This window comes from Microcaecilia unicolor, chromosome 4 (assembly GCF_901765095.1).
Source record: "Microcaecilia unicolor chromosome 4, aMicUni1.1, whole genome shotgun sequence".
NCBI lineage: Eukaryota > Metazoa > Chordata > Amphibia > Gymnophiona > Siphonopidae > Microcaecilia > Microcaecilia unicolor.
Genome location: NC_044034.1, coordinates 9,292,259 through 9,436,437, shown reverse-complemented (window position 1 = coordinate 9,436,437; position 144,179 = coordinate 9,292,259). Strand labels below are relative to the sequence as shown.

Here is a 144,179-nt window from a genome sequence, read left to right as displayed (position 1 = left end):
GTTCTGCATTCTAGATTGCGCTCGTCTTGGGGACTGGTGGAAGTTGTAATCTTTCTCCTTTCTCCTCTTCTCTGGGGAATAGGATCTGCTCCATTCTCTAGCCCTGTCTTCCCTCCTACCCCCCTCATATTCCTTACACTGTTGATGTTGATGTTACTGACATTTTAGCGTTACTACCTAGCGATTTTTGCACGTTAAAAATGTTTGAGATAAAACACAGTAAACAATACAAATACATTCAAACAATACAATTAACAATCTATCAGAATTTTGCAGTCACTGCACCAGTGATTTCACAGTAATAATACTGAAAGGTAATTTTAAAACAATACAGGAATGTAAGACCTTTGAAATAAGAATGATTGAATATTTTGACACCCAACAAACAGGACTTAATAAGGATCTGGGTTTTCTAACCCATTATAAACCATAAAGCTGTATTCCTCTGTTTATTTCTCTGTTTATCACCTTTCCACACCATCTTGTTAGTATATCAATGAAGTGCTTTGATGTCCCCATGCATACCCCCACCCACTCTGTCAGACTGTCAAAGTAAAGCTTTGATGTTTCTCTTATATGTACTATCTGCTACCACATTTGCTTATTTCCGATGTGATGAAGAAGGGCAACCTTCGAAAGCTAATCAAGAAATGTATTAAGTTATGTCCAATAAAAAAGGTATCATCTTATTTTCTTTTCCATGTTTTATTTTGTTTGATTTCTATTGATAGCAGTCACATTGAGAAATGTTCTTCACAATGCTGAGCTTCTGGTTCTTGAGATGATTCTCAGCCATTATCGCCTTTGCTCTGAAGCTTAGTTCACAGAGAGGGGCATAATCGAAAGGGACACCCAAGTTTTCCTGGGGACGTCCTCACAGGATGGCCCCATGAAGGGGCAGGGAAACCCATATTATTGAAACAAGATTGTCTCTACACAGAATAGAAGCTGGACGGATCTTCTCAGATAAGATAATTTTCTGATTCTCCCCACCTTACACTTGTGGCTCTGGGCATTTCAATGCTGTTCTAGAGATAGGTTACAGCAAACACATTCCATAGGTCTTAAGCTTAAGCCCACCCACCCCAAGACTGACACTTCTTATATAGCTTTACCAAATATACTACAGATCATAAATTAACCCCACCCTAATTACAACCCCATCATAGTACACCTGTTCATACCCTTTTCAACAAATCAAGATGACTTTTATTCTCTGTAATAATTGTGGTGCTTTAGTTTCAAGACCAAGCTTCTGGAGACTTAAAGCTTGTCCTATCTGTCTTCAGCTTGCTAGTTTAAAACAGGAGCTCAGCAAAGTAAAGCAGGAATTGAATGCACTTAAAGCAACTTCTAGGACTGCACAAAATCATACTGCACAGAATCATACCAAATTCTCACCACTGCCTCAAAGGATAATACCACCTAAGAATAGATGGTTCACAGTAGGCTCAGGCAGACTTCGTTATGTGACACAGAAGCATCCGCCCTCACAAGTTTTGCCCCTACAGAATTCCTTTGCTCCACTACAGCACTGTGATGCTCCTGAAAATAAAACTGAGGCGGAAGAGAAAGAAAAAGCAAAGAAGGTGGAACAAAAAGATATGAAGGTACCCAAGAGAAAAGACACCCCCAAATCACTAAAACCAAAACACATACTTGGAAATGTAGATGGAAAGTGATGACCACAAATGCTCACAGTCTAAGCAATAAAGTTCAGGACCTTCATGCCCTAATCTTGGAGGCAGACTTGGACATAGTTGCAATCACAGAGACATGGCTCAATGGTTCCCATGAATGGGATGTAAACATACCAGGCTATAATCTTTTTAGGAAGGATAGAGAGGGGCGTAAAGGTGGAGGAGTAGCTCTGTATGTGAGAAATGATATCACAGCGACTGAAATGACAGGGAACTGGGGAAAGGAAGAAGCGATATGGATCACCTTAAAAAGAAAGGATAAAACCTCTGTCCATGTGGGTGTTGTCTACAGACCTCCGACACATTTGGAGGACCTAGATAAAGATCTGATCGCTGATATTCAAAAGTTGGGGAAGAAAAGAGAGGTGCTGTTGTTGGGAGATTTCAATCTGCCGGATGTAGATTGGACGGTTCCGTCTGCGAAATCGGAAAGAAGCAGAGAGATCGTGGATGCTTTTCAAAGTGCTTTGCTCAGACAAATGGTGTCAGAACCCACGAGGGAGGGAGCGACGCTAGATCTGGTACTCACAAATGGGGATAATGTGTCAAATGTGCGAGTGGGTGCCCACCTGGGCAGCAGTGACCATCAAACGGTTTGGTTTGATATGACGGCTGAAGAGGAGGGTGGCCACTCAAAACTCAAAGTCCTGGATTTCAAACATGCTGACTTTAGTAAAATGGGGGAATACCTGAGGAAGGAGCTGATGGGATGGAAGGAAATACAAGAAGTGGAAGGACAGTGGTCCAGACTGAAAGAAGCTATAAATAGGGCCACGAACCTTTATGTAAGGAAAGTAAATAAAAGCAAGAGAAAAAGGAAACCGATATGGTTCTCCAAGCAAGTGGCTGAGAAAATAAAGGCTAAAGAGTTGGCGTTCCAGAAATACAAAAAAACTCATGAAAAGGGAAACGAGGAGGAATACCGGATGAAACTGAAAGAAGCCAAGAGAGAGATACGACTGGCGAAAGCGCAAACGGAAGAACAAATGGCTAGAAATGTGAGGAGGGGTGGCAAAATTTTCTTCAGGTATATTAGTGAAAGGAAAATGACTAAAAAGGGAATTGTGAGACTAAAAGATACTGCGAACCGCTATGTGGATAATGATGAAGAAAAAGCAAATTTGCTAAATAGATACTTCTGTTCTGTTTTCACAGAAGAAAATCCTGGAGAAGGACCGTGATGGACTGCAAAACGTACAAATGAGATTGAAGTGGATAGAGCACCGTTCACGGAAGAGAGTGTGTATGAACAACTTGAAAAGCTAAAGGTGGACAAAGCCATGGGACCAGATGGGATCCACCCTAGGATATTGAGGGAGCTCAGAGAGGTTCTGGCGGGTCCTCTTCAAGATTTGTTTAATAAATCCTTGGAGACGGGAGAGGTTCCGAGGGATTGGAGATCGGCGGATGTGGTCCCACTTCAGAAAAGTGGTGATAGGGAAGAAGCTGCAAACTACAGGCCGGTAAGCCTCACTTCGGTTATTGGAAAAGTAATGGAAGTGATGCTGAAGGAAAGGATAGTGAATTTCCTGGAAGCCATTAAGTTGCAAGATCCAAGACAGCATGGATTTACCAAAGGGAAATCGTGCCAAACGAACCTCATTGAGTTCTTTGATTGGGTGACAGGAGAATTGAATCAGGGACGAGCTATGGACATAATCTACTTAGATTTCAGCAAAGCTTTTGACACGGTTCCCCACAGGAGGCTCTTAAATAAACTGGAGGGGCTGAAGATAGGACCCGAAGTGGTGAACTGGATTAGGAACTGGTTGACGGACAGACGCCAGAGGGTGGTGGTGAATGGAATTCGCTCGGAGGAGCGAAAGGTAAGTAGTGGAGTGCCTCATGGATCGATGCTGGGGCCGATTCTGTTCAATATATTTGTGAGTGACATTGCCGAAGGGTTAGAAGGTAAAGTTTGCCTATTTGCGGATGATACTAAGATCTGTAACAGAGTGGACACCCCGGAGGGAGTGGAAAACATGAAAAAGGGCATACGGAAGCTAGAAGAATGGTCTAAGGTTTGGCAATTAAAATTCAATGCGAAGAAATGCAAAGTGATGCACTTAGGAAGTAGAAATCCACGGGAGACGTATGTGTTAGGCGGGGAGAGTCTGATAGGTACGGGCAGAGAGAGGGATCTTGGGGTGATAGTATCTGAGGATTTGAAGGCGACGAAACAGTGTGACAAGGCGGTGGCAGTAGCTAGAAGGTTGTTAGGCTGTATAAAGAGAGGTGTGACCAGCAGAAGAAAGGGGGTGTTGATGCCCCTGTATAAGTCGTTGGTGAGGCCCCACCTGGAGTATTGTGTTCAGTTTTGGAGGCCGTATCTTGTTAAGGATGTAAAAAGAATTGAAGTGGTGCAAAGAAAAGCTACGAGAATGGTATGGGATTTGCGTTACAAGACGTATGAGGAGAGACTTGCTGAACTAAACATGTATACTCTGGAGGAAAGGAGAAACAGGGGTGATATGATACAGACGTTCAAATATTTGAAAGGTATTAATCCGCAAACGAATCTTTTCCGGAGATGGGAAGGTGGTAGAACGAGAGGACATGAAATGAGATTGAAGGGGGGGGGGGCAGACTCAAGAAAAATGTCAGGAAGTATTTTTTCACGGAGAGAGTAGTGGATGCTTGGAATGCCCTCCCGCGGGAGGTGGTGGAAATGAAAACGGTAACGGAATTCAAACATGCGTGGGATAAGCATAAAGGAATCCTGTGCCGAAGGAATGGATCCTCAGGAGCTTAGTCAAGATCGGGAGGCGGGGCTGGTGGTTGGGAGGCGGGGATAGGGCTGGGCAGAGTTATACGGTCTGTGCCAGAGCCAGTGGTGGGAAGCGGGACTGGTGGTTGGGAAGCGGGGATAGTGCTGGACAGACTTGTACGGTCTGTGCCGGAGCCGGGGTTGGGAGGCAGGGCTGGGGAGGTGAGGATAGTGCTGGGCAGACTTATACGGTCTGTGCCTGTGCCAGAGCCGGTGGTTGGGAGGTGGGGCTGGTGGTTGGGAGGCGGGGATAGTGCGGGGCAGACTTATACGGTCTGTGCCCTGAAGAGCATAGGTACAAATCAAAGTAGGGTATACACAAAAAGCAGCAAATATGAGTTATCTTGTTGGGCAGACTGGATGGACCGTGCAGGTCTTTTTCTGCCGTCATCTACTATGTTACTATGTTACTATTTTGATAATACGGTCAGGGACGCCCAAATCTTGAAATTTAGGTCAACCTTATTTATTTATTTATTGCATTTGTATCCCACATTTTCCCACCTATTTGCGGGCTCAGTGTGGCTTACAATACATTGTGAATAATGGAGATACAGTTTGATACAGTGCGATTATGGGTTAAGTTGTGAGGAGTTATAGAAGACAAGTCAAGTCAGATCATCTTTGGGGCATAGAAACTATGGAATGTAACATAGGGGAAATGATAGGGTGATCGACTAATAGCAAGAGAGTGTTGGGGTATAACAATTTTATCTGTGGGTAGTTTTTTTTTTTTTTTAAGTGTGGAGAGTATACGGGGGAAGAGAATTCAGAAGAGAGTGTATTGATGCATTTCTATTAGTGTGCATGGAGTTCAAGTGTTTTGATCCTTGCAGTAAGTTTTTTCAAAGAGATAAGTCTTCAATCGTTTGCGGAAGTTGGTTAATTCGTGGATCGTTTTCAGGTTGCGCGGTAGTGTATTCCATAGTTGCGTGCTCACAGAGGAAATTGGAGGGCCATGGGATAGGAGGAAATGTCCTATTGTGGATTAAAAATTGGATGAAGGATAGGAAACAGAGAGTGGGGTTAAATGGACAGTATTCACAATGGAGAAGGGTAGTTAGTGGGGTTCCGCAGGGGTCTGTGCTAGGACCGCTGCTTTTTAATATATTTATAAATGATTTAGAGATGGGAGTAACTAACATAGTAACATAGTAGATGACGGCAGAAAAAGACCTGCATGGTCCATCCAGTCTGCCCAAGACAAACTCATATGTGTATACCTTACCTTGAATTTGTACCTGTCCTTTTCAGGGCACAGACCATTATAAGTCTGCCCAGCAGTATTTCCCGCCTCCCAACCACCAGTCCCGCCTCCCATCACCGGCTCTGGTACAGACCGTATAAGTCTGCCCTCCCCTATTCTCGCCTCCCAACCACCACCCCCTCTTCCCCCCAACTGCTCCGCCACCCAATTTCAGCTAAGCTTCTGAGGATCCATTCCTTCTGCACAGGATTCCTCTATGCATATCCCACGCATGTTTGAACTCCGTTACCGTTTTCATCTCCACCACCTCCCGCGGGAGGGCATTCCAAGCGTCCACCACCCTCTCCGTGAAAAAATACTTCCTGACATCTTTCCTGAGTCTGCCCCCCTTCAATCTCATTTCATGTCCTCTCGTTCTACCGCCTTCCCATCTCCGGAAAAGATTCGTTTGCGGATTAATACCTTTCAAATATTTGAACGTCTGTATCATATCACCCCTGTTCCTCCTTTCCTCCAGGGTGTACATGTTCAGGTCAGCAAGCCTCTCTTCATACGTCTTGGAACGTAAATCCCATACCATCCTCGTAGCTTTTCTTTGAACCGCTTCCATTTTTTTAACATCCTTCGCAAGATACGGCCTCCAAAACTGAACACAATACTCCAGGTGGGGCCTCACCAACGTCTTATACAGGGGCATTAAAACCTCCTTTCTTCTGCTGGTCACTCCTCTCTCTCTATACAGCCTAGCAATCTTCTAGCTACTGCCACCGCCTTGTCGCACTGTTTCGTCGCCTTCAGGTCCTCAGATACTATCACCCTAGCGAGGTAATTAAATTTGCTGATGACACAAAGTTATTCAAAGTCGTTAAATCGCGTCAGGATTGTGAAAAATTACAAGAGGACCTTACTAGACTGGGAGACTGGGCGGCTAAATGGCAGATGACGTTTAATGTGAGCAAGTGCAAGGTAATGCATATGGGGAAAAAAGAACCCGAATTATAGCTACGTCATGCAAGGTTCCACGTTAGGAGTTACGGACCAAGAAAGGGATCTGGGTGTCGTCGTCGATAACACACTGAAACCTTCTGCTCAGTGTGCTGCTGCGGCTAGGAAAGCGAATAGAATGTTGGGTATTATTAGGAAAGGTATGGAAAACAGGTGTGAGGATGTTATAATGCCGTTGTATCGCTCCATGGTGCGACCGCACCTTGAGTATTGTGTTCAATTCTGGTCGCCGCATCTCAAGAAAGATATAGTAGAATTGGAAAAGGTGCAGCGAAGGGCGACTAAAATGGTAACAGGGATGGGACGACTTCCCTATGAAGAAAGACTAAGGAGGCTAGGGCTATTCAGCTTGGAGAAGAGATGGCTGAGGGGAGACATGTTAGAGGTATATAAAATAATGAGTGGAGTGGAACAGGTGGATGTGAAGCGTTTGTTCACGCTTTCCAAAAATAATAGGACTAGGGGGCATGCGATGAAACTACAGTGTAGTAAATTTAAAACAAATTGGAGAAAACCTTTCTTCACCCAACATGTAATTAAACTCTGGAATTCGTTGCCGGAGAAAGTGGTGAAAGCGGTTAGCTTAGCAGAGTTTTAAAAGGGGTTGGACGGTTTCTTAAAGGACAAGTCCATAAACCGCTACTAAACGGACTTGGAAAAATCCAAAATTCCAGGAATAACGTATAGAATGTTTGTACGTTTGGGAAGCTTGCCAGGTGCCCTTGGCCTGGATTGGCCGCTGTCGTGGACGGGATGCTGGGCTCGATGGACCCTTGGTCTTTTCCCAGTATGGCATTACTTATGTTATGTACTTATATAGGAGAAGGTTGATGCATGTAGTACTTTATACTTTATGCCTTTGCACTTAGGGAAGTGGAGATTGAGGAAAGTTTGGGATGATCTTTTGGCGTTTCTGGGTGGCAGGTCTATTAAGTCAGACATGAATGCAGGGGCTTCACCGTGAATGATTTTGTGAACTAATGTGCATACTTTGAAGGTGATACGTTCCTTGAGTGGGAGCCAGTGTAGTTTCTACCGTAAGGGTGTAGCACTTTCGTATCTTGGTTTTCCGAAAATGAGTCTGGCTGCTGTATTCTGGGCTGTTTGAAGTTTTCTCAGTATTTGTTCTTTGCAGCCTGCGTATAGTGAGTTGCAGTAATCCAGATGACTGAGTACGAGTGATTGCACTAGGTTGCGGAAGACAGATCTTGGAAAGAATGGTTTTATTCTTTTCAGTTTCCACATGGAGTAGAACATCTTTTTTGTTGTGTTGTTCGCGTGAGTCTCAAGCGTTAGGTGGCGGTCAATAGTGACTCCAAGGATTTTTAAATTTTCTGATATTGGCAGATTTAGTTTAGGTGTGTTGATAGCGGTAAATTTAGTCGTGTTGTATTGGGAGGTAAGTATGAGGCATTGAGTTTTTTCTGCGTTCAGTTTCAGTCGGAATGCATCTGTCCAGGTGTTCATGATGCGTAGACTTTGGTTGATTTCGTTGGAGATTTCATTAATGTCTTTTTTAAAAGGAATATATATCGTTACATCATCGGCATATATGTAAGGGTTGAGGTTGTGATTTGATAGAAGTTTTGCCAGGGGAGTCATCAGTAGGTTAAAAATTGTTGGCGAGAGGGGGGATCCCTGCGGTACTCCGCACTCAGGTGTCCATGCGGCAGACGTGATTGAATTTGATGTGACTTGATATGAGCGTAAGGTTAAGAACCCCTTGAACCAATTTAGGACATTGCCTCCGATGCCAAAGTATTCAAGTATGTGTAATAGGATTTCGTGGTCTACCATATCAAAGGCGCTTGACATGTCAAATTGTAAGAGGAGTATATTGGTGCCAGTTGAGATCATTTGCTTAAATTTGGTCATTAGGGTTGTTAGTACTGTTTCTGTGCTGTGATTGGACCAGAATCCTGATTGGGCGTCATGTAGTATTGAGAACTTGTCAAGATAATTTGTGAGTTGTTTGGTTACCATTCCTTCTGTTATTTTAGTTATTAGTGGTATAGATGCAACTGGTCTGTAGTTGGTTATTTCGCTTGCATTTTTCTTTGTGTCTTTGGGTATTGGGGTGAGTAAAATGTTTCCTTTTTTCTTTGGGAAAAGTCCTTTTTGTAGCATGAAATTCAGGTGGTTCGTTAGGTCTACTATGAATTGTTGAGGAGCTGATATCATGAGGTTGTTTGGGCAGACGTCTAGTTTGCATTGGGATTTGGCGAATCTTTTGAGCGTTTTAAAGATGAGGTCTTCTGACAGTAGTTCGAATTCGGTCCAGATTCTGTCTGCTGGGTATATTCCGTCTTCTGGGTCTAGACAATTTAGGAGATGGTCGTCCTTAGACTTGGTCGTTTCTGATTTTCAGCGATAATGGAAACCAAGGACGCCCATCTCAGAAACGATCAAATCCAAGCCATTTGGTCGTGAGAGGAGCCAGAATTTGTAGTGCACTGGTCCTCCTGACATGCCAGGACACCAACCGGGCACCCTAGGGGGCACTGAGGTGGACTACATAAATTGCTCCAAAGTGTTTAGCTCCCTTATCTTGTGTGCTGAGCCCCCCAAAACCCACTCCCCACAACTGTACACCATTACCATAGCCCTTATGGGTGAAGGGGGGCACCAAGATGTGGGTACAGTGGGTTTCTGGTGGGGTTTGGAGGGCTCACATTTACCACCACAAGTGTAACAGGTAGGGGGGATGGGCCTGGTTCCACCTGCCTGAAGTGCACTGCACCCACTAAAACTGCTCCAGGGACCTGCATACTGCTGCGATGGACCTGAGTATGACATTTGAGGCTGGCACAAAATATTTTTAAAGTTATTTTTTGAGGGTGGGAGGGGGTTTGTGACCACTGGGGGAGTAAGGGGAGGTCATCCCCGATTCCCTCTGGTGGTCATCTGGTCAGTTGGGGCACCTTTTGGGGCTTGGTCATAAGAAAAAAGGGACCAAGTAAAGTCGGCCAGAACCGATGGCTGCTGTGGACCGTCACCCGTTCCAGCTTTCAGCGCAGTCCGGTCTGGATCTTCCAAGCTGCCAGGTTTGCTTGTGCTGTTTGAGCCTGCACAGCACCCGTAGCTGCCTGGTGATTGCAGCAGCTGAGTTCCAACTGCTTCTGGGCTTATCAGCCATCTTGGAACATTTCTGCTTGGCCTTTGCATTGCGTCTAAGGTCCCTGGTTTTGCTGGCACTTCTGCCTAGTCTGATTCCCTGATTCTGGCTTTGACTCTGCTTGTCTACTTGACTATTCTTCTGCCTGCCGCCTGCCTAGACCCGGATTGTTATTGGACTATTCTTCTGCCTGCTGCCTGCCTAGACCCGGATTGTTATTGGACTTTTCTTCTGCCTGCTGCCTGCCTAGACTCGGATTGTTATTTGACTTCTTCTGCCTGCTGCCTGCCTAGACCCAGATTGTTATTTGACTTTTCTTCTGCCTGCTGCCTGCCTAGACCCGGATTGTTACTGGACTATTCTTGCTGCCCGCCTAAAAGACCTTGCCTGGATTTGCCGGTACGTTTGTTCTGCCTTGCTTCTGGTGTGGGGTGGTTTTGCCTGCCGCTGCTGCCCCTCAGCAGTGGCCCAAGGGCTCACAAACCCAGTTTCCAGCTTTGAAAAAATGTGACAGAATGCAAAGGCCATGAGCTTGGCAAGATCACCCGACCTGCTGGGCATCCAGCCTAGAACTTCTGCTCCTGTTTCCCTTGTGGAGTTCGGTTCTGGCATTATGGTTGTTTTTGACCTCTTTGTGACACTGGAGGAATATCGTAGAGAACTTTTGTCTGATCCTCGGGTGAGGATGCTGCATGAAGCTTCAGCGGAGAGGAAGCGTGTCCGGCGGCTTGGGCGCGTGGTGAACCCAGTTTCTGCCATTGATCCTAGAATCCCGCTCTGGGAATACCGTCGCCTACTTGTCTCCGACCCAGCCCTGCGGGATACTCTGGAAGCTGCCATTGAGAGAGAGCGTGTTGCAAAGCCCGAGGTCCAAGCGTACCATCAGTCCATCCAGAGGGACGCTCTCAGCCGAATTGTTCCAGAGTCCAAGCTGAGCTCCAGCTCCAGTCAAGTTGCTGAGTCCATGTTAAGTTCCAGTTCCAGCCAAGCTCTGAGTCCTGTCCGAGTGACGCTTCTAACTGAGGCTCCAATTCCAGTTCAAGTTATGCTTCCAGTTAAGCCTCCGAGTCCTGTCCGAGGGAAGCTTTCGATTGAGCCTCTGATTCCTGCTCGAGTGGCACATCTGGCCGAGCCTCCAGTCCTCAGTCAAGTGGCACGGCCAGTGAAACCCCTGAGGCCAGCTCGGGGGGTGCTTCTGATGGAGCCTCCGAGACCTATTCAAGTGGCGCTCCAGGTCGAGCCTCCGGTCCTAGTCCAAGGGACCCATCCAATCAAGCCTCTGAGTCCAGTTCGAGGGGTGCTTCTAACTGAACCTCCGATTCCTGCCCGAGAGGTACTTCAATCCAGGCCGCCACTTCCAGTCCAGGTGGCGCTTCCAGTGAAGTCCCGGAGTCCTGTTCAAGTGGCGTTTCTGGCCGAGCCTCCGGTCCCAGTTAAAGTGGCACGTCCAGTTAAGCCCCTGAGTCCAGTCCAAGGGACGCTTCTGACCGAGCCTCTGATGCCAGTTCGAGTAGCCCTGCCCAAGTTCCAGTTCCAGCCAAGATGATGCTGAGTCTGTTCCGAGTTTGAGTTTCAGCCCAGATGAGCCTGAGTCTGCTCTGAGATCCTGCCAAGTGCCGGAGTCTGCTCTGAGTTCCGGTCAAGCTTCTGAGCCAGCCAGGAGTTCCAGCCCAGATGTTGAATCCAAGCTGAGTTGCCGCTCCAGCCGAGATGCAGAGTCTGAGCCGAGTTCCAGCTCCAGCCGAGATGCGGAGTCCGAGCCGAGTTCCAGCTCCAGCCAAGAGGCGAAGTCCAGTCCTGATGCCTATCCGGGTTCCAGCCTTGAGCCTTGTTCAAGCTCCAGCCAAGCTACCCCTGGTCATGTTTTGCGACTCCTCCGTAGATTTCACCATTGCTACCCGTGGAGACCTGAATTCCCCATGGAAGTCGGGGGGGCCTTGAGGGGGAGATACTGTCACGTCTGTGCTCACCTCGCCCTCTGGTGGCCAGAACCGGTGGCTGCTGTGGACTGTCACCCGTTCCAGATTTCAGCGCTATAGGAGAAGAAACCCCACCAGCCAAACAGGCAAATGTTATGCAATCTTATCAATATACTAACAAGTGATGTACCCCCAACTCCCCCCGCCCCGCACCCAACCTCCCACCTTCTTTTACCTTCACACCCAAAAATATGAATTATTAAAATTTAAATGATTGTTTACAAAATTGTACAGCACTATGATATCATTAACAGTAAGCTGGTACACTTGGGGGAGGGGGGTTCCAAATAATGGTAGTTTTACAGTGCAGGACGGGAGGTGGGGAGAAAGAGAGAGGAGGACATGAAATAATGATGAGTTCTGCGAGGAAAGGAGGAAGAGAAAGATATAGTGAACCTACGAGATGTGAGGTCGGGGGCAGGAGAGAGTGGGACCTTTGCTGAATTCCTGGGGAGGAAGGCATGAGGAAAAGGCAAAAGAAGGAGAGATGCTGAACATGGGATAGAGGGATAGAGACACAGAGGGATGATGTGGGCAGGTGGAGGAGGGGGATAGGGATACAAAGGGATGATGACACGATTGGGATGGGGACACAGAAGGGTGATACTGGGTAGGGCAAGAATACAGACACAGAGAAGAGGAATATTTAACATGGTGGGGGGATAGGAGCAGGGACACAGGGGAAATAGTAGACAGGGCGATAGCAACACAGAGGGAAGATGGATGGAGACAAGGAGAGAGAAGAAATGGCAAATGGACCAAGAGACCTTGACAAGAGAATTAAGAGAACACAGAGGAAAGCAGAAAGCAGAAACCAGAGACTGGGATCAACGTGATGAGGATAATGAAATGACCAGACAACAAAGGTAGAAAAAAGAATTTTATTTTCTATTTATTGTTTATATTTAATCTTGGGTTGTTGATTCTTTCCTATCATCAATGGAATTCTTTTCAATGCTTTAGTTTTTATGTTATGTAGTTTTCAATGTAAACCACCCTGACCTGCTTGTCCAGCAAGGGCGGTATAATAAGTTTGAAGAAACATGCACATTCCAAAAACTGACATATGTTTATCTGGCAAAACTAGTTTTAGACATGGCTGTGGCCCACAAGAAAAATCTGCCTCATTGGCCTTCAATCTCCAGCACTGCGGTGGTAAATCTCCAACATTGGGATGCGGGGACTGGACAGGCCAATATGGTCTTTATCTGCCTTCATTTTTCTATGTAACATCTTACCTTATGCCCCGCCTCTGCCCTGCCCCTAAAGATAACTGGAGTGACAGTGGCAGTGCAGGCTTTAGCCCTCATTTACAGTCCCTATCTTAATTTCCCAACAAATATACTCCCCCAAGCTGTTAAATCCAGAAATATATTATGTATCCCCCCTACAATATTTGCAGAGAAGAGTTAGGACATTACCCCAAAGAGCCAGTTCCAGAAAGCCGCAATACTGAAGGCCGGACAGATTTTGGGTAGGCCTAGGCAAGAAGTGGGTGGGCACCAAGTATTCTTCCCCCCCCCCCCCCCCCCCCCCAGCAAAAATAAATCTCAGCTGTCAGGAAAACGCTTCTTTCCACCTTGGCAGTCTGCAGCACGCATGTGCTGAAAACTAAGCGTGTGCAAGTGCTGGTATCATGGAGAGTAGCATTTTCATTTCCATCAGGTGGAAGTCTTCAGCTGGTGGAGCTTGGGATCCCCACCAGCTACCGCTAAATGTGTGCTACTGTCTGAGCCCTAATTAGGTGGGCCCTGGCCCATCCAGGCCCACCTGTGGCTACGCCACTGGCATTGACTGGTTGGCAACCCTACGGATATTATGTTTTCTCTGATAGAAGGTTAACAGTCTCGCTACATTTTTAACACATCACTTGCTTTTTTAACAGTGTATTTGGTATTAGAATCCCTCCGAAGGGACTTTAATGCTTTACCTAAGTCAACTGTTGCCTCTGTTCACACAGAAAGAGGTAGGGATTAAATGGGTCTCAGGGTAATTGCCCTTCCTCTGCCCCACTTTTGCAAAAGCTGCCCCCAGGCTCCAGGTTACACACAGGAAACGTCATGGGAAGAGGTTGCTGTTCTCCCTGCAGCTCCCAGACCCCTGGGTCTCGGTAGCTGGGAAAAAAGGGAGGAACAAGGAAACAGGAAGGAGGGCAGACCAGTGGCGTAGCTAGGGTAGTTGACACCCGGGGCCGGTCATTTTTTAACACCCCCCCCCCCCAAATCCAGTACTAGGCATACCGAGAATACAAAACACTCAGGACCTATACAGCAATTCTTGCATACCATAAGCAGTCATTTCTATAAGTCACACAAGGAAAAGGAAAGCATCTTAAACACTACACTGAGCACTAGAACATCAATTCACCAATTGTAAAACGAAAACAGACAGATTAGTACAGATCGCCGATCCTGCACAGTCAATGCCAACCGAAAGACATGTCTTTTTCACAAACAGAGATACACCCTAATCCACTATAGAATAAGTAATCATAAACTTTCTATTTAGACAAAAACTGAACCCCCGATGCCAGACTCTGCAGACAATGCAACACCACAGAAACAGAAACTGTCCCCTAGTACTGTACAAAATATCAAGACAGCAGATGTAAATTTGAAAAAACTAACAAATACCAATCACCACTTTACAAATTAACAAATAGAAATAAAACAAATACAGAAAATAAAATACCATTTTATTGGAGTAATACATTTAGCTTTCAGAGGCCAAAACCTCCTTCCTCAGGTCAATACAGTATAGTGCTGTTATAGTATCCTATCCTGACCTGAGGAAGGGGGTTTTGTTCTCTGAAAGTTAAGTCAAAATGTATTAAAAATTAGTCCAATAAAATGATTACCTTATTTATATGTTCTATTTATAAACATTTATTAACACATAAACACAGATACAATACTATACCCTAAAGCAAAAAAATAAAAAATATATATTTTATTTACAGTTTGTTATCTCTGGTTTCTGCTTTCCTCATCTTCTTTTCACTGTCTTCTTTCCATCCAGCATCCGTCTTCGTTCTTTCTCTGAAATCCAGTGTCTGCCCTCTCTAATGTCCCTTCCATCCACCATCTGCCCTCTTTCTCTCTCCCCCTTCCACCCACCATCTGCCCTTTCTCTCTGCCCCTTCGATCCGTCTGCCCTCCCTCTCCCATCCATCCAGGGTCTGCCCTCCCTCACGTTCCCCCCTTCCATCCATGGTCTGTCCCCTCTCTCTGCCCCCTCTTTCCACCTGCACCTAGTTCCAGTTCCAGCCCACATCTCCCACCTGCCACCCTTTTCAGCCCCACTATCCCACCAGTCCCCAGCCCTTTTCTCCCATCAGTCCTGGGCTTCAGCCCCCAGCCACTTCTCCCTGTCCCCTTTTCAGCCCCTAGTTTCAACCCCAGCCCTTTTCTCTCACCAGTCCCCAAGCTTCCGCCCCAGCCCGTTCTCCCTGTCCCCTTTCAGCCCCCAGTCCCAACAGTTTCAGCCCCTGCCCCTTTTCAGCCCCCAGTTCCAGTTTCAGACCCCTTCTCCCATGAGCACTTCCCTCCCCAGTCCCCTTATTCCCTCTGAGCACCCCTATCCCTCCCCAATCCCCTTCTCACCTCTGAGCACCCTTCCCCACCCCTCCCCAATCCCCTTCTCCCCTCTGAGCACCCCTCCTCTGAACTCCCCCACCCCTCCCCTATCCCCTTCTCAACTCTGAGTATCCTTCTGAGCTCCCCACCCTCCCCAATCCCCTCTGAGCACCCCCACCCCTCCCCAATCCCCATTCTCCCCTCTGAGCAACCCCACCCTCTCCAATCCCCTTCTCCCCTCTGAGCTCCCCCCGACCCAGTCCCGTCCCCCCTCCATTGAGAGCCACAGAGCCCTCTTCTCCTGCCACCGCCTGCCTTTTTCTTTTTTTTTAAATCCGTGCAGCCACGCAGGCAGCGCTTCGCGTCTGCCCTGCGTGTGCTGTGAAAGAAGTAAATCGCCAGCGTTGGCGTCGGGCTTTCCCTCGATGTCCCACCCCTCGAGGAAATAGGAAGTTACCTCACAAGAGGGCGGGACATCGAGGGAAGGCCCGAAGCCAGCGCTGGCGATTTACTTCTTTCACAGAACACGCAGGGCAGACGCGAAGCGCTGCCTGCGTGGCTGCACGGATTAAAAAAAAAAAAAGAAAAAGGCAGGCAGTGGCAGGAGAAGAGATGTGACGGAGCACCCCCCACCCGCGGACACCCGGGGCGGACCGCCCCCACCGCCCCGCCACTGGGGCAGACAGCCCTGGTGTCTTCAAATTACACAAAGTCCCTGACAAAGTTCCTGTTCCACACAGACACTCCTTATTTTCAAACTGAATTCAAGTTATAATGTTATCAATAGAAATCAAACAAAATAAAACATGGAAAAGAAAATAAGATGATACCTTTTTTATTGGACATAACTTAATACATTTCTTGATTAGCTTTCGAAGGTTGCCCTTCTTCCTCAGATCGGAAATAAGCAAATGTGCTAGCTGACAGTGTATATAAGTGAAAACATTCAAGCATTACTATGACAGTCTGACAGGGTGGGAGGATGGGGGTGGGTCGTAGGTATGCCTGGGGACATCAAAGCATATCATTGATATTCTAACAGGATGGGTGTGGATAGGTGAGGGGTGGGGTGATCAACAGAGACATACAGCTTTATGGTTTACTAGTAAAAAAGCCCCGTTTCTGATGCAAATGAAACGGGGGGGGGGGGGGGGGCTAGCAAGGTTTTCTTCAGAGTGTGCATGTGGGAGTGTGTGTCCCTGCCCTCTGCCCTCTCTCCCTCCCCCTCCCCCCTTGGAGTCCAGTCCTTCAGTGTTAAGTTTCCTGCTGTTCTGTGTTACAGAGAGAGTGAGGGCATCTCTCTCCCCTCCCCCTCTGAGTCCTTCACTGTTACAGAGAGAGGGATTTTGTGCTGTGCTGTTTTCCTTCACTCATGGGGAAACCGGATATCTCTGGCGCTTCACACTTCCGGCTGGAGGCTTCATAGAACGTTGGTCTAGATAATGGGCTAGGAACCCCAGATCCTTGTTAAGTCCTTTCTGTTGGGTGTTAAAATATTCAATCATTCTGACTTCAAAGGTCTTACGTTCTTGTATGGTTTTAAAGTTATAATGTGAAATGGAAACTGAATTCCTGCCTCACTTTTGCAAAAGCTGCCCCCTTCCTGAGATCTTTGCTTGCTGCAGAGCTGGGCTATGTCTCTGCCCCAGGATCCATCTTACACACAGGAAAGTTCATGGGAAGAGGTTGCTGTTCTCCCTGCAGCTCCCAGACCCCTGGGTCTCTGTAGCTGGGAAAAAAAGGGAGGAACTAGGAGACAGGAAGGAGGGCAGACAGCCCTGGTGTCTGCAAATTACACAAAGACACTCCTTTATTTTGAAGATGTGAAACAGAAACTGAATTCTTACTCTCATTTCCTCTAAGAAGCATGGCAGCTGCAAATGCTGCTGAGAGTCTGCGAGATGAAGCTTCTTGTTCTATCTGTCTGGATTATTTTAAAGATCCAGTGATGACAGACTGTGGACACAACTTCTGCCGCTCCTGTATCACTCAGAGCTGGGAGAGGAGAGACACAGACTTCCCCTGTCCCCAGTGCAGGGAAACGTCTCAGCAGAGGAACCTCAGATCTAACAGGCAGCTGGCAAATATGACAGAAATGGTGAAAAATCTCAGTCAGACTTCAGTGAGACCAAAAGAGGAGAATTTGTGTGAGGAACATGAAGAGAAACTGAAGTTGTTTTGTGAAGAGGATCAGAGAGCAATCTGTGTGGTGTGTGACAGATCCAGGGATCACAGATCTCACACCGTGATCCCAATAAAGGAGGCTGTGCAGGAATACAAGGTCTGTATCAGTATCTTTAGTATCACAGTGTGTCCTGGGGTCACAAATCTCATACCATGAACTCTATAGAGGAAGCAGAGAGATGAAGGTGTGTGTATTTAATGATATTACTGAAAATTTACTTTTTCATTCCCATAAAACTAAACGGAGTTGAATTAGCAGCATTTTGAAGCATATGAGTAGTAAGATCAATCATCAAAACTTGAACCCTGGCTGCTGTCTATTCAGGCATCTTCCATATACATTCAGGGGTCAATATTCAGCCTGTGAGTTGTGGCTCCCAGAAGGAATACAGGTATTGCCAATACTCCATGCTGTACCCAAGAACCTAAACACATGATAATAATGAATAATCTTATTGAATTACCCCCTCGTAATGCTGTTTCATCTTGTCTTACATTTCCCTCTCTCTGTAAGAATGTGATATATAAAACAATTCACTCTGCTAATTTCTCCTATCAAGGCACCAAAATTCTCTTCCTAAATCAATCAAGTTTACAGCTGATTACCTAACTTTTACAAGTCTTCTAAAAACACATTTCTTCAGTTTGGCCTTTCTGAATACAAAGAATTTTACCCACACCCTTTTCTTGATCTCGTTTCTCATCTAGTCCTGCCTAATTATTCTCTCACTTATCCAGCCTTAATTATTTCTTTACCCTTGAGATAGTGTAAATCTCTGATTAGGACACCTTGTTCATGGTTTAGTTTACCTGGTTAGATATGGGGCACTGGAACTGAATATCACTGGTACCCACATATCTCTCAGTTCCACCCTGACTGCCCCCGAATCACCCCTCCCTCCACTGTCTGGACAGAACTTTTGCCAATATTCAGTGGCACTGTTGGGTTAAGTGCTGTTTAATATTGGCTCATGGCCAGTTCAGCACGATTTAACCAGGCAGGTTATATCACTTTGAATGTTGACCCATCAGACTTCAGTTCTTTCAAAGAAACGATCTAAATTGGAAGGGACATCTCACATTTACAGTCAAGTCTGAAATTGTGGCTATAAAAATAATCACATGCTAATCAATGATGTTTAATGTTCACAGGAAAAACTTAAAATGCACCTGGAGCCTCTGAAAAAGGACCTGGAAGATCTTCTGAAGTTTAAATCTACTGAAGGGAAGAAATTTGAAGAGCTGAGGGTGGGTGTCTGTGTCTCCTTCTGAGCCAGTTTCTGTAGGGTTTTTGTTCCTTTCAGTACTTCAGTCCCATAAATCACCTGAATAAGAGAATAATAGACTTCAGTCTGCTTCGTTACTTATAGTATGGAAACTATTGGTTCCTTATTGGCTGAGAACAGGCAGATTCTGAATCTGTATGTGGAACAAAGGAAAATTGTGACATTGTATTTCTTGCAGAGAGGTAGTGTGATGTGGGTTGCAAAATGGGAAAGGAGAACTGGGCTCAGGCTTGAGGCAGTCCAGCAGTGTTTGTCTCCACCACCCTCTTTGTGAAAAAGTACTTCTTAACGTTACTCCTAAGTCAACTTTCTTGTAACCTCAATTCATGTCGTCTAGGTCTACCACTTCTCCGTCTCTGGAAAAGATTTGTTTGCATATTAATACCTGTCAATTATTTAAATGTCTATATAATATCTCCTCTATCTCTCCTTTCCTCTAAGGTAAACTTATTCTGTTCATCAGAACTAGAGTAAATGAACTGAGGTTACAGGATGTTCGACTTAGGAGTAACATCAGGAAGTACTTTTTCACAGTGAGGGTGGCGGAGACAGAAAAAAAATTGTAATAAACAAACTAAAAAGAGGTGAGTTAGGGTCAAATCAATTATACCCACTGAAAATGTAAATAGTCTTTCAACACTGAGGGCCAGATGCTCTAAACTTTACGAGTCAATAACGAGGCAATAACGAGGACGTAGTAAACCTTGGCATGCACTAAATACTTTTTTCCGACGGCGGTAGCAGCTAACGCAAACGGAATGCAGATGAATGAATTGTCTAGAAACCCTATTGAAATGAGATGCACTAAGGTTTTCCGCTTGCCCTAATGCTGGAAAATGCCTGGAAAGCTAACGAGAGGTCTGTACCTCTCTTTGGGGCTGTGCGGGCTTCGGAAACTTAAATGTAAAAAAAAAAAAATCGGGAGGGGGCAAAAATGCTAGTCAGGAGCGTCCTTTATTTTTCAGAGTCTGTTTCAAGACACTTCCCTGATGGAGTCTATTAAAACACTGGCCACTCTCGGAAGTTCATTTGATGCATCTGCACCGCTAAGATAAGTGTTGAAACACAGACACACATGATATAGATAAAAATTCCCTTTTTAGTATATGGCAAGTATTCTGAGGCTTATTACTTCCTTTTTATCTTGGAGCTATTACATTTTGAGAGGGTATAATTGATTGGAGACAAAAATGGTGACCAGAATTCAAACATTTCAATGAGTGGGGGCAGCAGAGACCTGTCAGCTATTCTTGGAAAAACATTCAGATCTCTGTGAAGGCAGGAAAATGCCTGTTAGTAATTTACCAGCTGAGATAGCAGAGAAAACATAAGTTAGGACAAGAATGAATTATATAGTCAATACTGAGGATCTTAATTCCTGAACAATTTAATCATCTCACCATTTGAGACTAGAATTAAAAAAAAGAGATAGTGAGACTGAAGAGAGAGATTAAAAAGGTTGAGTAATAACTTGAAAATATTAAGAATCATTTCTTCAGTGGGAAAGTTAGGGAATATTATATTTTTAAATAAAAGGAGTTAGATAATAGATTATTGAAGAAAAAGATGCACAATAGAACATATAAATAATGGAAAGATGGGATTCTTGTATTTGTTATAGATAGGCTAGTAGGGGGAGAATAACAGAAGAAGACCCTTTCATACTTACCTGAGGAGGAGGAGGATGGGTATCTTTCAATACTGGTCCATGCAAGAAGGATTTTCCTGGAAGACACTGAAAGATAAAAGAGATAAATGATTGAGAAAAATACACAGACACTAGAATGTGCTCATAAAGAAAAATTGACTTAATTGAGAAACACCCTGTTGGTGGAAGAAAATATAAAAGAAAAGAAAAACACTTGTAAAGTATCTTGTTTATACCAGACTCATTTCAAAACAATTTAAATGAAAGTTCAAGCAAAGAATACTGAAAAACTAAGGGTGATATGATACAGACGTTCAAATATTTGAATGGTATAAATCCGCAAACGAACCTTTTCCGGAGATGGGAAGGCGGTAGAACTAGAGGGCATGAAATGAGATTGAAGGGGGGCAGACTCAAGAAAAATGTCAGGAAGTATTTTTTCACGGAGAGAGTGGTGGATACTTGGAATGCCGTCCCGCGGGAGGTGGTGGAGATGAAAATGGTAACGGAATTCAAACGTGTGGGATAAACATAAAGGAATCCTGTTCAGAAGGAAGGGATCCTCAGGAGCTTAGCCGAGATTGGGTGGCAGAGCCGGTGGTGGGAGGTGGGGCTGGTGGTTGGGAGGCAGGGGGTAGTGCTGGGTAGACTTCTACGGTCTATGCCCTGAAAATGACAGATACAAATCAAGGTAAGGTATACACAGAAAGTAGCACATATGAGTTTATCTTGTTGGGCAGACTGGATGGACCGTGCAGGTCTTTTTCTGCCGTCATCTATATAAATCGGGAGATGGCCAGCGATCTCACAAAAGCGGTATTTTGATACCATCGCTGCTATCCCATCGCAGAGCCGGCGAAAAGTCCAGGGGGCGTGTCAGTGGTATAGCAAAGGCGGGGCATGGGCGGGCATGGGCGTGGCTATCAGATGGCTGGCTTTAGCGTATAATGGAAAAAACAAAAGCGGCTTTAAAAAGCATTTCGCCAGTTTTACTTGGTCCTTTTATTTTCACGACCAAGCCTCAAAAAGGTGCCCCAACTGACCAGATGACCACCAGAGGGAATTGGGAATAACCTCCCCTTACTGCCCCAGTTGTCACCAACCCCCTCCCATCCAAAAAAAAAAACTTCTTTGCCAGCCTCTATGCCAACCTCAAATGTGCCCCCTCACTCTGGCCCTGGCCTCCCCTACCGCCGCAGTTCAGATACGCCCCTGCTTAAATGTCTTTGTCCTACTTCCAGAAATTCCCAAGGAAAAGGGGAAAGAAGGTACATCTTTTAAAAGCTGCGTTTTTATATTGATAAAATAATTCTGACAATTGGCTTATACCATAACAATAGTTGTACCTCTCTCTTGGTACCAGTTCATAGAATTGCCCCAAAGTGCTTTCATCACATCATAGCTGAGGTAATCCGCTCGGTGAACTGTGACATTATAGTAAGGACTGATCTGGTGACACTCACTGACTGTTACATGTACATTTCTGCTCATTCAGGGATGGGTCTGTCCTGATGCCTTTTAACTGAGTTCCAGGATACAGATTTCAATCTTAAATAACTCCTTTGATGTGGAAGCTCATTTTCATCTAATATAATCATGTGTAACCTGCAACTTTTGATGGGATTTTGAGAGCTCCAGGATAGAGTTGCGGATTCTGGATCCTCTGGTATCACAAAGCTTAGCGAAGGTGGCGGACCTCACATGTCACCTAGATAGGATTCTAGATAGTGCTGGGGAGGAGTCGGCTGTCTTGGTACATGTGAGTACCAATGACATAGGAAGATGTGGGAGAGAGGTTCTGGACGCCAAATTTAGGCTTTTAGGTAGAAATTTCAAATCCAGATCCAGATTTGTTAGGAACTGGGCAACATTCTGGGGAAGGGGGAAGCCTATTCCGAAAGGATGGGCTCCACTTTAACCAGGGTGGGACCAGGCTGCTGGCATTTAAAAAGGAGATAGAGCAGCTTTTAAACTAGAAATGGGGGGAAGGCCGACAGTTGCTCAAAAGCGCATGGTACGGGATAAGGTATCTTTCAAAGATATCACCAAAACAGGGAAAATAGAGTATCCTGATAGTGAGGTTGCAAAAGAGACCGTAGTAGATCAGGTTTCCTTAAATAAAAATCAGACAAAAGATTGCAAATTAATATTGTCAAGTACTGAGCATGATGTAAATAGGAACAACAAACGTACTTTGAAATGTCTATATGTGAATGCCAGAAGCCTAAGCAATAAGATGGGAGAGTTAGAATATATTGCACTAAATGAAAAATAAGATATATTAGGCATCATTGAGACCTGGTGGAAGGAGGATAACCAGTGGGACATTGTCATACCGGGGTACAAATTATATCGTAGTGATAGGGTGGATCGAATTGGTGGATGGGTAGCATTGTATATTAAGGAGATCCTTGAATCAAATAGAATGAAAATTCTGCAGGAAACAAAACACATGATAGAATCCCTATTATTGAAATTCTATGTGTAAAGAGGAAAAGGATAGTGATAGGAGTGTACTACCTTCCGCCTGGTCAGGATGAACAGACGGAAGTACAAATGTTAAAGGAAATTAGGGACGCTAACAAACTGGCAACACAATAACAATGGGTGATTTCAATTACCCCGATATTGACTGGGTAAATGTAACAACGGGACACGCTAGGGAGCAGCTGGTACAGGAGCCAACGAAAGAAGGAAAAATTCTAGACCTAGTCCTTAGTAGAGTGCATGATCTGGTGCGGGAGGTAATGGTGCTGGGGCCGCTTGATAACAGTGATCATAATATGATCGGATTTGATATTAGCCTTGAAGTAAGTATACATAGGAAATCAAATACGTTAGTGTTTAACTTTAAAAAAGGAGACTATGATAAAATGAGAAGAAAGGTGAAAAAAAAAACTTAGAGGAGCGGCTGCGAGGGTCAAAAATTTACATCAGGTGTGGATAATATTCAAAAACACCACCCTGAAAGCCCAGGCCAAATATATTCCGCGTATTAAAATAGGAGGACAAGGGTGAGCCGGTTGATATTGTGTATCTAGATTTTCAGAAGGCGTTTGATAAAGTCCCTCTTGAAAGACTGCAGAGGAAATTAGAGGGACATGGGATTGGAGGTAATGTCCTACTGTGGACTGCAAACTGGTTGAAAGATAGTATTTATTTATTTGTAGCATTTATACCCCGCTCTTTCCCGCTCGATAGCAGGTTCAGTGCGGCTTACAAAGTATGGTACATAGTATCACAGAGATAATACAAAGTATGGTACAAAGTATCAAAGAGATAACACAGTTATATAGAGTGGGACAAAATTATGAGATGTGGGGAAAGGATTGGAGTGTGGGTATTGTTTGTGGTGTGGGTTAGGTTCGAGACTTTGTAGGGTCATTTGGGTAGGCTTGTTTGAAGAGGTAAGTCATCAGTAGCTCTCGGAAGGGTAGGTGTTCGCTGGTATTTTGGATATGTCGAGGTATGGTGTTTCAGAGTTGGCTGCCTATAACAGAGAAATAGGATGCTTAGTAGGTTTTGTATTTGAGGCCTTTACAGTTGGGGAGATGAAGATTGAGATATGTTCGAGAAGATTTGGACCGATTCCTGGTTGGAAGATCGATCAAGTTGGACATGTAGCTTGGAGATTCGCCATTGAGAATCTTGTGGATCATAGTGTGGGCTTTGAAGTATATTCGTTCCTTGATAGGGAGCCAATGTAGCTTTTCTCGAAGTGGTGTTGCGCTTTCGAATCGTGATTTGCCAAAAATGAGTCTTGCTGCTGTGTTTTGGGCGGTTTGGAGTTTTTTCATGATTTGGGCTTTGCAACCGATGAAGAGTAGGATTAAAAGGTCAATATTCACAATGGAGAAGGGTAGTTAGTGGGGTCTCTTAGGGATCTGTGCTGGGACCTCTGCTTTTTAACATATTCATAAATGACCTAGAGATGGGGGTAACTAGTGAGGTAATCAAATTTGCCGATGACACAAAGTTATTCAAAGTCGTCAAATCACGGGAAGATTGTGAAAAACTACAAGAGGACCTTACGAGACTGGGAGACTGGGCGTTTAAATAGCAGATGACATTTAATGTGAACAAGTGCAAAGTGATGCATGTGGGAAAGAGGAACCCAAACTATAACTACATCATGCAAGGTTTATTTATTTATTTATTTATTGCACTTGTATCCCACATTTTCCCACCTATTTGCAGCCTCAATGTGGCTTACAAAGATCTGTTATTGTTCAGCATTGGGAGTCACGTACCAAGAAAGGGATCTAGGTGTCATCATTGATGATACGTTGAAACCTTTTGCTCAATGTACTGCTGCGGCTAGAAAGCAATAGAATGTTGGGTATCATTAGGAAAGGGATTGAAAAGAAAAATAAGGATATAATTCTGCCACTGTATCGCTCCATGGTGCGACCGCACCTCGAGTATTATGTTCAATTCTGGTCGCCGCACCTCAAAAAAGATATAGTGGAATTGGAAAAGGTGCAGAGAAGGGCATCAAAGATGATACAGGGGATGGGATGACTTCCCTATGAGGAAAGGCTGAAGAGGCTGGGGCTCTTCAGCTTGGAGAAAAGGTGGCTGAGGGGAGCTACGATAGAGGTCTATAAAATAATGAGTGGAATGGAACGGGTCGATGTGGCGCGTCTGTTTACGCTTTCCTAAAATACTAGGACAAGGGGGCATGCGATGAACCTGCACTGTGGTAAATTTAAAACGATTCGGAGGAAATTTTCTTCACTCAACGCGTAGTTAAACTCTGGAATTCGCTGCCGGAGAAAGTGGTTAAGGCGGTTAACTTAGCGGACTTCAAAAAAAGGTTAGGCGGCTTCCTGGAGGAAAAGGCCATAGAATGTTATTGAATGGACGAGGGAATAATACACTATTTCTAGGATGGGCAGGACAAATTGCTTGTTCTTTTGTCCACTGTCAGTGATAGGGTGCTGGGCTCGATGGACCCTTGGTCTGTCCCAGCATGGCGATGCTTATGTACTTATGTACTTAAGACCAAACGACAGCCGGCATGGTTAAAAAGTGAGGTGAAGGAAGCTATTAGCGCTAAAAGAAAATCCTTCAGAAAATGGAAGAAGGGAAGGGAGGAACTAGGGAGGGCTTACATAAATTTCAAAAACTATATAGGTTTAAAAAACTTAAGGGTCATTAGGTATTTGTTTGCAGCATTGATCACTAAAATGACTACTGTATTTGGTTTGTAATGTAGGGCTGACAGATTGAAGCCTGATTAATGTTAAGTTTTGTAATACTTTTGCTGGTGTGTAACTGGCTAATATACCTTGTCAATGCTAAATAAAGACCTTAATAAATTAAAAAAAAAGAAAATGGAAGAAGGAACCGAATGAAAATAATAAGAAACAGCATAAGGAATGTCAAGTCAAATGCAAAGCGCTGATAAGGAAGGCTAAGAGGGACTTTGATAGCGTTGGAGGCAAAAACAGATAGTAAATAATTTTTTAGGTATATTAAAAGCAGGAAGCCTGCAAAAGAATCTGTTGGACCGCTAGATGACCGAGCAGTAAAAGGGGCGATCAGGGAAGACAAAGCCGTAGCGGAGAGATTAAATGGATTCTTTGCTTCGGTCTTCACTGAGGAAGATTTGGGTGGGATACCGGTGCCGGAAATGGTATTCGAAGCTGACGAGTCGGAGAAACTTAATGAATTCTCTGTAAACCTGGAGGATGTAATGGGGTAGTTTTACAAACTGCAGAGTAGCAAATCTCTTGGTCCGGATGGTATTCATCTCAGAGTACTGATAGAACTGAAAAATGAGCTTGCAGAGCTATTTGTTAGTAATATGTAATTTATCCTTAAAATCGAGCGTGGTACCGGAAGATTGGAGGGTGGCCAATGTAACGCCGAATTTTAAAAAAGGTTCCAGAGGAGATCAGGGAAATTATAAACCGGTGAGTCTGACGTCGGTGTCGGGCAAAATGGTAGAGACTATTATTAAGAACAAAATTACAGAGCATATTCAAAAGCATGGATTAATGAGACAAAGTCAACATGGATTTAGTGAAGGAACATCTTGCCTCACCAATCTACTACATTTCTTTGAAGTGGTGATCAAACATGTGGATAAAGGTGAGCCGGTTGATATTGTGTATCTGGATTTTCAGAAGGCGTTTGCAAAGTACCTCATGAAAGACTCCAGAGGAAATTGGAGAGTCATGGGATGGGAGGTAGTGTTCTATTGTGGATTTAAAGCTGGTTAAAAGATAGAAAACAGAGAGTAGGGTTAAATGGTCAGTATTCTCAGTGGAGAAGGGTAGTTAGTGGGGGTTCCCCAGGAGTCTGTGCTGGGGCCGCTGCTTTTTAACATATTTATAAATGACCTAGAGATGGGAGTAGCTAGTGAGGTAATTAAATTTGCTGATGACACAAAGTTATTCAAAGTCGTTAAATTGCGGGAAGATTGTGAAAATTACAAGAGGACCTTACGAGATTGGGAGACTAGGCATCTAAATGGCAGATGACGTTTAATGTGAGCAAGTGCAAAGTGATGCATGTGGGAAAGAGGAACCTGAATTACAGCTACGTCATGCAAGGTTCCACGTTAGGAGTCACAGACCAAGAAAGGGATCTAGGTGTCATCGTTGATGATACGTTGAAACCTTCTGCTCAGTGTTCTGCTGCGGCTAAGAAAGCAAATAGAATGTTAGCTATTATTAGGAAAGGAATGGAAAACAAAAATGAGGATGTTATAATGCCTTTGTATCGCTCCATGTTCGTTAACATCAGGATGTGCTGGTATATGACAACTTACTTTGTTGGTTTTTTTTTAGTTTTTCAAAGCTTTATTGAAAATAGAGTCAAATTTAACAGTAGTAAGCAGAAAATGAAGAGACCCTTTTACTAAGCTGCATTGGTGGCCCGGGCGGTAATTTAATTTTTTGCGCGTGTCTGTTACAAACGCCAGAAAATAATTTAAAATTTTCCGGCACACGGCAGAAACCAGGTGGTAATCGTCATTCTACATAATTTTTATTTTACCGCACATCCATTTTCAGCCGTTTTTTACAGGCTTGCTGAAAAATGGATCTGCTCATGCCCAAAACACGAGCCTACACCAGTGCAGGCCATTTTTCGATGCGCCTTAGTAAAAGGGCCCCTAAGTCTTAAAGATTTAACAGCCCTTCATCCCCTCCCTCCCTCCCTCCCTCCCTCCACCCCCTCCCCCCCAACTGTGACCTCTTGTTTTGAAAGTGCTCGCAGTGCTGTCGTTGAAGAGAAAGTAGATCAGTGAAGAACCACCACTCAACAAAATGTTCAAAAGGGCAGGGCAAGATTGTGGGGGGAGGAACGAGAAGGAAGCTGGGGCTAGATACTAGAAGGAGAACAAGAAGAATGAGATGCTAATGAATACTGAGGAAGGGGGAGAATGGGGAGATGCAGGGAGTAGATGATGGGGAAGTGTGAAATGGAGGCTGCTTGTGGTAAGGGGTAAGAGCAGGAGAGGACGGAGACCCCTCTTCTGCTCACTTAGAAACAATATGGGGACAACAGTGGTACCGGGATGAGTACAGTTCACATGAGGAGAGAGGCAGAGGGAGTTTGTGGGTAGGGGGTGGAGGAGATACGCTTCTGAGTATGGTGAGAGAGGAAGGCTGGGAAAAGAGTGGGTGGTGAGTGGAGGAAAGCTGTGCTGGAGTCACCACTGTTAAAGGAGGGAGTGCTGTACCAGAGCCACCACTAAGAGGAGGGTAATGGAGTGACTGCAACAAAATCACTCTAGTGTTACTGAGAATTATCTCTCGTTTAATCCAGAGTGAGACACAGATCAAACGACAGAAAGTGGAGTCTGAGTTTGAGGAGTTACAACAGTTTCTGAATAAGGAGAAGCAGATCCTTCTCTCGAGACTGGAGGAGGAAGAGAAGAAGATTCTTCAGAGAATCAGGGAACATGAGACCCAGCTAGAAGAACAAAGTTCTTCCCTCATGCAGCTGATCTCTGAGATAGAGGAGAAGATTCAGCAGCCGGCCACCGAGTTACTGAAGGTGAGATTAGCAAATATATTTCTAAGGAGGTTACAGTTCTTCCAGGAAGAATCAGGGAATTCAAGTAGCAGATCAAAATATCTTACATAAGGTCCTGAATAAGGGCTGATTTTTCTGCCATCAGCTGCACTTACCAAATCAGAGCTTTTAAAATAATTTCATGGGTCTTAAATGGCCAAATGCTCCTGCTCTGAAGAAGGTGTAAATTGTTGTATGTGTTCTTCACATGTACACACAAGTCATGTGTTTTTAATGATCAATATTTGACTCACTGAGTGAAAAGGTACCAAACGTGGGTTACAAATAATAGAGACAAAGGCTATAAACATTTGGAAGGGTAAATTGGGCACCTTTCATTTTTGAAAGTTTTGTGTACTGTAGGGTCAGTAGAGAGGGATTATGCAACTTTTTCACAACGTTGATGTTTTTCATGTTCTACAACCTAAAAACTGTGGGTAAACATTTCTCATTTTTTAAAGATGTAGTTAGTCCATTCCTGAGGCAGAAATTTTGCAAGATTATACAGTTGATTTCACTCTGTCCTCTCCCAGTGGGTCACATACGCATACATCACAACCTCCATCTCCACTCTCCCAAACCAGGCCCTTGAGAATGTCTACCTGCAGATCATGGATCACAGCCACTAAGGAGGTTTCAGTACTGTTCCCCATCCAAAAGTCTGATTGATTGGCATGAAGGACCTGTGTTTTATCTAAATACTTGAAAAGTTCCCCAAGTATCAATTACAACTTAGGAGATAAATGGTAGGTTTGAAACAGGCTGATACACTTGTTTCCATAATGAGTTTGGGTGTTTCTTATAAATTTTTGGATGCTGATCATAGAAATGGCATCAAAATTTTGTAGCTGTTTTGTGATTGAGCAGAGCTGTGAGTAGAGTATCCTAATGTATAATGTGTTCTCATAAACTGTGAAATCTAACTAGAAATATTCTCTGTCTCATTTCCCTTTAGGATGTGAAGGATGCCCTGAGCAGGTACAAGTTAGTTTTCTGTCATTTTCTATGTGGCTGGATGGATTTTGAGTGAGAAAGAAGGGAATTAATTGATTGGTGAAAGGGAGAGGAGTAGCCTAATGGTTAGTGTAGTGGGCTTTGATCCTGGCAACCTGTGTTCGAGTCCCACTGCAGCTCCTTGTGACCTTGGGCAAATCACTTAACCCTCCATTGCCCCAGGTACAAAAAAACTCTGATTGTGAGCCCCTAGGGACAAAGTACCTGTATATAATGTGTACAGTGCTGCGTATGTCTAGAAGTGCTATAGAAATGATTAGTAGTAGATGTGGAATTGAGAATGGGAGAAAGAGAGGTGGGATTAAGTGAGGAGAAGGAGAACTAAAGGTTAGAGGAAGTACTGAGAAATGGAGGGGAAGAGATGGAGGATGAGGAGGAGAATTACAGATCTATTTTCCCTTCCCTCTGATTCTCCTATTTCCTCTCCCACCAACCTCGCTGTCCTCACCCATTTGGCCCTCCGTGAATCCTCTGTTCATTCCCCACCAAACTTCACCCTGTGAATCTCCTTTCCACCTCTACTCTCCCAGTTTTGTTGCCCCTCAACCCTAGTGCAGAAGGAGTTGCTGGTGATGGTCTCTGCTCTGACGCTGTCTATAACAAAGTAATTCTATCAAAATGTGTTTATATTTCTTTGAAGGGTGAATAAACATGTGGCATAAACCTATTTTTAGACGTTTTTCTATGAAGTCCATCAGAAGTGCGTCCAAATCTCAAGGGGTGTGTTAGGGGCGTGTTCAGACGGGGACTTATGCGTTCTTAAGACTTAACGTTTTTCAGTCATAATGCAACAAAACAAAAACATCCAGGTCTAAAACTTAGAAGTTTTGAGCTAGACCTGTTTTTATAACGAATAAGGCACAAAAAGGTGCCCTAAATACCCAGATGACCACTGGAGGGAATCAGAGATGTTCTCCCCTAATTCCCCCAGTGGTCACTAACCCCCTCCCACCCCCTCCCAAATTATGATGAAAAACATACTTGCCAGTCTCTATGCCAGCCTCAGATGTTATACTCAGGTCCATTAGAACAGCATGCAGGTCCCTGGAGTAGTCTAGTGGTGGGTGCAGGCTCCTACCTCCCCCTACCTGTTACACTTCTGGACGAAACTGTAAGCCCTCCAAATCTCACCAGAATCCCACATATAGGTGCCCCCTTCACCCGTAAAAGCTGTGGTAGTGGTGTACAGTTGGGGGTGGTGGGTTTTGGGGGGGGCTCAGCAGACAAGGTAAGGGACCAATGGTGAGATGTGTACCTGAGAGCCAGTGGTGTACCGAAGGCGAGGCGGTGGGGGCGGTCTGCCCTGTCGTCTCCGCGATTTCCCTGCTCCCTCTGTCCCGGAACAGGTTACTTATCTACAATGACACCCAGATCTTTTTCTTGAGCGCTGACCCCCAAGATGGACCCTAGCATCAAGTAACTATGATTCGGATTATTCTTTCCAATGTGCATCTCTTAGCATTCGTCCACATTAGATTTCATCTGCCATTTGGACGCCCAGTCTTCCAATTTCCTCAGATATTTCATAGTCCACACGTGTTTTAACAACCTTGAATAGTTTTGTATCATTTGCTAATTTGATCACCTGACTTGTCATTCCGATTTCCATATATGTTAAATAGTACCGGTCACTGTTCATCCTCCTCCGTTGAGAGAAATGACCATTCATCCCTACCCTCTGTTTTCTGTCCAATAACCAATTCCTAATCTACACTGGTTAAAAGATAGAAAACACCCAGCTAATAAAGTCCACCTTCTACATTATCCTGCCTAACACCTCCCTTCTCTCTTCCTTTACCTAATCTTTGTATACTACTAATTTCATCTGATATCCTGGTATGACCATGTCATAACTAAACTCTGTAAGCCACATTGAGCCTGGGAAAGAAAGCCAGCAGATCAATATCACAACAAAAAGATTTTATTGAAGATACCGTGTATGAACAAATCGCTCGACACAGGCCGTGTTTCGCCCACCTAGGGCTGCGTCAGGGGCTACAATGAACAAATATATAATAATTATCATAGATCCTAATAAATAAAATATAACACACATACGAGCATAATATATCAAATATATAAATTGACAAAAAACAAATAATAAAATATGGAATATTACTAAGTATACATAGAGAGTATACTAGAATAAGCATATCGCTACGCACTGTCCAATATAAATTATTTATATATATATATATATATATATATATATATATATATAAAAGAAGTGTATGTAATGCAATAATTGTATGACAGTGCATATAAACATATATATAAAAGCATAATAAAATCTGACATCACATAACAGCAAAGCAAGGGCACTGGTATAGGTTACGAACTTCAATACAAATATGTATAAAAAATGTATAAATGAGATAATAAAAGGCACATACCTAATTTGAAACCTCTATGTGAAAAACACAAAAAAATCAAGCCTTAGGATGGATGTTTGCCAGTATTCTTAGTAGACTGGCCACACGGACATCCCAGCAGAGCAGTGGGGCGCCCTAGGAGGTCCCAGTTAGACATCTTACCACTGCCCCATTATCTTGTAGGGTGAGCCTTCCAAAATCCGTAGAAAAACTACTGTACACATCTACAATAGCCCTTATGGCTGCAGGTGTCACCTATATGTAGGTACAGTAGGCTTTTGGTAAGTTTTGGAGGGCTGATACTTTCCACCACAAGTGGAACAGATAGAGGGAGATATGGGCCTGGTCCATATCTCTGACCACTAGGCTACTCCAGGGACCTGATTGCTGCTCTAAGAGGACTGACTATCTGAGGCTTTTCATAGAGGCTGTTATATACTGTTTCTTTCACATCTTTGGGGGTGGGGGGTGGGAGGGGGTCAATGACCACTAGGGGAGTAAGGGGGGGGACATGCCTTAAACTCTTCAGTAGTCATTTGGTCATTTAAGGCACCTTGTTGTGACTTAGTTGTGATAAAAACAAAACATATAAATTGTAGCCCTGGATATTTTTGTTTTGTTCCATTGTGGCAGAAAAACATCTGAGTATTAGGAATGCCCAAATCCCACCCCTAACACACTCCCTTGCATAGCAAAATGTTTAAAAAATGGGTTTCAAAAATAGCGATTTCCAAATGCCACTTTTTGACTGTTTTCTTATTTCAAAAATCAGTCCCATAATCACAGAAAACTGAGTGTTCATGGTATATTTCATTCCTTCCACTGTTTACATCTCTATCCCCTGGGTGTGAACATTTCCCAGAATAATCCCAGTTACTCTCTAACCCATAGGTGTAAGAAAATGAAGTTTCCAGAACCAGAGGCTGTTTCTACTGATCTGAAAATGGGTTTCCAATTGAGCTTCCCTCAGCAACTGAAGAAATGGATTACAAAATTTGGAGGTGAGGAATTGATCGCTTTTTTTTTTTAATCATTTATTTATAATTTTTTCATTTTACAAGGATCACTTGCAAAACAGTAAAACAGAGATGATTGTACATTAAAACAATATTAGAAGAAAAAAACAATCACAACAAGTTAAATGGATTTTATACAATCTTTCTCTTTCTTAGACCACAAAATAAATAGGGAGAGTGAAACAAGACAAGGAGATCAATTTAAGCAACAGCAAACAAAGAAAACATGGTATTAACCCGATTATCCCCAGTTATTATTTATCTAAATCATTATTCCACATTGATCATCTGGTTGGTTTCTTCAAGACCATAACGGTGCATAGTCCATCAATTTCATTGGAAACATACTTATTGTCCAATATTAGTGAAAGTAATACACCTGATTTCATTTTTTTCCCCTTTTAAAACCAGAAATTGTTTAACAATACAAACCCTTGAATCTCCAATCCAATTCCCGCTGATTAAAGTAATCCCAGTTTCACAGGCTTCACTCCTTTTGAATTAATATATTAAGAGGAATCATTTCAGAGGAAAAAAAAACATTAGGAGTCATACCCGGAACTCTGGGAAAACAGCAATCTCGATATTAATCATCTGTAACAATATTCATTTTGTTCAAATTTTTCTGGTCTTTTATCATTTTCAAATCTTAACCGTTTCCTACTTCAGTAGAACTTCATTTGCTCTATATTCTCAAAGGATTTGATTAGATTATCCATGTGGCTCATTAACAAGACTATATCTGAAGCAAAGTCATTCTCTACCACCGTCAGGTCCTGGAGCACCCTCCAGATGACATTCAATGCAACCTCCACGGGAGCCAAAAACTCCAAGCTGATAACTCTTAAGGGTTTAGGAGTAGCACCGCCAACACGGGTTCAGCTGTAAACGACTTCCGTTTCAGCATACACTCCTGACTCACTCCTCCACTCCTTTGGGCATGGTGGTTAAATGATTTTTGAGCGATGAAGTTGTTTCCAGGTCCAAGAGCATCGACGCTCCTTCGTTGGCGCTAATCAAAGGACTCATCAACCCAGTCATCTATGGGCAGCTCGTCACACAGCGGTCCCACACTTGCTGCACAGGGGACAAAACGCTGGTCATCGGCGGCTGACCCCTCATTGTCCCCTTCCTCTGTTAAGGCAGAGAGGAAATTTCAAGTGAACAAAAACTGAACTTCAGAGGACAGCTGGGCCGTTGAGTGTAGGAGCTTCAGGTCACCATCTTTCCCCTCTCCCTAATTTGGGACACTGTTTGTCTGGTTTCTCCTCAGGAGCCTGTCTGATATGGGTAACCCTTCAGCATAGCCCTCTGAGTCATTGAAACACGGAAGCCCCTCCACCACTTACAAGGTGGTGTCCCTTCGGAGGGGAATTGATCGCGTTTTAATTTGGTTTGTCTTCTTTTCAAATGCTCTGGATAATTCCACTAAAAATGTGCAGAAATAAAAGTATAAATCTGAGTTCTTTGTCATCAAACAGATGAATCCATTACGAATGGGTTGTGTCCACCTACCAGCAGGGGAGATAGAGAGCACTAAAAAACCATAGTGCCTCATGGCCAGCTAGCTCCATCTGCCTCTTCAGTATTCTCTATCTCCCCAGCAGGGTGATTGCAGCTTTTTCAGCTCCTTCTAAATTCTGCCTGGGGTGGCTCCTGAACTTTGCCAGTGGAAGCAGGGGTGTTAAGGCTATTGTAGCTTCACTTTAAAGGCACATAGGTTAGCCCTTTCCCTGCCTTACCCATCCCCCCAGTGGATGTGGACACAGTTCGCTTTTCCCTGCCCTTTCCTACTCTTCTGCACCTCCAGAGTTGATTTGATTGCCTCTTTTGCTGTTTCCTCTACAGAGTTAAAAATGGAACCGGGTGGCCAGGGTGAGTTTTCTCCCCTGACTTTGTTTTATTGATGCCCCCCTTACTGCCCCTCCAGCGGATTCTGGCCTGGGACTGAGGCGTTTTACCCTGATAGCTGGCCACAAGAGAAGCGCAGAAGGGTTAATTCCCCTTTGGAGAGTGTCGCACCCCCCTTCCCCCCCCCCCCCCCCCCGCCATGGTCGGGTGGTGGAGACTGAGGGGTCTGGCAGGCCCTCATGGCCAGAGGAGCCAGAAGAAGGTGCAGAGTTGCCACAGGATCTGGATGATCCGTCCGCGGTGAGGATTTTCTACCGTGAAGAGCTGCCAGCGCTTATTTCTGATGCCTTACAGGCCCTCTCTATTGAAAATCCTGACAGGGGCACGGCCTCCTCTGTGAATCCTAGGATGGCTAGTACCAAAAAGCCTGCTTGAGCCTTTCCTTTGCATGACTCCATCCATGAGCTTATTTCAGCTCAATGGGCTGACCCCGAGGGACCTTTGAAAGTTTCCAGGGCAATGGGGCAATTATACCCTCTAAGTGAGGAACATTTGGCTCGCTTTGCAGTGCCTAAAGTGGATGCCCTAGTCACGGCTGTGACAAAAAGGACTACCCTCCCTGTTGAAGGAGATGTGGCCCTGAAGGATATGCAAGACCTTGTCTGAGGTGGCCCTGCGGATGGAGTCGGCCTTGTCCTTTTTGGCTGACGCCCTTTATGATATTGTCAGAGCTTCGGCTCAACAGATGGCTGTAGCAGTGGTGCCTCGCCGTCTTCTGTGGCTACGGCATTGGGCGGCGGACATGGCCTCTAGGCAAAGGTTGGTGAAGTTGCCCTTTCAAGGCCTTCTCCTGTTTGGTGAGGAGTTGGAGAAAATTGTGAAAGGCCTGGGGGATGCCAAACCCCAGGCCTCGGCCTCCCTCCAAGGGTCAGGCGGTTCATTCCTCTTATAAACCTCGCTTCCGAGAAGCTAGAAGGTACCGGCCTTAAGAGTGCAGCATTTTCACATGGAAACCCTGCGCTCCGTCATTGCGGCGGTACAGCCAGGAGAGTTTCTCACGTCTCTGGACCTGAAAGAAACTTACTTGCATATTCCAATTTGGCCCCTACACCAGAGGTTTCTGCGGTTTGCGGTGATGGGAAAACATTTCCAGTTTCAGGCCTTGCCTTTTGGCCTCGCCACAGCTCCCCGAACCTTTTCCAAGGTTATGGTGGTAGTAACTGCATTTCTCAGGCGAGAAGGTATCCGGGTTCACCCGTACCTAGACGACTGGCTCATCAGAGCGGACTCTGCAACAGAGAGTCATCAAGCTACAGCCAGAGTGGTCTCAGTACTTCAATCTCTGGGCTGGGTCGTCAATATTGCCAAAAGTCACCTGACCCCCTCACAATATCTAGAATATTTGCAGCGTTTTCTCATTATTATGGTTACTTAAAGGGTGGGGGGAGGGAGTGAAAAAAGGAATGTTTTGGGGTGGGAATATGGTTGTTTAGCGCTTTAGAAATGTTAAGTAGTAGTAGTAGTATATGACTAGATTCATTTGTTTTTGTGGATTTTGCATTAAAATGAATACGAACAGGCTTATTTTCGAAAGAGAAGGGCGCCCATCTTTCGACACAAATCGGTAGATGGGCATCCTTCTCTGAGTCGCCCAAATCGGCATAATCGAAAGCCGATTTTGGGCGCCCTCAACTGCTTCCTGTCGCGGGGACGACCAAAGTTCACGGGGGCGTGTCGGAAGCATAGCGAAGACGGGACTGGGGCGTGCTTAACACAGGGCGTCCTCAGCCGATAATGGAAAAAAGAAAGGCGTCCCGGGACGAGCACTTGGCCGACTTTTTTTTTTTTTTTTTTTGCAACCAAGCCTCAAAAAGGTGCCCGAACTGACCAGATGACCATCGGAGGGAATTGGGGTTGACCTCCCCTTACTCCCCCAGTGGTCACGAACCCCTCCCACCCTCAAAAAACAATTTAAAAAATATATTATACCAGCCTCAAATGTCATACCCAGCTGCCTGACAGCAGTATGCAGGTTCCTGGAGCAGTTTTTGTGGGTGCAGTGCACTGGCGGACCCATGCCCATCCCCCCCCCCCACCTGTTATACTTGTGGTATAAATGTGAGCCCTCCAAAACGCACCACAAACCCACTGTACCCACATCTAGGTGCCCCCCTTCATCCTTAAGGGCTATGGTAGTGGTGTACAGTTGTGGGGAGTGGGTTTGGGGGGGGGGGGGTTTGGGAGGCTCAGCACACAAGGTGCTGTGCACCTGGAAGCTTTTTCTGAAGTCCACTGCAGTCCCCCCTAGGGTGCCCGGTTGGTGTCCTGGCATGTCAGGGTGACCAGTGCACTATGAATGCTGGCTCCTCCCATGACCAAATGGCTTGGATTTGGTCGTTTCTGAGATGGGCGTCCTCGGTTTCCATTATCGCTGAAAACAGGGGACGACCATCTCTAAGGTCGACCTAAATGTTGAGATTTGGGCGTCCTCGACCGTATTATGAAAACAAGAGATCTTGTTTGAGTCTCGAAGTTGCGCCATTGTGAATTAGAATTACAATGGCTCATTCATTTGATGTTCTTGCACATTAAGCTATAGAGAGAGTGAGTCATCATATCATATCCCAGAATTTATTTGACATTCTTGTACATCAAGTTCTCAACGTACACATGCCTGTACATATTGATTTTAATTATTTCTGGATTATCACTGACAAGATTCTGTTCCTCATTCATTTTATTATATTTTATATTGTTTGTATGTTTTTATAATTCAACCATTTATTACACTATGGTATATATGTAAATTTTTTTTAACTTTGAATTTTTATTGAAATAATATCTCAAACATAACAACAAGCCATTGGCTCCAGCATATGACATTGCAACAATTTAATTTTTATTTTAACATTATGCTTATAACCCTCTTATCCCCCCTGGTATGTATGTAAATTTATGTGTGGTCTGGATCTATAATCATATCTCTGTGTTTTTATGTTAGACCCTGAGGCAGGCGCTTGTGTGCCGAAACACGGCCCATGTCGGGTCTTTTTCACAATAAAGGACGGCTGTTATCTCTTTCTTGAAGGCCCAGTGCTGCTTTTATTGTCTGTGTTCAATGCTTGTATGCTATAATACCCTCTCTTTTGTGACTACGTTCTTACTTTATACCAGCTGTACCATCAGTTCTGCCCAAAGCAACAATGACCTTGCGTTGTCTATTGTCACTTCTATTTGAGTATAACCTGAAGAAGGAATGGGTGATAAGGCAAAGATTGTTTTATTTTGTTGCATTGCACCCTGGAAGTCATGTGTTTGCTATGTCATAAGCTTATTCCTGGGATAAGCAGAAGAAAATCTGTCTTACTCTTTTGGGATCTTGCCAGATACTTGTGACCTGGATTCACCACTGTTGGAAACAGGATACTGGGCTTGATGGACCTTCATTCTTTCCCTGGATGGCAGTTCTTATGTATGAATGTAATTATAAGACAATTGAAGGACATTTTTCTAATTCAAAATCTCTAACATTTCTCTCTTTCTTTATTGTTTTTTTTACAAAATAAAATCACATCCTGCAGGAATAGGTAAGTTTTATTCAGTTAGCAACTTATATATTTTAGAGTGGGCAATTAATGTGTTAATAACACCATAAATGCATTAATATTTTAACGCATACCATGTTGTTTGATGCTGCCTGTGTTTTTTTAATGCTGACCCACCCCTCCCCCACGCTTACCTCTACAGCAGGGCTTGGGATTTTTTCTCCTTCCTCGGAGCTGCCTCAAACTCCTTCTCTCCCCCTGCACGGACAGGCTCTGCAGATTCTTGAGCTGCATGGTGCATGAAGTTAGGGAAGGTCTCTTGAGACTTGAAACCGCGAGACTTCCCCAAATTCCTGCACTGCGTGACTCAAGTATCTGCAGAGCCCAATCACTGTGCAGGGCGAGACAAGGAGTTTGAGGCAACACTGAGTCTGAGCCCTGCTGTACAAGTCAATGTAGGGATTGGGGAAGAGAAACTTGGTGAAGGCTGTTTGAATCTTTCTTATTTAATGCCCAAAATTCTGTGATTAAGCGCACTTAATTGCATGATTAACATTTTTAATCTCATAATTAATCACTATTAACATTTTTAATCATTGTTCACCTCTAATATATTTTTGATATCATTGTACTTATTTCTCTTCTCTGCGATCTGATCATTGTTCATCTTTATTTTAATGCAGATTGGTGGATGGAATTTGGCAGATATACAGGTAACAATCTGATATATAATAATTATACAAAACCATCAAATCCACTAATGTGTCCTTTGACTGTGATTTCGCTTTACAAACACCTACAGTCAGTGTTAGGGATCATTTTCACCCCTGTGATAGAGAAGACAATGTGTGTTTCCCCTGATCAGGGTCAGGGAGTGATCCCTCTGGTTCAGACCTGGCAAGTTTCCCACATTCATTGGGAGACTCCAGTTTTCACAGGTTATCTCCGAAACTTCCCCGAGTGAATGCCTCCCACCCAGCAGTCTGTGGCAGTCCCAGGACTTTTCACCAAATAATACAGTACAGTTTGCTTCTGGAAATAGTCACCAAGTGTCCTAGAGTGGCCAAGAGGGATACAGTAAATAGCTTTTTATCATTGCCTCCAAAAACTGCTTTCAAAATGGAATAAACATATTTATGTTTCAACTTTTTTATTATATTATCGTAATAACAGACCATTATACAACACCAAAATGAGTATATATACAACACAGTCATCTAATTATATCATCAACAACTTGTTTGTAATAATTTTTCCCCCCCCCCCCCCCATGTTCCCCTTTCTCCCCTCCCTCCCTCCCCCACTCCTCCCCTCCAACAACTGATGTATTATTGTGATATTATTGCCAAAAGTAAAAATTAACATCATTTACATAATAAAGTGTAATAGTATCAACCTCCGATGACTTATGTGTTTTTCATTTGTTATCCTCCAGTTTCGACTATATATTATATCCAATATCACATCTTGATCATAATATCCCCCTCCCCCCCTATTTACCTATAGATATGTCTTCTGTTATCACAATTGACACCCAAACAAAAACACACAAACAAAAAAAAAAAAAAAACCATATTATTACAGATTGTTAAGAATTCGACTTCTCCCTCTGTGAGTCATCCCATCCAAATAACACCCCCAGATTTTTAGAAAGCGCTCTTTGCGTGGAATAAACATATTTAATCTGATGACCAGATTAAGACAAGAACTGTTTCCATCTGAATAATACAATATAGTTTGCTTCTGGAAATGGCCACCAAGCATCCAGGGGGTGAGTTACAAGCTACAGGTACCAATTGTAAGAGAAAGAAACATGTGATGTGTCTTAGTGACAAAATAGGTGTCTTAGATAAGCTTCATTCCAGCATGTCTGTTTCTGCCTTTGGCCACAAGCTAAATTTTAATGAATCAACAATCTGATCCATCCAGCAAAAAAAGGAAGAGATTCAGTGGTCTGTTCGTGAAGCAGAACCAGAAAGTTCCAAAACTACATCTGTGCTTCATGATGAGTCAGTAGAAAAGATGGAAAAGTGGTTAAATTTGTGGATTATGCAAATGGTTGATTAAAAAAAAGCACTGTGGACAGCATTGCTGTGAGGATGAAACCAAACAGATTTATAAACACATCACCCAGGGTCAGGAAAGCGTGAAACACTTTTCTGCTAGTTCTGGCTGTCTTGTGTTGGGGTCTGCACCCACCTTAGCCAAACCCCAACTGGTTACTGCTAGAACACCCAGGTTCTTCGATTTCTTTCTTACGCTAATACACTAATAAAACAAATAGTACTTACTCACTCAGAAGTGAAATAAAAAGAAAAGTTTATTCTGGAAACAAGTAAATTGTAGCTCAAGCAGAGCCTTATAGCAAGTCTGAAATACAGAAAAGAAATTATTAGACTTCCTTGGGTCCACTCCAGTTCACTGCCCTGGAAACAAGGAAGCCCAACCTACATAGATTTCCCTCATTTTTATACAATTGATTTAGTACATGTTATACAATAATCCGGAAACTAATTGCCATTTTAGCACATCCCACTAACCAATCATCTACTTTCCTAATCCAACACATCTGACTTCTGTTCTATCAATTATCAGTTCATACCCTAATTCCTAGATAGCAGTTACACCAATCCACCTGATCTGAGTCACAAAGCCATCTTCACCCACCTACTAGTAACTTCTCTCCCACTATACTTTCTGTCACAAATTCCAAGCCCACCTCCTCATGCTACTTCAGCAGTTTTTTTTATATCATATATCCAACCTATATACCACCTGACCTTGTGGTTAAGCTAGCAGACTGTTCCCAACTTCCCCTTTTCACTATCCAGATACAATGTGGTTTCAAACTGTATGAAATACAGGAAGTCTTGACCCAATAATTAATACAAATCAAAATATCCATTAATGTTATCTTAATTACATTGGACCATTCTATATGCATGTACTTATCTTTTAAAAGCTTGTAATAAAGTTCACAATCAATAATTTCTTAAACTGCCTGGTACAGTATCTTGCCCATGACACAACCTTAACACTGGTCAGCAAAAATATAGAAAAAAATAGGGTTTTTTTTTTCCATTCTCGTGACACACTCTCTCACCCAGATCTTGTATAACTGTCTCTCAGCCACTCACATCTGTCTCAGTAAAAAGGTCCACTTCCCCTTCTCCCATTTCTTGCACAACAAATCACACTAAATGTATAAACATGTTTTGGGGTCCATTTAGTTAGGAGTGTGGGTCACATGGGTGTCCTTGCACAATTTCAAAAGGTCTGATCTAGCTAGCAAGGCTTGAAATCAGCACACAGAATAATTAGGGGGATGAAATAAATCTTACAGGTAACCCTTGTTTTATTATCCAGAGGAGTGCCCTGAAAATACGAACATTAGGGGTCCTGACCCCCCCCCCTCCCCAAGTTCCCCACAACTCCTCCTCTCTTTAGCAAAACACCCATAACACTACCATTCTTCTGTGATAGGGTGTGGTGGAGGGGAGAAGTGAAGGACAGGGTGTGAGGAGAGAGAAAGGACCAGCCAACAAGGGTAGGAAAAAAGAGAAAAAATAAAGTGGGTCATTGATAAGAACATCAGAAAATGGTTACAAGATATCAAACAAAGGTACCAGGTTGGGCTTCATCATAGATGAACAAATCTTATAGGCAATCTGGGTTTATATCCTAAAACTAACTATAAATATACTTGGAATCAAAAAGTTCAAAAAGAAAAGAAACGTATACTGGCTGTTGACCTTCTTCATCGGGATACTTAAGACCATTGTATGGCTGTACAACTAAGATTATGGGGACAACAAAAAGAAGTTAGGTGTTCAATAAACCATCGTGAATGCCGAGAATGGACTGTACATCCAAATAATTTTTGTAATCAACAGACTGGTCTCAGCCTCCATCTGGTGCAGTGGGATGTGTCCTCTTCTGGAATAGGATAACAACACTGAACCTGTGGGATGGGACAGATTGAGCCAGTCTGGGTTTTACTTCCATTGCTTTCAATGGAAGCAAAACCCCAGACTAGCTCAATGTGTCCTCCTTTCTCTGGAGCCATATGGTAACCCTGGGGTGGGGAGAAGAAGATGTGCTGGACCTGGGGTGGGGGAAATGGAGATATTTATTTTATTTTTTATTTTTCTTACATTTGTACCCCGCGCTTTCCCACTCATGGCAGGCTCAATGCGGCTTACATGGGGCAATGGAGGGTTAAGTGACTTGCCCAGAGTCACAAGGAGCTGCCTGTGCCTGAAGTGGGAATCCAACTCAGTTCCTCAGTTCCCCAGGACCAAAGTCCACCACCCTAACCACTAGGCCACTCCTCCACTGTTGCTACTATTTGAGATTCTACATGGAATGTTGCTATTCCACTATTCCATGTAGAAGTCGGCCCTTGCAGATCACCAATGTGGCCGCGCAGGCTTCTGATTCTGTGAGTCTGACGTCCTGCACGTACATTCCACTAGCAACATTCCATGTAGAAGTCGGCCCTTGCAGATCACCAATGTGGCGCACGTACGTGCAGGACGTCAGACTCACAGAAACAGAAGCCTGCGCAGCCTTCTAGTGGAATAGCAACATTCCATGTAGAATCTCCAATTGTAGCAACATTCCATGTAGAATCTCCAATAGTATCTATTTTATTTTTGTTACATTTGTACCCTGCACTTTCCCACTCATGGCAGGCTCAATGCGGCTTACATGGGGCAATGGAGGGTTAAGTGACTTGCCCAGAGTCACAAGGAGCTGCCTGTGCCTGAAGTGGGAATCGAACTCAGTTCCTCAGGACCAGAGTCCACCACCCTAACCACTAGGCCACTCCTCCACTTGATGGGGGGGGGGGGGGGAGATGCACCTTTACTGGTGTTATATAGTCAGAGCTCTTTTTTTTTAATTCAATATTTTGGGTGGAAGAACAGTAGATGGAAGAAGTTATTTTTATTACTCAGATTTTTTGTTTGTTTGTTTCAAGCCACTCAGGGGTCGATATTCAAAGCAATTTAACTGGCCAAAAATGTCTCCTGACTAGTTAAATAATTTCTTTGTGCTAAGGTGTCCCTACAATCAGCCCCTCCAAGTGACACACTGATTACAATTTATAAGAAATTACTAGTTTACCTATGAAAGGTTATTCATATACTTCCTCTGTGTACATCCATATGTTGCACAAGACGGCATGTTTGAAAATATAAGTGAGATTAAATAAAAATTCCACCAATAAAGAATGGCAGGGAGGATGCAGCAGCTCATATTTGCTTGCTTTGTTTTGAGAGTACGGGGATGACGGCTGAGTGGGGGAAGGGAAACATAGATTAAACTAATTGGCTTCAACGTTTTGACGTCATCCCATCTCCTGTTTTTATCCAGCTCCTTGGTATGAATAGACTGATTCCGATAGGGTACACTGAAAAGCTGATATCCAATAAGATGAGTCAAATCTATGAGGCAGGAAGGTGATAATATCCAATAGCAGAGCTCCTGTCATAGAAAAAGTGATTGACTGAAGAACCAGGAAATGAGGGTTAGAGCTGGGTATGTGAGGAGCCAATGAAGGTTAGAGCTGGGTGTGTGAGGAGCCAATGAGAAGTGTTTGCTCATGTTTATTAATGTGTCTCCTCTCCGCAGTAAATGTGACTCTGGATCCTCAAACGTCTCGTCCTGATCTTGTCCTGTCTGAAGATCGGAAAAGTGTCAGAAGTGGAAACACAAGACAGAAAGTGCCGGACACTCCTCAGAGATTTGATGATGAGCCCTGTGTGCTGGGGAGTGAGGGCTTCACCTCAGGGAGACGTTACTGGGAGGTGGAGGTTGGGGATTTGAAGTTCTGCTCATTGGGAGTGTGTAAAGACTCTGTGAGGAGGAAGGGGAGGATCAAACTGTCACCTGAGGAAGGATTCTGGACTGTGAGGCTGTGGAATAAACAGAGTTGCTGGGCCCTCACCTCCCCTCAGACCCATCTCCCTCTAAGTGAGATCCCCCGGGCAGTGGGGATTCTGCTGGACTATGAGGCAGGAAAGGTCTCGTTTTATGATGCAGAGAATAAATCTCATCTCTTCACCTTCACCAACACCTTCACAGGGAAACTCCGACCTTTCTTCGGGACTTATTCTGATTTTCCTCTGAGAATCCGCCAGGTACCAGCCTGGAATTAAACAGCAGGACTCAGGATTAATATTCCCAGACTCTCTCTCTCTGCTTGACAATTTGTAGTCTTATGTACAAATAAATCTGGGAAGCTCTGCTACTCTTCCTTATGATTTCATAAAATCCAGCTTCTGTCCTGATTTATTTCTTGAGGGCCCCTTTTACTAGGCCACGTGATTTTTGGTGTGAGTCCACTACGCATGTCTGGAAAATATTTTATTTGTGGACGCGCGTAGCAGATGCACACCAAGTGGCATCTGACGCCCAAATTTTTACCGCTAGGTCTATGGCTGGTGGTAAGGTCTGAGACCCAAAATGGACGCACGGAAATTTTGATTTTGCCGCACGTCCATTTTCGGCAAAAATTTCAAAAAGGCATTTTTTTCTAGGCACGCTGAAAAATAATTCTGCACATGCCCAAAACCCACGCCTACACTACCGCAGGCCACTTTTTACCGCTGATTAGTAAAAGGACCCCTTAATCTGAAGTCTCTGGCAGGATTGTGAGAGGTGGAAGATTGTTCAGATTTGTGTTAAACATGTTCAAATCGATCACTGCCACAGAAATATTAAAGTTTGAGGATTTCTTTCTTTCCTGTAAAGATGGAAACCAGAAAACTTTCACAGTTTAAAATATGAAATTACTTATACGGTCTGTGCCAGAGCTGGTGGTGGGAGGCGGGGATAGTGCTGGGCAGACTTATAGGGTCTGTTCCAGAGCTGGTGGTGGGAGGCGGGGTTGGTGATTGGGAGGCGGGAATAGTGCTGGGCAGACTTATACGGTCTGTGCCAGAGCTGGTGGTGGGAGGCGGGGTTGGTGGTTGGGAGGTGGGATAGTGCTGGGCAGACTTATACGGTCTGTGCCGGGGCTGGTGGTTGGGAGGTGGGACTAGTGCTGGGCAGACTTATACAGTCTGTGCCAGAGCTGGTGGTGGGAGGCGGGACTGGTAGTTGGGCGGCGGGGATAGTGCTGGGCAGACTTATACAGTCTGTGCCAGAGCTGGTGGTGGGAGGCAGGGTTGGTGGTTGGGCGGCAGGGATAGTGCTGGGCAGACTTATACGGTCTGTGCTGGGGCTGGTGGTTGGGAGGCGGGACTAGTGCTTGGCAGACTTATACGGTCTGTGCCAGAGCTGGTGGTGGGAGGTGGGACTGGTAGTTGGGAGGCGGGGATAGTGCTGGCCAGACTTATATGGTCTGTGCCCTGAAGAGAGTAGCACATTTGAATTTATCTTGTTGGGCAGACTGGATGGACCGTGTAGGTCTTTTTCTGCCGTCATCTACTATGTTACTATGTAAGTTGCTTGAAAGATTACAACCAGTGCTATATATGTCTTTGGTATGGGAAGAACTCTTCAGTCAGGGTGAGCTTGAACAACATTCAAATTAAAGAGAACAGGTTTGAAGGGAGGTGTGCAAGTGAGACTGGGGAGAAATAAAAAAAATAAATAGTGTAATTTTAAAATCTGTAAGTGGTTCAAAGTTTGTTTTTTTTTGGGGGGGGGGGGGGTTCTGAGCATCATATACACCGAGAGGAGGTCATGACTGCAATGTTGTGTGCATAATTATCAGGTAACCTGGGATAGCTACAGCTAAAAGCCATTTCATTGGCTGATGGTTTCAACAGTAGTTTCAAAAGAGGAAGTTTAGCTGACATGTTGAAGAGCTGGTAAGTGAAAATCTAATAGCTTTATTTTGTGTTTGTTTTTATATATGTAACCAGTTGTAGAAATTGGTTTGATTTGATTACCTTACTGCTGGGAGAGCAGGGGGGTTGGCTGGAGGTGTCCTGGGTTGCCAGGGAGATATTTAACTAGGATGAATTCCTGCACATGAGCAATTCATACCAAGGAGACCTGCACTGACACCTGAAATTTTAAAAGTGCTAAAAATAAGTTTGAAAAGTATTTGCATTAAATCTAATTGCAGAATTCAGGTGCTGGGAGTCTGTACTTGGTTGTCATATGCTCAGATTTGTTTAAATCATATGCAACTTAGTCCGTTTTTGGAAGGTTCTCATTTGCATATTTATGGGTAAACATTGATGGAAATATTTACAGCCTTAATGTTAGGGCATGGGTCTGATCAAAAATGTGAAGTTTGATCCAAAAATGAAGGGTTTATCTAGTGTTTTTGACTAAAAATTCCCATTAGAGTGTCTGTATGTTAATCTGCATTCAAATAGAGCTCTCTGATTGGATGATCAGCTCCTGTTAGAAATCTGCCTGGGAACAGAGTGAGAGCAACTAGTTTGGCCAAGAGAGACATGCAGCTGTGAGCTCTGTGTGTGTAAGAATTGAAAGAGAGAATTGTTGTTTGATCTAAGTTGACTGAAATTATAAAAGAGTGCCTGACATAGAGGCTGGTACGAAATATATATATATATATATATATATATATATATTTTTTAAAATCTTTATTTATATAAGAACAAGAAAACGCGGTAAAAGTAATAAACTATCAGAATCACAACATTTTCCTTTTGTCCAATGTCCGCTCTGTACACCTACATACCCCCAGATCCCCCCTCCCTCCCCAACGTCCCCCCCCCCCCCTTTGTGGGCTTAGCCATTCAAAATCCTACTGCGGGCTACCAGTGTTAATGTGTCCCAGAATGGAGACCAACATTGGAACAGGTGGTCTCCCCTCTTCGAGGCTAGGTCAACCACATCTCTGCGCTCTATTGCACTCAAAGAGATCACGAGGGATATTCACCGCTGCAGAGTAGGTGTGTCTGCTGACAGCCAACCAAGCAGTATAGTCTTTTTCCCCATGATGACTGCTCTTCGGAAAAATGCCACCATTCCCTTCTTACGACGGCCCTCCACCTGATATACATCAAATAAAAGTGTGGGGGTAGGGTGCCAGTCAATTCCCCAGATCCCTGACACAAAAGCACATAGTCGGGTCCAAAAGATTCGCACCGGGGGACAGAGCCAAAACATGTGGCCCAAATGTGCCCCTAGGCCCGAACACTTCGGACAGTCATCCTGGGGTCTCAGAGTGGCTCTGAAGGCTCTGTGAGGTGAGATATACAGACGCATAATAAACTTATATTGTAGCTCTCGTAGGGCACAAAATATTTTTAAAGATGTTGTTTGAGGGTTGTAGGGAGTTAGTGACCACTGGGGGAGTATGGGGAAGTGATCCCCGATTCTCTTCAGTGGTTATCTGGTCAGTTCAGGCACCTTTTTGTGCCTTGCTCGTAAGAAAAACACGACCAGGTAAAGTCGTCCAAGTGTTCGTCAGGGACGTCCTTGTTTCTTTCGATTATGGGTTGAGGACGTCCTAGTGTTAAGCACGCCCCAAGTCCCGCCTTTGGTACGCCTCCAACATGCCCCCTTGAACTTTGGCCGTCCCTGTGACAGAAAGCAGCTAGGGACGTCCAAAATCGGCTTTTGATTATACCGATTTGGACGGCCCTGTGAGAAGGACGTCCATCTCCCAATTTATGTCGAAAGATGGGCCTCGTTTTTCGAAAATGAGCGCAATAGTCACCTCAGGGATCACCTGCAGTATATAAAGCACTGAAGTAAAACAAATAAATAAAAACTATTTTCCATTTGATTTTCTGTCACTCTTTAGTTCCACAGATGTTTCCTGGGAGATCCCTGCTGTCTGAGGGATAACACCAAACTCATATGTCCACATACAATCCTTTATGGGCAGAGTAATATTAATATTGGGCAATTTAAATGGCAAGGAGAGGGTTAACTGATTACTGCTACTGAATCTCCCCATTAATCAGCCATCCCCTAACCGGATAGGGTAAGGGGGAGACATGGTTGAAACGCAAACTTAGCTGTTAGCGGTCATTTTCAGCCTGCTAACCGGCTAAGTAACCACATAAAGTTAACAACAAGGCTACCCTAACTTAGGATCCCTTTTACTAAGGCATGCTAGTGGATTTATTGATTTATTTATTTGTGACATTTATATCCCACATTATCCCAAACAAGTTTGAGTTCATTGTGGCTTACAATAAACAGTATAGGATACATAACAAAGAATAATAAATAAGAAAGTATTTTGTTGTAAGAATCCAATTTTACAATACAGTATCATAAACATACTGGGATAACTATGGAAGTTTAACATTTAGAAAATCTATTATGAATGAGAAATTGTACATGAAGCAAAGAGAAGGCTAATGGTAGAGTAATAACCAATTCAGGTAATAATTGTTTGAGATATGGTTGTTCTTTGTGAGGGTCTTGTTTTGAATAGGAACGATTTGAGGATTTTGCGGAATCTAGTATATTCCTGGATATTTCTTATTTTGGGTGGTAAAGGGAGTTCCACCATTTGGTTCCTAGGTGAGTGAAGTCTGCAGAGTGGACGGTTTTGTAGATCACTTTTTTGCAATTTGGGAGGTGTAGTCTGAGATAGATTCTTGCCTCATATTGTCGCGTCCCGCCGCGCTCCTACTCGGTCTCCCGCCGTGAGGGGCGGGAGTCAGCGGCCTCCGCGGGGCGGAGTGGCGTTCCGGGGGCTCTGGGGTGGAGGTGGGCGTTGTGGCGGGGGTGGTGGGTCGGCCCAAGACCGGCGGTCGGCGACGGCGACCGCCGACCCCGCTGTCGCCGGGTGTGGAGGCAGGCTTCGCGCCGCTCAAGATGGCGGCACTGGTATGCGGGTACCGGGGTCTTCCGCGCTCCCGAGCCGGAGCTCCCCCCACCAGGCACCGGATTGGTGGGCCGAGGCAGTGGCTCCACCTGGGAGGTCGGGCAGCACCAATCCTGGGGGCTCGGCCGACTCCCGGGGCCGGATTGGTGGGCTGCTTCCACGAGGGTGGGGCGGTTAATAAGGCTCAATATTTAAAGAAGGAAGCTAAGCTGACACTTCGCTTCCGGTTCTGTTTCCGTAGCCGCCTTGCTAGCCGCTATCCAAAGACTGTGCTGAGATTATCTCCGGGATTGCTAGCCGCCCTTGCTAGCCGCTATCCGAGACTGTGCTGATATTATCTACAGGATTGCTAGCCGCCCTTGCTAGCCGCTATCCTAAGACTGAGCTTGTTGATTGCTAGCCAGGTCAGTCCGACAACCCCGTGGTTCCAGCAGTCCTGCTGGCCGCCTGCAGCTGGGGGCTCAACCCTTGGTGAACGGCAGCCGCCGCGGGTGAAGAGTCGGGGTTGCACGGCTGTCCTCTGAGGTTCTTCGGGGCCTTGCGGGGCCTAAGGGCTCACCAACAAAAGACAAGACAGAACAGGAACCGGAAGCCATGAGCTCGCCTACGCAGCCCGATCTACGGGACCTGGCTAAGGTACTTCAGCAGCAGCAGGAACAGCTGAACGCCCTGTCGGGGGCACTCCAGAACGTGTGCTCTCAGCTGTCGTCGCTTCAGGTACAGAACCAGGCCGCTGCGGTCCAGGGGGCCGCTGCGGTCCAGGGGGCCGCAGCGGCTCCCCGGTTCCCTGAACCTGCACGATATGATGGGGCCCCCGGAGGCTGCCGGGATTTCCTCAATCAGTGCAACTTAGCCTTCCGGATGCAACCGGAGGCATTTTCATCAGACCAGATTAAGGTGGGATACGTGCTTGGCCTATGCGAGGGGAGGGCCCTGGCATGGGCGTCCCCGCTAAGCGAACAGCAGGACCCCATCCTGGACGATTATGCCGAATTTCAGCGCCGTTTCCACATGGTGTTCGACCTCCCTGGCAGGCTGTTCTCCGTGGCGTCGGAGTTGCTGCGGATTCAACAGGGGGAGGGGACGGTGGCTGATTATGCCATTCGTTTTCGGACCCTCGCCACCGAACTACGTTGGAACCAGGAGTCCCTCGCGGCAATCTTTTTGGAGGGATTGCAAGAGCGAATCAAGGACGAATTGGCAGGGTGGGAGGTCCCGGGACAATTGTCGCCCTGATTTCGCTCTGTATCCGAGTGGATACCCGGTTCCAAGAGAGAGCGAGAGCCCGGGCAGAACGGCAGAAAAGGGGAAGGGGTGCGTCCCGGACAGGCAAGGGACCGTCCCCCCGCCGTAGTACCCGGGACCCTAAGGAGACTGGTGAGGAGCCGATGGTGATCGGCCGTCAACGATTGGCCCCTTCGGACAGGAAGAAGCGCTTGTGGGGCGGACTGTGCCTGTATTGTGGTGAGACCGGGCATTTTGTCCGTTCTTGCCCCGCACGAGCGGGAAACGCTTCCCCCAAGGCACCCTGAGGGGAGGGGTCTTGGGGCATTCCGCTCCCCTACCGGATCCACTGATAACACTGCCAGTAACTCTGCGATGGCACGAGACTATGATCCGGACCCGGGCCCTGGTGGACTCCGGGTCGGGGGGGAACTTTATTTGCCACGAACTACTGCAACAGATGGGGTGGCCCATGCTTCCCCATCGACCATCGCTGTAAGTAACATCCATTCAAGGGACTACCTTACCGCAGCCGATCACGGAGATCATACCTTTTTTGGAACTTCAGGTAGGGGAGGATCACCAGGAGAAGGGCCGATTTCTGGTACTCTCTCGGGCCATTCATCTGGTGGTGCTGGGGTTGCCTTGGATACGGCGCCATACTCCCGTTATTGACTGGACCGAGGGGTAGATCCGGTCTTGGGGTAGCGCCTGTCTGGGAACCTGTTTGAAGGGCCGGAACTTCAGTTGTCCCGCGATGGCAGTTGTCCCCGGGCCGGCGCTGGCGGTTCCGGCCACACTGCCGGTGGACTATCGGGACTTTGTGGATGTATTTAGTCCCGTGGAGGCGGAGGTCCTACCGCCTCATCGGTCCTTTGATTGTGCTATTAGGTTAATGGCAGATACCATGCCACCCCGGGGCCGGCTTTATGCCTTGTCCCGGGAAGAATCCAAGGTGATGCAAGGCTATATCCGGGAGAACCTTCAGAAAGAGTTCATCCGCCCTTCTACGTCCCCTGCCGGGGCCGGGTTCTTTTTTGTGACCAAGAAGGATGGCTCCCTGAGGCCCTGTATTGATTATCGGGGGTTAAATGCCATCACGGTGAAGGATCGATTCCCATTACCGCTCATCCCTGAACTCTTTGACCGGTTGCAAGGAGCCCAGATCTTTACCAAGTTGTACTTGCAGGGGGCCTACAACGTGGTCCGTATCCGGCAGGGGGACGAATGGAAAACTGCATTTAACACTCATGAGGGGCATTTTGAATATCGAGTGATGCCGTTTGGCCTATGCAACGCCCCGGCAGTGTTCCAAAGATTCATCAATTTTGTGCTCGAGGATTTGTTGAACTCCACGGTGATTGTCTACTTGGATGACATCTTAATTTTTTCCCGGAATCCCGCAGAGCATGTGAGTCATGTTCGTGCCGTGCTACAGCGTTTACGGCAATACCAATTGTTTGCCAAACTCAGTAAGTGCTCATTTCATCAGCGGTCTCTGCCCTTCTTGGGACACATTCTGTTACCCGGAGGCTTGCGGATGGATCCTGACAAGCTCCGCGCCATTAGGGAGTGGCCTCAACCGCTGGGATTGAAAGCGCTACAACGGTTCTTGGGATTCGCGAACTACTATTGGCAGTTTATCCCTCAGTATTCGCAACTGACAGCGCCGTTGACAGCGCTCACTAAGAAACATGTGAATGTACGGGACTGGCCACCAGAGGCGCAAGCTGCATTCCGGCAGGTAAAGGAGGCTTTTGACTCGGCCTCCATCCTGTTGGCCCCGGATCCAGAGAAACCGTTTATTGTGGAGGTGGACGCGTCCGCCTTGGGCGCAGGGGCGGTCCTCTCCCAAGTCAATACCAAAGGCCGGCGCCAACCTTGCTCCTTTTCTCGTAAATTCTCCCCAGCGGAACGTAATTATACGGTGGGGGATAGAGAACTCTTGGCGTTGAAATTGGCCTTACAAGAGTGGAGACATTTGTTGGAGGGAGCCGAGCATCGGTTTACGGTAATCACTGACCATAAGAATCTGTTGTATCTCCAAGAGGCCAAGCGGCTGAACCCTCGACAGGCTCGTTGGTCCTTATTTTTTGCCAGGTTTCACTTTCAACTGGTTTTTCGGGCTGCCACCCAGAATACCCCTGCGGACTCCCTCTCCAGAGGAAATTCATCCCATGTTGGACCTTAACTGTGTCAGTGCTGCCGTAGGGGGGGGTCGCTCCCGCGAAAGAACTGGTACCGCCCTCCGACCGAAGAAGTGTCATGCAGTGGGGACATTCCTCTGTGTGGGCCGGACATTTTGGGTACCAAAAGACCCTCCGCTTAATTTCTCGACATTACCGGTGGCCTCAGATGAGGCGAGATATCCTTCAGTTTGTCACGACTTGCCCTGTCTGCGCCCGGACGAAGTCAGTAATCGGGCATCCCGTGGGAGACCTGCAACCGCTGCCTGTGCCGACAGCTCCTTGGAGGGAGTTGTCGATGGACTTCATCACCGATCTTCCCAGCTCCCAAGGACACACCGTGATCTGGGTCGTGGTTGACCGTTTCTCCCGGATGGCCCATTTCGTTCCCCTGCCGGGGCTTCCATCGGCGGCATCCTTAGCCCAACAGTTCATTCAACACATTTTCCGGCTTCATGGGCTGCCCACCAGAATCATCAGTGATCGTGGACCCCAATTTACCTCACGATTCTGGAGAGCCTTGTGTGCGGCTCTGGGGGTTGCGACCCACTTCTCGTCAGCCTACCATCCCCAGACCAACGGGATGGTTGAACGGATTAACCAAACATTGAAAGGGTTCTTGCGGGCTTTTGTCAATAAGCGTCAAGATAACTGGGCATCCCTGCTTCCATGGGCTGAGTTTGCCTACAACCACAGTGACCATTCGGCCTCTGGGCACTCTCCATTCTTCTTGGTATATGGACAACATCCACGGCTTCCAGCACCTTTTCCCGCGGGCACCGCTACGCCCATGGTTTCTCAAACCTTAGCCGATCTGCAGAAGGTCTGGGAGATAGCCCGGGTATAACTACAACGAGTGGCCGCCAAGTATAAGGCCTTCGCGGATCGTCACCGACGCCTTGCACCGGTGCTACAGCCAGGACAAAAAGTGTGGTTAAGTACGAAATACCTAAGATTGCGGGTCCCCTCTCGGAGACTAGGGCCACGGTACATTGGACCGTTTACAATCCAATCTCGGATTGGAGCAGTGACTTACCGGTTGTGGCTCCCGAGGACTTTACGAGTGCATAACGCCTTCCATGTGTCACTGTTGAAAAGTTTCCGGGGGTCCAAGTGGCATCTACAGAATCAAGAGACAGTCGTTCCGGAGGCGGACCTCGATCCGGAGTATGAGGTTGAGGACATTCTGGACTCCAAGAGGCGGCGGGGCAAGCTGTACTACCTGCTATCTTGGAAGCATTTCGGTTCCGAGGACAACTCCTGGGAACCAGCTACCAACGTTCATGCCCCGGACTTGGTAAGAACCTTCCATGCACGTTTTCCCTTCAAACCGGGTCCCAGGAGAAAGGGGGCATGCGGGGGGGATACTGTCGCGTCCCGCCGCGCTCCTACTCGGTCTCCCGCCGTGAGGGGCGGGAGTCAGCGTCCTCCGCGGGGCGGAGTGGCGTTCCGGGGGCTCTGGGGTGGAGGTGGGCGTTGTGGTGGGGGGGGTGGGTCGGCCCGAGACTGGCGGTCGGCGACGGCGACCGCCGACCCCGCTGTCGCCGGGTGTGGAGGCAGGCTTCGCGCCGCTCAAGATGGCGGCGCTGGTATGCGGGTACCGGGGTCTTTCGCGCTCCCGAGCCGGAGCTCCGCCCACCAGGCACCGGATTGGTGGGCCGAGGCAGTGGCTCCACCTGGGAGGTCGGGCAGCACCAATCCTGGGGGCTCTGCCGACTCCCGGGGCCGGATTGGTGGGCTGCTTCCACGAGGGTGGGGCGGTTAATAAGGCTCAATATTTAAAGAAGGAAGCTAAGCTGACACTTCGCTTCCGGTTCTGTTTCCGTAGCCGCCTTGCTAGCCGCTATCCAAAGACTGTGCGGAGATTCTCCAGGATTGCTAGCCGCTATCCAAAGACTGTGCTGAGATTCTCCAGGATTGCTAGCCGCCCTTGCTAGCCGCTATCCAAAGACTGTGCTGAGATTATCTCCGGGATTGCTAGCCGCCCTTGCTAGCCGCTATCCGAGACTGTGCTGATATTATCTACAGGATTGCTAGCCGCCCTTGCTAGCCGCTATCCTAAGACTGAGCTTGTTGATTGCTAGCCAGGTCAGTCCGACAACCCTGTGGTTCCAGCAGTCCTGCTGGCCGCCTGCAGCTGGGGGCTCAACCCTTGGTGAACGGCGGCCGCCGCGGGTGAAGAGTCGGGGTTGCACGGCTGTCCTCTGAGGTCCTGCGGGGCCTAAGGGCTCACCAACAAAAGACAAGACAGAACACATATTTAATGTTTCTTATTTATTTATTTATTGCATTTGTATCCCACATTTTCCCACCTTTTTGCAGGCTCAATGTGGCTTACAATACATCATAAGTGGTGAAGATATAAAAAAAAAAATAGGCATTTTGTTTACAGAAGAATCGTGGTAATATGATAATGATATAACAGGATAGTAGTGTAACCCAAGGGGTTAAATAATCTCAACTGGGCTGAATAAGGTGACATCACTCTCAGACATCACTCAGCTGAGCAATTGGTTGTCTGGGAAATGGCTTGCTGGGCAGTTGGCAGGTAAGGTTGAAGCTGGTAGGATGTGTGTTAACTGAGTATTGTGTTCAGTACTGGTCTCCGTATCTCAAAAAAGATATAGTAGAATTGGAAAAGGTACAGCGAAGGGCGACGAAAATGATAGTGGGGATGGGACGACTTTCCTATGAAGAGAGGCTGAGAAGGCTAGGGCTTTTCAGCTTGGAGAAGAGACGGCTGAGGGGAGATATGATAGAAGTGTATAAAATAATGAGTGGAATGGATCGGGTGGATGTGAAGCGACTGTTCACGCTATCCAAAAATACTAGGACTAGAGGGCATGAGTTGAAGCTACAGTGTGGTAAATTTAAAACGAATCGGAGAAAATTTTTCTTCACCCAACGTGTAATTAGACTCTGGAATTCATTGCCGGAGAACGTGGTACGGGCGGTTAGCTTGACGGAGTTTAAAAAGGGGTTAGATAGATTCCTAAAGGACAAGTCCATAGACCGCTATTAAATGGACTGGAAAAATTCCTCATTTTTAGGTATAACTTGTCTGGAATGTTTTTACGTTTGGGGAGCGTGCCAGGTGCCCTTGACCTGGATTGGCCACTGTCGGTGACAGGATGCTGGGCTAGATGGACCTTTGGTCTTTCCCAGTATGGCACTACTTATGTACTTATGTACTTATGAGTACAGCTGTGTGTTATTTTTAAAGAGAAGATGTTCCGTGGTTAAGGTGACTGATTTAGGAAAGAGGTGATTGCTGGTAGCTACAGTGTTTCAGCAGTCTGTCACATTTGTAATATGATGAAAGTGTGGTGACTGATGATACTGAGAGCTGTGTGTGACCAGGCTGGGCAGTAAGTAGCACGGCTCCTGACTAATTCTGCCATGGGAAAATCTGGATTTAGAATAAATCTGAAACTGCTGTAAAAGCTGTTATTTAGAGTCCTGGCAGATAAGAGGGAATAAAAAAAACACTTCTTTTAAGTGTTTGATTAAGGATCACCTAATTGGGCTGAGTATGCAGTGAGCCCTATTAGATTGTAAGCTCTTTGAGCAGGGACTGTCTTTCTTCTATGTTTGTGCAGCGCTGCGTACGCCTTGTAGCGCTATAGAAATGCTAAATAGTAGTAGTAGTAGTCTCTTGTAACCAGAGCTAATAGTGTGATGTCATAATGCCTCAGGCCACCAATAAGAGCCAACCTCATCAGTGATGTCACAATGGCTTGATTGTCCTATACTTGGCTCACTTTTATTACATAGCTCTTTGAGCAGGGACTGTCTTTCTTCTATGTTTGTGCAGCGCTGCGTACGCCTTGTAGCGCTATAGAAATGCTAAATAGTAGTAGTAGTAGTCTCTTGTAACCAGAGCTAATAGTGTGATGTCATAATGCCTCAGGCCACCAATAAGAGCCAACCTCATCAGTGATGTCACAATGGCTTGATTGTCCTATACTTGGCTCACTTTTATTACATAGCTCTTTGAGCAGGGACTGTCTTTCTTCTATGTTTGTGCAGCGCTGCGTACGCCTTGTAGCGCTATAGAAATGCTAAATAGTAGTAGTAGTAGTAGCCCTGTTGATTGTAAGAACTGAGTATCTTATTAATTCTGGTGACGGAATATGTTAATACTGGAAGAGGATAGGGGTTATTGAATTGATTTCTGATGGGATAACTGTGGGAGGGAATAGAATAGGGAAAAAATAATTATCTGTTTTTTTTAATTGGGCTAGCTAGTTAGGGAAAACATTTAAGTGTGCCTACAGAAAACGTGTTAAGTGGTTTAGTTAAGTTTAGGGTTTTTAATTGTTGATTTTTAGAAGCTTAGGTTAGTAGGTGCTTCAGTTCCTGAAACCTGCACTCTGGCCAGAGATCATCACTGCAGTGAGTCATATGGTACCCAACCTGTAAAAGAGGAAAGGAAAGAAGAAGAAGGCGGGAATTGAAGTATCCTTTCACATCTGTCATCCGCTGGAGTGAAATCATCAAAAAACAGTAAAGTCAAGAGAGTAAAATAATAAACTTTTATACTTACCTTGTGTAGTTTGGAGAACCTGCAGGAGAGAAGAGAAAAAAAAACAAAGGATCAGTTCTTAATATTTGACATATGCAGTTTAGAGTTGTTATATGTGATTAGAATCACAAGTTAAATAGATACTTATCTGACACTGTTTAATTGCTGGAGGTGGTGTCTGGGAGAGAAACTGGGGAAAGAAACATAGAGTTAAACATAGAATCAAATGATAAAGGTTAAGGTTATCCAAATTTGTTAAGAGTCCATGATGTTAAGTTGTAACTGCATGCTTAATGTTACTTAGTTGATGTGAATAGCAACCGAGTGATTGCAGTAGGAGTTGCAAAACTTGTGTTCACTGAAGTTAAAAATTTAATACAATAAATTTGTTTTTTTCTGAAAAATTCATTCCATCTGAATTAATATTTTTTTTTATTCCTCATCTTGCTCCTGAGGAATGTCAGAGTGTCTGGCCAGACTACATCTCAAAGGCACTCTGAGTTCTTGATTGGAAAGTTTAATTCTCAGGAGAGGCGGGGGGGGGGGGGGGGTTACAGTAGTATAACAAGCAGATATTATATGGCAGTTCTGAATATCTGTGAAGGACTAGTGTATGTTTACATTTGTTGATCTTTCTTCAGTAGTTTTCGGAAGTTGGTTAGTTTGTAACTCATTTTTAGGTTGCGCAGCAGTGCGTTCAATAGCTGTGTACTCAAGTAGGTGAAATTCGACGCATGTATTAATTTGTATTTTAGGCCTTTGCAGTTTTTGAGGTAAGTTTATTAATGGTACCGTATAGTATTTGAAAGATAAAGGTACATAATTTGAAGGTGATTCTCACTTTGATGGGAAGCCAGTGTAATTTGATTAATAAAGGGGAGGCACTTTCAAAAGGTAAAATTATGTATAATCATACCTGATAATTTTCTTTCCATTAATCATAGCTGATCAATCCATAGACTGGTGGGTTGTGTCCATCTACCAGCAGGTGGAGATAGAGAGCAAACTTTTGCCTCCCTATATGTGGTCATGTGCTGCCGGAAACTCCTCAGTATGTCGATATCAAAGCTCCATCCGCAGGACTCAGCACTTAGAGAATTACACCCACGAAGGGACACTCTGCCCAGCTCACCACCGCCGAAACGGGGGAGGGGAATTAACCCAGCTCATCCCCACACAAGTGGGGGAGGGGAATCCGTCCAGCTCATCCCCGCGGAGCGGGGGAGGGACACCACACCCGCCGATGCGGGGGGATCTGGCTTATCCTGCAACCGCAACCGCGGGAGGAGCTGACTGACCCTAACACCGCCGAAGCGGGAGGGGTACAAAGCTGCCCTACAGCCGCACGAAGCGGGAGGGAGTGCCGGCAGAATTTATGTCTCAATCCAGCCCCGTAAAACGGAGGGGAGAGGAATGCAGCAGCTCACTGTAACACAAAGTCGTCTCAACTCTTGAAGAATCCAAGTGAAAGAAGAACTTGAACACGAAGTCCTCCTGAAGTAACTGAAGGCTAAACTTGAACCTAAAATTCAACCAGAATATAAACAGTACAGATATCTGGGAGGGGCTATGGATTGATCAGCTATGATTAATGGAAAGAAAATTATCAGGTATGATTATACATAATTTTACCTTCCATATCATCAAGCTGATCAATCCATAGACTGGTGGGATGTACCGAAGCAGTACTCACCCAGGGCGGGACATTGAAATCCCTGACCTCAACACTGAAGCTCCAAACCGGGCCTCCGCCCGTGCAGCCACAGTCAAACGGTAATGCTTGGAGAATGTATGAGCCGAAGCCCACGTTGCCGCCTTGCATATCTCTTCCAAGGAGATGGATCCGGCCTCTGCCATCGAGGCCGCCTGAGCTCTCGTGGAGTGAGCCTTCAGCTGGATAGGCGGCACCTTCCCCGCGGCCACATAAGCCGCTGCAATGGCTTCCTGGACCCATCTTGCCACTGTAGGCTTAGCAGCCTGCAGACCCTTACGAGGACCTGCAAACAGGACAAACAGATGATCCGATTTCCGGAAATCATTGGTCACTTCCAAGTATCTGATGATGACTCGTCTCACATCCAGATATTCAAGAGCGGAGTACTCCTCTGGGTAGTCCTCCCTACGAAAGGAAGGGAGACAGAGCTGCTGATTCACATGGAAGCGAGAACCAATCTTGGGCAGGAAGGAAGGCACTGTGCGAATAGTCACTCCTGCCTCAGTGCACTGCAGAAAAGGCTCTCGACATGAGAGCGCCTGGAGCTCGGAAACTCTTCTGTCTGAAGTGATAGCCACCAAAAAGACTGCTTTCAACGTCAGGTCTTTCAGAGATGCCCTCGACAAGGGTACCAAAGGCGGCTTCTGCAATGCTCTTAGCACCAGGTTGAGATTCCACGCAGGCACCACTGAGTGCAGAGGAGGGCGCAGGTGATTAACTCCCTTGAGAAAGCGCACCACATCTGGCTGCGAAGCCAGGGAAGCACCCTTCAGGCGGCCCCTGAAGCAAGCCAGAGCCGCTACCTGGACTTTAAGGGAACTGAGCGACAGGCCTTTCTCCAGACCTTCTTGCAGGAACGCCAACACTGAAGAAATTGGAGCAGTGAAGGGAGAAAGTGAGCCTGCTTCACACCATGCTGCAAAGATACGCCAAACCCTGGCGTAAGCAGTAGAAGTAGAGCGCTTCCTCGCTCTCAGCATAGTGGCGATGACCTTGTCTGAGAAGCCCTTCTTCCTCAGACGCTGCCGCTCAATAGCCAGGCCGTAAGACCAAAGGGAGAGGGATCCTCCATCACCACGGGACCCTGATGTAACAGGCCCTGCTCCACTGACAGCCGCAGAGGATCGTCGACTGAGAGCCTGAACAAGTCCGCATACCAGGGACGTCTGGGCCAATCCGGACCCACCAGGATTACCCTGCCGGGATGCTTTGCCACCCGGTCTAGCACCCTGCCCAACATGGGCCAGGGCGGGAACACATAGAGGAGCTCTTGTGTCGGCCACTGTTGGAGAAGAGCATCTACTCCCAGGGATCGAGGGTCCCCGTCCTCTGCTGAAAAAGCGCGGCACTTGGCCATTGGCCGATGACGCCATCAGATCTAGGCTCGGCTGGCCCCAGCGCTTCGTGATGTCCAAGAACGCCTGAGCAGATAGTTGCCACTCTCCGGGCTCCAAGGTATGGCGACTGAGAAAGTCCGCCTTGACATTCATGACTCCGGCAATGTGGGCCGCTGAAAGCTGCTCCAGGTTCGCTTCCGCCCACTGGCAAAGACTCATAGCCTCCTTGGCTAGAGGGGCGCTCTGGTACCTCCCTGGCGGTTGATATAGGCCACAGCCGTGGCATTGTCCGACAGGACCCGTACAGGCTTCAACACGAGTACCGGGATGAACTCCAATAACACCAAGCGAATGGCTCTGAGTTCCAGGAGGTTGATAGACCACTTGCCTCTGCAGGAGACTAGAGCCCCTGCGCTGTCCTTCCCAAGCAGTGGGCTCCCCAGCCCATCAAAGAGGCGTCTGTCGTGACGACAATCCACTCCGGGGTCACCAGAGGCAATCCTGCAGACAACTTGTCTGTCTGCGTCCACCAGCTCAGCGCCTTGCGCACTGCTGGGTCCACGGGAAGGCGCACAGCATAATCCTCCGACATCGGAGTCCAGCGCAGCAGCAGAGATAGCTGTAGTGGTCTCATATGAGCCCTGGCCCAGGGCACTACTTCCATCGTGGCCGTCATAGAGCCCAACAGCTGCACGTAGTCCCAAGCCCGAATAGGAGAGGCTACTAGGAACTAGTCCACCTGAGCCTGAAGCTTGACAATCCGATTGTCTGGCAGGAACACTCTGCCCACTTGGGTGTCGAATCGAACTCCCAGATACACCAGGGACTGAGTCGGGCGCAGCTGGCTCTTCTTCCAGTTGATGATCCATCCCAGGGAGCTCAAAAGAGCAACTACCCGGTCCATAGCTTTGCCGCACTCTGCATAAGAGGGGGCTCGGATCAACCAGTCGTCCAGATAAGGATGGACTTGTACTCCTTCCTTTAGCAGGAAGGCCGCTATGACCCCCATTACTTTGGAAAAGGTCCGCGGAGCAGTAGCCAACCCGAAAGGGAGGGCTCTGAACTGGAAGTGTCGTCTCAGGACTGTAAAACGCAGAAAGCGTTGGAGAGGAGGCCAGATGGGAATATGCAGGTACGCTTCCTTGATGTCCAAGGAAGCCAAGAACTCTCCTGCCTTCACTGCCGCTATAACAGAGCGGAGAGTCTCCATGCGAAAGTGCCTCACTTTCCAGGCCCGATTGACCCCTTTGAGGTCGAGGATAGGCCGGACAGAACCTCCTTTCTTTGGAACCACAAAGTAAATGGAGTAACGTCCCTTGCCAATCTGATTTTTTGGCACCGGAACGACCGCACCCAGGCGGATCAGGTTGTCCAAGGTCTGCTGCACTACCACAGCTTGACCGGAGACTTGCAGGGAGAGAGTACAAACCCGTCTCTTAAGGGTTGGCAGAACTCTAGCTTGTAGCCGTCTCTGATGACTTCCAGCACCCACGCGTCTGAAGTTATAGTGGTCCACTCGCCCAGAAACGAGGACAGCCGTCCTCCAATCTGCACTGGGGCGTGGACCAAGGCCCCGTCATTGGGTACGAGACCCTGGGGGAGGACCGGAGGGAGCACCTCCGGGACGGCGGTCTCTGCGAAAGGAATGCTGCTTGGGGGAGAAATTCCTCTTGAAGGAAGAGGGGGCAGAGGAACCCGACTTGCCCGGGCGGTACCGACGGGCTTCCTGCAACCGTCCTCTGGAGGTACCGGGACGAGTACTAACCCGAGCCCTGACCTCTGGTAATTTCTTGCCCTTAGACGTGCCGAGATCGGTCACGATTTTGTCCAGCTCGACCCCAAAGAGCAGCTTGCCTTTAAAAGGCAATCTAGCCAGGCGGGATTTAGAGGCGTGGTCAGCAGACCAATGTTTCAGCCAAAGCCACCGCCGCGCAGAGACTGTCTGAGCCATGCCTTTAGCTGAGGCTCTCCAGACATCATACAGCAAGTCTGCCAAATAGGCTAAGCCCGATTCCAGGGCCGGCCAATCAGCCCTCAAGGAATGATCCGAGGGGGAAGCCCGCTGCACCATAGTCCGGCACGCCCTGGCCACATAGGAGCCGCAAACTGAGGCCTGCAAACTTAAAGCAGCTGCCTCCAAGGACGACCTTAAGGCCGCCTCCAATCTTCTGTCTTGGGCGTCCTTTAGGGCCGTGCCACCTTCCACCGGCAACGCCGTTTTCTTAGTCACCGCAGTGATTAAAGAATCCACGGTAGGCCACAGATAGGCCTCACGTTCACTCACAGCCAAAGGATAGAGGCGGGACATAGCCCTAGCCACTTTAAGGCTCGTTTCCGGGACATCCCATTGAGCCGCAATTAAGGTGTGCATGGCATCATGCACGTGGAAGGTTCTAGGCGGGCGCTTCGTCCCCAGCATAATGGCAGAGCCAACAGGGGCTGAGGGAGAGACGTCCTCCGGAGAGGAAATCTTCAAAGTGTCCATGGCCTGTAACAACAGGTTGGGCAAATCCTCTGGGCTAAAAAGCCGCGCTGCAGAGCGGTCATCCGCTCCATCCGAGCGGGGATCTATCTCCTCCAAGGAATCCGCAAAGGATCGTTGGGAGACCTCAGACACGCTGCCCTCATCTACATCGGAGGAGACAAAAGTCCTCCAAGGCCTGGAAATCAACCCGAGGGCGTTTACCTCTGGGAACCTCAACCTCTTTATCAGAAGAGGGAGCAGGGGCAGCGTTTTGCATGAGGAAAGCCTGATGCAGCAGCAAAACAAACTCGGGGGAGAAACCCCCCAGACTGTGCACTTCCGCAGCCTGGGCAACAGCCCTAGACGCACTCTCAACCGGCGCTCGCAATAGCGGGGGAGAGACATGCTGCGCATCCAAAATGGCGTCCGGCGCGAAACTCCGTGAAGGAGCCGCGCGGGAAGAACGGCGCTTAACTTTAGCCGCTTTTGTGCCGTCGCCCAAATTAAGGGCGTTCATGGCATTAATGTCTCCAACCTCAAGGGCGGCCCCGAAGAAGCCGTCCGAGCCGCGTGGCCGGCCAAGATGGCGGAGGCGAGGAGCGGGGGATGGGCGTTTATGGCGGGAAAAAACCGCCACGCCGGAGGAACGACCGGGACATTCATCGGTCACTAAACTATCACCCATCAAGGGCGAATCAGGTTGTAAAACCCCCGCATCCCCTCTAGAAGCGCTCCAGCGATCCGGGGAGCGACCCTTTGCGCCCTCGCCCTCCGACGCCATTGCCACGAGGAGAAGAATCGGGGAACCCCCTGCCCGCTATAAAAAGGTAAAATTACCTGCTTGCCGCTCCGAGCTGTAACGAACTGGTGTCCCAGTGAGTAGCTGCAATGAACGTTTAAAGAAACGTCGAATTAAACGCCTTTAAAGACGTTTAAAAATATATATATATATATTTTTTTTTTTTTTTTTAAACGGAGCCAGCGGGAGGGGGGAGAAAAGGAGGGACCTGGCACCACCAGGTTTGCACTTGCTCAAAAGAGCCCTCAACCCCAGGCCTCAACAAAACCTAAGGATTAGGCTTGGAGGCCTAGCCAGAGCTGCTGCTGTGTGTGACCACCACCTGCTGAGATAGAGAACATACTGAGGAGTTTCCGGCAGCACATGACCACATATAGGGAGGCAAAAGTTTGCTCTCTATCTCCACCTGCTGGTAGATGGACACAACCCACCAGTCTATGGATTGATCAGCTTGATGATATGGAATGAGAGATTTAATATATGAACCTGGCTGCAGTGTTTTGAGCTGTTTGGAGATTTTTCAACAGGTTCTCCTTACAGCCAGCTTATATGGCATTACAGTAATTGAATTGGGATAATGTTAATGATTGAACCAATAGACTGAATATTTCTGATGAAAAATAGGGTCTGATCCTTTTTAGTTTTGAAGAAAAGGATGCCGCCACTTTTGTAGAGAAGGCTAGACGATATTTAATATAAACAGTGTATTTACAATTTTTCTGCATAGCTCAATGGACTATTGCAGGAAGCATTTCTTGATAAGCAATATACAAGCCAGAATGAATGATTAAAACAAAGCAATGTAAAGCAAAGAAATCAGAATGCTATAGACAGACAAAGAAATTAGAATGCTCAAGGTAAATCGAAATGCTTAATACCTCTTTTGTTTCACTCTGTTTTTATACCGTCCTTCTTTGGCATCTGACCAATTCTCTCATACAACATTCCTGTGCAAGTCTCTGAATACCACAAAGCTGTTAATCATGGGCAGAACATGCTACATCTGTTTTCCCTTATCGGCCCCCCTTTCTTGCCAGACTTTCTGGAGCCGTGCCTTTTTGGCTGATGTGGGCCTCATGTCTCAGGGGATTTAGTGTTGAAACAGCTTGCTCTGCTGTTCTTTGAAGCTTTCCACTTCTATTTTTCATAGTTTTGTTCAACAAATCCTCCCTTTTGAGGACTGATTGTTTCAGGCCTCAAACATCTGTTTCAGCTCCAGTCTGTTGTTTCCTTACCTCCCTTCTAAATCTCCTCCCCCCTTGTTTGTGGCATTCAGTTTCTGCACGCTTTTTCAATATTTTTGGCTGACATATTAAAGTTCTATTTATTCTGAATTTCAGTTACCATTATCATTTTAAAAGCATCCTGGCACATCTTTGCAAACATGCTAATACATGTTGCATTAAACAGATTTAATTGTACTAGGGTACAAAATTTATATCTCTTGAGGTATATAATTTATAGGACAGTGAGCTTCATCACAGGGGAATACACTGTCATTCATTCTTACTTTTCATTAGCTGATGTGGCATTAAAAATTACACAAATTAAAAGCATAACATTCATTGAATCAGTTGTTACAACATTCTGCATGTAAGTGCACTTTATCGGGGGAATGTGTTCAGTTGTCATACTATTAATCAGACACCAACATGATGTCTGTGGATACTTGTCCGTAAGCAAGGCTTGCTTATAAATAGTCTCATTTGTCCAATGAAGGTTTTCATCATCTCTTACACAGGTATTATTGGGATCACAGTCATGGTGCCCACTCAATTTTATCATTGTAGTCCCATACATCATAGCTGGCAAGGACAAGGATGATGTCAATCAGTGGGCACATATGATACAATCAGTCAAATTCAACATCTTGGCCACTGTAACAAGTCTATTCTCATATGTGTTCATTGTCCATTAACAAACAACAACATCCCAATACCATCATGTTTCGGGACATGTTTGTTTATTCTTTGTCCATTTCAATATTATTAGTTCGTCGAATATCTGATAAGTGTATCCAAGAAGTATGACCTTCCAGACAGGCAGCGGTCTGAGTAAGGGCCGTGATAGCAAAAGGCCCTACATACACAGGATCCTTCCATGTTTTATGTGTAAAGTTCTTTCGCAGTACTAGATCACCTACTTTAAAAGCACAAACATCATTATTCCCTACCTGATGTGATACATTTGTACGAATCATGTCACTGGTCAAATTTAGCATTGGTTGTAATTTTTGCCAGTACTGAGCTGTGCTACCAGTACTTGCTATTTGCATCGGGAAGAAATGACGTCCTGTCTGAATTTGGAATGGGGTCAATTTAGTACGCCCATTAGGTTGGGCCCTTATAACCATCAAAGCTAATGGTAACAAATCAAGCCAGGTATATGGTTTACCTGCTGTTTCCTTGTTTAAAGCCTTCAGTAATACTCTCAATTTAGTTTTTAAAATACCATTGTAGCGTTCCACCAAACCATTGGAGGTGGGGCGATACACTGATACTTTTCTGTGTGTTAAACCCATAATCGTTGCCATTTCTTTCAAAACACTGTTATTAAAATGTGTCCCGTTATCAGAAATTATTCTAGATGGACACCCATGTCTTGGCATAATATGAGTTACCAGGCATTGTACCACTTCATGTGCTGTCTCCCTTTTACATGGAAATGCTTCTACCCACCTTGAAAAAGCATCCACCCAAACTAACAAATACCTTTTTCCCTGCACTGGAACAATCATATCAGTGAAATCCATATACCACTCTTTTGCTGGGCCTTCTGGTATTGGAAGTGTCCCAGGTGATATTTTAGGACCTCGCTTAGGTATGTTAATATTGCATACCATGCAATTCTGCACAACCTGTTGAATCAAGTTATCAATTTTTAAAGTCCAAAATCTTTGCTCAAACTGTTGCCTCATTGTTTCCTTATTCCAATGCATGGTTGCATGCCACTCAGCCAATACCTTAATCGCCTGGCTCATTGGCATGCAAGGTAATCCTTCTTCTGCATTAAACCATTCACTTCCCAATTTCATACATCCTCTCTTCAACCATTTTTCACTTTCCTGTCCCTCTGGCTGCCACATTTCAATCTTATCTACATTCGTAAGTGGCCCTTCCTGTGTCTGTCTAGTATTATACAAAATCTTTTCACTTTGCTTAACCACCTCCGTTGCTGCTGCATCAGCCATTGCATTACCTAGTGCCTCAAAGGTTGGCTTTTCAGTGTGGGCCGGGGTCCACACAACTGCAGTTTTTCTACCTTCACGTTCCCTTCTTGCCAAAATTTCAAACAGCAATTTCCAATATGTGTAATGTTGTAAATTTTTACCTGCACTGGTTATCATCCCCCTACGCTGCCATTTTAATATATGATACTGTAGTGAACTTGCAACGTAACCACTATCAGTATATATAGTGACATTTTGAGTCATATCAGTGTGTTGTAAGGCCGTAATAATGGCTAAAAGTTCAGCATGCTGTGCAGTATGGTCAGGAGGGGTTTTATATTGTACTTGCATTATCTTTCTTAGATTCTCATCTACCTGCACGCAGGCAAAGCCTGCAACAGTCCTTTCACAAGCTCCATCTGTAAACCATATTAACCCATCAGATAAGGGTTCAAAAGTAAGACAGTGAAATGTAGGGATTTCTATAGTATCGATCTCACCCTCTAGATTGACAGGAAAAAGCAGATCTATCTTATTTCTCTGTTCTTTAGTTAATGGTATTATTCTTATATCTTGTCCTAAAAGTACTGCTTGATATTTTCCAAATCTAGTGGCTGTCAATGCCGTCTGGCTAGGGCTCAACAGTGTTTTAATCGTGTGGTTGGTATGTATTACAATAGGAACAAAAGGCATTTGTGCTCTCCATTTACCTACTGCAGCCACTGTAGCTGTCAGTAACTTTGGTATTTCTTTCATTCCCTTTTCCACATGATTAAAAGAGCCTGACAAAAAAGCTACTGGTGCATTTACTTCATTATTTTGATAAATCATAGCTGCCCAACTATTTCCCATATCTTTTACCCACAGATGCACAGGTGATTGGATATCTATTACTGCTAACGGTCCTGGAGATAATAAATCCCTCACAATCTTAGCCAATACTATTTTATCCTGTTCTTCCAATACAATTAGTGTATTCTTTGGTGTGGCTGCGGGCAGTTTCAAATGTTTATAAAGTCTCATTACTTTTTGTGTATAATTTGGTATCCATTGTCTGCAGTAATTTAACATTCCCAAAACAGCACGTAACTGGGTAACTGTTTGCGGTACCGGAGTCTCATTTAAAATAGATATAACTTCCGGTATAATGACCTTATGTTCTGCTGAAACATTTTGTCCTAAAAAGGTGACAGTAGACTGAGCTATAACACATTTTTCCCTGTTACATTTATATCCTAACTCTCCTAATAACAAAAATAATTTTCTAGTCCATTCTAGGCATTCTGCTTCAGTCTCAGCAGACAGTAGAATATCATCTACATAGACAAACAATGACACCGTGTCAGGCAATTGACTCCTGAAATCCTTTAAATCCATCATTAGTTGTTTTGAGAATACCGATGGACTATCAGTAAAGCCTTGAGGCATCCTAGTCCACCTATATGCCTCATTCTGTACTATAAATGACGTCAAATCCCTAGACTCTGGATGAAGAGGTATTGAAAAGAATGCATTAGACAAGTCAATAACAGTGTTATATGCATATATATTCTGGGTATGCAAAAGTGTAGCAGGATTTGCACAAATCGGAAATTGATTTTTTGTAACCTCATTTAGCTCTCTTAAATCATGTACTATCCTTACATTGTTTTCCCCTTTCGGGACTGGAAACAATGGGGTATTATACGGGGATACTGAAGGTTCAATAATACCACATTTCAATAATTTATCAATGTGTTCCAGGGTTTTGGATACTAATTTAGGTCGTATGGGGTAAGGGTCTTGCTTCGGCCCCTGTGCCCCTTCTATTAATTCTATCTTATGGGGTTTTGCATTTACGGCTAGTCCATATGGTGACTCACTTGTACTCCAAATATGTTGTGGTAATTCTTCCATAACCCTTACTTTATTTTCATTATTCAACTGCTGGACCATAGTGAGCAAACTTGGTATTTCTTTATTTCCAAAATCTAAACACAGTCCTAATTGAGACAATAAGTCTCTACCACACAAATTTACTGGGCAATCAGGTGCCACTAAGAAGGGTACCACAGCCTCCCTTGAACCGTGCGGTTGGCATTCCAATCGCACCAGAGTCGGTTCTGTTAGCCTTTTTCTTTGTTCTATCCCCGTAAATCCCACTGTTGTTCTATACTGATTTGAAAGCTTAACTCCCAGTGGTTTTGCACACAACACAGAGGTACTTGCCCCTGTATCTATCAAAAATCTCACAGGAGTTCCATATTTGCCAATTGTCAATGTAATAAAGGGTTCCCTTGTGTCTAATCTGAAAATCATTCCCTCTTCCTGACACGGGTTTGCTTCCAGTCAATAGCATTGGTCTGGAATATTCTGCCAAGTTGGAAAAGCATTTACAGTACCCTGTCTCTGTACTGCCGCTCCTGGTCCCTGTGATTGCGTCGCTGGCTGCTGTATTGCAGTCTGCGGGGCACTCGCAGGCATCCCTATTACTTGTGGCATCAATCCTTGCTGTGTCTGCATTTGTACTTGGGGCATTCCTGCATTCTGATAACATTCTGAAGCATAGTGACCAAATTGCTGACATCCCCAACATTGTACATGTGCCCTTCTATTAGGTGATAGTCCTGATCCTTGCATCCCTCGACCTCTACCCCTGCCTCTAACCATACCTCGTCCCCTTGGTTGGTACGGCCGGCTATATCCCGGTTGTACATAGTAAATGACCTGTGGAGGTGAGGCAGAGGGTGTTACAATTGTTTCTTGTTTTTTATTTCTATCCTGTTCCTTGCTTTCCAAATCCTTTAACTGCATAGTCATTAACTTAGAAGTTAATTTTGCCTGTTCTTTCTGTGGGGTCTCTATCAGTTTACGATGCACATTACTAAAATGCATCAAAGTCTGTCTTATTTCTGGCCATGGTTTTGAAGACAGAGCAATAACAGCATCCAAATTTTTACGCATATTACCAGGCAAGGTAGACATAAAAAGATGCAAAAACACGGCAACATTATGAGCTACATCCGCATCCTGCCCTGTCTGTGCTTTATACAAGGTCAAACACTGCGTTAAGTGGGCTGCAAAATCAGTCTTTGGATCCCACTTACTACCGGTAATGGCTGAAAAATCAATTGGGGTTGGGTACATAATATGCAACGCTGCAGAAAGCTGCGCCTTAATTTGTCCCGCGTAGATATCCCCGTCGGCCGTATATGACGGCAGGCGCGGATATCTACATTGTACTGCCAATTGAGAAATATTAATGCCCGAGGCTGCACACAAAGCTTTAAAATCACCTATAGTCAATAGAGTGCCTGCTGTGACCTGTTCTATCCCTTCTAACCACATGCGGGCTCCTTTCACTATACTGGGAATTTTTGCAACTAAAGTTGTAACATCTAGGGGGGTGTATGGTTTGTAATGTTGTATTCGATTGCCAGCTGCGTCCAAGCGCGTCATAACTGGCATGTGTAAAGCACTACTATCTAAAGCACTGCAAATCTCCTGTTTACCTTCCTCTTCCACCTCTTCTTCAGCCTGTTTCATTTTGTAAAACCAATCGTCCCAGTACTCCAGCCCTTCTTTAATAAAGCCCAGGCTTCCCGCCTTGAGGCAATATTTATTTATTACTTTTGTCAAATTCTGTACATCCTCATGTGAGGTAGGTCCTTCCTTATCACAGGGGAAAAGGAGGTTTTTAACTTCCAACAGGTTCTTAATAACTCCCCACCATTCTGCCCCATATTTAGTTTTATCCAATCTCACAAGTTCTGCAGCTACATAGGTTTCCTTAAAAATTGCCTTTGACGGTCTGGGTGTCAATTTGGGCGGTGTTTCCCTGATTTTAAACGTGGGTGTCTGAGGATCCACTCTAAGGGAAGGTTCAGGGGGTGACTCGGTACATAGCCGAAGCCGTCCCTCAATTTCAAATTGTGTTGCCAGGTCATATTGTTCTGATGTAATTAGGGTTTTCAAATCAGGGTAAGTGCCTGATTCTGCACTAGATTTTCCTTTTTCTTTCTGTCTCACCCGTTTTTTTTCCTTTTTCTGTTCCCTAGTCCCCACATCACTGTCCTCATTATCCCCTCCCTTTTCACCTTCTGAATCACTGGGGGGGTCATCAAGAGCCGAATACCCAGCGCATGGCACAGGGCGTTTTGACTTTGATTCCTTCATTTTATCAGTCGCCCTTAGGGGGCACAACATGTCCCTGCTAGATTCATATGACGGGGGATTATTTCTTTCTGCCTCTTTTTGTATCCTATCTACATCAGCATGAAACAGATCTGCTGCTAAAGAAAATAAATTCCAAATTGTAAGATGCTTCTCTAAGCTTTTCTTCTGCCTAGTTTTATTTTTATTTTCTTGTAGGTAGCTCAGGAGAGATAATAATTTTGGACGATCAAACGATCCATCCTGAGACCAGCTCAAAACAGAATCTTTTTCTTCATATTTGACCCATTTCTCATGTATTTTTTCAATCTGTTTTTTTTCTAATGGGAATAATTCTATGACATGCTGCAAAGGGGAGCATTTTTTTGAACTATCTAAATCTAAATACATAGCATATACAGGAGGCTTTTCTTTCTTATCTGCCCCTTTCCCTTTCATTTTATTCTGACTATTACAATTTCTCCTATAAAGCCACAATCTACAAAAATATACTAATGCACCTAAACCAAGAAAATATACAAAACAGAAAACTACAAAGCTAAACAAATATACCAGTAATAATAAGGCCACAGTGTAAGCTTACTCACGCGTCTTCTTATTTCTCTTTAGCAAGCCCAGGGGTCTTCACCTGTATGTCCACGTCAGTAGTTTGATCAATCCCACATCAGTGGAGCACAGAAATCATCAGGTTTAAACAACGCTTGCTTTGCTTTCAATCCTGTAAAAAACTTCATTAACAACACACACTTAATTTGTCCTTCGTCTCGCCTTCTCTTTTCCGTTTGCGGCCTACTCCTGGCTGGCTCGCCACTTTGAAGAAAAGGATGCCGCCACTTTTGTAGAGAAGGCTAGACGATATTTAAAATAAACAGTGTATTTACAATTTTTCTGCATAGCTCAATGGACTATTGCAGGAAGCATTTCTTGATAAGCAATATACAAGCCAGAATGAATGATTAAAACAAAGCAATGTAAAGCAAAGAAATCAGAATGCTATAGACAGACAAAGAAATTAGAATGCTCAAGGTAAATCGAAATGCTTAATACCTCTTTTGTTTCACTCTGTTTTTATACCGTCCTTCTTTGGCATCTGACCAATTCTCTCATACAACATTCCTGTGCAAGTCTCTGAATACCACAAAGCTGTTAATCATGGGCAGAACATGCTACATCTGTTTTCCCTTATCGGCCCCCCTTTCTTGCCAGACTTTCTGGAGCCGTGCCTTTTTGGCTGATGTGGGCCTCATGTCTCAGGGGATTTAGTGTTGAAACAGCTTGCTCTGCTGTTCTTTGAAGCTTTCCACTTCTATTTTTCATAGTTTTGTTCAACAGTTTCCAAAGAGACCTGAAAGATTTTGTGATTACTGAACCTTTATTATCAGGGAAAGTGCTGTGGAATGGTAGGAAGGAGATTGATGAATATATTAGGAGCTTCCTTCATAAGGTAACTTGGACAAGGGTTTAGTATGCATTGTGAGTTTGAACATTTTAGGAGGTAACGTTTTACTGTGTCATGGGTTGGTAGTTAGAAGGAAGACCAGATTCTGTTGGTGGCTATTCCTGTATGTGTGCCTGACTGTTTTTTGTAAATATCTTGATGGTTGATTTTTAATTTGAGGACTCCTCTGATTTTAACTATTTTTTGTTCAGAAAAAGTAGCCAGTTGCTCTCCAGTTGGTGGAGACTCTGTGGTTGGGGTTATTTCTTTTGTGGAAATTAGGCTTTTTATCAGATTGAAAAGTTTACTGGTATTAAGGAAATTAGTACCGATTATTTTGTTATAGTATTGAGTTTTTGCAATTTTGATCTCATTTTTATTTGTTTTGATGGCAATTTTCCAAGTTAATTTGCTTTCATTTGGTTTGTCTTTAGCCCATTTTCTTTCCAGTTTTCTACATTTTCTTTTCAAAAGAAGGATCTATTGATTAAACCAAGGTGAAATTTTCTGGGTTGGTTTGGATGTAAGTTTGAGGGGAGCTCACGTTATTTAAGACATTTTCGCATAGGTCATCCCATTTAATCATGAAGTTGTTGTCTGCTGGAGGAAGAGCAGGATTATTCAAGACGTTAGACCAGAAGGTTGTGGGATTTATATTTCCTCTATTTTTTGAGGAGTTGTAGTACTTTTATTTTTCATTGATTTTGTATTTTCCCTCCAATAAAGGGAGAACTCGAGTTTACTGTGATCGAACCAGGGAGTTTGAGTCCAAGTATGGTTACTTAGATGAAAGTTGTTGTTGTTTCAAATTTATAGGCTAAAAGGTCAAACCCGAACAGTTCCTGTAAAGCAGTTCCACAAAAAAGGGTTCAAAATCCCAACAGTTCATGTAAAGCAGTTTCCACAGGGTTCAAAATCACCACCCACTGGGCCAGCACTATCTTCCAGGCACCTCTTCCCCATTGGACCCTCCAGGAAAAACAGTTTCTCAGCTCCCCTTTGGAGAAAACCACCTTCTTCCTTTTTTCACCAAGCTCCCAACCGCTGCTTTATTTCACCTTTTAGTTTAGCTAGAGCTGAGGTATCCATCGGCTCCTCCTCTTTCCTCTCCCTTTTCTGCCCCTTGCCAGTCCATGGGTTCCTTCCCACACCCCTCTCCCAGCTGCCCCTCCTTTCCTTGATTGGACAGATTCAGGACCTCCTCCCCTAGCCTAGTTCTCTGTGTGAGGGTTGTCCAATTCCCCGCTCTTGTCCTTCTTTCAACCTCCTCTGGGGGCTGATGGAAATGGAAGTCCCTGCTGCGATGGTATGCCTCCCTCCGGAGCTGCTGGGAAACGTAGTTCCGCATTCTAGATTGCGCTCGTCTTGGGGACTGGTGGGAGTTGTAATCTTTCTCCTTTCTCCACTTCTCTGGGGAATAGGATCTGCTCCTTTCTCTAGCCCTGTCCTCCCTCCTTCCCCCCTCTTATTCCTTACACTGTTGATGTTGGCGTTACTACCTAGCAATTTTTGCACGTTAAAAATGTTTGAGATAAAACACAGTAAACAATACAAATACATTCAAACAATACAATTAACGATCTGTCAGAATTTTGCAGTCACTGCACCAGTGATTTCACAGTAAGAATACTGAAAGGTAATTTTAAAACAATACAGGAACGTAAGACCTTTGAAATAAGAATGATTGAATATTTTGACACCCAACAAACAGGACTTAATAAGGATCTCGGTTTTCTAACCCATTATAAACCATAAAGCTGTATTCCTCTGTTTATTTCTCTGTTTATCACCTTTCCACACCATCCTGTTAGAATATCAATGAAGTGCTTTGATGTCCCCATGCATACCCCCACCCTCCCACTCTGTCAGACTGTCAAAGTAAAGCTTTGATGTTTCTCTTATATATACTATCTGCTACCACATTTGCTTATTTCCGATGTGACGAAGAAGGGCAACCTTCGAAAGCTAATCAAGAAATGTATTAAGTTATGTCCAATAAAAAAGGTATCATCTTATTTTCTTCTCCATGTTTTATTTTGTTTGATTTCTATTGATAGCAGTCACATTGAGAAATGTTCTTCACAATGCTGAGCTTCTGGTTCTTGAGATGATTCTCAGCCATTATCGCCTTTGCTCTGAAGCTTAGTTCACAGAGAGGGGCATAATCGAAAGGGACACCCAAGTTTTCCTGGGGACGTCCTCACAGGACGGCCCCATGAAGGGGCGGGGAAACCCATATTATTGAAACAAGATGGGCATCCATCTTTCATTTTGATAATACGGTCAGGGACGCCCAAATCTTGAAATTTAGGTCGACCTTAGAGATGGTCGTCCTTAGACTTGGTCGTTTCTGATTTTCAGCGATAATGGAAACCGAGGACGCCCATTTCAGAAACGACCAAATCCAAGCCATTTGGTTGTGAGAGGAGCCAGAATTTGTAGTGCACTGGTCCTCCTGACATGCCAGGACACCAACCGGGCACCCTAGGGGGCACTGCAATGGACTTCATAAATTGCTCCAAAGTGTATAGCTCCCTTATCTTGTGTGCTGAGCCCCCCAAAACCCACTCCCCACAACTGTACACCATTACCATAGCCCTTATGGGTGAAGGGGGGCACCTAGATGTGGGTACAGTGGGTTTCTGGTGGGGTTTGGAGGGCTCACATTTACCACCACAAGTGTAACGGGTAGGGGGATGGGCCTGGGTCCACCTGCCTGAAGTGCACTGCACCCACTAAAACTGCTCCAGGGACCTGCATACTGCTGCGATGGACCTGAGTATGACATTTGAGGCTGGCACAAAATATTTTTAAAGTTATTTTTTGAGGGTGGGAGGGGGTTCGTGACCACTGGGGGAGTAAGGGGAGGTCATCCCTGATTCCCTCTGGTGGTCATCTGGTCAGTTGGGGCACCTTTTGAGGCTTGGTCGTAAGAAAAAAGGGACCAAGTAAAGTCGGCCAGAACCGGTGGCTGCTGTGGACCGTCACCCGTTCCAGCTTTCAGCGCAGTCCGGTCCGGATCTTCCAAGCTGCCAGGTTTGCTTGTGCTGTTTGAGCCTGCACAGCACCCATAGCTGCCTGGTGATTGCAGCAGCTGAGTTCTAACTGCTTCTGGGCTTATCAGCCATCTTGGAACATTTCTCCTTGGCCTTTGCATTGCGTCTAAGGTCCCTGGTTTTGTTGGTGCTGTGCTGCACTTCTGCCTAGTCTGATTCCCTGATTCTGGCTTTGACTCTGCTTGTCTACTGGACTATTCTTCTGCCTGCCGCCTGCCTAGACCCGGATTGTTATTGGACTTTTCTTCTGCCTGCTGCCTGCCTAGACCCGGATTGTTACTGGACTATTCTTGCTGCCCACCTAAGAGACCTTGCCTGGATTTGCCGGTACGTTTGTTCTGCCTTGCTTCTGGTGTGGGGTGGTTTTGCCTGCCGCTGCTACCCCTCAGCAGTGGCCCAAGGGCTCACAAACCCAGTTTCCAGCTTTGAAAATGTGACAGAATGCAAAGGCCATGAGCTTGGCAAGATCACCCGACCTGCTGGGCTTCCAGCCTAGAACTTCTGCTCCTGTTTCCCTTGTGGAGTTCGGTTCTGGCATTATGGTTGATTTTGACCTCTTTGTGACGCTGGATGAATATCGTAGAGAACTTTTGTCTGATCCTCGGGTGAGGATGCTGCATGAAGCTTCAGCGGAGAGGAAGCGTGTCCGCCGGCTTGGGCGCGTGGTGAACCCAGTTTCTGCCATTGATCCTAGAACCCCGCTCTGGGAATACCGTCGCCTACTTGTCTCCAACCCAGCCCTGTGGGATACTCTGGATGCTGCCATTGAGAGAGAGCGTGTTGCAAAGCCCGAGGTCCAAGCGTACCATCAGTCCATCCAGAGGGACGCTCTCAGCCGAATTGTTCCAGAGTCCAAGCTGAGCTCCAGCTCCAGTCAAGTTGCTGAGTCCATGTTAAGTTCCAGTTCCAGCCAAGCTCTGAGTCCTGTCCGAGTGACGCTTCTAACTGAGGCTCCAATTCCAGTTCAAGTAACGCTTCCAGTTAAGCCTCCGAGTCCTTTCCGAGGGAAGCTTTCGATTGAGCCTCTGATTCCTGCTCGAGTGGCACATCTGGCCGAGCCTCCAGTCCTCATTCAAGTGGCACGGCCAGTGAAACCCCTGAGGCCAGCTCGGGGGGTGCTTCTGATGGAGCCTCCGAGACCTATTCAAGTGGCGCTCCAGGTCGAGCCTCCGGTCCTAGTCCAAGGGACCCATCCAATCAAGCCTCTGAGTCCAGTTCGAGGGGTGCTTCTAACTGAACCTCCGATTCCTGCCCGAGAGGTACTTCAATCCAGGCTGCCACTTCCAGTCCAGGTGGCGCTTCCAGTGAAGTCCCGGAGTCCTGTTCAAGTGGCGTTTCTGGCCGAGCCTCCGGTCCCAGTTAAAGTGGCACGTCCAGTTAAGCCCCTGAGTCCAGTCCAAGGGACGCTTCTGACCGAGCCTCTGATGCCAGTTCGAGTGGCCCTGCTAGCCAAGCCGCTGCCAAGTTCCAGTTCCAGCCAAGATGATGCTGAGTCTGTTCCGAGTTTGAGTTTCAGCCCAGATGAGCCTGTCTGCTCTGAGATCCTGCCAAGTGCCGGAGTCTGCTCTGAGTTCCGGTCAAGCTTCTGAGCCAGCCAGGAGTTCCAGCCCAGATGTTGAATCCAAGCTGAGTTGCCGCTCCAGCCGAGATGCAGAGTCTGAGCCGAGTTCCAGCTCCAGCCGAGATGCGGAGTCCGAGCCGAGTTCCAGCTCCAGCCAAAAGGCGAAGTCCAGTCCTGATGCCTATCCGGGTTCCAGCCTTGAGCCTTGTTCAAGCTCCAGCCAAGCTACCCCTGGTCATGTTTTGCGACTCCTCCGTAGATTTCACCATTGCTACCCGTGGAGACCTGAATTCCCCGTGGAAGTCGGGGGGGCCTTGAGGGGGAGATACTGTCACGTCTGTGCTCATTTCGCCCTCTGGTGGCCAGAACCGGTGGCTGCTGTGGACCGTCACCCGTTCCAGATTTCAGCGCTATAGGAGAAGAAACCCCACCAGCCAAACAGGCAAATGTTATGCAATCTTATCAATATACTAACAAGAGATGTACCCCCAACTCCCCCCGCCCCGCACCCAACCTTCCACCTTCTTTTACCTTCACACCCAAAAATATGAGTTATTAAAATTTAAATGATTGTTTACAAAATTGTACAGCACTATGATATCATTAACAGTAAGCTGGTACCCTTGGGGGAGGGGGGTTCCAAATAATGGTAGTTTTACAGTGCAGGACGGGAGGTGGGGAGAAAGAGAGAGGAGGACATGAAATAATGATGAGTTCTGCGAGGAAAGGAGGAAGAGAAAGATATAGTGAACCTACGAGATGTGAGCTCAGGGGCAGGAGAGAGAGGGACCTTTGCTGAATTTCTGGGGAGGAAGGCATGAGGAAGAGGCAAAAGAAGAAGAGATGCTGAACATGGGGAGGGATAGAGAGACAGAGGGATGATGTGGGCAGGTGGAGGGAGGGGGATAGGGATACAAAGGGATGATGAGGCGATTGGGATGGGGACACAGAAGGGTGATACTGGGTAGGGCAAGAATACAGACACAGAGAAGAGGAATATTTAACATGGTGGGGGGATAGGAGCAGGGACACAGGGGAAATAGTAGACAGGGCGATAGCAACACAGAGGGAAGATGGATGGAGACAAGGAGAGAGAAGAAATGGCAAATGGACCAAGAGACCTCGACAAGAGAGTTCAGAGGAAAGCAGAAACCAGAGACTGGGATCAACATGATGAGGATAATGAAATGACCAGACAACAAAGGTAGAAAAAAGAATTTTATTTTCTATTTCTTGTTTATATTTAATCTTGGGTTGTTGATTCTTTCCTATCATCAATGGAATTCTTTTCAATGCTTTAGTTTTTATGTTATGTAGTTTTCAATGTAAACCACCCTGACCTGCTTGTCCAGCAAGGGCGGTATAATAAGTTTGAAGAAACATGCACATTCCAAAAACTGACATATGTTTATCTGGCAAAACTAGTTTTAGACATGGCTGTGGCCCACAAGAAAAATCTGCCTCATTGGCCTTCAATCTCCAGCACTGCGGTGGTAAATCTCCAACATTGGGATGCGGGGACTGGACAGGCCAATATGGTCTTTATCTGCCTTCATTTTTCTATGTAACATCTTACCTTATGCCCCGCCTCTGCCCTGCCCCTAAAGATAACTGGAGTGACAGTGGCAGTGCAGGCTTTAGCCCTCATTTACAGTCCCTATCTTAATTTCCCAACAAATATACTCCCCCAAGCTGTTAAATCCAGAAATATATTATGTATCCCCCCTACAATATTTGCAGAGAAGAGTTAGGACATTACCCCAAGGAGCCAGTTCCAGAAAGCCGCAATACTGAAGGCCGGACAGATTTTGGGTAGGCCTAGGCAAGAAGTGGGTGGGCACCAAGTATTCTCCCCCCCCCCCCCCCCAGCAAAAATAAATCTCAGCTGTCAGGAAAACGCTTCTTTCCACCTTGGCAGTCTGCAGCACACATGTGCTGAAAACTAAGCGTGTGCAAGTGCTGGTATCATGGAGAGTAGCATTTTCATTTCCATCAGGTGGAAGTCTTCAGCTGGTGGAGCTTGGGATCCCCACCAGCTACCGCTAAATGTGTGCTACTGTCTGAGCCCTAATTAGGTGGGCCCTGGCCCATCCAGGCCCACCTGTGGCTACGCCACTGGCATTGACTGGTTGGCAACCCTACGGATATTACGTTTTCTCTGATAGAGGGTTAACAGTCTCGCTACATTTTTAACACATCACTTGCTTTTTTAACAGTGTTTTTGGTATTATAATCCCTCCGAAGGGACTTTAATGCTTTACTCACATCCTCCCTAGGTTTACCTGAGTCAACTGGTGCCTTTGTTCACACTGAAAGGGGTAGGGATTAAATGGGTCTCAGGGTAATTGCCCTTCCTCTGCCCCACTTTTGCAAAAGTTGCCCCCAGGCTCCAGGTTACACACAGGAAACGTCATGGGAAGAGGTTGCTGTTCTCCCTGCAGCTCCCAGACCCCTCGGTCTCTGTAGCTGGGGAAAAAAGGGAGGAACAAGGAAACAGGAAGGCGGGCAGACCAGTGGCGTAGCTAGGGTAGTTGACACCCGGGGCCGGTCATTTTTTAACCCCCCCCCCCCCCCCCAAATCCAGTACTAGGCATACCGAGAATACAAAACACTCAGGACCTATACAGCAATTCTTGCATACCATAAGCAGTCATTTCTACAAGTCACACAAGGAAAAGGAAAGCATCTTAAACGCTACAGTGAGCACTAGAACATCAATTCACCAATTGTAAAACGAAACCAGACAGATTAGTACAGATCGCCGATCCTGCACAGTCAATGACAACCGAAAGAAATGTCTTTTTCACAAACACAGATACACCCTAATCCACTATAGAATAAGTAATCATAAACTTTCTATTTAGACAAAAACTGAACCCCCGATGCCAGACTCTGCAGACAATGCAACACCACAGAAACAGAAAATGTCCCCTAGTACTGTACAAAATATCAAGACAGCAGATGTAAATTTGAAAAAACTAACAAATACCAATCACCACTTTACAAATTAACAAATAGAAGTAAAACAAATATAGAAAATTAAATAATACCATTTTATTGGACTAATACATTTAGCTTTCAGAGGCCAAAACCTCCTTCCTCAGGTCAATACAGTATAGTGCTGTTATAGTATCCTATCCTGACCTGAGGAAGGGGGTTTTGTTCTCTGAAAGTTAAGTCAAAATGTATTAAAAATTAGTCCAATAAAAAGATTACCTTATTTACATGTTCTATTTATAAACATTTATTAACACATAAACACAGATACAATACTATACCCTAAAGCAAAAAAATAAAAAAAATATATTTTATTTACAGTTTGTTGTCTCTGGTTTCTGCTTTCCTCATCTTCTTTTCACTGTCTTCCTTCCATCCAGCATCTGTCTTTGCTCTTTCTCTGAAATCCAGTGTCTGCCCTCTCTAATGTCCCTTCCATCCAGTCTGCCCTCTCTCTCTGCCCCTTCCATCCACCATCTGCCCTCTTTCTCTCTCCCTCTTCCACCCACCATCTGCCCTTTCTCTCTGCCCCTTCGATCTGTCTGCCCTCCCTCTCCCATCCATCCAGGGTCTGCCCTCCCTCACGCTCCCCCCTTCCATCCATGGTCTGTCCCCTCTCTCTGCCCCCTCTTTCCACCTGCACCTAGTTCCAGTTCCAGCCCACATCTCCCACCTGCCACCCTTTTCAGCCCCACTATCCCACCAGTCCCCAGCCCTTTTCTCCCATCAGTCCTGGGCTTCAGCCCCCAGCCACTTCTCCCTGTCCCCTTTTCAGCCCCTAGTTTCAACCCCAGCCCTTTTCTCTCACCAGTCCCAAGCTTCAGCCCCAGCCAGTTCTCCCTGTCCCCTTTAAAGCCCCCAGTCCCAACAGTTTCAGCCCCTGCCCCTTTTCAGCCCCCAGTTCCAGTTTCAGACCCCTTCTCCCATTAGCACTTCCCTCCCCAGTCCCCTTATTCCCTCTGAGCAGCCCACCCCTCCCCAATCCCCTTCTCACCTCTGAGCACCCCTCCTCTGAACTCCCCCACCCCTCCCCTATCCCCTTCTCAACTCTGAGTACCCTTCTGAGCTCCCCACCCTCCCCAATCCCCTCTGAGCACCCCCACCCTCCCCAATCCCCTTCTCATCTCTGAGCACCCCTCCCCAATCCCCTTCTCCCCTCTGAGTACCCTTCTGAGCTTCCCCACCCTCCCCAATCCCCATTCTCCCCTCTGAAGCACCCCACCCTCCCCAATCCCCTTCTCCCCTCTGAGTACCCCCACCCTCTCCAATCCTCTTCTCCCCTCTGAGCACCCCTCCTCTGAACTCCCCCACCCCCTCTCCAATCCCCTTCTCCCCTCTGAGCACCCCTCCTCTGAACTCCCCCATCCCTTCCCAATCCCCTTCTCACCTCTGAGTACCCTTCTGAGCTCCCCCACCTTCCCCAATCCTCTCGGAGCTCCCCCCCCCCCGACCCAGTCCCGTCCCCCCTCCATTGAAAGCCACAGAGCCCTCTTCTCCTGCCACCGCCTGCCTTTTTCTTTTTTTTTCAAATCCGTGCAGCCACGCAGGCAGCGCTTCGCGTCTTCCCTGTGTGTGCTGTGAAAGAAGTAAATCGCCAGCGCTGGCATCGGGCCTTCCCTCGATGTCCCGCCCTCGAGGAAATAGGAAGTTACCTCACAAGAGGGCAGGACATCGAGGGAAGGCCCGACGCCAGCGCTGGCGATTTACTTCTTTCACAGCACACGCAGGGCAGACGCGATGCGCTGCCTGCGTGGCTGCACGGATTTAAAAAAAAATAAAAAAGAAAAAGGCAGGCAGTGGCAGGAGAAGAGACACGACGGAGCACCCCCCACCCGCGGACACTCGGGGCGGACCGCCCCCACCACCCCGCCACTGGGGCAGACAGCCCTGCTGTCTTCAAATTACACAAAGTCCCTGACAAAGTTCCTGTTCCACACAGACACTCCTTATTTTCAAAATGAATTCAAGTTATAATGTTATCAATAGAAATCAAACAAAATAAAACATGGAAAAGAAAATAAGATGATACCTTTTTTATTGGACATAACTTAATACATTTCTTGATTAGCTTTCGAAGGTTGCCCTTCTTCCTCAGATCGGAAATAAGCAAATGTGCTAGCTGACAGTGTATATAAGTGAAAACATTCAAGCATTACTATGACAGTCTGACAGGGTGGGAGGATGGGGGTGGGTCGGAGGTATGCATGGGGACATCAAAGCATATCATTGATATTCTAACAGGATGGGTGTGGATAGGTGAGGGGAGGGTGATCAACAGAGACATACAGCTTTATGGTTTATAATGGGCTAGGAACCCCAGGTCCTTGTTAAGTCAGACTGTCATAGTAATGCCTGAATGTTTTCACTTATATACACTGTCAGCTAGCACATTTGCTTATTTCCGATCTGAGGAAGAAGGGCAACCTTCAAAAGCTAATCAAGAAATGTATTAAATTATGTCTAATAAAAAAGGTATCATCTTATTTTCTTTTCCATGTTTCATTTTGTTTGATTTCTATTGATAACCTTATAGATTTTTGGATGCTGATCATAGAAATGGCATCAAAACTTTGCAGCTCTTAAGTGATTGAGCAGAGCTGTGAGTAGAGTATCCTAATGTATAATGTGTTCTCAGAAACTGTGAAATCTAACTAGAAATATTCTCTGTTTCATTTCCCTTTAGGATGTGAAGGATGCTCTGAGCAGGTACAAGTTAATTTTCTGTCCTTTTCTATGTGGTGCTGGATGGGTTTGAGTGAGAAAGAAAGGAATTAATTGATTGGTGAGAAGGAGAGAGAATTGAGATTGAGAATGGGAGAGAGGGAGGTGGGATTGAGTGAGGAGAGGGGGAGTTAAGGTGTGGAGCAAGCACTGAGAAATGAAGGGGAAGAGATGGAGAATTACAAACCTACTCTCCCTCCCCCCTTTATTAATCCCTGTACTGCCAGAACTTCTCTCCCACCAAGGTTTTCTTCGAAGTGTGCATGTGGGAGTGTGTGTCCCTGCCCTCTGCCCTCTCTCCCTCCCCCTCCCCCCTTGGAGTCCAGTCCTTCAGTGTTAAGTTTCCTGCTGTTCTGTGTTACAGAGAGAGTGAGGGCATCTCTCTCCCCTCCCCCCTCTGAGTCCTTCACTGTTACAGAGAGAGGGATTTCGTGCTGTGCTGTTTTCCTTCACTCATGGGGAAACCGGATATCTCTGGCGCTTCACACTTCCGGCTGGAGGCTTCATAGAACGTTGGTCTAGATAATGGGCTAGGAACCCCAGATCCTTGTTAAGTCCTTTCTGTTGGGTGTTAAAATATTCAATCATTCTGACTTCAAAGGTCTTACGTTCTTGTATGGTTTTAAAGTTATAATGTGAAATGGAAACTGAATTCCTGCCTCACTTTTGCAAAAGCTGCCCCCTTCCTGAGATCTTTGCTATGTTCCTGCCCCAGGATCCATCTTACACACAGGAAAGTTCATGGGAAGAGGTTGCTGTTCTCCCTGCAGCTCCCAGACCCCTGGGTCTCTGTAGCTGGGAAAAAAAGGGAGGAACTAGGAGACAGGAAGGAGGGCAGACAGCCCTGGTGTCTGCAAATTACACAAAGTCCCTGGCAAAGATCCTGTTCCACACAGACACTCCTTTATTTTGAAGATGTGAAACAGAAACTGAATTCTTACTCTCATTTCCTCTAAGAAGCATGGCAGCTGCAAATGCTGCTGAGAGTCTGCGAGATGAAGCTTCTTGTTCTATCTGTCTGGATTATTTCAAAGATCCAGTGATGACAGACTGTGGACACAACTTCTGTCGCTCCTGTATCACTCAGAGCTGGGAGGGGAGAGACGCAGACTTCCCCTGTCCCCAGTGCAGAAAAAGATCCAGGCAGAGGAACCTCAGATCTAACAGGCAGCTGGCAAATGTAACAGAAATAGCACAAAAGCTTAGTGAGACTTCAGTGAGACCCAAAGAGGAGAATTTGTGTGAGGAACATGAAGAGAAACTGAAGCTGTTTTGTGAAGAGGATCAGAAAATGATCTGCCTGATTTGTAGAGAGTCCAGAGATCACAAATCTCACACCGTGATCCCAATAAAGGAAGCTGTGGAGGAATACAAGGTGAGTGTCAGTAGCTTTAGTATAACAGTGTGTCCTGGGGTCACAATCTCATACTGTTGCAGGAATTACCACTATTGTTAGTAGAATCTGTGGTACTTCAGGAGTCAAACAGCACACACCAGAATGAGAGAGAAATCTTCTTTATTTGCCAGCAAACAAAGTAGGACATCAGCTCTAGCTCTCTTCTTCAGCTCTCTGGATCTTATGGCTTCTGTCTCAGCTCCTTCTCTTCTCTTCTTAGCTCTCTCCTTCTTCCTTCTGACGTAAGCTGCTTCTGCTCCCAGTTATATACAGTTCTAAACCCCTCTAGCCCCCCTTACTTTCCAGATGGTAAAGAATAGATTGATTACCCTGTCTGAACCAATCATCTCTACACATATATTCAAAATATCAGTTACATAGGTTTCAGACATTTCCTAAACTGACCTATGACCTGGGGCCTCTCACACTAGACAATATGGCACCTATCTCTAGCATTTTATTATGATTAAATTCTCAGCTAACTTCATAACTTAGGTTCATTGAGGGGCTAAGGGGCCAGTCTTGCTTAATGGCATACATATCAGTTATTACTTTCAGGACCAGTCCTACACTTACCTATAATTCATCAAGACTTTCCCTGACCTCTTTCACCTAGCTAGGACTGTGGATAATTCAAACCAGATGCTGACCTTTTAAACTCTTACTTGAAAAGTCAGGCAAAGATATAACACTGGATTGAAAAGATATTCTACATAGAATTATTAATTACACAGAATAAAACATATTCTAAAATAAGCTGAAATCAGAATTCCTTATAAGACAAAAATCTAAATACTTATAATGGTATCTATAATATCTAGAATATCTATATCTAACCTATTTCCTTCTAATCCTTTTAAAACTACAGTATGTCTTGCTTTGCTGATCCTCTCAAGATTTAATGGCCTCCAGATGTGGTAAAATAATATCTATGAACTAGCCTTAACCATCCATCACTCACAAGGGGTCAAAGAAAGTTTCTCTCTCTGACCTTTCTAACCTTTAGCCTAGCAAAAGCTAGATTTCTAAGTAATTAAAACCATATGGCATTCCTCCATCACTTGCAAAACTGAAAAGTTAAAATAGAATTAACAAATATAATTTCTCTGCCCACGCTGCCTCATTCCCCCCTTTGAGACTAAAATCAGCTTATGCAGAGATAAGTCTCACAACTCAAACTCTGGGGATTATAGTGATCCTAACTAGGAATAGGCTTGTGAATCACCATTACCCTACTCGTTAAAGTCCGACGGCATACTGCCGAAGCACATGAGGCTAGGAAACAAAACAACAATCCTGCTAAAACTAAAACTATTAGGGAAATGAACAAGGGACGTATCCATGAGGTCAATGACCACCAGCAGGAGGTAAGGTCTAATCCTCCTCGGTAATCCTCCACATTAAGGCTAGCCAACTGTAGGACTTTATCCATGGCATGCCTAACTACATGCATCCTATTTATGACAATAGTACAGCACTCTGAAGAATTTAGCACTGTGCAGAGGCCACCCTGGGCTGCAAAGAGGTAGTCAAGGCCCATACGGTTATACCGAGAAACTACACTCAATTCATTAATTTGATCCTGCAATGCATTGACTACCACGTTCAGCTCATGAACTACACCATGGAGTAGGGACTGAAGTCTCCAGGTAGCCATGCCTAGTTCAGTAATACCCGCTACCGGGCCCCCAATTGGAATCCAGGCCGTGGCAGAAAGGGCCACAAGTCTCTTTTTAGTCAGAGGATAAGTAGAGTTGATATACTGGAGGGCTAATTCAATCGCCTCATCCTCTGTGGCAACGGAAGAGGGTAAGGACAAGGCCTCTCGCTTAGAGCGGTGCGGGGATGGTGGCCTGAGAAGAGGAATAACTTTAGGAAAATAATTCAAGGTTACCAATACACAAAAATCATACGTGGGGGGAAGAATCATGTGGAGGACATTATCACAGAGCCAGTAATGACCAAGGAGAGGGTGAGGAAAGTTCCCAATAAATGTTGGCTCAGGCTGGACAAGGTACTTAGGATGCCCATAATGCGAGCCCCTATCCCAGGGAGAACGAAGACGAAATGGAGACTTTGCACACCATAAGTGCCAATCCCCAATTGTGACAGGCTGCTCATTTGTTATAAACTCTTCATACCCCGGGGACTTATGAAAGTAGAAAATAAGCCGGGACACTATAGTCCTCTCAGTGGTACGCTTAGGAGCCAGATAATCACCTGGGTCATAATCTGCAGGTACGGTAGTAGGGCACATAGGAGTACCTGGAGAGACTACCCACATAGATTCCCCCTTCTCTGGGAAAACATTGGTATAGTTACAGGGAATGGGAAGAACAGTTGAGATGTTTCTTGTTAAACAAAACACTCCCGAAGCTGGATAGGGAGACGTAAAGACTGGCCTTAGAGAAGATTCAGAGGGGGAGGTAGCATTATAAAAGGACCACCAAGTATAATCCTGGCTCCAAGGGCCTGAACTCGAAAAGTAGGGAGGTATAAGAGCTGTAAGCGGCACAGGGACAGGAACAGCTGGGACATCTGTGGTATAAGGAGAAAATCGGGAACATACAATACAAGGGGAAGTAATCTTTGCCTGGCTAATTAGTTCCTGGACAGAGTGTAGCCAAAGGTTGGAGCGAGTTGGGGTATTAGGAACAAGGAGGCAAGGAGTAGAAAACAACAAAAGCACCCAAACTACTAACATTTTCTTTCTTCCTAATCTAAAACAAATACAGCAAACTAATTAAGCAATAATATTCCAACAGTCTGTGCTAGTCACAGATTACTCTAATATAATGTTCTCAGTCTTTGAGTTCTTATACCAGTTGGGATAGAACCTCAACTGACAAGGATCAAGCTCTCAAATTCCAGGAAAGCCAGAATCAGGCAAGAAAGAGTCTCAGTGTGAAGCCGAAGTTCAGCAGCTCCTGCGGTATGCAGTTGACCCTTCTTTTCAGCTAGTAGATTCTTTGGTTCGGGTCAAGCGCAACTTCAATGGCTCCGCTGGATCACTTTCTGCTCTCCACTGTTTAGGCTCTGTCTGATCCGTGCTGGGCTCAGTCTGGTCAGCAGACTTGATTCGAGACCAATGGACCCATGGAGTTATCCCTGCGACTTTCACAGCTGTAGGGGTAGAAAGCAAAACAGTAAAAGGTCCTTTCCATCGGGGCCCCAAAGGCTGGAGCCTCCAGTCTTTCACCCAAACTCTATCCCCTGGCAGGAAGGAATGTACCTGGGCCTGGAAGGGGACAGGGTTTATTTCTCTCACATAAGACTGAAGCTCAGAAATTATCCTGCCCAAGAGGGCTACCTGCTCCTGCACCTGGGCAGACCCTAAAGTCCCTATGTCTCCCTTAATTCCCTGCAAAATGGCTGGGGGCTTCCCATACACAATTTCAAAGGGAGAGAGGGCTGTTCCTTTAGTTGGGGTGCATCGGAGGTGGAAGAGGGCTAGTGGCAGTGCCTGTGGCCATTTCAGTTGGGTTTCCTGACAAATCTTTGCTAGGCTATTTTCAAGGTTCTGTTTGCCCGCTCAACCTGCCCTGAACTCTGGGGACGGTAGGCACAATGCAATTTCCAGGTAATGCGCAATGCGCGGGACAGGGCCTGAAGTGTGGCTTCAACAAAGGCGGGACCATTATCTGAGCCTATGGCAAGGGGCAGTCCATACCTGGGGATAACATCCCTAAGGAGGGCTCGAGCTACTTCTGTGGCTTTCTCAGTGACTCTAGGATATGCTTCCACCCACCCAGAAAAAGTGCAGACCATAACCAAGAGGTATCGGAGCCTACCGCTCCTGGGCATTTCTGTGAAGTCTACGACTAGGGACTCAAAGGGTGTTAGTCCTCTGGACTGAACTCCTGGTGGAATACGGGGTCCCTGACGAGCATTATTCTGGGCACAGAGAGTACATCGGGCAGAGGCAGTGGCAACCAGACTATCCAATCCTTCCAAGACCACTACTCGACTGAGTAGGCGGGCTAGTGCTGTTTTCCCTAAGTGTGACAGGTCATGAGCTTGAGACACTACCGGCCAAGCTAGGTGGCGTGGCACCAGAACTCTGGTATCAGGGAGATGTAACCAGCCATCAGGTCTCCTTACTGCACCTTCTTCTTGAGCCCATTTCTCTTCCGTTTGGGTGTACATAGGTGTCCATTCTTGCAGTCGAATTTGGAACAGGGGGGTCACAGTACTTGCTGGGGGTCCTCGAGCAGCTTCCTTGGCCACCCGATCAGCATGGCGGTTCCCTCGGGCCACTGGAGTATCTATCCTTTGGTGTCCCCGGCAGTGAATGACAGCTACCTTTTTAGGGGCCCAAACAGCCTCTAGCAACTGCAGTATTTCGGGTCCATACTTAACAGGTTGGCCTGCAGCATTTATGAGTCCCTTTTCCTTATACAAAGCTCCATGAGCGTGTAGAGTTGTGAAGGCCTACTTGGAATCAGTATAAATGTTGGTCTCCAGTCCTGCTGCTAGCTCCAGAGCTCGTATGAGGGCCACAAGTTCTGCTTTCTGGGCTGAAGTTCCTTGGGGCAGGGCCCTTGCTTCTATCACCTTGTCCTCTGTCACCACAGCATAGCCTGCCAATAGCTTAGAGTTCTCCACGTAACTGCTTCCATCTGTGAAATAAATTACATCTGGGTCCCTCCAAGGAACATCTTTGAGATCTGGTCGACTGGAGTACACTTCATCCATGGTTTGGATACAGTCATGATCCGATGGTCCCTCAGATGCTGGCAAAAGAGTGGCGGGATTGAATGTAGCCACTGTTTCCAGGTGTATCCGTGGATTCTCACATAAGCTGGCTTGGTACTTAACCATGCGGCTATTTGTAAACCATAAGTACATAAGTACATAAGTACATAAGTAGTGCCATACTGGGAAAGACCAAAGGTCCATCTAGCCCAGCATCCTGTCACCGACAGTGGCCAATCCAGGTCAAGGGCACCTGGCACGCTCCCCAAACGTAAAAACATTCCAGACAAGTTATACCTAAAAATGAGGAATTTTTCCAGTCCATTTAATAGCGGTCTATGGACTTGTCCTTTAGGAATCTATCTAACCCCTTTTTAAACTCCGTCAAGCTAACCGCCCGTACCACGTTCTCCGGCAATGAATTCCAGAGTCTAATTACACGTTGGGTGAAGAAAAATTTTCTCCGATTCGTTTTAAATTTACCACACTGTAGCTTCAACTCATGCCCTCTAGTCCTAGTATTTTTGGATAGCGTGAACAGTCGCTTCACATCCACCCGATCCATTCCACTCATTATTTTATACACTTCTATCATATCTCCCCTCAGCCGTCTCTTCTCCAAGCTGAAAAGCCCTAGCCTTCTCAGCCTCTCTTCATAGGAAAGTCGTCCCATCCCCACTATCATTTTCGTCGCCCTTCGCTGTACCTTTTCCAATTCTACTATATCTTTTTTGAGATACGGAGACCAGTACTGAACACAATACTCCAGGTGCGGTCGCACCATGGAGCGATACAACGGCATTATAACATCCGCACACCTGGACTCCATACCCTTCTTAATAACACCCAACATTCTATTCGCTTTCCTAGCCGCAGCAGCACACTGAGCAGAAGGTTTCAGCGTATCATCGACGACGACACCCAGATCCCTTTCTTGATCCGTAACTCCTAACGCGGAACCTTGCAAGACGTAGCTATAATTCGGGTTCCTCTTACCCACATGCATCACTTTGCACTTGTCAACATTGAACTTCATCTGCCACTTGCACGCCCATTCTCCCAGTCTCGCAAGGTCCTCCTGTAATCGTTCACATTCCTCCTGCGACTTGACGACCCTGAATAATTTTGTGTCATCGGCGAATTTAATTACCTCACTAGTTATTCCCATCTCTAGGTCATTTATAAATACATTAAAAAGCAACGGACCCAGCACAGACCCCTGCGGGACCCCACTAACTACCCTCCTCCACTGAGAATACTGGCCACGCAATCCTACTCTCTGCTTCCTATCTTTCAACCAGTTCTTAATCCATAATAATACCCTACCTCCGATTCCATGACTCTGCAATTTCTTCAGGAGTCTTTCGTGCGGCACTTTGTCAAACGCCTTCTGAAAATCCAGATATACAATATCAACCGGCTCCCCATTGTCCACATGTTTGCTTACCCCCTCAAAAAAATGCATTAGATTGGTGAGGCAAGACTTCCCTTCACTAAATCCGTGCTGACTTTGTCTCATCAGTCCATGTTTTTGTATATGCTCTGCAATTTTATTCTTAATAATAGCCTCCACCATCTTGCCCGGCACCGACGTCAGACTCACCGGTCTATAATTTCCTGGATCTCCTCTGGAACCTTTCTTAAAAATCGGAGTAACATTGGCTACCCTCCAGTCTTCCGGTATTACACTCGATTTTAGGGACAGATTGCATATTTCTAACAGTAGCTCCGCAAGTTCATTTTTTAGTTCTATTAATACTCTGGGATGAATACCATCAGGTCCCGGTGATTTACTACTCTTCAGCTTGCTGAACTGACCCATTACATCCTCCAAGGTTACAGAGAATTTGTTTAGTTTCTCCGACTCCCCCGCTTCAAATATTCTTTCCGGCACCGGTGTCCCCCCCAAATCCTCCTCGGTGAAGACCGAAGCAAAGAATTCATTTAATTTCTCCGCTACGGCTTTGTCCTCCTTGATCGCCCCTTTAACACCATTTTCGTCCAGCGGCCCAACCGACTCTTTGGCCGGTTTCCTGCTTTTAATGTATCTAAAAAAGTTTTTACTATGTATTTTTGCTTCCAACGCTAATTTCTTCTCAAAGTCCTTTTTTGCCCTCCTTATCTCCGCTTTGCATTTGGCTTGGCATTCCTTATGATCTATCCTGTTACTTTCAGTTGGTTCTCTTCTCCACTTTCTGAAGGATTGTTTTTTGGCTCTAATGATTTCCTTTATCTTACTGTTTAGCCACGCCGGCTGACGTTTAGTCTTTTTTCCCTTTTTTCTAATACGTGGAATATATTTGTCCTGAACCTCCAGGATGGTGTTTTTAAACAGCATCCACGCCTGATGCAAGTTTTTTACTCTGCGAGCTGCTCCTTTCAGTCTTTTTTTCACCATTTTTCTCATTTTGTCGTAATCACCCTTTCTATAGTTAAACGCTAGCGTACTTGATTTCCTAGTTTCACTTCCTTCAATGCCAATATCAAAACCGATCATATTATGATCACTGTTATCAAGCGGCCCTCGTATCGTTACCCCCTGCACTAGATCATGAGCACCACTAAGGACTAAGTCTAGTATTTTTCCTTCTCTTGTCGGCTCCTGAACTAGCTGTTCCATGAAGCTGTCCTTGATTTCATCAAGAAATCTTATGTCCCTTGCGTGTACAGATGTTACATTACCCCAGTCTATATGCGGGTAATTGAAATCCCCCATTATTATTGTGTTGCCCAGTTTGTTTGCGTCCCTGATTTCCTTTAACATTTCCGCATCCGTCTGTTCGTCCTGGCCAGGCGGACGGTAGTACACTCCTATCACTATCCTTTTCCCCTTTGCACATGGAATTTCAATCCACAGTGATTCCAAGGAGTGTTTTGCTTCCTGCAGAATTTTCAATCTATTTGATTCAAGGCTCTCGTTAATATACAATGCTACCCCTCCACCAATCCGATTCACCCTATCACTACGATATAATTTGTACCCCGGTATGACAGTGTCCCACTGGTTATCCTCCTTCCACCAGGTCTCAGAGATGCCTATTATATCTAATTTTTCATTTAGTGCAATATATTCTAACTCCCCCATCTTATTTCTTAGGCTCCTGGCATTCGCATATAGACATTTCAAACTATGTTTGTTGTTCCTAAGTACATCATGCTTAGTACTTGACAGTATTAATTGGCAATCTTTTGTCTGATTTTTATTGTTATTTAAAGATACCCCATCTACTACAATCTCTTTTGCAACCTCACTATCAGGATACTCTATCTTCCCTGTTATGGTGATATCTTTGAAAGATACCTTATCCCGAACCATGCTCTTTTGAGCGACTGTCGGCCTTCCCCCCATTTCTAGTTTAAAAGCTGCTCTATCTCCTTCTTAAACGCCGATGCCAGCAGCCTGGTCCCACTCTGGTTAAGATGGAGCCCATCCTTTCGGAATAGGCTCCCCCTTCCCCAGAATGTTGCCCAGTTCCTAACAAATCTAAAGCCCTCCTCCCTGCACCATCGTCTCATCCACGCATTGAGACTCTGGAGCTCTGCCTGTCTCTTGGGCCCTGCGCGTGGCACAGGTAGCATTTCAGAAAATGCTACCCTGGAGGATCTGGATTTCAGCTTTCTACCTAAGAGCCTAAATTTTGCTTCCAGAACCTCTCTCCCACATTTTCCTATGTCATTGGTACCCACATGTACCAAGACAGCGGACTCCTCCCCAGCACTATCTAGAATCCTATCTAGGTGACACGTGAGGTCCGCCACCTTCGCACCAGGCAGGCAAGTCACCAGGCGATCCTCACGTCCACCAGCCACCCAGCTATCTATATGCCTAATGATCGAATCACCAAGTACAACAGCTGTCCTAACCTTTCCCTCCCGGGCAACATTTGGAGATACATCCTCGGTGCGAAAGGATAATACATCCCCTGGTGGGCAGGTCCTGGCTACAGGAGTACTTCCTACTTCACCAGGGTGATGCTCTCCTTCTAGGAGACCTCCCTCCTCCAAGGTAGCACAGGGGCTACCTGACTGGAGGTGGGACTTCTCTACAACATCCCTGTAGGTCTCCTCTATGTACCTCTCTGTCTCCCTCAGCTCCATCAAGTCTGCTACTCTAGCCTCAAGGGAACGGACACGTTCTCTGAGAGCTAGGAGCTCTTTGCATCGGGCACACACATATGACACCTCACCAATTGGGAGATAATCATACATGTGACACTCAATGCAAAAGACTGGATAGCACCCCTCTCGCTGCTGGACTGCTGACTCCATCTTAGTGTTTTTTGAGTTTTTCCGTAATTTAAAACTTGCTAAAGTATTAGGGATATCAGCCTATCACTAACTTACAGTTCCTCCTTTAAACCCCAATCTTCAAGTTCCGAAAGCACAAGCAAAATTTGTTCACTTACCAGAGAAATATCCTCTTCTCCCAGAACTTATTAGAAGGAAAGCTTTCGGCGCGCGGCACCTTGAGCAGAGGCCCCGAGTGGATCGGAACGGACCTGGGAGTCACTCTGGCAAAGGCTCCGAGGATATGCAGATGAGCTGCAAGTCCTCCACGGCACCTGAGAAGGCAACCGGTGGGAGAGCTGGGCACCTCTCAACCAAGAAAAGGCTTACCAGGGGTTAGGCCGAAGCCAGCATTCCTCCCCCTGAGGGTCACCTGATCCTGGCTAAGAAGTACCTGGTAGCTCTGGGTAGGTGGAGCGAAAGCCCTGGGTAACTGTGGCGAAGGCCCTGGGAAGGTCGGGGTGGATTTGGGAGTCACCCCGGATGCAGCTGTGAGGATATGCAGAACGCTGCAAGTCCTCCACAGCACCTGGTAGGAGCACTGTGCACCTTGAGCAGAGGCCCCGAGTGGATCGGAACGGACCTGGGAGTCACTCTGGCGAAGGCTCCGAGGATATGCAGATGAGCTGCAAGTCCTCCACGGCACCTGAGAAGGCAACCGGTGGGAGAGCTGGGCACCTCTCAACCAAGAAAAGGCTTACCAGGGGTTAGGCCGAAGCCAGCATTCCTCCCCCTGAGGGTCACCTGATCCTGGCTAAGAAGTACCTGGTAGCATGAGGGTGAGAACTGCGTGGGGGACTTTAACAACCAGTTCTTGCCCCAAGGTCAACTTATCAGCTTCCTGGACCAGTAAGGCTGTTGCTGCAATGGCCCTCAGGCAGGCTGGCCATCCTTTAGCCACTCCATCCAGCTGTTTAGACAGGTATGCAACAGGCCTCTGCCAGGATCCCATCATCTGGGTCAGCACACCCAGAGCAACCCCTTGTCGCTCGTGGACATACAGTGAGAAAGGTTTCTCCACATCAGGAAGGCCTAACACAGGGGCTTGGAGTAGGGCTTTCTTTATGGCGATGAAGGATTGTTGAGCAATAGGTCCCCATTCAAATGGTTCCTTTTCACCCCCCTTTGTGGCCTGCTAAAGGGGTTTCGCCATCAGTGCAAAATTTGGAATCCAAATTCTGCAGAATCCGGCTGCTCCCAAAAATTCCCTAACTTCCCTTCTGGACTTGGGTTGGGGAATTGCAGCAACCGCTTGCTTCCTACTAACATCCAGTCTCCGACTTCCCTGGGAAATGCAGAAGCCCAGATACTTCACTTCTGACTGACAGAGTTGGGCCTTCGAGCGTGAGACCTTATAGCCTGCATCCAAGAGTAACTCCAGCAATTCTCTGGTAGCCTCAAAACACTCTTCCTGGGTCACTGCTGCAATCAGGAGGTCATCTACATACTGGAGTAAAACTCGCTTGGAAGGCTCAGATTTAAAAGTCTTAAGGTCTTGTCCTAGGGCAGTCCCAAAAATGGTGGGGGAATTCTTGAACCCCTGTGGCAGGCGGGTCCATGTATACTGAAGCTTCCGTCCTGTTACTGGGTTTTCCCATTGAAAGGCGAAAAGCAGTTGACTGGCGGGGGCCACCCGAATACAAAAGAAGGCATCTTTTAGGTCCAGTGTTGTGAAATGGGTAGCTCCAGAAGGTATCAATTCCAACAGGACATATGGATTAGGCACTACAGGGTGTAATGAAATAGTGGATTTGTTGACCACTCGTAAGTCTTGGACTGGCCGGTAGTCCTTAGTCCCTGGCTTCTGAACTGGCAACAGTGGCGTATTCCATGGAGACTGGCATGGTCGAATAATTCCATGGGATAACAGACGATTCAAATGTGCTTGAATCCCTTCCAGAGCCTTTCGGAGAATTGGGTATTGGCGAAGATGGATTGGCCGGGCACTTGGAAGTAAATCTACATGGACAGGAGGAATATTTCGGGCCAACCCTGGGGGATTATCTTCTGCCCATACCCCGTTGACCTGGAAGCTGTCGGCCAGGGATAGGTCAACTTGGCCATGCGACTGATGCAGCCGCCATTCTTCTTCAAGGGGGCAGCAGAAACTCAATATGCCCTTAGGGCTGGATATCGGGGGCCGAAAGGAGACTGAAGTCTGGCCATCAGAGTCAAAGGAAATTTGGGCCCTAAGCTTGGACAGCAGGTCCCGGCCTAACAAAGGAATTGGACAGTCTGGCATATACAGGAATTCATGAGTGACTGTGTGTGAGCCTAATTGGCATCTACGGGTCGTCAGGAAGGGCCTCCGGTTCTGCACCCCCGTGGCTCCCACCACTCGGACAGTTTTTCCAGACACAGGCGCTAATCGCTCCGTCACAACAGAATGTTCAGCTCCTGTATCAATCATGAATGGAATTGAGCGGCTCCCTATGGTTAGCTTGACCATGGGTTCCTGGGAGCCCAGTTTGTAGGAACCCGGTCTGTCCTATTCATCCCATTCTGCCATCTCGGCTATCCCAATGATGTCAGATTCAGAAGGCTCATTCCTTCCCTCTCGAACTCGGCCTCGGCTTCCTCGATCTCCTGGTCCCCTTCTCAGTCCCTGGCGCCTCTGGGGGCATTCATCTTTCCAGTGCCCTCTTTCCTTGCAGTAGGCGCACTGATCCCTCTCCAAACGTGGTCTGGGATTCTCCCCTCGTGGCCGGGATTGATTGAAGGAATCTCGGGGCCTGGCTGGTGGTCCAGGGTCCCACTTTGGCTTCCCATTAGCTAGAGGTCGACTTCGGTTAAGGGTGGAATTAGTAATGGCTGCCGCCAAAAGGTCGGCCTTCTTCTGCATCTTCCAGTCAGCCTCTCGGCGCACCTCCTGATTCCTATTAACGAAAACCTTTGTTGCGATCTCAATTAGCTGGGTGGTATTCATCCCTGCGAATCCCTCCTGACGCTGCAGCTTCTTCCGGATATCTGGCATACTCTGGGCCACCAATGCACTATTCACCATTCTCTGGTTTTCTAGAGCCTCAGGGTCAAATGGGGTGTATGTTCTGTAGGCTTCAATTAGTCGCTCTAAAAAGGCCCCAGGGGATTCAGTTGCCCCTTGGAGAATTTCAGAGACCTTTGCCAGATTAATGGGCCTCTTTATGCCTTTCCTCATACCTTCCAGCAAGTCCCGGCAATAGCCAGACAACAGTTCATAGTGCTGCCCATTATTTGGATCCCAAGCTGGAGCTGCGCGAGGGAACCGAGTTCTAACTCATTCCTCTGGGTCCTGTGTCCCCTCAGGGACACGCGCTCGCGTGATGGCCTCAGCATTTTGTAAAATCTTCCGCCTCTCCTCAGTTGTGAAGAGAGTCAGGAGAAGTTGTTGACAATCAGTCCAGGTTGGGTTATGGGTGGCCATAATGCTAGCCACTAGGTCCACCACTGCCTGAGGCTTTTCAGTATAAGAGGGGTAATGCGTCTTCCAATTCAGGAGATCGGTGGTTGTGAAGGGTACATACTGATAGGCCTGTGCCTGTATAACCTGACCCTCATTATTAGGATCCGGTCGAGTGGTGGTTACCTGACGCAGGGGCAGAACTCTCGAGGAGGTGGGAATGGAACCTGAGGTAGAGCTAGGAGCTACCCCCCTATCATGCTCAAAAGTGATTGCAGCGGGTCTAACCCATTCAGGGGAGGCGTGTTGAACCCCTAAGGGATGGGGAGGGGTACTCATAGACTGAGAGGTGGTCACAGGTGATTCAGTCCATTGAAAGGTATGCTGGGCCCCTGATGAATGGGGAGGGGTACTAAAGGGAGAGGCTGGGCTATCGGGAGTTGAGGAGTCAGGGAGTGGAGCCCAAAGCGGGTCTTTGGAGGTTAACAGGGAAGGATGTGGCACAGAAGGGTAGAGGCTGGGTGAAAAGTCCAACCTAGGATGTGGTGGGGTTCGCACAGAAGGGGACGAACTATCCGGAGAAGCCTGTGCTGGAGAAGCTTGGGCTGGACGCCGTGGATCTCTAGGGGTGGCACGGAACCCCAACAATGGGCCATAAGGTGGTGGCTCGAGTTCTGAGGGGTCATCAGAGAGTATGGGTTTCTCGGACAGAGTAGGGGCGGAAGCCACCGATTGGGTGGTAGGCTTCCTGGGGCTCTTTCCCTCCTCCAGTTTAGATTTTCTAATAATCTTTCTTTGAACGCGGCCCAACATGAACTTTACTGGGGATCCCATATAAGTTTTCAACCAAGAGGGAGGGTCAGTCACAAGGCTGTCCCAGGAATCTATATAGGGGAGTTGTTCAGAATATTCTGGTTCTCCTACAATTATACTGTAGACCTTCCGGATTACTTCAATATCTAAGCTGCCACTAGGGGGCCACCCCACTCCCATAGATGGCCACTCAACTTCACACAAAGTTCTTAGAGTACTTAAGCTTAAAGTCTGTCCATAATCATTAATTAAAAATCCTTTCTTAAAGTTCTTAAGCATACAATCTAGGGGAGTAGCAATTTGTCTAGATGATGTCCCTCCCATAATGCTTACAGTTACAACACACAAAAAGGGAGGGAATTTTTGGAAATGTGGTAAGGGGTCCACACTCCCGAGACACAAGGTAAACAGACAACAATTGCTTCCTTCCGTCGCTGGCCAGTTGAACTCGCGTTAACTGGAACCGCAGCTATAAGAAGTCCACACTCATTTAACATTCATTTATCACACACATTCTGTACAAAAAATCCCACCCAACAATTTCAGATTTCTCAGATACAGATAAGCTCTGGCGGTTTCCCTACTAATCTCCACTAGACTAGAGGTACTAAGGCCTTCGCTGAGAGTTGATCAGACTCCCCTTCCCTCAATTTTTGAGGGGCTGGTTTACAGTTTCCTAGCTAGGATTACAATACAGAATACAGAATACAGAATACAGAATACAAAATACATACCCGGCTAATGTTCCTCAGTCAGTTGGGTGCCAGAAATTGATGCAGGGTTGAGGATCCCACCGCTGCCACCAAGAATTGTTGCAGGAATTACCACTATTGTTAGCAGAATCTGTGGTACTTCAGGAGTCAAACAGCACACACCAGAATGAGAGAGAAATCTTCTTTATTTGCCAGCAAACAAAGTAGGACATCAGCTCTAGCTCTCTTCTTCAGCTCTCTGGATCTTATGGCTTCTGTCTCAGCTCCTTCTCTTCTCTTCTTAGCTCTCTCCTTCTTCCTTCTGACGTAAGCTGCTTCTGCTCCCAGTTATATACAGTTCTAAACCCCTCTAGCCCCCCTTACTTTCCAGATGGTAAAGAATAGATTGATTACCCTGTCTGAACCAATCATCTCTACACATATATTCAAAATATCAGTTACATAGGTTTCAGACATTTCCTAAACTGACCTATGACCTGGGGCCTCTCACACTAGACAATATGGCACCTATCTCTAGCATTTTATTATGATTAAATTCTCAGCTAACTTCATAACTTAGGTTCATTGAGGGGCTAAGGGGCCAGTCTTGCTTAATGGCATACATATCAGTTATTACTTTCAGGACCAGTCCTACACTTACCTATAATTCATCAAGACTTTCCCTGACCTCTTTCACCTAGCTAGGACTGTGGATAATTCAAACCAGATGCTGACCTTTTAAACTCTTACTTGAAAAGTCAGGCAAAGATATAACACTGGATTGAAAAGATATTCTACATAGAATTATTAATTACACAGAATAAAACATATTCTAAAATAAGCTGAAATCAGAATTCCTTATAAGACAAAAATCTAAATACTTATAATGGTATCTATAATATCTAGAATATCTATATCTAACCTATTTCCTTCTAATCCTTTTAAAACTACAGTATGTCTTGCTTTGCTGATCCCCTCAAGATTTAATGGCCTCCAGATGTGGTAAAATAATATCTATGAACTAGCCTTAACCATCCATCACTCACAAGGGGTCAAAGAAAGTTTCTCTATCTGACCTTTCTAACCTTTAGCCTAGCAAAAGCTAGATTTCTAAGTAATTAAAACCATATGGCATTCCTCCATCACTTGCAAAACTGAAAAGTTAAAATAGAATTAACAAATATAATTTCTCTGCCCACGCTGCCTCAATACCATGAACTCTATAGAGGAAGCAGAGAGATGAAGGTGTGTGTATTTAATGATATTACTGAAAATTTACCTTTTCATTCCCATAAAACTAAACGGAGTTGAATTAGCAGCATTTTGAAGCATATGAGTAGTAAGATCAATCATCAAAACTTGAACCCTTGCTGCTGTCTATTGAGGCATCTTCCATATACATTCAGGGGTCAATATTCAGCCTGTGAGTTGTGGCTCCCAGAAGGAATACAGGTATTGCCAATACTCCATGCTGTGCCCAAGAACCTAAACAGATGAAAATAATAATAATGAATAATCTTATTGAATTACCCCCTCGTAATGCTGTTTCATCTTGTCTTACATTTCCGTATCTGTAAGAATGTGATATATAAAACAATTCACTCTGCTAATTTCTCCTATCAAGGCACCAAAATTCTCTTCCTAAATCAATCAAGTTTACAGCTGATTACCTAACTTTTACAAGTCTTCTAAAAACACATTTCTTCAGTTTGACCTTTCTGAATACAAAGAATTTTACCCACACCCTTTTCTTAATCTCGTTCTCATCTAGTCCTGCCTAATTATTCTCTCACTTATCCAGCCTTAATTATTTCTTTACCCTTGAGATAGTGTAAATCTCTGATTAGGACACCTTGTTCATGGTTTAGTTTACCTGGTTAGATATGGGGCACTGGAACTGAATATCACTGGTACCCACATATCTCTCAGTTCCACCCTGACTGCCCCCGAATCACCCCTCCCTCCACTGTCTGGACAGAACTTTTGCCAATATTCAGTGGCACTGTTCCGTTAAGTGCTGTTTAATATTGGCTCATGGCCAGTTCAGCATGAATTAACCAGGCAGGAGCCTATCCTGGTTATATCACTTTGAATATTGACCCATCAGAATTCTGTTATTTCAAAGAAACGATCTAAATTGGAAGGGACATCTCACATTTACAGTCAAGTCTGAAATTGTGGCTATAAAAATAATCACATGCTAATCAATGATGTTTAATGTTCACAGGAAAAACTTAAAATGCACCTGGAGCCTCTGAAAAAGGACCTGGAAGATCTTCTGAAGTTTAAATCTACTGAAGGGAAGAAATTTGAAGAGCTGAGGGTGGGTGTCTGTGTCTCCTTCTGAGCCAGTTTCTGTAGGGTTTTTGTTCCTTTCAGTACTTCAATCCCATAAATCACCTGAATAAGAGAATAATAGACTTCAGTCTGCTTCGTTACTTATAGTATGGAAACTATTGGTTCCTTATTGGCTGAGAACAGGCAGATTCTGAATCCGTATGTGGAACAAAGGAAAATTGTGACATTGTATTTCTTGCAGAGAGGTAGTGTGATGTGGGTTGCAAAATGGGAAAGGAAAACTGGGCTCAGGCTTGAGGCAGTCCAGCAGTGTTTGTCTCCACCACCCTCATTGTGAAAAAGTACTTCTTAACGTTACTCCTAAGTCAACTTTCTTGTAACCTCAATTCATGTCGTCTAGGTCTAGCACTTCTCCGTCTCTGGAAAAGATTTGTTTGCATATTAATACCTGTCAATTATTTAAATGTCTATATAATATCTCCTCTATCTCTCCTTTCCTCTAAGGTAAACTTATTCTGTTCATCAGAACTAGAGTACATGAACTGAGGTTACAGGATGTTCGACTTAGGAGTAACATCAGGAAGTACTTTTTCACAGTGAGGGTGGCGGAGACAGAAAAAAAATAGTAATAAACAAACTAAAAAGAGGTGAGTTAGGGTCTCAACGATATCAAATCAATTATACCCACTGAAAATGTAAATAGTCTTTCAACACTGAGTCATAATGAAGTATTTTTCAGAGTCTGTTTCAAGATACTTCCCTGATGGAGTCTATTAAAACACTGGCCACTCTCGGAAGTTCGTTTGATGCATCTGCACTGCTAAGATAAGTGTTGACACACAGACACACATGATATAGATAAAAATTCCCTTTTTAGTATATGGCAAGTATTCTGAGGCTTATTACTTCCTTTTTATCTTGGAGTTATTACATTTTGAGAGGGTATAATTGATTGGAGACAAAAATGGTGACCAGAATTCAAACATTTCAATGAGTGGGGGCAGCTGAGACCTGTCAGCTATTCTTGGAAAAACATTCAGATCTCTGTGAAGGCAGGAAAATGCCTGTTAGTCAGTAATTTACCAGCTGAGATAGCAGAGAAGAAATAAGTTAGGACAAGAAGGAATTATATAGTCAATACTGAGGATCTTAATTCCTGAACAATTTAATCATCTCACCATTTGAGACTAGAATTTAAAAAAAGATAGTGAGACTGAAGAGAGAGATTACAAAGGTTGAGTAATAACTTGAAAATATTAAGAATCATTTCTTCAGTGGGAAAGTTAGGGAATATTATATTTTTAAATAAAAGGAGTTAGATAACAGATTATTGAAGAAAAAAGATGCACAATAGAACATATAAATAATGGAAAGATGGGATTCTTGTATTTGTTATAGATAGGCTAGTAGGGGGGGGGAGAATAACAGAAGACGACCCTTTCATACTTACCTGAGGAGGAGGAGGAGGGGTATCTTTCAATACTGATTCATGCAAGAAGGATTTTCCTGGAAGACACTGAAAGATAAAAGAGATAAATGATTGAGAAAAATACACAGACACTAGAATGTGCACATAAAGAAAAATTGACTTAATTGAGAAACACCCTTACTGCCCCAGTTGTCACCAACCCCCTCCCATCCAAAAAAAAAACTTCTTTGCCAGCCTCTATGCCAACCTCAAATGTGATACCCAGCTCCCTGACAGCAGTATGCAAGTCCCTGGAGCAGTTTTTAATCGGTGCAGTGCACTTTACCCACATATAGGTGCTCCCCTTCACCCATAAGGGCTATGGTAATGGTATAGAGTTGTGGGGAGTGGGTTTTGGGGGGATTTGGGGGGCCCAGCACCCAAGGGAAGGGAGCTATGCACCTGGGAGCAATTTGGATATTTTTTAACAATTTGTAGAAGTGCCCCCTAGGGTGCCCGGTTGGTGTCCAGGCATGTCAGGGGGACCAGTGCACTACAAATGCTGGCTCCTCCCACGGCCAAATGCCATGGATTTAGCCGGGGTTGAGATGACCACTTTTCTCTTCCATTATCGCTGAAAAACAAAAGCGGCCATCTCAAACCCGGCTAAATCCAAGGCATTTGGCCTGTTCCAACCGTATTATCGAAACAAAAGATGGCCGGCCATCTTTTTCGATAATACGGTTCCTGCCAGCTGTTGCGGCACCGCCAAAATAGATTGCCGGCAATCTATTTCGCCGACGCCGTTCGATTATTCCCCTCAACGTTACTATGTAGTTGTGCAAACCTTTTAGCACAGCTAATGCTCGAGACACCCATAGGAATATAATAAAATTAGAGGGATTTGGCTGATAACATCTTTTAGTTTTCTGCTCTTACTCTATAAGGCTTAGTTTTGTCCTAAAATCATTAAATAAATGACATTAAGTGCACCCCATAGTGTTACAAGAAATGATTTATCTTGGGGGAAAGAGCTCTAGAGCACTCGCTACTGTTTATAATTTAAGAGCAGGCGCTGTATTTATAAGTTTTAGGATATTAATTTCTCCACCAATCACCAAAGGTGATAATTGCAATAAATTAAATAAATTAAGTATATATAAAAGATACCATATACTCAGAACACAAAGAGACCGTATTTTTAGCTTCAAAAAGGTTGATTTAATATACAATTGCACACGAGAGGTAGGTTTTAAGAGATCTTTACAGATAATCTGTGCTTAAGTAAGGTAAAGTAGAGCTTCAATGGACAAATGAAAGGACCAAAGGCAGCCGGCAGCGGCAGGAGGACGCGGACCTCGGCTGGCGGGGGTTGGGGTCCCCCGCCAGCGAAGGTAGGCGAGCAACGGAGGGGGAGGGTTGGCAATGGTAGCGGCTGGGGGGAGGGGGATCGGCAATGGTGGCGGCGGCGGCGGGGGGGGCGGCTATAATGTGCCCCCTCACTGGCCCTGGCCCCCCCTACCGCCGCAGTTCAGATACGCCCCTGCTTAAATGTCTTTGTCCTACTTCCAGAAATTCCCAAGGAAAAGGGGAAAGAAGGTACATCTTTTAAAAGCTGCGTTTTTATATTGATAAAATAATTCTGACAATTGGCTTATACCATAACAATAGTTGTACCTCTCTCTTGGTACCAGTTCATAGAATTGCCCCAAAGTGCTATCATCACATCATAGCTGAGGTAATCCGCTCGGTGAACTGTGACATTATAGTAAGGACTGATCTGGTGACACTCACTGACTGTTACATGTACATTTCTGCTCATTCAGGGATGGGTCTGTCCTGATGCCTTTTAACTGAGTTCCAGGATACAGATTTCAATCTTAAATAACTCCTTTGATGTGGAAGCTCATTTTCATCTAATATAATCATGTGTAACCTGCAACTTTTGATGGGATTTTGAGAGCTCCAGGATAGAGTTGCGGATTCTGGATCCTCTGGTATCACAAAGCTTAGCGAAGGTGGCGGACCTCAAATGTCACCTAGATAGGATTCTAGATAGTGCTGGGGAGGAGTCGGCTGTCTTGGTACATGTGAGTACCAATGACATAGGAAGATGTGGGAGAGAGGTTCTGGACGCCAAATTTAGGCTTTTAGGTAGAAATTTCAAATCCAGATCCAGATTTGTTAGGAACTGGGCAACATTCTGGGGAAGGGGGAAGCCTATTCCGAAAGGATGGGCTCCACTTTAACCAGGGTGGGACCAGGCTGCTGGCATTTAAAAAGGAGATAGAGCAGCTTTTAAACTAGAAATGGGGGGAAGGCCGACAGTTGCTCAAAAGCGCATGGTACGGGATAAGGTATCTTTCAAAGATATCACCAAAACAGGGAAAATAGAGTATCCTGATAGTGAGGTTGCAAAAGAGACCGTAGTAGATCAGGTGTCCTTAAATAAAAATCAGACAAAAGATTGCAAATTAATATTGTCAAGTACTGAGCATGATGTAAATAGGAACAACAAACGTACTTTGAAATGTCTATATGTGAATGCCAGAAGCCTAAGCAATAAGATGGGAGAGTTAGAATATATTGCACTAAATGAAAAATAAGATATAATAGACATCATTGAGACCTGGTGGAAGGAGGATAACCAGTGGGACATTGTCATACCGGGGTACAAATTATATCGTAGTGATAGGGTGGATCGAATTGGTGGATGGGTAGCATTGTATATTAAGGAGATCCTTGAATCAAATAGAATGAAAATTCTGCAGGAAACAAAACACATGATAGAATCCCTATTATTGAAATTCTACGTGTAAAGAGGAAAAGGATAGTGATAGGAGTGTACTACCTTCCGCCTGGTCAGGATGAACAGACGGAAGTACAAATGTTAAAGGAAATTAGGGACGCTAACAAACTGGCAACACAATAACAATGGGTGATTTCAATTACCCCGATATTGACTGGGTAAATGTAACATCGGGACACGCTAGGGAGCAGCTGGTACAGGAGCCAACGAAAGAAGGAAAAATTCTAGACCTAGTCCTTAGTAGAGTGCATGATCTGGTGCGGGAGGTAATGGTGCTGGGGCCGCTTGATAACAGTGATCATAATATGATCGGATTTGATATTAGCCTTGAAGTAAGTATACATAGGAAATCAAATACGTTAGTGTTTAACTTTAAAAAAGGAGACTATGATAAAATGAGAAGAAAGGTGAAAAAAAAAACTTAGAGGAGCGGCTGTGAGGGTCAAAAATTTACATCAGGTGTGGATAATGTTCAAAAACACCACCCTGAAAGCCCAGGCCAAATATATTCCGCGTATTAAAATAGGAGGACAAGGGTGAGCCGGTTGATATTGTGTATCTAGATTTTCAGAAGGCGTTTGATAAAGTCCCTCTTGAACGACTGCAGAGGAAATTAGAGGGACATGGGATCGGAGGTAATGTCCTACTGTGGACTGCAAACTGGTTGAAAGATAGGAAACAGAGTATTTATTTATTTATTTGTAGCATTTATACCCCGCTCTTTCCCGCTCGATAGCAGGTTCAGTGCGGCTTACAAAGTATGGTACATAGTATCACAGAGATAATACAAAGTATGGTACAAAGTATCATAGAGATAACACAGTTATATAGAAAATTATGAGATGTGGGGAAAGGATTGGAGTGTGGGTATTGTTTGTGGTGTGAGTTAGGTTCGAGACTTTGTAGGGTCATTTGGGTAGGCTTGTTTGAAGAGGTAAGTCATCAGTAGCTCTCGGAAGGGTAGGTGTTCGCTGGTATTTTGGATATGTCGAGGTATGGTGTTTCAGAGTTGGCTGCCTATAACAGAGAAATAGGATGCGTAGTAGGTTTTGTATTTGAGGCCTTTACAGTTGGGGAGATGAAGATTGAGATATGTTCGAGAAGATTTGGACCGATTCCTGGTTGGAAGATCGATCAAGTTGGACATGTAGCTTGGAAATTCGCCATTGAGAATCTTGTGGATCATAGTGTGGGCTTTGAAGTATATTCGTTCCTTGATAGGGAGCCAATGTAGCTTTTCTCGAAGTGGTGTTGCGCTTTCAAATCGTGATTTGCCAAAAATGAGTCTTGCTGCTGTGTTTTGGGCGGTTTGGAGTTTTTTCATGATTTGGGCTTTGCAACCGATGAAGAGTAGGATTAAAAGGTCAATATTCACAATGGAGAAGGGTAGTTAGTGGGGTCTCTTAGGGATCTGTGCTGGGACCTCTGCTTTTTAACATATTCATAAATGACCTAGAGATGGGGGTAACTAGTGAGGTAATCAAATTTGCCGATGACACAAAGTTATTCAAAGTCGTCAAATCACGGGAAGATTGTGAAAAACTACAAGAGGACCTTACGAGACTTGGAGATTGGGCGTTTAAATGGCAGATGACGTTTAATGTGAACAAGTGCAAAGTGATGCATGTGGGAAAGAGGAACCCAAACTATAACTACATCATGCAAGGTTTATTTATTTATTGCACTTGTATCCCACATTTTCCCACCTATTTGCAGCCTCAATGTGGCTTACAAAGATCTGTTATTGTTCAGCATTGGGAGTCACGTACCAAGAAAGGGATCTAGGTGTCATCATTGATGATACGTTGAAACCTTTTGCTCAATGTACTGCTGTGGCTAGAAAAGCAAATAGAATGTTGGGTATCATTAGGAAAGGGATTGAAAAGAAAAATAAGGATATTATTCTGCTGTTGTATCGCTCCATGGTGCGACCGCACCTCGAGTATTATGTTCAATTCTGGTTGCCGCACCTCAAAAAAGATATAGTGGAATTGGAAAAGGTGCAGAGAAGGGCATCAAAGATGATACAGGGGATGGGATGACTTCCCTATGAGGAAAGGCTGAAGAGGCTGGGGCTCTTCAGCTTGGAGAAAAGGCGGCTGAGGGGAGCTACGATAGAGGTCTATAAAATAATGAGTGGAATGGAACGGGTCGATGTGGCGCGTCTGTTTACGCTTTCCTAAAATACTAGGACAAGGGGGCATGCGATGAACCTGCACTGTGGTAAATTTAAAACGATTCGGAGGAAATTTTCTTCACTCAACGCGTAGTTAAACTCTGGAATTCGCTGCCGGAGAAAGTGGTTAAGGCGGTTAACTTAGCGGACTTCAAAAAAAGGTTAGACGGCTTCCTGGAGGAAAAGGCCATAGAATGTTATTGAATGGACGAGGGAATAATACACTATTTCTAGGATGGGCAGGACAAATTGCTTGTTCTTTTGGCTACTGTCAGTGATAGGGTGCTGGGCTCGATGGACCCTTGGTCTGTCCCAGCATGGCGATGCTTATGTACTTAAGACCAAACGACAGCCGGCGTGGTTGAAAAGTGAGGTGAAGGAAGCTATTAGAGCTAAAAGAAAATCCTTCAGAAAATGGAAGAAGGAACCGAATGAAAATAATAAGAAACAGCATAAGGAATGTCAAGTCAAATGCAAAGCGCTGATAAGGAAGGCTAAGAGGGACTTTGATAGCGTTGGAGGCAAAAACAGATAGTAAATAATTTTTTAGGTATATATAAATGCAGGAAGCCTGCAAAAGAATCTGTTGGACCGCTAGATGACCGAGCAGTAAAAGGGGCGATCAGGGAAGACAAAGCCGTAGCGGAGAGATTAAATGGATTCTTTGCTTCGGTCTTCACTGAGGAAGATTTGGGTGGGATACCGGTGCCGGAAATGGTATTCGAAGCTGACGAGTCGGAGAAACTTAATGAATTCTCTGTAAACCTGGAGGATGTAATGGGGTAGTTTTACAAACTGCAGAGTAGCAAATCTCTTGGACCGGATGGTATTCATCTCAGAGTACTGATAGAACTGAAAAATGAGCTTGCAGAGCTATTGTTAGTAATATGTAATTTATCCTTAAAATCGAGCGTGGTACCGGAAGATTGGAGGGTGGCCAATGTAACGCCGAATTTTAAAAAAGGTTCCAGAGGAGATCAGGGAAATTATAAACCGGTGAGTCTGACGTCGGTGTCGGGCAAAATGGTAGAGACTATTATTAAGAACAAAATTACAGAGCATATTCAAAAGCATGGATTAATGAGACAAAGTCAACATGGATTTAGTGAAGGAAAATCTTGCCTCACCAGCCTACTACATTTCTTTGAAGGGGTGAACAAACATGTGGATAAAGGTGAGCCAGTTGATATTGTGTATCTGGATTTTCAGAAGGCGTTTGACAAAGTACCTCATGAAAGGCTCCAGAGGAAATTGGAGAGTCATGGGATAGGAGGTAGTGTTCTATTGTGGCTTAAAAACTGGTTAAAAGATAGAAAACAGAGAGTAGGGTTAAATGGTCAGTATTCTGAATGGAGTAGGGTAGATAGTGGGGTTCCCCAGGAGTCTGTGCTGGGGCCGCTGCTTTTTAACATATTTATAAATGACCTAGAGATGGGAGTAGCTAGTGAGGTAATTAAATTTGCTGATGACACAAAGTTATTCAAAGTCGTTAAATCGCGGGAAGATTGTGAAAATTACAAGAGGACCTTACGAGATTGGGAGACTAGGCATCTAAATGGCAGATGACGTTTAATGTGAGCAAGTGCAAAGTGATGTATGTGGGAAAGAGGAACCTGAATTACAGCTACGTCATGCAAGGTTCCACGTTAGGAGTCACAGACCAAGAAAGGGATCTAGGTGTCGTTGTTGATGATACGTTGAAACCTTCTGCTCAGTGTTCTGCTGCGGCTAAGAAAGCAAATAGAATGTTAGCTATTATTAGGAAAGGAATGGAAAACAAAAATGAGGATGTTATAATGCCTTTGTATCGCTCCATGTTCGTTAACATTACTACTACTACTACTACTACTTAGCATTTCTATAGCGCTACAAGGCATACGCAGCGCTGCACAAACATAGAAGAAAGACAGTCCCTGCTCAAAGAGCTGACAATCTGGTCTGGTCTGTGACCACTTACTTTGTTGGGTTTTTTTTAGTTTTTCAAAGCTTTATTGAAAATAGAGTCAAATTTAACAGTAGTAAGCAGAAAATGAAGAGACCCTTTTACTAAGCTGCATTGGTGGCCCGGGCGGTAATTTCATTTTTTGCGCGTGTCTGTTACAAACGCCAGAAAATAATTTAAAATTTTCCGGCACATGGCAGAAACCAGGTGGTAATCATCATTCTACATAATTTTTATTTTACCGCACGTCCATTTTCAGCCGTTTTTTACAGGCTTGCTGAAAAATGGATCTGCTCATGCCCAAAACACGAGCCTACACCAGTGCAGGCCATTTTTCGATGCACCTTAGTAAAAGGGCCCCTAAGTCTTAAAAATTTAACAGCCCTTCATCCCCTCCCTCCCTCCCACCACCCCCTCCCCCCCAACTGTGACCTCTTGTTTTGAAAGTGCTCGCAGTGCTGTCTTTGAAGAACCACCACTCAACAAAATGTTCAAAAGGGCAGGGCAAGATTGTGGGGGAGGAACGAGAAGGAAGCTGAGGCTAAATACTAGAAGGAGAATGAGAAGAATGAGATGCTAATGAACACAGGAAGAGAGAGAATGGGGAGATGCAGGGAGTAGCTGATGGGGAAGTGTGAAATGGAGGCTTCTTGTGGTAAGGGGTAAGAGCAGGAGAGGACGGAGACCCCTCTTCTGCTCACTTAGAAACAATATGGGGACAACAGTGGTACCGGGATGAGTACAGTTCACATGAGGAGAGAGGCAGAGGGAGTTTGTGGGTAGGGGGTGGAGGAGATACGCTTCTGAGTATGGTGAGAGAGGAAGGCTGGGAAAAGAGTGGGTGGTGAGTGGAGGAAGGCTGTGCTGGAGTCACCACTGTTAAAGGAGGGAGTGCTGTACCAGAGCCACCACTGATGGGAGGGTAATGGAGTGACTGCAACAAAATCACTCTAGTGCTACTGAGAATTATCTCTCGTTTAATCCAGAGTGAGACACAGATCAAACGACAGAAAGTGGAGTCTGAGTTTGAGGAGTTACAACAGTTTCTGAATAAGGAGAAGCAGATCCTTCTCTCGAGACTGGAGGAGGAAGAGAAGAAGATTCTTCAGAGAATCAGGGAACATGAGACCCAGCTAGAAGAACAAAGTTCTTCCCTCATGCAGCTGATCTCTGAGATAGAGGAGAAGATTCAGCAGCCAGCCACCGAGTTACTGAAGGTGAGATTAGCAAATATATTTCTAAGGAGGTTACAGTTCTTCCAGGAGGAATCAGGGAATTCAAGTAGCAGATCAAAATATCTTACATAAGGGCTGATTTTTCAGCCAGCAGCTGCACTTACCAAATCAGAGCTTTTAAAATAATTTCATGGGGCTTAAATAGCCAAATCCTCCTGCTCTGAAGAAGGTGTAAATTGTTGTATGTGTTCTACACATGTACACACAAGTCATATGTTTTTAATGATAAATATTTGACTCACTGAGTGAAAAGATACCAAACGAGGGGTTACAAATAACAGAGATAAAGGCTATAAATGTTTGGAGGGGTAAATTGGGCAACGTTCAGTTTCAAAGTTTTGTTTACTGTAGGGTCAGTAGAGAGGGACTATACAACTTTTTCACAACGTTGATGTTGTTCATGTTCTACAGCCTAAAAACTGTGGGTATGTGATTTCCGTGGTTAATCACTTAATTGATAAACATTTCTTATTTTTTAAAGATGTAGTTAGTCCATTCCTGAGGCTGAAATTTTCCAGGATTATACAGTTGATATCCCTCTGCTAGAAATAAGTCACTTACCCCACTATTGATACCTTTTCACCCAGATATCATAACTCCACCTCTGCCCAAACCAGGCTCTTGAGAATGTCTACATGGAGATCACGGATCAGAGCCACTAAGGAGGTTTCAGTACTGTTCCCCACCCAATAGTCTAATTGATTGGCATGAAGGACCTGTGTTTTATCTAAATACTTGAAAAGTTGCCCAAGTATCAATTATAACTTAGGAGATAGGTTTGAAATAGGCTGACACACTTGTTTCCATAATGAGTTTGGGTGTTTCTTATCGATTTTTGGATGCTGATCATAGAAATGGCATCAAAATTTTGTAGCTGTTATGTGATTGAGCAGATCTGTGAGTAGAGTATCCTAATGTATAATGTGTTCGCATAAACTGTGAAATCTAACTAGAAATATTCTCTGTTTCATTTCCCTTTAGGATGTGAAGGATGCTCTGAGCAGGTACAAGTTAGTTTTCTGTCATTTTCTATGCGGCTGGATGGATTTTGAGTGAGAAAGAAGGGAATTAATTGATTGGTGAAAGGGAGAGGAGTAGCCTAATGGTTAGTGCAGTGGGCTTTGATCCTGGCAACCTGGGTTCGAGTCCCACTGCAGCTCCTTGTGACCTTGGGCAAATCACTTAACCCTCCATTGCCCCAGGTACAAAAAAACTCTGAATGTGAGCCCCCTAGGGACAGAGAAAGTACCTGTATATAATGTGTACAGTGCTGCGTATGTCTAGAAGTGCTATAGAAATGATTAGTAGTAGATGTGGAATTGAGAATGGGAGAAAGAGAGGTGGGATTAAGTGAGGAGAGGGAGAACTAAAGTTTAGAGGAAGTACTGAGAAATGGAGGGGAAGAGATGGAGGATGAGGAGGAGAATTACAGATCTATTTTCCCTTCCCTCTGATTCTCCTATTTCCTCTCCCACCAACCTCCCTGTCCTCACCTATTTGGCCCTCCGTGAATCCTCTGTTCATTCCCCACCAAACTTCACCCTGTGAATCTCCTTTCAACCTCTACTCTCCCAGTGGTGCTGCCCCTTAACCGTATTGCAGAAGGAGTTGCTGGTGATGGTCTCTGCTTTGACGCTGTCTATAACAAAGTAATTCTATCAAAATGTGTTTATATTTCTTTGAAGGGTGAATAAACATGTGGCATAAACCTATTTTTAGACGTTTTTCTATGAAGTCCATCAGAAGTGCGTCCAAATCTCAAGGGGTGTGTTAGGGGCGTGTTCAGACGGGGACTTATGCGTTCTTAAGACTTAAAGTTTTTCAGTCATAATGGAACAAAACAAAAACATCCAGGTCTAAAACTTAGAAGTTTTGAGCTAGACCTGTTTTTATAACGAATAAGGCACAAAAAAGTGCCCTAAATACTCAGATGACCACTGGAGGGAATCAGGGATGACCTCCCCTAATTCCCCCAGTGGTCACTAACCCCCTCCCACCCCCCAAAATGTGATAAAAAACATTACTTGCCGGTCTCTATGCCAGCCTCAGATGTTATATTTCTGTCCATTAGAACAGCATGCAGGTCCCTGGAATAGTCTAGTGGCTCAACCTCTGGGGAATGGAAGGAGACACAGGGGGAGCTCGGGGTTGGCCGACAGCTCGGTGGGGAATCTTTCTCCATCGGGCACAAGGGCTCACATCTCCACTTGACCTTCCTGACAGCATGCAGGTCCCTGGAGTAGTCTAGTGGTGGACCCAGGCTCCTACCTCCCCCTACCTGTTACACTTCTGGACGAAACTGTAAGCCCTCCAAAACTCACCAGAAACCCACATATAGGTGCCCCCTTCACCCGTAAAAGCTGTGGTAGTGCTGTACAGTTGGGGGTGGTGGGTTTTGGGGGGCTCAGCTGACAAGGTAAGGGACCAATGGAAAGATGTGTACCTGACAGCCAGTGGCGTACCGAGGGCGGGGTGGTGGGGGCGGTCTGCCCCAGGTGCATGCTGCTGGAGGGGTACAGCGTCTCCGTGATTTCCCTGATCCCTCTGTCCCGGAACAGGTTACTTACCTACAATGACAGCCAGATCTTTTTCTTGAGCGCTGACCCCCAAGATGGACCCTAGCATCAAGTAACTATGATTCGGATTATTCTTTCCAATTAGCATCACTTAGCATTCGTCCACATTAAATTTAATCTGCCATTTGGACGCCCAGTCTTCCAATTTCCTCAGATATTTCACAGTCCACACGTGTTTTAACAACCTTGAATAGTTTTGTATCATTTGCTAATTTGATCACCTGACTTGTCATTCCGATTTCCATATATGTTAAATAGTACCGGTCACTGTTCACCCTCCTCCGTTGAGAGAAATGACCATTCATCCCTACCCTCTGTTTTCTGTCCAATAACCAATTCCTAATCTACACTGGTTAAAAGATAGAAAACACCCAGCTAATAAAGTCCACCTTCTACATTATCCTGCCTAACACCTCTCTTCTCTCTTCCTTTACCCAATCTTTGTATACTACTAATTTCATCTGATATCCTGGTATGACCATGTCATAACGAAACTCTGTAAGCCACATTGAGCCTGGGAAAGAAAGCCAGCAGATCAATATCACAACAAAAAGATTTTATTGAAGATACCGTGTATGAACAAATCGCTCGACACAGGCCGTGTTTCGCCCACCTAGGGCTGCGTCAGGGGCTACAATGAACAAATATATAATAATTATCATAGATCATAATAAATAAAATATAACACACATACAAGCATAATATATCAAATATATAAATTGACAAAAAACAAATAATAAAATATGGAATATTACTAAGTATACATAGAGAGTATACTAGAATAAGCATATCGCTACGCACTGTCCAATATAAATTATATATATATATATATATACATGTACATAAAAGAGCATATATATGAAAATATATTTATAAAAGAATTGTATGTAATGCAACAATTGTATGACAGTGCATATAAACATATATATAAAAGCATAATAAAATCTGACATCACATAACAGCAAAGCAAGGGCACTGGTATAGATTACGAACTTCAATACAAATATGTATAAAAAATGTATAAATGAGATAATAAAAGGGCACATACCTAATTTGAAACCTCTATGTGAAAAACACAAAAAATCAAGCCTTAGGATGGATGTTCCCCAGTAATCTTAGTAGACTGGCCACACAGACATCCCAGCAGAGCAGTGGGGCACCCTAGGAGGTCCCAGTTAGACATCTTACCACTGCCCCATTATCTTGTAGGGTGAGCCTTCCAAAATCTGTAGAAAAACTACTGTACACATCTACAATAGCCCTTATGGCTGCAGGTGTCACCTATATGTAGGTACAGTAGGCTTTTGGTAAGTTTTGGAGGGCTGACACTTTCCACCACAATTGTGACAGAGTGAGATATGGACCTGGTCGCCTTTTCTACAGTACACTGCACCGACCACTAGGCTACTCCAGGGACCTGATTGCTGCTGTAATAAGATGGACCATAACATCTGAGGCTGTTATAGAGGCTGCTATATACTGTTTCTTTCACATCTTTGGGGGTGGGAGGGGGTCAGTGACCACTAGGGGAGTAAGGGGGGGGGACATGCCTTAATCTCTTCAGTAGTCAATTAGTCATTTAGGGCACCTTGTTGTGACTTAGTTGTGATAAAAACAAAACATATAAATTGTAGCCCTGGATATTTTTGTTTTGTTCCATTGTGGCAGAAAAACATCTGAGTATTAGGAATGCCTAAATCCCACCCCTAACACACTCCCTTGCGTAGCAAAATGTTTAAAAAATGGGTTTCAAAAAATTTATTTATTTATTTATTTGTTGCATTTGTATCCCACATTTTCCCACCTATTTGCGGGCTCAGTGTGGCTTACAATAAGACTTGAATAATAGAAATACATTTGTTACGACTAGGTTATGGATTACATTGAACAGAGTTGTGCGAGGCATTCGAATATCATTGGTAGTATAACAATGGGACAACTACATAGAAACATTAGAAAGAGACAATGGGAAAAAAGGGCATTATTAGGCGCCTAGACATATAGTGTACATAGTTCCTTGGATGAATGTATGGTTGACTGGATAAAGGGATGATGGATCAGATGTGGATGTGTATTGCATTGTGAACAGTGAGTGGTCTCTATGTGTTTTGGCTCTTTCCGTAAGTTTGTTCAAACAGGTGTGTCTTCAGTAGTTTACGGAAGGAGGCGTGTTCGTTAATCATTCTTAGGTTGCGTGGTAATGTATTCCAAGACTTCGTGCTCTTGTAGGAGAAGGTTGACGCGTGTATCGTCTTGTACTTCAAGCCCCTGCAGGTTGGGTAATGAAGGTTGAGGTGAGTTCGGGATGATCTTTTGGCTTTTCTAGGTGGTAGGTTTATTAAATCAGACATGTACGCTGGGGCTTCACCGTAAATGATCTTATGGACTAGTGTGCAAGTTTTAAAAGTAACGCGGTCCTTGAGTGGAAGCCAATGTAGTTTCTCTCGTAGTGGTTTTGCCCTTTCATATTTAGGTTTTCCGAAGATGAGCCTGGCTGCTGTGTTCTGGGCTGTTTGAAGTTTCCTTAGTATTTGCTCTTTGCAGCCAGCGTATAATGAGTTGCAGTAATCCAAGTGGCTAAGGACGAGGGATTGCACTAGGCTGCAGAAGACGAATCTTGGGAAGAATGGTCTAATCCTTTTCAATTTCCACATGCTGAAGAACATTTTCTTGGTTATGTTGTTTGCGTGAGTTTCGAGTGTTAGGTGGCGGTCGATAGTCACTCCAAGGATTTTTAGCGTTTCTGAGATTGGAAGTTTTAGGTTTGGTGTGTTTATCACGTTGAATTCTGTTGTGTTGTATTGGGAGGTGAGTATCAGGCATTGGGTTTTTTCTGCGTTTAGTTTCAGGCGGAATGCATCTGCCCATGTGTTCATGATGTGTAGACTTTTATTGATTTAGCTGGAGATTTCTTTGATGTCTTGTTTGAATGGGATGTATATTGTCACATCATCGGCGTATATGTACGGGTTGAGGTTATGGTTTGATAGGAGTTTTGCTAAAGGGATCATCATTAGGTTGAATATAGTTGGAGAGAGAGGTGATCCCTGTGGGACTCCACATTCAGGTATCCATGCCTTGGACGTGGTTGAATTTGATGTGACTTGATACGAGCGCAGGGTTAGGAACCCCTTGAACCAATTCAAGACATTTCCTCCGATGCCAAAGTATTCAAGTATGTGTATTAGGATTTCATGATCAACCATGTCGAAGGCGCTGGACATGTCGAATTGTAAGAGGAGTATATTGTTGCCGGTTGCAATTCTTTGTTTGAATCTGGTCATTAGGGTGACTAATACTGTTTCTGTGCTGTGATTCGAACGGAATCCTGATTGGGCATCATGCAGTATTGAATGTTTGTCTAGATAGTTTGTGAGTTGTTTGGTTACCATACCTTCGGTTATCTTGGTTATTAGTGGTATGGATGCAATTGGCCTGTAGTTGGTTATTTCGCTCGTGTTTTTCTTTGTGTCTTTAGGAATTGGTGTGAGTAGGATTTTTCCTTTTTCTTTTGGGAAGAGTCCATTTTGTAGCATGTAGTTTATGTGATTTGTTAGGTTTGTTATGAATTGTTGAGGAGCAGTTTGCATGAGGCTATTTGGACATATGTCTAGTTTGCAGTTGGATTTGGCATATTTTTTGAGAGTTTTAGAGATGAGTTCTTCTGGTAATAGTTCAAATTCGGTCCAGGTTCTGTCTGCTGGGTGTGTTCCTTCTTCTGGATCTAGACAGTCTAGGAGAGTGGTGTATTCTATAGGGCTGGCGGGTATTTTTTGTCGTAATTGTACAATTTTCTCCTTGAAGTATTTGCAAGGTTGTCAACACTTGGTATATCTTTGCCGTTGGTTGTAACAGGTGTGGTGTCTAACAGTTTGTTCACGAGGTTGAAGAGTTTATGTGTGTCTTTGTAGTTTGGTCCTATTAATGTTTTATAGTGTAGTCTTTTTGTCTGTTTGATGGTGTATTTGTATTTTCTCCGAAGTTGTTTCCAGTCGTTTAGTGTTTGTTCATCTCTCTTTTTGTTCCAGGCTCGTTCAAGTCTCCTGACTTGTGTTTTCAGTTTTTTCAGCTCTTCGTTGAACCATGGATTTGCATTTTTCCTGTGTGATGTTCTGGTTTGGGCTGGGGCGATTTTGTCTAATGTTGTTGTGCTTATATCGTCCCATTCTTGGAGGAATTGGATGGTGCCAGCGTTTGTAGTCCATTCACTCTGGTAGATCTGTTGCCAGAATGTTGTGGGATCTATTTTTCCTCTCGTTGTGTAGGTTGTTCGCTCATGTTTGTTGATTGTGTTTGGTTGTGTTTTTTGCCAGTAAAGTGTGACATTTGCTTTATGGTGGTCTGACCATAGTGTGGGTGTCCATCTTGTGTTGGTGAGTGTGATAGTTGAGTTCGGTTCGAGTCTATTTGTTATGATATCTAGTGTGTGTCCTTTTTCGTGTGTTGGTTGTAAGTTGGGTGTTTGCAGATCCCAGAGTTGTAGGAATTCTTTGAATTCTCGTGTACTTGGTAGGGTGTCATCTTCTAGGTGTAAGTTGATGTCTCCTAGTATGAGGATGTTTGAGGTTGATACGCAGGTATTCGAGATGAAATCCATGAGTTGTGTTTGGGCGTCTTGCCATTTTCCTGGTGGCCTGTAGAATAGGATTGTGTTAAGGTGTCCTATTAGACTTGGATGGTTGATTCTTGTCGATGCAATTTCAAGTTGTGGTGAGGTAGATTCGCCTGTGATTGTGAATTCAGGTTTGTATATCAAAGCTATTCCGCCTCCTCTTTTTTCTCCATTTCTTGTCCAGTGCGTGATTTTGTATTCTGGTGGGCACGTTTGTAGGATGGCGGGGTCCGTAGGACTATGGAACCAGGTTTCTGTGATAAATAAGAGGTCTAGTTTGTTTGTGGTGATCCAATCTAGTATGTCTATCGAGTTGCTTACTGCTGATCTTGCATTGACGTATCCTAGTTGGATTTGGTGATGTGGTTCCAAGGCGGGGTTAGATGTGTTTATTTTTATTAACTGTCTGTGTCTTCGATGGTTGAATTTGTTGTTGTCATTGTTTTCCTTGTTTTGTCGGTGGTGTAAATATTCGGGGTTTGTTCCTGTTGGTTGGTTGTTGTGTCTTTGATTTGGTAGGTTGTTTAAAGGTTGTGCATGGGATTGGTGATATGTAAGTGGGTTGTTGTGGTTGTTGTTTTGGGTGTGCATGGTGTGTGTGTGAGTGTTATGCGGATTGTGAGTAGTGGAGTTGTTGTTGTCTAGGTTTTGTGTTGAGAATATAATGAGACACTGGATGGTTATGAGTGTATTGCTGGTGTTCATTTCTATGTGTTGGGTGTTGTGACAAATAAGTAATTGGTGTATATTTGAGCAATACTACGTTTACAATTGCATTTGAGCGTGGTTACAATTCAAGCGAAGTAGTGCTAACATTTTTATTTAATCTAGCAACAATTTATTTCAAAGCTGGCAGCAGTTCAGTGCTAGGCAGGCAGAGTGTTACTTAACTTTGTATTTAAGTATGGCAACAATTTAATTTAGAGCTTGGCAACAGTTTATTGCTGGGCGAGCCTACTCTGAATGCTTGCCAACAGTTCACTATCAGGCAAATGAGATAGTATTTGCATTCGCGTTAGTCTTAGCAGCAATTTTAATTGAAGCGTGGCAACAGTTAAAGGTGCTATTTTGGCATAGGACGCTGTGGCTTTCAGTTTAGAGTAAGCAGAGCAAAACAGGGTAAAGCAAGGATTTTTTTAAATTATGTAAAAGCTAAAGCAGTGCATGCAAGCTTGCTTGGTAACAGTTCGCTGTGATGCGAATGAGGTAATATTTACATTTGCATTAGTCTTAGCAGCAATTTAAATTAAAGCATGGCAACAGTTAAAGGTGCTATATTGGCATAAGACACAGCAGGGTATAGCGAGGATTTTTAAATCATGCTAAAGCAATGCATGCATTTAAGATGAGCAGGGTATTTTATTACTCTGTTCAGCCTCGGCAGGCAGCTCCTGTTCCCGGCAGGTTGGTCCTCTCAGTCGATCTTGGTTATCAGCGGTCGGCCTTGATGTCCCGAACGGCGGCCACGGGACCAATGGCTCGGTTGTCTGGTGCTCGGTGTCTCTAACGCAGCCACCACATGATTTGCGTGTGGCTCAGGAGTCGTCGTCGCTTTGCCGCACCTCAAGCTGATCAACTCCTGTCTGTCGGCGTTCCGAAGCGTGGAGCAGTCGGGTGTGGGGTGCGCCCGATTCCCTCAATCCGCTCGCGGCTTCCTGGGCAGCAGTCGGACGATTCAGGAGCGCGCCGCATAGGGGATTGGCCGCTCCTGCTTTCCGGACCTCAGGCCAACCAGGCCGGTCGGCGCTCTGCTCGTTCCGCGGCCTTCCGGGCAACGAACCAATGTCCGGCCGACTCTCCACCAGTCGCGTGGTCGGCTGGATCGTCCCCGGTGCCGCGAACACGGCTCCCCGAGCTCACTGGGTGGCCGCACGGAGTTGCAAGATGTAGTCGCGGCTCACCTCTGGGCTCTCCACTTCTGGGCTCTCCGTCTCCACACCGGTTTCGATGGTCGCTCCGGATTCGGATCGCGGGGGCGCAACCTCGTGGCCATCCTCGTGGCGGTCTCCCGCTAGGCCGTCGGTCGGCCTCGGTCCGGCTGGATTTCAGACCGGTCGGACCGCCGGTGTTCCACCGGTCGGTTTCAGCTGCGGTCTCAGCTCCAGATTCAGCGCAGCCGGGGTTGATCAGACTGATCCAGGCAGGCTTAAATATGCCCAGGTGGCGATTTCCAAATGCCATTTTGTGCCACTTTTTGAATGTTTTCCTATTTCAAAATTCAGTCCCATAATCACAGAAAACTGAGTGTTCATGGTATATTTCATTCCTTCCACTGTTCACATCTCTATACTCTGGGTGTGAACATCTCTCAGAATAATCCCAGTGACTCTCTAACCCATAGGTGGCAGAAAATGAAGTTTCCAAAACCAGAGGCTGTTTCTACTGATCTGAAAATGGGTTTCCAATTGCGCTATCCTCAGCAGCTGAAAAAATGGATTACAAAATTTGGAGGTGAGGAATTGATCGCTTTTTTTTTTTTTTATCATTTATTTATAATTTTTTCATTTTACAAGGATCACTTGCAAAACAGTAAAACAGAGATGATTGTACATTAAAACAATATTAGAAGAAAACAATCTCAACAAGATAAATGGATTTTATACAATCTTTCTCTTTCTTAGACCACAAAATAAATAGGGAGAGTGAAACAAGACAAGGAGATCAATTTAAACAGCAAACAAAGAAAACGTGGTATTAACCCCAGTCATTATTTATCTAAATCATTATTCCACATTGATCATCTGGTTGGTTTCTTCAAGACCATAACGGTGCATAGTCCATCAATTTCATTGGAAACATACTTATTGTCCAATATTAGTGAAAGTAATACACCTGATTTCATTTTTTTCCCTTTTAAAACCAGAAATTGTTTAACAATACAAACCCTTGAATCTCCAATCCAATTCCCGCTGATTAAAGTAATCCCAGTTTCACAGGCTTCACTCCTTTTGAATTAATATATTAAGAGGAATCATTTCAGAGGAAAAAAAAACATTAGGAGTCATACCCGGAACTCTGGGAAAACAACAATCTCGATATTAATCATCTGCAACAATATTCATTTTGTTCAAATTTTTTCTGGTCTTTTATCATTTTCAAATCTTAACCGTTTCCTACTTCAATAGAACTTCATTTGCTGTATATTCTCAAAGGATTCGATTAGATTATCCATGTGGCTCATTAACAAGACTATATCTGAAGCAAAGTCATTCTCTACCACCGTCAGGTCCTGGAGCACCCTCCAGATGACATTCAATGCAACCTCCAAGGGAGCCAAAAACTCCAAGCTGATAACTCTTAAGGGTTTAGGAGTAGCACTGCCGACACGGGTTCAGCTGTAAACGACTTCCGTTTCAGCATACACTCCTGACTCACTCCTCCACTCCTTTGGGCATGGTGGTTAAATGATTTTTGAGCGATGAAGTTGTTTCCAGGTCCAAGAGCATCGACGCTCCTTCGTTGGCGCTAATCAAAGGACTCATCAACCCAGTCATCTATGGGCAGCTCGTCACACAGCGGTCCCACACTTGCTGCACAGGGGACAAAACGCTGGTCATCGGCGGCTGACCCCCCCATTGTCCCCTTCCTCTGTTAAGGCAACTGCAATGCAGAGAGGAAATTTCAAGTGAACAAAAACTGAACTTCAGAGGACAGCTGGGCCGTTGAGTGTACGAGCTTCAGGTCACCATCTTTCCCCTCTCCCTAATTTGGGACACTCTTTGTCTGGTTTCTCCTCAGAGGCCTGTCTGATATGGGTAACCCTTCAGCGTAGCCCTCTGAGTCATTGAAACACAGAAGCCCCTCCACCACTTACAAGGTGGTGTCCCTTCGGAGGGGAATTGATCGCGTTTTAATTTGGTTTGTCTTCTTTTCAAATGCTCTGGATAATTCCACTAAAAATGTGCAGAAATAAAAGTATAAATCTGAGTTCTTTGTCATCAAACAGATGAATCCATTACGAATGGGTTGTGTCCACCTACCAGCAGGGGGAGATAGAGAGCACTAAAAAACCATAGTGCCTCATGGCCAGCTAGCTCCATCTGCCTCTTCAGTATTCTCTATCTCCCCAGCAGGGTGATTGCAGCTTTTTCAGCTCCTTCTAAATTCTGCCTGGGGTGGCTCCTGAGCTTTGCCAGTGGAAGCAGGGGTGTTAAGGCTATTGTAGCTTCACTTTAAAGGCACATAGGTTAGCCCTTTCCCTGCCTTACCCATCCCCCCAGTGGATGTGAACACAGTTCGCTTTTCCCTGCCCTTTCCTACTCTACTTAGTGGATGCAGGCACATTGGTTCGCCTTTCCCTGCCTTTCCCACTCTTCTGCACCTCCAGAGTTGATTTGATTGCCTCTTTTGCTGTTTCCTCTACAGAGTTAAAAATAAAAATGTTGCGTCGCACTTTGGCGCTGCAACCTCAGAAAAGAGGTTTTCTTATGATTCTACAGCGTGACCGGAGCTTTGATACTCGGTCCAGTGAGGTAAGAGTGCTTTCTAGCTCCTCTGGGGAGGGCCCGCGATCGAGACGTTTTTGGCGCGAAGCCGCCATTTTGAATTTTCCGCCGTTTTCGGCGATGGCTGCGGAGGTTGTAAAGCGCTGTTTTAAGTGTGGCAAGTGCAGATCCGCAGCTGGGCTCTGTAAATTGTGCTGTTCAGGCGTTAGAGCCGGCCCGAGCATGGCGAGTGAGGATTCTTCCCGCTCTGTGGAATGCGCCACATGGCGTGACCCCTGCTGAGGCGGAGGGTCTTGAATCCGGGAGGGGTGCTCGGATTGAGGCTAATCAAAGAGCTTCTAGCCCCGGACTGGAACCGGGTGACCAGGGCGAGTTTTTGTCCCCTGACTTTGTTTTATTGATGCATAAGGCATATATGCTTAAAAGAGCTCTGCCCAAGGGGTCTTCTACGGCCCCCCTTACTGCCCCTCCAGCGGATTCTGGCCTGGGACTGCCCTCTGAGGCGTTTTTCCCTGATAGCTGGCCACAAGAGATGCGCAGAAGGGTTAATTCCCCTTTGGAGAGCGCCCCCTGGTATGTATGTAAATTTATGTGTGGTCTGGATCTATAATCATATCTCTGTGTTTTTATGTTAGACCCTGAGGCAGGCGCTTGTGTGCCGAAACACGGCCCATGTCGGGTCTTTTTCACAATAAAGGACGGCTGTTATCTCTTTCTTGAAGGCCCAGTGTTGCTTTTATTGTCTGTGTTCTATGCTTGTATGCTGTAATACCCTCTCTTTTGTGACTACGTTCTTACTTTATACCAGCTGTACCATCAGTTCTGCCCAAAGCAACAATGACCTTGCGTTGTCTATTGTCACTTCTATTTGAGTATAACCTGAAGAAGGAATGGGTGATAAGGCAACGATTGTTTTATTTTGTTGCATTGCACCTTGGAAGTCATAAGTTTGCTTTGTCATAAGCTTATTCCTGGGATAAGCGGAAGAAAATCTGTTTTACTCTTTTGGGATCTTGCCAGATACTTGTGACCTGGATTCACCACTGTTGGAAACAGGATACTGGGCTTGATGGACCTTCAGTCTTTCCCTGGATGGCAGTTCTTATGTATAAATGTACTTATAAGATCACTGAAGGACAGTTTGATAATTCAAAATCTCTAACATTTCTCTCTCTATTGTTTTTTTTACAAAATAAAATCACATCCTGCAGGAATAGGTAAGTTTTATTCAGTTAGCAACTTATATATTTTAGGGTGGGCAATTAATGTGTTAATAACACCATAAATGCATTAATATTTTAACGCATACCATGTTGTTTGATGCTGCCTGTGTTTTTTTAATGCTGACCCACCCCTCCCCCACGCTTACCTGTACAGCAGGACTCTTTTCTCCTTCCTCGCAGCTGCCTCAAACTCCTTCTCTCCCCCTGCACGGACAGGCTCTGCAGATACTTGAGCTGCATGGTGCATGAAGTTAGGGAAGGTCTCTTGAGACTTGAAACCGCGAGACTTCCCCAAATTCCTGCACTGCGTGACTCAAGTATCTGCAGAGCCCAATCACTGTGCAGGGCGAGACAAGGAGTTTGAGGCAACGCTGAGTCTGAGCCCTGCTGTACAAGTCAATGTAGGGATTGGGGAAGAGAAACTTGGTGAAGGCTGTTTGAATCTTTCTTATTTAATGCCCAAAATTCTGTGATTAAGCGCACTTAATTGCATGATTAACATTTTTAATCTCATAATTAATCACTATTAACATTTTTAATCATTGTTCACCTCTAATATATTTTTGATATCGTTGTACTTATTTCTCTTCTCTGAGATCTGATCATTGTTCATCTTTATTTTAATGCAGATTGGTGGATGGAATTTGGCAGATATACAGGTAACTGAATCTGATATATAATAATTATACAAAACCATCAAATCCACTAATGTGTTTTTTGACTGTGATCCCGCTATACAGACACCTACAGCCAGTGTTAGGGATCATTTTCACCCCGTGATAGAGAAGAGAATGTGTGTTTCCCCTGATCAGGGTCAGGGAGTGATCCCTCAGGTTCAGACCTGGCAAGTTTCCCACATTCATTGGGAGACTCCAGTTTTCACAGGTTATCTCCGAAACTTCCCCGAGTGAATGCCTCCCACCCAGCAGTCTGTGGCAGTCCCAGGACTTTTCACCAAATAATACAGTACAGTTTGCTTCTGGAAATAGTCACCAAGTGTCCTAGAGTGGCCAAGAGGGATACAGTAAATAGCTTTTTATCATTGCCTCCAAAAACTGCTTTCAAAATGGAATAAACATATTTAATCTGATGACCAATGAGATAAGTCCAATCTGAGACAAGAAGGTGATAATAGCCAATAGCAGAGCATCTGCCATAGAAAAAGTGATTGACTGAAGAACCAGCAAATGAGGGTTAGAGGTAGGTGCAGGAGAAGCCAATGAAGGTTAGAGCCGGGTGTGTGAGGAGCCAATGAGGGTTAGCGGTGGGTGTGTGAGGAGCCAATGAATGTTAGAGCTGGGTGTGTGAGGAGCCAATGAGGGTTAGTGGTGGGTGTGTGAGGAGCCAATGAAGGCTAGAGCTGGGAGTGTGAGGAGCCAATGAATGTTAGAGCTGGGTGTGTGAGGAGCCAATGAGAGTTAGGGGTGAGTGTGTGAGGAGCCAATGAGGGTTAAGGGTGTGTGTGTGTGATAAGCTAATGAGAAGTGTTTGCTCATGTTTATTAATGTGTCTTTTCTCTGCAGTAAATGTGACTCTGGATCCTGAAACTGCTTATCCTGTTCTCGTCTTGTCTGATGATCGTAAAAGTGTCAGAAGTGGAAACACAGAACAGAATGTGCCGGACACTCCTCAGAGATTTGATAATGATCCCTGTGTGCTGGGGAGTGAGGGCTTCACCTCAGGGAGACATTACTGGGAGGTGGAGGTGGAGGATTATCCTTTCTGTATATTAGGAGTGTGTAAAGACTCTGTGAGGAGGAAGGGGAGGATCACACTGTCACCTGAGGAAGGATTCTGGACAGTGGGGCTGTGGAATAAACAGAGATGCTGGGCCCTCACCTCCCCTAATACCCATCTCCCCCTGAGAAAGAGACCCCGGGCAGTGGGGATTCTGCTGGACTATGAGGCAGGAAAGGTCTCGTTTTATGATGCAGAGAATAAATCTCATCTCTTCACCTTCACCGACACCTTCACAGGTAAACTCCGACCTTTCTTCATGAATTATTCTGAAATTCCTCTGAGAATCCGCCAGGTACCAGCCTGGAATTAAACAGCAGGACTCAGGATTAACATTCCCAGACTCTCTCTCTCTGCTTGACAATTTGTAGTTATGTTACCAAACTCTTATGACTTATACGGTCTGTGCCAGAGCTGGTGGTGGGAGGTGGGACTGGTGGTTGGGAGGCGGGGATAGTGCTGGGCAGACTTATACGGTCTGTGCCAGAGCTGGTGGTGGGAGGCGGGGTTGGTGGTTGGGAGGCGGGGATAGTGCTGGGCAGACTTATACAGTCTGTGCCAGAGCTGGTGGTGGGAAGCGGGGTTGGTGGTTGGGAGGCGGGGATAGTGCTGGGCAGACTTATACGGTCTGTGCCGGGGCTGGTGGTTGGGAGGCGGGACTAGTGCTTGGCAGACTTATACGGTCTGTGCCAGAGCTGGTGGTGGGAGGTGGGACTGGTAGTTGGGAGGCGGGGATAGTGCTGGGCAGACTTATAGGGTCTGTGCCAGAGCTGGTGGTGGGAGGTGGGGTTGGTGGTTGGGAGGCGGGGATAGTGCTGGGCAGACTTATACGGTCTGTGCCAGAGCTGGTGGTGGGAGGTGGGGTTGGTGGTTGGGAGGCGGGGATAGTGCTGGGCAGACTTATACGGTCTGTGCCGGGGCTGGTGGTTGGGAGGCGGGACTAGTGCTTGGCAGACTTATACGGTCTGTGCCAGAGCTGGTGGTGGGAGGTGGGACTGGTAGTTGGGAGGCGGGGATAGTGCTGGCCAGACTTATGTGGTCTGTGCCCTGAAGAGAGTAGCACATTTGAATTTATCTTGTTGGGCAGACTGGATGGACCGTGTAGGTCTTTTTCTGCCGTCATCTACTATGTTACTATGTAAGTTGCTTGAAAGATTACAACCAGTGCTATATATGTCTTTGGTATGGGAAGAACTCTTCAGTCAGGGTGAGCTTGAACAACATTCAAATTGAAGAGAACAGGTTTGAAGGGAGGTGTGCAAGTGAGACTGGGGAGAAATAAAAAAAATAAATAGTGTAATTGTTAAAATCTGTAAGTGGTTCAAAGTTTGTTTGTTTGTTTTTTTTTTGGGGGGGGGGGGGTTCTGAGCATCATATACACCGAGAGGAGGTCATGACTGCAATGTTGTGTGCATAATTATCAGGTAACCTGGGATAGCTACAGCTAAAAGCCATTTCATTGGCTGATGGTTTCAACAGTAGTTTCAAAAGTTTAGCTGACATGTTGAAGAGCTGGTAAGTGAAAATCTAATTGCTTTATTTTGTGTTTAACTTAGATTGTGATACCGCTAGAGATATTGCAAAGTACCTGCAATAGAAACTGTAAACCCGGTGGAGGGACATAATCGAAAGGGACGTCGAAGTTTTGATGACGTTCTCACAAAACGTCCCCATCCAGGGGCGGGGAAACCCGTATTTTCAAACCAAGATTTGTTGGATTATTTGTAGTAAATAATTAGCAGATTTTAGTACACACAGCTTCAGCTTTAGAAATGTTAATTTCTTTCTTCATCTCTCTCTCATTCACCCCTGAATAATTCACTGCTGAGTCACTTTAAAGTTGAAGTAACAAAACATCTGTTTACTCACAGTTTGTAGTTAGATTATAATCAGACAGGCTTATATATACATATTACTATACATTTGTATTATCAGCTCCTTCCATGTGCTTAGATGGTAATGGATGCTCACACCACCATAGATCCTCTCAGGTTAGGAGAGATCATGAGCTCCATGTGCTGCATCTGCTGTGTCTGACCCCCACAGGAAGTTGCATAGCTGTGTGACCTCTCTAAGTAATTCACATCAGAGGTCACAGAGTAATCACAGAGAAATAATAGGTGACAGGCAATGCATGCAAAATACAATTACATTCCAACAAACCCCTTCTCATGCATAACTGTCATGCAATTATTTATTCATACAAAGTCCAAGCTTTATACGCAGATTCACAAAATGTTCTCTGGGTAACGGTTTGGTCATGATGTCAGCTGTCATCTCACTGGTGTGACAATAGTGTAGACTGATGACCCCTTCTTTCGCCAACTCTCGCACGTTGTGGTATTTCGTTGCGATGTGCTTGGTGCGTGACTGAACCTTGTCATTCTGTGACAGTCGGATGCAGCTCTGATTATCTTCCATTATCTGGATTGGTCTCTTTTCAGCTATTCCAAAATCCAGCAAAAGTTTTTCAATCCACATCAGTTCTCTGCACGCTTCCGATACGGCCACATATTCAGCTTCTGTAGAAGACAAACTCACAATACTTTGTTTATGACTGGCCCATGAAATTTGTACATTTCCATACATAAACACATATCCACTTGTGGATTTATAATCAGAATGATCCCCTGCCCAATCTGAATCACAGTAACATATTAGTTTTGGATTACTATTGGCTGAAATCTTTAATTTACAATCAATGGTACCCTTTAAATACCTTACCATCCTTTTAACTGCAGTCCAATCTGATTTGGTAGGTGAGCTGACCCTTCTGCTCAAAATTCCTACTGCATTTGCTATATCAGCCCTGTATGTGGTAGCTAGATATAAAAGCTTACCTATGGCTGATCTATATTGGATGTTATCTGGTAAAGGTTCTCTTACTGTTTCATCCTTCAGAAAATCAGTGATCATGGGAGTGCTTACAACTTGGGCATCTTGCATACCTAAACTTTCAATAAGCTCATTTATTTTCTGCTTCTGGCTTAGAAGATAAGAACCATCATTTTGTTTCTCAATTTCTATACCAAGATAGTATGACACATTACCAAGTTCTTTTATCTCAACATTCTGGTTTAAACACTTTACAATGTCCTTGTACTCTTGCTCACTTTTGCTTGCAATGAGCAGATCATCAACAAAAGCTAAAATGTATGCATATTGTCCATTTGTGCACCTAGTGTACAAGCATTTATCTGCTTCACCTTGCTTAAATCCTAAATTTGTCAATATTTCATGCAATTTATCATTCCAACATTTTGCACTTTGCTTTAATCCATAAAGACCTTTGTTTAATTTACACACTAGCTGTCTTTGTTTTGTATTTATGAAACCTGTTGGCTGTTCCATGTACAAGTCTTCAGTTATTTCTCCATGAAGAAACGCTGTTTTCACATCAATGTGGTTGACTTGCATGCCTTTTGAGACTGCAATGCTCAGAAGTGTTCTGATTGTCGTGTGTTTCACTACAGGTGCAAACACTTCATCAAAATCTTCTCCATATTTTTGAAGATATCCCTTTGCGACTAATCTGGCTTTATACCTTTCCACTTTTCCTTGTGCATTCCTTTTTAACTTGAATACCCATTTGCATCCTATAGCTTTCTTGCCAGGAGGTAATTTTGTAAGAATCCAAGTATTATTTTTATCCAATGCATCAATTTCTTCTTGTGCAGCTTTTCGCCATTCAGCAGCTTCTTCTGCTGGCATTTTCTCAATCTCATCCCATGTTAAGGGCTCTTGAGCTTCTGCTGACTTTGTTAGGTAAGACAGTCTTGGGGGTGGAACACCTTTGTTTTCCCTGGATGAGCGTCTGACAACAGGTTGGTCTGACCTTTCCGCATCCTCTAAATCTGAGAGTTCTTCTCCAATTGATTCCCCTTCTCCAACTGTACTGTCTTCTTCAATGATCCTTTCTGTGTCTGCTTCCTCTGCCTGTTCCTCGTTAGATACAGATGAGTTGCTTTCAGACATCTGCCTTGGTATGGCATTTATATACACTGGCATGTCTATTATGGTTCTAGTTTCATATTCTGGATGATAAGGCTCATCTGGGATAATCCAGCCTTTATCAACCCTTTTGTTTTCATCAAAATATGTAACATGTCTTATGCCAACAATGCCAGTTTTCAGATTCAAAATTCTATATCCTTTGTGTCCTGGAGCATAGCCAACTAAAATGCCCCTTTCTGTTGTGGAATCCAGCTTATGCCTTCTTTGCTTTGGTACATGAGCATATGCTGTACTTCCAAATGTTCTTATGTGTGACAGGTTTGGCTTCCTACCATGCCATGTCTCATGTGGTGTGCGCTCAGCGCCTTTAGTTGGCATTCTGTTTTGTAGGTACACTGCTGTGAGAATGGCTTCCCCCCATAGTCTTTTAGGGAGATTGCTATCTGACAGCATACATCTGGTCATTTCCACAAGTGACCTAAATTTTCTCTCTGCAACAGAATTTTGCTCTGGTGTATAAGCTACTGTTGTGATATGCTGAATGCCTTCTTGTTCTAGAAATGTGCGCATGCTTTGTGAAGTGAACTCACCACCATTGTCGGTCTGAAGAACCTTTGGTTTTCTTTCAAATGTATTGCTCACCATGGCTACGTATTTCTTCAGCATGTCTGTGACTTGACTTTTCTCTTTCAGCAAATAGGCCACACAGTATCTAGAGAAATCATCCAAGAATATTAGCACAAATCTGTTATTTCCCAATGATGGGATATTAAACGGTCCACATAAGTCACTGTGTATTAAGTCCAGCACTTTATTACTCCTATTTCCTGTGTATGCAGGAAATGAGGGTCTCACACCTTTTTGAGTAACACAGTCTATGCATTTCTCCATTTTACCAGCATCTGCACTTATCTGAATGTCAGTGGCCAGTTGCTTACTGTAAAGATCCTGGATCACCTTAGAATCACGATGTCCCAGGCGGCGGTGCCAGATTTCCAGACTACATTTACCATCATTCTTCCTTACTTGCGCCATATGTGAGGCTTCACCTGAAATGTTCAGCTTATAAACATCATTATGCATAAAAGCTTCAGCATACACTTCATCATTTTTAGAGATTGTGCACTTACTGTTTTCAAAATGAATCACAAATCCCTTCTTATCTAATGTAGATACACTAAGCATATTACAAACTGCTTGGGGAATATACAAGACATCACTTACAGGAATTTCTTTAACTTCATTAGACACTTTGCATTTTAAGAATCCAATACCTTTTGCTTGGATCTTAGCAGTCCCTGCGTTTGCAGTTTTAAGAATTCCTTCTTCTGGACACATTTCCTGAAAGAAATCCTTACAATTGGTTAAATGGCATGTGCTCCCTGAATCCAAAATCCAAGTACTTTCATTTGAATTATTATTTACCATAGTCAAAGATTTTTCTGCCATTAGAAAGCCCTTGTGTTTATCTTTGTCCTTCATACATTTCCTGGTTTGAAAATTCTTTAGTTCCATTGGCTTAGGTGAGCTAGAGGGAGTGTTTTGTGTTTCCTTACACCATTTAGATACATGTCCCTCCTTTCCACATGAGTAGCAAATCAGCTTGCGCTTGGGTGGAGTTTTCCCATAGCTCCGCCTTCCTCTGTTCTTTGCCAAGAAATTTGTTTCATTTCTCTCTGACTGACTTTGAGAACACATCTCCTCAGAATCATTCATTATGCATTCCTGCCTTAGTTTTGATGTTGTCTGTTCAAAAGATTGCCCTTCAATGGCTTCATTTACAGACCTAAAAACATCAAACTTCTTTGATAGTGAGGTAAAAAGAAATGCTCTTTTCAATGCATCACACATGGGAATTCCAGAAAGTTCTAGCTTTTGAAATGAAGACATAAGATGCATAATGTGATCATTACATTTACTTTTATCCCTTAATTTGGTTTCATTCAACTCTGCCAGCCAAATTGGTTGCTGCTTTGCATATGTAGTTGCATACATAGTTCTCAGTTTATATAAAATGTCCTTTGGTGTATCTTTTCCCTCCACTAATATGGCTTGTTTCTCTGAGAGAGCTTCCAAAAGCATGCACTTCACATAATAGTTTGCATTGTCCCATTCAGCCATATTTTCAGCTGTTCTGTCTTGGTCTAAGCATATATTTAATCTTTTTGCTCGAAGGAGACATATGAATCTTAGTTCCCACTGCCGATAATTAAACTCAGTTAATTTAGGCACCTTGAGAGAATAGAAAAATGGTGAATTTCTTCCCTCAGCCATTTTCTTAGCCTTCTGTCTGCTGTGTGGGGGGAGAGAGAGACAGACTGAATCTTTCCTTTAAAACTTAAGAGAAAAATGTGGCCTTTTTTTCTGCCTGGTAATATTTCTCTTCTTTTTCAATTCCTGGCCCTGGGCCCATAACCCTTTTGTTGGATTATTTGTAGTAAATAATTAGCAGATTTTAGTACACACAGCTTCAGCTTTAGAAATGTTAATTTCTTTCTTCATCTCTCTCTCATTCACCCCTGAATAATTCACTGCTGAGTCACTTTAAAGTTGAAGTAACAAAACATCTGTTTACTCACAGTTTGTAGTTAGATTATAATCAGACAGGCTTATATATACATATTACTATACATTTGTATTATCAGCTCCTTCCATGTGCTTAGATGGTAATGGATGCTCACACCACCATAGATCCTCTCAGGTTAGGAGAGATCATGAGCTCCATGTGCTCCATGTGCTGCATCTGCTGTGTCTAACCCCCAACAGGAAGTTGCATAGCTGTGTGACCTCTCTAAGTAATTCACATCAGAGGTCACAGAGTAATCACAGAGAAATAATAGGTGACAGTCAATGCATGTAAAATACAATTACATTCCAACAAGATTGACGTCCATCTTTCGTTTCGATAATACGGTCAGGGACACCCAAATCTTGAAATTTGGTCATCCTTAGCGATGGTTGTCCCTAGACTTGGTCGTTTCTGATTTTCGGTGATAATGGAAACCAAGGACGTCCATCTCAGAAACGACCAAATGCAAGCCATTTGGTCATGGGACAAGCCAGCATTTGTAGTGCACTGGTCCCCCTCACATGCCAGGACACCAACAGGGCACCCTAGGGGGCACTGCAGTGGACTTCATAAATTACTCCCAGGTACATAGCTCCCTTACCTTGTGTGCTGAACCCATTAACCCCAACTGTACACCACTACAATAGCCCTTATGGGTGAAGGGGGGCACCTAGATGTGGGTACAGTGGGTTTGTGGTGGGTTTTGTAGGGCTTGCTGTTTCCTCCACAGACATAACAGGTGGGGGGGGGGGGGATGGGGCTGGCTCCGCCTGCCTGAAGTGCACTGCACCCACTAAAATTGCTCCAGGGACCTGCATACTGCTGTGATGAACCTGATTATGACATCTGAGGCTGGCATAGAGGCTGGTACGAAATATATATATATATATTTTTTTTTTTTTTTTTTTTTTAATCTTTATTTATATAAGAACAAGAAAACGCGGTAAAAGCAATAAACTATCAGAATCACAACATTTTCCTTTTGTCCAATGTCCGCTCTGTACACCTACATACCCCCAGATCCCCCCTCCCTCCCCAACGTCTTTCCCCCCCCCCCCCCCCCCCCCCTTTGTGGGCTTAGCCATTCAAAATCCTACTGCGGGCTACCAGTGTTAATGTGTCCCAGAATGGAGACCAACATTGGAACAGGTGGTCTCCCCTCTTCGAGGCTAGGTCAACCACATCTCTGCGCTCTATTGCACTCAAAGAGATCGCGAGGGATATTCACCGCTGCAGAGTAGGTGGGTCTGCTGACAGCCAACCAAGCAGTATAGTCTTTTTGCCCATGATGACTGCTCTTCGGAAAAATGCCACCATTCCCTTCTTACGACGGCCCTCCACCTGATATACATCAAATAAAAGTGTGGGGGTAGGGTGCCAGTCAATTCCCCAGATCCCTGACACAAAAGCACATAGTCGGGTCCAAAAGATTCGCACCGGGGGACAAACCCAAAACATGTGGCCCAAATGTGCCCCTAGGCCCGAACACTTCGGACAGTCATCCTGGGGTCTCAGAGTGGCTCTGAAGGCTCTGTGAGGTGAGATATACAGACGCATAATAAACTTACATTGTAGCTCTCGTAGGGCACAAAATATTTTTAAAGATGTTGTTTGAGGGTTGTAGGGAGTTAGTGACCACTGGGGGAGTATGGGGAAGTGATCCCCGATTCTCTTCAGTGGTTATCTGGTCAGTTCAGGCACCTTTTTGTGCCTTGCTCGTAAGAAAAACACGACCAGGTAAAGTCGTCCAAGTGTTCGTCAGGGACGTCCTTGTTTCTTTCGATTATGGGTCGAGGACGTCCTAGTGTTAGGCACGCCCCAAGTCCCGCCTTTGGTATGCCTCCAACATGCCCCCTTGAACTTTGGCCGTCCCTGTGACAGAAAGCAGTTAGGGCCGTCCAAAATCGGCTTTTGATTATACCGATTTGGACGGCCCTGTGAGAAGGACGTCCATCTCCCAATTTATGTCGAAATATGGGCCTCGTCTTTCGAAAATGAGCGCAATAGTCACCTCAGGGATCACCTGCAGTATATAAAGCACTGAAGTAAAACAAATAAATAACAACTATTTTCCATTTGATTTTCTGTCACTCTTTAGTTCCACAGATGTTTCCTGGGAGATCCCTGCTGTCTGAGGGATAACACCATACTCATATGTCCACATACAATCCTTTATGGGCAGAGTAATATTAATATTGGGCAATTTAAATGGCAAGGAGAGGGTTAACTGATTACTGCTACTGAATCTCCCCAGTAATCAGCCATCCCCTAACCGGATAGGGTAAGGGCGAGACATGGTTGAAACGCAAACTTAGCCGTTAGCGGTAATTTTCAGCCTGCTAACCAGCTAAGTAACCACATAAAGTTAACAACAAGGCTACCCTAACTTAGGATCCCTTTTACTAAGGCATGCTAGTGGATTTATTGATTTATTTATTTGTGACATTTATATCTCACATTATCCCAAACAAGTTTGAGTTCAATGTGGCTTACAATAAACAGTAGAAGATACATAACAAAGAATAATAAATAAGAAAGTATTTTGTTGTAAGAATCCAATTTTACAATACAGTATCATAAACATACTGGGATAACTATGGATGATTAACAGTTAGAAAATCTATTATGAATGAGAAATTGTACATGAAGCAAAGAGAAGGCTAATGGTAGAGTAATAACCAATTCAGGTAATAATTGTTTGAGATATGGTTGTTCTTTGCGAGGGTCTTGTTTTGAATAGGAACGATTTGAGGATTTTGCGGAATCTAGTATATTCCTGGATATTTCTTATTTCGGGTGGTAAAGGGAGTTCCAGCATTTGGTTCCTAGGTGAGTGAAATCTGCAGAGTGGACGGTTTTGTAGATCACTTTTCTGCAATTTGGAAGGTGTAGTCTGAGATAGAGCCTTGCCTCATATTTAATGCTTCTTATTTATTTATTTATTGCATTTGTATCCCACATTTTCCCACCTTTTTGCAGGCTCAATGTGGCTTACAATACATCATAAGTGGTGAAGATATAATTTAAAAAATAGGCATTTTGTTTACAGAAGAATCGTGGTAATATGATAATGATATAACAGGATAATAGTATAACAAGAAGATATTATATGGCAGTTCTGAATATCTGTGAAGGAGTAGTGTATGTTTACATTTGTTGATCTTGCTTCAGTAGTTTTCGCAAGTTGGTTAGTTCGTAACTCATTTTTAGGTTGCGCGGCAGTGCGTTCCATAGCTGTGTACTCAAGTAGGTGAAATTCGACGCATGTATTAATTTGTATTTTAGGCCTTTGCAGTGTTTGAGGTAAGTTTATTAATGGTACCGTATAGTATTTGAAAGATAAAGGTACATAATTTGAAGGTGATTCTCACTTTGATGGGAAGCCAGTGTAATTTGATTAATAAAGGGGAGGCACTTTCAAAATGAGAGATTTCATATATGAACCAGGCTGCAGTGTTTTGAGCTGTTTGGAGTTTTTTCAATAGGTATTCCTTAGAGCCAGCATGTATGGCATTACAGTAATTGAATTGGGATAATGTTAATGATTGAACTAATAGACTGAATATTTCTGATGAAAAATAGGGTCTGATCCTTTTTAGTTTCCAAGAGACCTGAAAGATTTTGTGATTACTGAACCTTTATTATCAGGCAAAGTGCTGTGGAATAGTAGGAAGGAGATTGATGAAAATATTAGGAGCTTCCTTCATAAGGTAACTGGGACAAGGGTTTAGTATGCATTGTGAGTTTGAATATTTTAGGAGGTAACGTTTTACTGTGTCATGGGTTGGTAGTTAGAAGGAAGACCAGATTCTGTTGGTGGCTATTCCTGTATGTGTGCCTGACTGTTTTTTGTAAATATCTTGATGGTTGATTTTTAATTTGAGGACTCCTCTGATTTTAACTATTTTTTGTTCAGAAAAAGTAGCCAGTTGCTCTCCTGTTGGTGGAGACTCTGTGGTTGGGGTTATTTCTTTTGTGGAAATTAGGCTTTTTATCAGATTGAAAAGTTTACTGGTATTAAGGAAATTAGTACCGATTATTTTGTTATAGTGTTGAGTTTTTGCAATTTTGATCTCATTTTTATTTGTTTTGATGGCAATTTTCCAAGTTAATTTGCTTTCGTTTGGCTTGTCTGTAGCCCATTTTCTTTCCAGTTTTCTACATTTTCTTTTCAAAAGAAGGATAGATTGATTAAACCAAGGTGAAATTTTCTGGGTTGGTTTGGATGTAAGTTTGAGGGGAGCTATGTTATTTAAGACATTTTCGCATAGGTCATCCCATTTAATCATGAAGTTGTTGTTGTCTGCTGGAGGAAGAGCAGGATTATTCAAGACGTTAGACCAGAAGGTTGTGGGATTTATATTTCCTCTAGTTTTTGAGGAGTTGTAGTACTTTTATTTTTCATTGATTTTGTATTTTCCCTCCAATAAAGGGAGAACTCGAGTTTACTGTGATTGAACCAGGGAGTCTGAGTCCAAGTATGGTTACTTAGATGAAAGTTGTTGTTGTTGTTTGCAAATTTATAGGCTAAAAGGTCAAACCCCAACAGTTCCTGTAAAGCAGTTCCCCAAAAAAGGGTTCAAAATCCCAACAGTTCATGTAAAGCAGTTTCCACAGGGTTCAAAATCACCACCCACTGGGCCAGCACTATCTTCCAGGCACCTCTTCCCCATTGGACCCTCCAGGAAAAGCAGCTTCTCAGCTTCCCTTTGGAGAAAACCACCTTCTTCCTTTTTTCACCCAGCTCCCAACTGCTGCTTTCTCTCACCTTTTAGTTTAGCTAGAGCTGAGGTATCCATCGGCTCCTCCTCTTTCCTCTCCCTTTTCTGCCCCTTGCCAGTCCATGGGTTCCTTCCCACACCCCTCTCCCAGCTGCCCCTCCTTTCCTTGATTGGACAGATTCAGGACCTCCTCCCCTAGCCTAGTTCTCTGTGTGAGGGTTGTCCAATTCCCCGCTCTTGTCCTTCTCTCAACCTCCTCTGGGGGCTGATGGGAATGGAAGTCCCTGCTGCGATGGTATGCCTCCCTCCGGAGCTGCTGGGAAACGTAGTTCCGCATTCTAGATTGCGCTCGTCTTGGGGACTGGTGGGAGTTGTAATCTTTCTCCTTTCTCCACTTCTCTGGGGAATAGGATCTGCTCCTTTCTCTAGCCCTGTCTTCCCTCCTTCCCCCCTCATATTCCTTACACCGTTGATGTTGGCGTTACTACCTAGCAATTTTTGCACGTTAAAAATGTTTGAGATAAAACACAGTAAACAATACAAATACATTCAAACAATACAATTAAAGATCTGTCAGAATTTTGCAGTCACTGCACCAGTGATTTCACAGTAAGAATACTGAAAGGTAATTTTAAAACAATACAGGAACGTAAGACCTTTAAAATAAGAATGATTGAATATTTTGACACCCAACAAACAGGACTTAATAAGGATCTCGGTTTTCTAACCCATTATAAACCATAAAGCTGTATTCCTCTGTCTATTTCTCTGTTTATCACCTTTCCACACCATCCTGTTAGAATATCAATGAAGTGCTTTGATGTCCCCATGCATACCGCCACCCTCCCACTCTGTCAGACTGTCAAAGTAAAGCTTTGATGTTTCTCTTATATATACTATCTGCTACCACATTTGCTTATTTCCGATCTAACGAAGAAGGGCAACCTTCGAAAGCTAATCAAGAAATTTATTAAGTTATGTCCAATAAAAAAGGTATCATCTTATTTTCTTCTCCATGTTTTATTTTGTTTGATTTCTATTGATAGCAGTCACATTGAGAAATGTTCTTCACAATGCTGAGCTTCTGGTTCTTGAGATGATTCTCAGCCATTATCGCCTTTGCTCTGAAGCTTAGTTCACAGAGAGGGGCATAATCGAAAGGGACACCCAAGTTTTCCTGGGGTCGTCCTCACAGGACGGCCCCATGAAGGGGCGGGGAAACCCATATTATTGAAACAAGATGGGCATCCATCTTTCATTTTGATAATACGGTCAGGGACGCCCAAATCTTGAAATTTAGGTCGACCTTAGAGATGGTCGTCCTTAGACTTGGTCGTTTCTGATTTTCAGTGATAATGGAAACTGAGGACGCCCATCTCAGAAACGACCAAATCCAAGCCATTTGGTCGTGAGAGGAGCCAGAATTTGTAGTGCACTGGTCCTCCTGACATGCCAGGACACCAACCGGGCACCCTAGGGGGCACTGAGGTGGACTACATAAATTGCTCCAAAGTGTTTAGCTCCCTTATCTTGTGTGCTGAGCCCCCCAAAACCCACTCCCCACAACTGTACACCATTACCATAGCCCTTATGGGTGAAGGGGGGCACCTAGATGTGGGTACAGTGGGTTTCTGGTGCTGTTTGAGCCTGCACAGCACCCGTAGCTGCCTGGTGATTGCAGCAGCTGAGTTCCAACTGCTTCTGGGCTTATCAGCCATCTTGGAACATTTCTGCTTGGCCTTTGCATTGCGTCTAAGGTCCCTGGTTTTGTTGGTGCTGTGCTGCACTTCTGCCTAGTCTGATTCCCTGATTCTGGCTTTGACTCTGCTTGTCTACTGGACTATTCTTCTGCCTGCCGCCTGCCTAGACCCGGATTGTTATTGGACTTTTCTTCTGCCTGCTGCCTGCCTAGACCCAGATTGTTATTTGACTTTTCTTCTGCCTGCTGTCTGCCAGGACCCGGATTGTTACTGGACTATTCTTGCTGCCCGCCTAAGAGACCTTGCCTGGATTTGCTGGTACGTTTGTTCTGCCTTGCTTCTGGTGTGGGGTGGTTTTGCCTGCCGCTGCTGCCCCTCAGCAGTGGCCCAAGGGCTCCCAAACCCAGTTTCCAGCTTTGAAAACGTGACACATATGATGTAACCTAACTGGTGTAAGGTACCATCTGTAGAAGACTTTTATCGCATTCTCCTGCAAGGCCACTGACCTTGCAGACTTCAGTATGCTTTTCTCAAGCTGCTGCCAACTGGCTTCTGTGAGTGTAAAATTCAACTCTCGCTCCCACTGCGTCCTATGCATCGGAGAGGGTCTATGGCGGACAGTTAAATGGGCATACAGAACGGATATCATACTGTAACAAGGGGTTAAGAAAGTAAGAAGTAAAGGAAAGAAAAAGAAAACAACTTTAGAATGTTTTTTTTTTGTTTATATACTTACCTGGAAGGTCCTGGGGGCTGCTGGACCAGTTCTGGGGTGCTAGGGGCTCTCGATGAGAGCGCTGCGAAGGCCAGAGGGGTTGTTATGGGCCTGTCAGTTTTGGGGTCCGTCAGGTCCGTTGTTGGGCCGATTTCGGGAGACAGCACCAGTTTTTATTGACTCCTGGGGACAATTGGGTACGTCCCCGGGAGTAAAAGAAAGACCTGAGGTGCTGCGATGGGGCCTGGGTCGTCCCGATGGCATCGCGCTTCTTTGGGGCCGTTTTTGGGCCAGTTTTGGAGTGAGGCGTTACGGGAGTAGCGCTGGAGGAGGGAGAAGCCAAGAAGAGATGGCGACGCCGGATTTCCCTGCTCCCGGGGACGTTTGGACATGTCCCCGGGAGTGAAGTGGCAGCGTCGGCGAGGCCGACTTGGCCCGAGTTCTGAGGGCTGGGATCGGGGGACAGAGGGGAGAGAAAGCGGCAAGGAAGAGGGCTGCCGGCAAAAAGGACGTCATGAGGACGTGCGTGAGTGTGCATGAGGCAGCGCGCCTCATGCACGAATCGGCGGGGCGCGTCTTCACGTGTAGGCCGAAGCCGGAGCCTAAATTTTGGGCCGGCTTTGGAGCTTTTTTTGTTTTGGCTCCGTTTTCGCGTCGGGACGTCCGGGATCGGAATCAAGGGAAGTCATCGAGTAAGGAGAAAATCCTGGATCAGGTAAGGGGTCACTTGACCCAAAATGTTAATCCGTTGATTTTAAATTTGCATAAATTGCGTTTTTTATTTTTAAAAATTCAGGGTTTTGAGTTTTTTAAATTTGGTTTTCAGTTTTGGGGTCGGGGAATTTTGGGGGATTTTTGTGGCGGGTTAGATTTTGAATTTGAATATTTTTAGTGGGGGTTTTTGGTAGGGTGCTGTTTAAAGGGGTTCTGAAAGAGTTAATTTTTTTTATTCGACGGGGTAGGTTTATAGGGGGGAGTTTGAATTTTTGGGATATTTTTTGAATTTTTTGGGGATTTTTTAAAAGGGGTTTTGGGGGAAAATAGTGAGGTATGGGTTAAAAAGGGTTAAATTTAAATTTTGAAATTACAGCTAGATAGGGAATAAAAGGGTTATTGAATATGGGAATTTTGGGGTAGATTGGAAAATGTTTAATTGGGTTTTTATTTTAATTATTGATTTCCCATTATTTTCTATGGGAAATCAGTAATTAAAATGGGGATTTAGCACTGCTGGCCAAGATTCCGCCGGTCAGCAGTGAAGCTCGGAATGTTGAGGGAGATGGCTGATTGGTTGGAAAGGGCTTGGAATGTCACTGAAAGCTCCGTATCCCTGGTTACGGAGTCATTGGCGGTTGGCAGAAGGAGTTGGGACAGCGAAGAGAGCAGATGTGTGTTGGTGGAGTGGATTTTGTGTGAGGTAGAGGAAAGATAGTTAGATTAAATTGGATTTGAGAAGGGTGGTGATTAGTAAAAGGGAAGTTCAGTGGAAGATTATATTAAGCAAAGGAGTGATTGTGTTATCATTTAATAGTTTAGGGGAATTTTTAGGAAAGTTAGGATTTAAGTTAGAATTGGAAATAGAATTGTTGGGGTGGAGATTATTGGGAATTAATTGAATGTGTGATTTAAAGTGTTGGAATTTATATTTTGAATGTTTTGAATGATATGATATAGGTTATGTGTTATCTAATAAGTTTATAAATTAAGAAGTGATTGACTGCATTGGAGTGTGATTGAAAATAAAATCTATGTTCCTGAAAACTTGCGTCACTCCTTCAGTAGTATAGGATATAAAGAAAAACATAGCATAGGGGATCTAGAATAGGAAAATTTAATTATTTTGATTTTAAAGTTAGTTTTGGCCCAGTCTTTCTAAATAAAGAGATCCCCTTAGTAAGGAAAATCCTAAAATATATGTAAGGAGCTAGGGTTTTTCTCCTTTTTAAGTTATTTAAGATAGGTTTAGGAAGAAGATACAGAGGACGCTGCATCATCTAAGGAAAAAAACAACGGGCCCCCACGCAAGAAAGACCTTTGGTGTGAAGCAAGAGGTGGGACTGAGCGACGCACTGAAAGGAAAGTGACTTTCAAAAAGGAAAGAAAGAGGGTAGAAAAGAGGGGTACTTACCTGGATCCGACGGGAGGGTTAAGGGTGATTCTGAAAAACAAAAGGAAGTCGACACAAAGTATCAATTCTTGAAAGCTTGGGGAATTTGAGAGAACATTATTTCACATTTCTTTTAGAAAGTAATAGTTAATCTGAAAATACTTATCTGATATCTTGTAGCTGGGAGGTGAAGGGTTAACCTGTTGACAACAAAAGCATAAGTTAAAATAAACCTGACATTGCTGTAGCATAATAGTTGAATATTGTAGCATAAATAAGGGGTCTTAATTTAAGGTTTCCATATCATCATGCTGATCAATCCATAGACTGGTGGGTTGTGTCCATCTACCAGCAGGTGGAGATAGAGAGCAATCCTTTTGCCTCCCTATATGTGGTCATGTGCTGCCGGAAACTCCTCAGTATGTTCTCTATCTCAGCAGGTGGTGGTCACACACAGCAGCAGCTCTGGCTAGGCCTCCAAGCCTAATTTTTAGGTTTTGTTGAGTGCTCCGTTAAAAAAAAAAAAAAAATTTTGGACGTCCTTAAGGGCGTTTATTTCGACGTTTATTTAAACGTTTATTGCAGCTACTCACTGGGACTCCAGGTCGTTACAGCTCGGAGCGAGAAGCAGGTAATTTTTATAGCGGGCAGGGGGTTCCCCGATTGATCTCCACGTGGCCTATGGCGTCGGAGGGCGTGTGCGCTTCTAGCGGGGATGCGGGGGTTTTAAAGTCTGATTCGCCCTTGGTGGGTGTCAGTTTGGAGGCCGGTCACTGTTTTGTTTAACTTTTAAACTGAATAAAACCAATTTATTGTAAACACCAGGGCTTGCTTCTTTCAAATCTGACCGAGCCCAACAAATTAGTTTTTTTCCTCCCATCTCTAGCATAGACTTGGGACGAGGATAGTGAACTGTGTCCTGTCCCTTTGCTCCAGGGTGGGTGACATTCTCCTGGCTCGACTACAGGAAAAAGGGGAACTCTGTCACCTAAAAGCTAAAGATCAAGCTTCCCGGAGCAGGGGGTCCGGATTACAATACCACGCGCTGTCGTAGAGTCTACACATATGTGCTGCAAGGGATGTACATCCCTCTTCATACATTCACCGTAGTCCGGCCCCCTCATGTAATGCAGGGCCTGCACATAGGTATAATGATCGTCCTGCCTGAGACTATAGTCTTCCCGCAGGGTCTCGAAAGGTATCACTTTTGTACCCACATGCAACTGCCCCCACATGTCCAAGCCATTTTTCGCTCATCTACTAAATATAGTGTCTCTCACCCCCGGCGGGAACCTCGGGTTGTCCGCTATCGGTGCTAAGGCAGAAACAGGTTGCTGACGCTCTCCAAACATAAGGTCCCAATAATGGAATGTGGCCTGTACGGTGGGTGGGAACTTATCTATCTGGCCTCTATGCTGTGCGCTCACCCACATTAAGTGCTCCAGTCTGCGGGAACCCAACATGTTTTGCTCCATTTGGACCCATAGCTTGTGGTCTTCTCTACAAAACCAATCCACAGCAGCTCGTGACTGTGCTGCACAATAATACCAAAAGAGGTTGGGAACTCCCAGCCCTCCCTCCCTTCTACTCCTATACAAGAACGCTCTCGAGAGCCTTGGTCTCTTCTGATTCCAAATGAATCTAATGCTTTTGTCCTGCAACCCCGACAAGAAAGACCGAGACATTCGCACTGGGATTATCTGAAACAGGTAGAGAAGGCGTGGCAACACGTTCATCTTGATGGTGGCAATCCATCCCATCTAGGATAGCCCCAAAGACATCCAGCTATCTAAGTCTCTTATTATCTCTCTCTTAAGGGCCGGGTAATTAACATCAAACAGTTCAGACAATTTTTTTGGGATCTGCACCCCCAGGTATCTCATGTCCCGCTCAGCCCATTTAAAAGCAAAAGATGTCTTCAACGTGTCCATCAAACCCGCCAGAACGCCCACCGCCATGCCAACCGATTTGCTAGCGTTCAACTTGTAACCAGATATCCTAGCATATCCCTCTATCTCCCTCATCAAGTTGGGGAGGGAGACCATTGTCTTCGTCATATACAAGAGAACATTGTCTGCAAATAGTGCAATTTTGTGCTTCCAGTCCCCTATCCTGACTCCAGTAATGTCCACATTTTCACGAATAGCCTCCACTAAGGGCTCCATCGCCAGTGCAAATAACCATGGAGACAGAGGGCATCCCTGTCTAGTTCCTCTTCCCAACATAAAGTTCCCCGAGTTCCCACCGTTAATTCTCACACATGCTTGGGGAGATGAATATAAGGCTTGGATCCAGGACCTATAATACAGACCAATCCCAACTCGATTTAGAACCATGTCCAGGTAACCCCAGTGGACCCTGTCGAAAGCCTTTTCTGCATCTAATCCTAACAGCACTACAGGATTGGCCTTCACCTTTGCACTGTACAGCACATTCAACGTTCTACGTACACTATCTGCTGCTTGCCTTTTGGCTACGAATGCTACCTGGTCCGGGTGGATCAGGTCTGGAAGCACCCATCCCAGACGATTGACAAGCACCTTCGCCAGTATCTTGACATCGGCATTGAGTATCGAGTTAGGGCGATAGGATGCACAGTCAACCGTGCCCTTACCCGGTTTTGGAATGACGGCCACCCACGCTTCCATCATGGTTTGGGGGAGCTTGGCCCCACCCCTCACAGTATTTATTACCCTCGCCAGGTACGGCGCCAACTCCCCCCCAAAAATCTTGAAAAACTCATTTGTGTATCCATTTGGCAGAGTTTTAATAACCTGAAGCACTTCATCCACTCCCACCGGTGCCTCCAAGTCCCTCTTCTGCTGCTCGGTTAGCACCGACAGGCCTCTGTCTTTCAGATATTTGTCTATCTCCCCGGTCTGTACAGCCGCATCCTCCCTGTATAGCGATTCTTAGTATTTAGCAAATTGCTCCCGTATCTGCTTTGAGGTGTTCAACATGTTCCCTGTGTCATCTTTCATTCTCAGGATTTGCCTATCTGCCCTCATCTTTCGCAACTTGTTAGCCAACAACCTTCCCGGCTTGTTAATGCTTTCATAGTATACCTGCTTCAGACGTGCATGCACAAACTTCAGACTCTCCTCATGCATCTCTGACATCTCCAGCCTCACGTCCTGGAGCCTACAGTAATCGGCCACAGCGCTGGTGGCCCTATACCTAGACTCCAACACACCCAGTCTCTCCAAACAATTAGCCAGACGTTCCTTTCGAACCCTAGCCCTTTGACTTGCCCACTTGATGAAATAGCCCCTCGCTACTGCCTTGAAGGCATCCCATACTGTGGCTAAGGTGGGACCTGAATCTATGCTAATGTCAAAATATTCCTTCAAAATTGGTACAAATTTAGTCACTATATCTGGGTCTTGTAACAAACAGTTGTTAAGGACCCATCTTCTTTCTCTCACCTCTTCCCTTAGGGATGGGATGATTGCCCAAGCCGGTGCATGATCTGATATTGTGATATGCCCTATAGTTACCCCCCCCCCCCCCTCCTAACAAAGATTTGTCAACAAACACATAGTCCAATCTTGAGTAGGAGGAATGCACATGAGAGTAATATGTGTAGTCCCTACCTCTCGGGTGCCCCAGGGCATGTCTTTTGTAGGGCGAGTTCAATCCTTTTATGTTATAGGTTAGGAATTTAAGATCTGTCATCCTGACTATTCTTTGCACGGTACAGTATAGCTAAGCTGCGTGGTTGAGTCCCTAAAACTTCACCCCCCCTTGTGCCCCCTCCCCACTGCCTACCACCCCCTACTGCTGTCCCGTACCTCCCCATCATTCCCCTCCCAAGACCCTTCCCCCTTCCCTCTCTGAACCACCCACCAAACAGTGTACTACCACACTACTTGGGGCTATAGGAGAAGAAACCCCACCAGCCAAACAGGCAAATGTTATGCAATCTTATCAATATACTAACAAGTGATGTACCCCCAACTCCCCCCGCCCCGCACCCAACCTCCCACCTTCTTTTACCTTCACACCCAAAAATATGTACAGCACTATGATATCATTAACAGTAAGCTGGTACCCTTGGGGAAGGGGGGTTCCAAATAATGGTAGTTTTACAGTGCAGGACGGGAGGTGGGGAGAAAGAGAGAGGAGGACATGAAATAATGATGAGTTCTGCGAGGAAAGGAGGAAGAGAAAGATATAGTGAACCTACGAGATGTGAGGTCGGGGGGAGGAGAGAGAGGGACCTTTGCTGAATTCCTGGGGAGGAAGGCATGAGGAAGAGGCAAAAGAAGGTGAACATGGGAT

At 45.0% G+C, this 144,179-nt stretch overlaps 2 protein-coding genes across 5 annotated transcripts; both read left to right on the top strand.

Moving 5' to 3' along the window:
• Positions 1-16,826: 16,826 nt before the first annotated feature.
• On the top strand, positions 16,827-44,511 carry LOC115468288 (E3 ubiquitin-protein ligase TRIM39-like). 3 transcript variants are annotated; one of them, XM_030199904.1, is made up of 8 exons: positions 16,827-17,629; positions 18,685-18,780; positions 28,246-28,476; positions 29,450-29,472; positions 32,772-32,881; positions 38,329-38,334; positions 38,976-39,005; positions 43,927-44,511. In XM_030199904.1, the coding sequence occupies exons 1-8, from the start codon at positions 17,216-17,218 to the stop codon at positions 44,451-44,453; spliced, it is 1,437 nt and encodes a 478-aa protein (XP_030055764.1). In that variant the 5' UTR covers positions 16,827-17,215; the 3' UTR covers positions 44,454-44,511. The 3 variants fall into 3 exon arrangements, with proteins under 3 accessions (XP_030055764.1, XP_030055766.1, XP_030055767.1); XM_030199906.1 differs by lacking the exon at positions 38,329-38,334 and adding an exon at positions 33,596-33,601; XM_030199907.1 differs by lacking the exon at positions 38,329-38,334.
• A 38,624-nt stretch (positions 44,512-83,135) lies between these two features.
• LOC115468294 (E3 ubiquitin-protein ligase TRIM39-like) lies at positions 83,136-124,517 on the top strand. Of its 2 annotated transcripts, XM_030199921.1 has the most exons (8): positions 83,137-83,784; positions 99,899-99,994; positions 109,291-109,521; positions 110,521-110,543; positions 119,069-119,178; positions 122,384-122,389; positions 123,025-123,054; positions 123,919-124,517. In XM_030199921.1, the coding sequence occupies exons 1-8, from the start codon at positions 83,371-83,373 to the stop codon at positions 124,443-124,445; spliced, it is 1,437 nt and encodes a 478-aa protein (XP_030055781.1). In that variant the 5' UTR covers positions 83,137-83,370; the 3' UTR covers positions 124,446-124,517. The 2 variants fall into 2 exon arrangements, with proteins under 2 accessions (XP_030055782.1, XP_030055781.1); XM_030199922.1 differs by lacking the exon at positions 122,384-122,389 and having other exon boundaries at positions 83,136-83,784.
• The last annotated feature ends 19,662 nt before the right edge of the window (positions 124,518-144,179 follow it).

What these genes read in the sequence shown, in the direction of transcription:
- LOC115468294 (XM_030199921.1), top strand. Translation starts at nt 83,371, where the DNA reads ATGGCAGCTGCAAATGCTGCTGAGAGTCTGCGAGATGAAGCTTCTTGT. An exon ending in AAGCTGTGGAGGAATACAAG is followed by an intron (nt 83,785 to 99,898) that starts GTGAGTGTCAGT and finishes TAATGTTCACAG; the next exon opens with GAAAAACTTAAAATGCACCT. An exon ending in AGAAATTTGAAGAGCTGAGG is followed by an intron (nt 99,995 to 109,290) that starts GTGGGTGTCTGT and finishes CGTTTAATCCAG; the next exon opens with AGTGAGACACAGATCAAACG.
- LOC115468288 (XM_030199904.1), top strand. Translation starts at nt 17,216, where the DNA reads ATGGCAGCTGCAAATGCTGCTGAGAGTCTGCGAGATGAAGCTTCTTGT. An exon ending in AGGCTGTGCAGGAATACAAG is followed by an intron (nt 17,630 to 18,684) that starts GTCTGTATCAGT and finishes TAATGTTCACAG; the next exon opens with GAAAAACTTAAAATGCACCT. An exon ending in GTGAAGGATGCCCTGAGCAG is followed by an intron (nt 29,473 to 32,771) that starts GTACAAGTTAGT and finishes TCTAACCCATAG; the next exon opens with GTGTAAGAAAATGAAGTTTC.